This window comes from Ambystoma mexicanum, chromosome 2q (assembly GCF_040938575.1).
Source record: "Ambystoma mexicanum isolate Mex_15411 chromosome 2q, UKY_AmexF1_1, whole genome shotgun sequence".
Classification (NCBI taxonomy): domain Eukaryota; kingdom Metazoa; phylum Chordata; class Amphibia; order Caudata; family Ambystomatidae; genus Ambystoma; species Ambystoma mexicanum.
In genome coordinates this window covers 569314163-569458341 of record NC_090924.1, presented here as the reverse complement: position 1 = coordinate 569458341, position 144179 = coordinate 569314163, and positions in this window count along the sequence as shown.

Here is a 144179-nt window from a genome sequence, read left to right as displayed (position 1 = left end):
TGTCTTGGTCTGAAGCCAGATTGTCTAAGGCCCAGGAGGTTGTTCTCTTCCAGATGCTTCTGGATTTGCAGGTAGGCCACTCTGTCTAAAATCTTTAGGATGTAAGGGACGTTGGTAATTGGCCTGTAGTTGGTTGGGTTGCTGGGGTCTAGGTTAGGTTTTTTTTAAAAAGGGGCATGAACCAGGCCTCCTTGAGGCTGCTAGGGACTGAGCTCGTTTTGAAGGAGGCTTTGATTAGGGCTGTTATGAAAGGGGCCATGTCGTTGGTGCCTTCCTGGATGATGGGAGCTGGGCAGGAGTCCCCTTGGCATCGTGAGGGCTTGAGGCCTTTTATGATGCTTTCCACTTCTTTCGTTGACACCGGGTGAAAGAGAAGGGGGGCATGTTGGAGTTTTGGAGGTGGGTGGTAGTGGAGGGTTTGCTTTTTTGGCTAGCCTGAGCTTTTTCTGTTCAATTAGCATGGCAATTTTGTCTGCCAAGGCTTTCTGGATCCTCTCACACCAGTCTGTATCTTTCACGCAGGTTTCTGAGGGTGTGGAGGTGGACTCGAGTTCCCTGAGGATGATGAAGAGCCCTTTTGTTCTAAATTTGGCGTTCTTAATTCTGTAGTAATAAGTCTCTTTTATGGCCCTGAGGATAGAGGTTTTGTGGGTGGTGGCCGCTACCGTGAATAATGTTTCTTTGGCCTGGTTGGCTGTTTTTCTCCAGGTAGCTTCAACCGCTCATTTGGTGTTCTGAAGGATTTTAAGCTCTGAGGTGAACCATTTGTTCAAGTGGGCTACAGGTTTATCTTTAGTGAGTTTGATAGTAACAATGATATCTACTTCAGATTTGAGTGTTTTATTATAGAGGTCAGCAAGTTTATCCACATCTAGGTTGGAGTAGTTTGTGGGAGCAAGGATGTTGTAGATTAAAAGGCGAAGGCTCTGCAAGGTGATGCTACGGTTATTCCTGGTGAGAGTTTGCGGGATAGTGGCTGGAGGGGTGTGTGGTTGCGTCTTCCCTTGGATGGAGAAGGAGATGGTGTGGTGGTCTGACCATGCGATTGGTTAATTTTTAATGAATGCTTCACCAACCAGTCCAGGGTTCTGCCTTTGTTGTGTGTTGGGCTGTGATCCTGTGCTTGAACCCTAGTTGGGAGATAGTATTTTCCAGGGAGAGCGCATTGGTGTCATTAGGATCGCCGAGGCCCAGGTTGAAGTCCCCTAGAAGGATGACTTGAGATCCTGTTTTGGTGTTAAAGGTCAGAAGGCCGGATACCTCTTCCTCAAATGAGGAGAGGAGGCCTGGAGGTCTGTATATGAGGTGCATAAGGATGGTTTGTGTAGCGGAAAGTTGGAACTTAACGGACAGTTCAGCAGACGGGAAGCTGGACAGAGGGGTCATTCTAAGGCCAAGGGATGTTTTGGCGATAAAGGTGACTCCTCCTCCTTTACCTGAGTTCCTGTTGTTCCTTAGTATTGAATAGCCCTCTGGGATGGCGAGGGATAGGGCTGGGCCTGCTGCCTGATGCAGTCAGGTTTCAGTAATGGCCAGGAAGTGCAGGTTGTTAGTGGATAGGAGGTCTGCGATGTCCAGCGCATGGGCGGCCAGTGATCGAGCATTGATGAGAGCACCTTTTTTCAGAGGGTGTTCAATTATGCCAATGGGGGCTTTTTGGGTGTTGTTCAAGATTTGCGAGGAGCTGGCTTGAACTTGGTTATGCTGAGAGTGAACGGGGTGTTTTTTGATGAGAGACCTGGGGTGTAAGAACCGTGTGACAAGTCTCAGGTTTCTGTCCTTCACTGGGCAAGGGTTCCAAGGTGATGCGGGAGCAGCAAATCGGTGGATCCATTCTAATGGGCTGATGGAGCAGTTTGGCTTGTCGATTTGTTTAGTATTGACATACCCTGTAGTTTTGGTGTATGTGAGACGTTGAGGCAGGGGTGAATGAGGTAGTGGGTTCATAGGGAGGAGGGATGTGTTGTTGGGGTGGCGTAGGTAAAGAGTTGCCATCAAGGTAAGATTGGTTAGGTAAAGGATTGCCATGAACAAACTGTTTGGGTCCGGGGTTCACTGGAGTTTGTTCTGTCACAGTAGTCTAGTACAATCAGGCACAGTTGGGTGGGCACAGTGGGCTAGCTCGATTGGGGAACAAAGGCTAATATAGTTTAGTCACAATGTACAGTGTAGATACAGCAGGTTGGTGGAGAATAGGCTGGTTCAAATTAGGCATAGTAGGTTGCAATAGGCTAGTTCAAATTGGGCACAGTGGGCTACAGCAAGTTAGTTCAAAATAGGCAGAGTGGGCAACAGCAGGCTAGTTCAAAATAGGCACAGTGGGCTGCAATAGGCTAGTTCAAAATAGGCAGAGTGGGCTGCAATAGGCTACTTAAAAATAGGCACAGTGGGCTACAATAGGCTAGTTCAAAATAGGCACAGTGGGGTAGGCACAGTGGGCTGCAATAGGTTAATTCAAAATAGGCACAGTGGGCAACAGCAGGCTAGTTCAAAATAGGCACAGTGGGCTGCAATAGGCTAGTTCAAAATAGGCAGAGTGGGCTGCAATAGGCTACTTAAAAATAGGCACAGTGGGCTACAATAGGCTAGTTCAAAATAGGCACAGTGGGGTAGGCACAGTGGGCTGCAATAGGTTAGTTCAAAATAGGCACAGTGGGCAACAGCACGTATAGCCTTATGACATTTCCCGATCAGACCACATTTCCGCAACCACCCGATCAAAGCCCAGCCAAACCTGCAGTACACAGGCACAGGCACAAGGGTATACACACCAAAACTCTGATTGACAGTGTGTGGGTTAGAAAAGCAGGAATCTGCCATTTGGGATAGGCTGGAGAACAGTGGAAGCAAAGCAGACTGGAGGAGCAGAGGAATTTGGAAAAGTGGTGGGAGTGGAGAGCCAAGGAGGTGGTAACCTCTGAAGAAGTTGGTGATGAGCTAGAAGAGAGGATGTTAACTGAAGAGGAAGTAGTGAAATGTTAAAGGAGTAGGTTAGAGCATGGGGAGGTACTAATGTGTTGAAGGAGTAGTTTACTTTATAAGGAGATGGTGAGGAGTCCAAGCAAGAGGTAACTTCTGGAAGAGTTGAAGCAGGTGATAGTGGGTGTTGTCCAGATTGGAGAGGAGGATCTAATGAGAGGATAGGAGATGAAGGACAAAGATGGAACAACAACAAACAAGAGACATAGCGAAAGTGATGATAACAGAAAGACAGCTTCATAGGCAGTAGTATATGGAACCTTATTGTAAGAAAGATGCACAGATGACATAGTCCAGGGGTGACACAAAAGCAGTCAGAGCATGCGAAGAGAGTGGCATAGAGCAAGTGGAAAGAAACCATAGGTGATCAAGAAGTGGACAGAGAGATAGAGAAAAGGGCTGACTCACCCCCAAAAAATGAAAGTTCCAGTGGACCAGGTTGGGCCTAGGTAGAACTGGAAGGAGGGGAGAGGAATGAGATTAGGTGAAAGAGTTTAGGAGGAGTTCACAGAGGGAAACCCTCTATGGAACCCTATTCATCTCTCTCTGTTGGCTAAGAATAATGTCTCATCCACTCGGAAAGCCTGACACTACAGTTATTCAAGAGATGCGGGACTCCTGAAAGACCAAATCTAGATCAGTCAAAGGAATAGGGTCCAGGAACGTGCACAGTGATAGGCCAGGGCGCAAACTCTAAAGTTTTGTACAGTGTCTTAAAATGTCTGAAGTCTTTGGTATCCAGATTTGCAGGAGAGACAATTACCACAGGAGGACCACCTGATTACTCTTATTATTTTCCTTTGGGAGAGTTCGCAGTTTTTCTTCGGTTGGCCCTAATTCGAACATAATCCCGTATGAAACCCATTGAACAAACAATGCATGCTCCTGGCTTTATTCATGTTCCTAGATGTTGTATGTGACACACAGTTTAAATTGCCATGCAGTCCACACATCTATAGGTTCTCTATCTATTGAAATGCCTCCAAAAGTGTATTTTTATCACTTCTTTTAAAAGAATGTGTGTTGCATCATTACAGTATTTTAGGATAGTGACCTGTAAGTCTCACAATACAGGCAGTCAGACTGTCAAGCAAGCCTTTCACAGTAAAGGAGACAATGTGCAATGGATATTGCAAAGACCATAACACTGTTAAAAATGTAATGTCTGTCAACCAGTGCTGCCTGAATCGCACAACGTGCTTATCTGCTGATAGATGATAATGATGTTTGCTCCCATACCTGCCAGCATTTAACAACAATATACTTCCTAGAAGGTTTTCTATGTAAGTCCTTGATCTTTACCTTCCGCATCAAAATATCATTGGTCTATATTTTCCCACACCAAATTTACTTAGCAACTAATTCCTTGAGTCCCCATTCATTTCTAAGCAACCACATATTCTATCCCTGCTTTATTACTGTGATTTACTGTGCAATGGTCTAGGGTAATTTGACATCCGTGCCATGCTATGTCTATACCAAGCTCCCACAAACGACTGAAATGTGACATATATCATTCATGGAAATGCACACACAACAAAATGACATAACTAGCCTAGAAATTGATTCCACAGTAAAATCTCACCTGAAACCAACACCATACCGCTATTAGCCACCACAATCGCTTGCTTTCTTCATTAAGTCTAGAGGAAACCCTTATGATCATTGGCAGCACTAAGGTGGAGAATAGGGAATATAGCCCTCAATGCAGTCTGCGAGTGCTCCTGCAGAGTGATTATGAGGATGATGCTTGTCCCTAATGATAATGGGAGCAAACTAATATAAAATAAGGCATCACCAAGGCCTCAAGTAGGTATGTGATTAGGATGCCTGCAAGCATAAATTCAGCACCTATAAGGCTTGCTTATCTGCTAAGGGTGAGGCTATTGGTCAGAGGCCATCGAGTTTGAGGTCTGGCAAACTGCTGTAACTGCATCTGGTGGGCTAATTTCTCCCAAATTCACTTTTGTAATCTTCAACAGAGAAGAGTATGCATACTTGTCTTGGAAGGATATCTCAGGGGCAACACGTTGGTCTTGGAAGCAAGACGACGCAGAGCAACACAAGTTCGAACCCTGGGTCCACGCTTAGAAACCTCTGGGTATTAAGTGCATTATAAATAACCGATAGTATTCATTTTATATTTCAGGTTATCGTAAGTTTGCGATGTGAAATATTTTCCAAAAACGAATGTATTTTATAAAACAATGTTATTTTTCTGGATTGAGCCAATTGAAGACATGTTAAAACAGTTGTTTTCTTGTTGTGAGTATCTGTTCACTGACCTTGCCCATCACCATAATAGGATTTTAGGACAGAAAGCACATTTTAATTGGCACTTGTCAGCGTGGTAATGCTGTGGTTGTGATGTGGTGCATGGTTGGCTTTGTCAGCTGCTAGTTTATTGTGCATTTAACGCTGTATTGTGCTATAATCCCATTTAAAACAAACCGGAGCTATGGTTGGAGTATCTTCAGGGGGTCAGCAAGAAAATTAGAAGGGAGGCCATAAGCAAATGGCTCTGAATTGTGGGCCCTCACTTTGTGTCATGGCATAGTGCCACCTAAGATAGTATGTCTTAGCATAACACAATATAATAAGGCATCAAAAAATCATTCAATCTAGAGAAAGAATGTTTTGCATGGATATGAACAAACAAATGTAACCAACTGTGATGTTTCCAAAACAAAAAAGGTTTTTGTCAGTTGCAGCTGTGTGGCCTGCTGGCTGAGGTTTTGTAAAAACCACCATCTAAAAATCATTCTACCTCTTACCCTTACTCGCAACACGTCTCAACATACAACGTCAGCATCAAAACCACACAGGTTAGGTGAGTGGAAAATACACCATCTGAAGACATGTGTTTAGGATATTTTCAATAAGTCACATGAGGAAAAGGAATATGTTTTCCGCTTGTTTTTTAAAGATCTGTACAAAACAAGCCATTTGGTGGTCCAGGTCTAGGGGTGGGTCTTGTATATTTTCCCTCATCCTTGAAAGGGGCTCCCACCTCACTAGCCCAGTCTCCCTACTGAAACACATCTGGTGTATGTACGTGTTTTCTGTAGAGTCGGGAGATCCATACTATCTAGTCAATCACTATTATAGAGAGGTTTAAAGGCCTTATCTATCTAACTCACTCATGCGATTTCTAAATACCTTAGCATTGTAGTCTGTTGCCCTGGTGTGCTTCCTGCGGATGATTGTTTCTTAATATGTGTCTCACTCTCCTTTGTTTCTTCTCTCACGTTCTGCCTCTCTCAATGTCTCTCTCCCTCTCTCTCTTTCTGTCTCTCACACACACTTCTATTCTCAACAGCCTCCTGATTCCCCTGCAATATTATATTCAATTGCTCTCTCACTCACTCGAACTGTAAAACACAAATTGGTAGCCCTCTCTTAACCTCAACACCTTACCTTCAAGCTCTCCAAACACTCCAAATGTTTCCTCCAAGTCCTCATTTACCTGCTGCACACTCCTCTTTTATTTCTAAGTATTCCTCCAACCACACCCAAACAACTCTCACTGACAACTGATTTTACTAGCTTTTAATAGCACTCCCCTTTCTGTCTTGGAGGTTATCCTGTTCCCATTGGATGCTCGAGTGAGCTGGTTTTGTGGGCCATTCTCTAGCTAAGCTACTCCCAACTACTCCTTTCTCCTGCCCTTGTTTGCTGGAATTTCCTCAGGAAGTTTTCATAAGGGCCCTTAGCCCAGCCCCTTTTCAGCCTCCATTTTCTGCCTGCTTGCCATGCAGTATCCTGCATCTTTTGCGCTCTGTTTTCCTCCTTTATGAAGTATGTTATTGTCCATAAAAAGTGTTGTGGAGTATTCCCTGGTCTCTCCTAATGCTGTGTCGCTCTCTGCTGGTTCTAGCCCAAGCACTGTTAACCCACTGCCCCCCTGTAGCATGCCTGGGCAGCCTGTACTGGGCGTGTGGTCTCCCCTTTGGCTCCTGCATGGGGAAGCCTATTGCATTCCCATGTGTGTAACCAACCCATAGTTGCTGCTCCTTTCCATTGTGCCAAGGTGCATCATGATACTTGTAGTCCTAGTTCCTGTCTGGATGGTACTGCCTCCTTGGAATTGCCTGCAAGATTAGAGCGAGAGACCTGTCCAGGACAGAGGCTGATAGGAATTGGTCTGAGACAGAGGCACCAAAATGCATACAAGTTTTCATGCATATCAGGGAGTTGGGGTAGATGTCCCCTTAACTCCCTTGTGCCGCCTCTGGGGTCGGTCTGGCTGTGGCGTTGCCCTGGTAGACCACCTACCCCCGGTTGAGAGGGGTCCTCTGCCTCACTTGACAGGTTCTTACCTATAGCCATGTCACGCTGCTCTAAATCCTGCTAATCAACACACTATTCTTCCACAGTTAGATTAACATAACTTTTCACATTCCCCTTAAACTCTACTCTGCCAGACAACAAGGACAACCAAACAAACAAACAAACAAACAATGTGCATTACAAAACTGGAGCACATATTGACCACTGCTCAACCCTACTTGCAAACTATCAAACACGTACACACCAGCAAGCCCTATTTTTTCTGATGTGCACTCGTCAAGTTTGCAACACGACCGCCTTGCTCTACTCCCTTTACTCTTAGATTAGTCCTAGACTTTTGTTAAACACTGAAGATGGGATTTGAACCTACTCTGCAATTTAGACACTTGACCACAAACCTTCCAGGTTCTAGTCGGCACAACTATTTAAATTTATGCATTTCGAAAACTACAACTCTGACTTATAGAGTTTCATTGTACAATACACACATCCCCTAATAAACCAACTTGGCAATATTCCTATCCTTATAGAAACATGTTAAGCCAAAAGAGTATCATTGTAGCTTCATGTTCTACATCCTGAATGGAAGACTACAAGTCCTTGAATGCAAACCCCTTCATTGTATGTCAAACAAGTAGACATCACCGACTTAAACTAAACTTTTTTTTTTAAAAAAGGCATTATTATTGTTTTACTTAATTGCATGTTATGCTCATTTTTGAACCAATGTGGTGTTAGGGCATACAGCGTTTTAGACACCCTGCAGTGAGCTTCCTCCAGTGAATCTTTCATGTTTTAAAGCTGCCATATACCTTTCCTGTATGAAGCCAGCCTCTTGAGGATTGTGGTGAAGATGGGTGGTCGCCTCTCCCATTTTCCCTTCCAGCCCCACTCGTGCTCTTGTAACAGCCATCTTTGCTTATGGTTGCTGAATGCTGCCCTTTTTGTATCTGTAACATACACGTGCTGGCATTCTTCTTCCTCAACTAAGACCTGGCTTCTTCTCAACATTCATTGGCAATAAGATCTCTGTCACTCTTAAGTGTGCGCATTTTTGTTAAAATTAAACTCCAATGACTCACTTTAATTGTTTTGGAAGCAGGCAAATCATGGTCAGGTAACTGCAGCTGTTTAGGGGCTTCAAGTCGGAAATATCCCATCACGTTGCCTAAAAATACATGTATAAGAAAGGTGCTTCTGACAACATTGAAATGTATGACATGAGTCGTTGTCGGGGCTTTCTTAAGGAATTGACCACCCCTATATTGTTTGCCATTTCTGCTACTGCCATTAATTACACTGCACCCATCATGGCATTCCTGGATACAAAGGCAAGTGTGAAACAAGCATTGGCAAAGCCAGCGGTTTGTGTTTTTGTGTAAGCATGGAATAGACATGTGTCAGAAGCTTCCATAGTGGTACTACCTGACTGTAACTTGGCAACAGATGGAATACGTTTGTGATTATGTGGGCATGTGATAGCACTGCCTGCCTAGTGCCCATAGAGAAACAAACACCATTAACTTCATGCTCAACAGGAATTCAGTGCAAGGAAGAAGTATGAATCAAGTGAATGATGGCAAACCTGGTTTAGACATTTTTATTTAGCCAGTAGCCCATTTACATCTATAATTAAGCCATTGACTCTCAGCAGACTGCTTAGAAAGATCACTGTCAGCCACCGTTTGATGCTAATGCTTGATAGAGATAGCTCAAAGATTCCAAGAGGATGAGGTTTGGGACAGGATGGGAAGATTGGCTGGGAATGGCCATAGGTATTCATATTTCGTCTCCTGCTTAGCTGCCCTACTATGCAAACATTTCTGCAAATAGGTGGTACTTAAGAGTCACTCAATAGCCAAAGTTCAAAGGCCTAGAAGGCCAGCAGAGATGACGCATGGCACTTTCCACCACCCGCAGGGTCCCACGAAGGCAGCAAATGCGGCACCAGAATGTTTCAAAATGTCGTGAAACGGGGAGTGTGCGTGGGGAAGCCTAGAGTTACACACCCTCTCAGTCTCTGCCCTACTGCCCCCATCCTTGCATGATAAATATACATAACGTGCAGCCACACCTTAAACTGCAACAGGGGCTCCCAGGAACATCAAAGGGAAAGCTTCACGTCTATATTTAACGCGCACGTTGAGTGCCCCAGACGCTCGCACGGGAGTCTGTAGCAAGTCAGCACACAACGTCTCACATTCCAAAGCACAGTGTAAAGAACTTGTCTCTTTTGAATTAAAGCTTTTATTCAGAAACTCGGTCATGCAGAGACTCCCACGGTGAACTCCAAAGAGTTACAGCGCACCTTGAAGTGAAAAGGTGCAGAACTAGATTGCCCACAAAACAGCTGTAATCTCTGTTGTGGTTGGGTCTCCCAGTAAGATGTTGACAAAATAAGTATTACTTTCTAAGAATGATTGAACATCATCTTTTCAAGTGTGGACTATGCTAATTGCATTTGTGTCAGTACTTGCTAAGATTCAATTCGTAAGGACATGGTAAGCTATCTATGCTGTAGGAAGACCTCCATAAAGTGTGTCTATAAGTATACAGACAGAGGTTGCATTGCTGGTAACCATTTATTGTGCTCCTATAATACGTGTTTTGGACATGTTAATGAATCATGAAGTCAAAGGCGAGTGGTATGTAAAGGTCACCAGAATCCAGAAATTGCTTTTATTTTTAACATAAAGTTAAAACAACATATTCAGAGTTCGCAGGTTTTCCATTGCAATGCGAAGGCCTCAAAGTCCTTTTACATTTGGGCTATTAGGAGGCGCTGTGTAACCCAAAACTATTGCACTAGAGTACAGATAGGGAGAAATGGCATATGAAGAGGGACACAAAGCCTGCAGGCGTTGTTTGGTTATGTGCCCACCCTTTGACTGTCCGTGGCCTTGCTAATCCCTATGGTCGCTCCCACCCAGTTCCTGCGCTGCCTCACCCACAAAACACCTCCTCATGGAAACTCTTTGTGTTCGCTTTATTCAAGCCTTACCTTTAAACTTTGCACTGGCAGTAGCTGCCAGTGTTTTCTCAAAGCAGTCTTTTGAGCGTTAATGACTTAAATGGAGTTGCAAACCCACTTCTCCTGTAATATAACTCCCTTAATTAGGTCTGCCTTCAGCCACTCGATTTATAAGCACTATACGTGTCCTTCACTAAAGTCCTGTTAAAAGCAAACATTGGCAAAGCCAACAGTTTTGGCTTGTGTATACGCAGTAGGCATTTGCCGTATACTGCTATTAGATGCCCAGATACTCGCACCATTTTGCACCATCAATGTCCAGTTAATACCACTAGGGCAGTGCCTGACAAGTGCCCTTCCGATACCAACAAAAAGCGCAAACTGTTGGTATTGTCAATGTGTTTTTCCTTTAGCTCTTGTCGTTTTATATATATATTTTATTTAAGTTTGATTTGGTTAAAAACAAACTTTCCACCCTAAGATAAAATTTGCGACCAATATATATCCTATGTAACATTTGCAACATCAATTACCTAAAAAAAATCTGATAAAGATGAAGAAAACACAATCCATAAGTGCATTAGAACTATTAACAATGATGTCGATCTGTCTGAAATACTCTACGACCAAAACATATCCCATTTTAACACTGAGGGGCATTGTACAAAGCTCCCTGAATACATTTAATTATGTACTCTCGCCAATCTTGTACTCAGAGTAAGATGTTTTCGGGTACTATCCAAAGTAGGGGACGGCCAACATAGTCTACAATCCCTTTTCTCCCTAGGGATGCCATTCATAAAGCCCACAATTAGAAATGAAAGGGGGATATTGAAACGAAACTTTATAAACAGTGGCAGAGTTTAGGTGAGGGGTACTTCTGGGGTTTCACAGGTAACGCATGAGTAGCATACTCAGCTAATGTCTTCTTTCCAGCCAGATGTTCGATGTTCATGCACAAATCCCCCTTTCTTACTTAAGCAATGATTTGTACCTTCAACTTCTCTAAACACAAACAGTGTGCGTCAAGGCCTATGCGTATGAAGAATTCATTACATACATTTGCACATGCTATAAGGAATGTAAAACCTGTTTCACTGAATATCCTGCCCAAAATTCCATAGAAATAAGAATGTGGTAGCTGCTCACCCCCAAGGAACCACGCCAACACAGAAAGTCAGGTCCAAGCATATTTATTAGGGTACCTCCCACACCACTCTCCGTTGCACCCCTGATCCACCAACCACCACCCTCACAGCTGTGCTCGTAAAAGGAACACTCTCGCTCCAACACTCTAAGCATTCTACATATCCCCCTGAATACCAGCCCAAACTAAAGAAAGAGAAGGCATAAGCATAGCAGCAACACAAATGGAGAACTATATACATGTTGACATAAGTAACAGAACAGAAAACTCTGACGCTGAGGTCTGAAGGACAGAAACCACTTTAGTCGTAACTGCTCGTCCAAAAAAGTAGGCTTTTCACTTTGCAGGATACCTTAATATCCTATTACTCTTCCTGGCAGCCACGCTGCTATCCTAACGTTCTCCCACACTCAGCTTCATAGGAGACGCTCACATTCCATCACTCAGTTCCACACACACCACTCTTCTCCACTTCTCCTTCCTCGCACACATCATCCCCATCTACTCCCCTATACCTCACAATGGGCCTCATTACGGGTTCGGCAGTAACCCTGTCGGTGCTACCAGAAGGCTGCCGCAGGACCTGTAAAAAATTACTGGCGCCTGACTTACCAGTGCCACCGGGCTATTCGAAGTCCGGTGGCTGGGAAGTAAGGCACCAGTAGGACTCCATGGGAATGGGGACATGGGAGCACCGGCACTGTTAACAACGGTGCTGGTTCTTCGGTGAAAACTCCGCAGGTGCGTGCCATCCCGCCAAAAAAGGTCTGACCCTGGCAGGCAGGAAGGCTCCTGTCCGCACCTGCAGAATTGTAGTGTGCTGGTCCAGAAACAACGGTGCTGGTAGGCTTACCGGCACTGTTGTTTCTGGGCTGGCACACTTGTAATAAGGCCCAATGTCTTTAAGCAACCACACTCCTCCCCCCCTTTCAACACAACCACACTTCCTCTTACAGCTGAAACTTTCCTGGAGTATGATAACTTCTCTCCTCAACACTTTGAGCCCGATTCATGGAATATTTGCCTGTTTCAAAGTGAATTTGCACTGCTGAAAGGTGACTTTGCACTGCCGACACAAACCCTGATTCATGAAACTGTGTAAAGTGTATTTTTGCCATGCAAATTCAGCTCAAAGTAATTTTTTACTGCAAAAATGACATTGCGCTGACTTTGCATTCATTTTTAGCACAGGCAGTAATTCATTTTATCCCACAAGGCTCCTGCACAGCTCCCACCCTCTTCAACCTCTTCACGAGGCCTCTGTTCATAATCATGGATTCCCTGGGCATCTCATACACAAACTATGCTGAGGACACCCAGGTACTCATCACCCTTTCAGGGGATTACCAGGCTGACCAGAACACCCTCAACTCCATTTACACAACAATCCAATCTTGGATGGCAGATAAATGGCTATGTCTCAATAGTGAGAAAACCGAACTACTGCTAGTTGGTTCACCCCCCACCCTGAGCATATTGGATAACAAATACTCCTCCTTCTCCATTGACAACATCCCCATCACCGTATCACCTTCCATAAAAACACTAGGCGTTTACCTCGAAACAGACCTAACCATGGAGAGGCAGGTCAATGCCATAGCCTCCTCATCTGCCTATCACTCTAAACTCATTAACGCAGTCAGACCATTCCTGTCTCAACAGGAATTGGCTCCAGGTTTGACTACTGCAATGCACTACTCATCAGCACCTCTGCCAAGAATGTGACCAAACTCCAAATCGTTCAAAACAACCCGCTTAGAGCTGCCATCGGCCTCACACGTAAAGAGCACATTTTGGTACTCAGAAGACAGGTCCACTGGCTCCCAGTCAAGGAGAGGATCACATTCAAAGCCCTGTCTCTGACTCACAAGTGCCTTCACGACCTTGCCTCCCCTACTTGTCATGCAGAATCACCAAATCCGCCTCTCTCAGACCGTCCAGATCCCTTTACTCCAACCTCCTAGCTGTCCCTAGAACCCACAAGGCCCGAGCAGGCGGCTCCAGCTTCCCTGCAGTCGCCCCCCGACTCTGGAACTCCTTACCGCCCCACATCAGATCCATTCAATCCCACTCTGCCTTTTCGCAAATCCATCAAAACTAGCCTCTTTGTCTGACTTCAACCTGGACTTTAGGACTATCTGAACCTGCATGTACTCTGTGTTACATTGTAAACACTATCTCTGAACTTTTCTGTAACAAGTAAAACTGGGCGGCTTCTTTGTAACCCTTAATCGAGCCTTCTTAAACTCTGATATAGCGCCTCGATGCCTGCGGGCTGCCGTGCGCTCTACAAATTAAAATATATAAATAAATAAATAAATAAATATGTGCTAAAATACAAAACCAGCTGGTTACTGTAAATTGGGTTCTTCTCAGGGGCTCTGTATGAATGACAGTATTTTGTTTACATAGTATTTTGTTTCGCACCTTGAAGCACTTGTGTATACGAGCGTTATAAATGCCATATCAAATCTATTCTTAAATACTGCCAAAAAAGGCATAGCATGGAATTGTAAATATAAAAAACAGAAGGAACATTGAATTATGATCTAGAGTCTACTAAATCCAGTATTGGCTTATCGTTAGTGACCCCGGAAGAAGAACAATTGTCAGGCACTTCCCTATATTTAGTCTCAACATTATACTACAAAAATACCACAAAAATACCACCAAAATGTATTGGCAAGGTTTCTCTAACAGATTTATGGTCCATTGGCCAGAAAGCGGTAAAATAATTACTGGGCATAGCCTCGTATAGTATAGCATAACCATAATGTACACTCATTCTCTGAGTTAGAGCTGTGAGGTTGCGACTGTGCTTTGTGCACATTGATTTTTGTTATTGTGTCACTGGCACTAATCCCACCATGCCGGAGATACAAGCAGATTTTTCTGAATTATCATCTTTTCTCAAAACAAAGCTGGTCACTCTTGCAAACTGTTCCTCTGAAGACATAGTAACATGGAAAGACAGGATTAATACAGAAGTTCAGAGAGAGTCCACCGGAAAGATTTTTGATGAATGGAGGGTTGTGCAAATGTATCTCCTTAAACTGTTTCGAGTGTCGGAATTTAAGGGAGAGAGAGATTAGATTATCAGGTTGTGTGCTAAACCGTGGGTTCTGCTACACAGATCCATAACGCTGTGAAGGGAAGATTGTGAGGTCTTTAGAAAGTTGCAATACAATTTAGATGCAATTTAGATACAATTTATATGCAGAATGAGAGTGATTTCTACAGTTGGAAAGACATGGGGAGTTGGACACGCAATTGCAGACCAAATGTACTCAAAGAGACAAACAATGTGCTGAAAGTGAGGGAGAGTTAATTCATTTTAAAACAGTATTAGATGATGTAAGACAGGACATAGAGGTTGCAATTTCAGAAATTCAGACCCTTAGAAAAGATAATAGTCAAATAGATAAGGAATTCCATACCATGGAACACAAAATATCTAAATTACTGGATGAGATTGAAGAAATAACTAAAGCAGTTGACCACTGTCAGGCACAGATCAAAGTCTTGCAAGAGATAATCACTAAAGTCAGGGATGGGAATTCTCATTTTTACCATGAAGCACAGCATCTTCATGCACAGTGCATAGAATTGAAACAGCAAATCTCTCATATTAAGTCTCAAAAAAGCGGCAGTGCACAATGTTCACTGAAGCTGGATTTAATCACAGCGCTAGCAAGGGAAATTTGCCAGGAGTTGTCCGCTGACGAGGCCTGGTTATGATCCAATAATAGGGTCTGACTCACCCACACCTACTCACACACATTCGCACCCACAAGAGAACAGGAGTGAGGGACAACATGGCATATCCCACAATGCAACCTGTAATCATTTAAAACAAATATGAAATCTATCAAAACCTTGATGAGACCATTCAAAAAAGGAGGATATTGTTGCATAGAATATCATTTGCAGGTGGTCCATGATATATTCAAAACCCTTCAGATTCTTAGGGAACAATATGGGCGATATTTTCACCTCACTCTAGATGCTGCTTCTGTTAGTATTATCCGTGGTCTGAAGGAACAGGAAATGTTGTCATGGGCAGATTGTAGTATGTCTGCACAACTAAATTAATACCCTTGCCAGTTATAGTCAAAACTTAAACAGGACATTCTCACATTTTGATGTGACCTTTAAGCCTAACTCAGAAGAATTTAAAACTGTGTATTTCAAAAAGAAATTGCCTCCCAATTAATCTGTGAATTTGACAGGAAAAACCATTTGAATAGATAATGGAACAGGCAACCAAACTGTTTGAGGTAATATTTAATCAGAAAGAGGAAGGACCTAAGAATAAAGAGATACAATCAAAGTCTAAGGAATCCGCACAAGCAATGTTGGAGGTAAGGTCTGTAAAGATGCTGGAAAAATCAGCCAAAACTCAGGCAAAGAATGACATAACACATATTCAAAGGGGCATGGCTCAACAAAGAACACCACCCCAAACTCCTATGTTCCAATCCATTGATCCCAGTGATAGACATTCTTACATTAGTCCTCGGGACCTTGATATTTCTCTCAGAGTGGGGTTTTGACATGATATGCCAAGCCTAAATGACAATCAAAATCTGATGTGCAATGGTCCATACCAGACATGAGGGGCTCAGAGTAGATTCGACCCAAACACAATGGTGTATGGCCATCAAGAAAGACCAAGGTATGTGTGGATAGATGTATTGAAAATGGAAATCAGCATAGGGAACCATTCCCACCAAATGAAAGATAAAATATGAATTATGTACCTCTGCAATTTAGTCAATCCCCACCACAGGTTGACCATGGTAAAAGAACGGTCACCCCAAGTTCCCCACATCCTGTGTCACGAGAATTCAGGGGAAACACAAACAGAAATCAAGCTCCTGAAAAGTAACAGAACAGGCCTAATCAGGGTGAATTCAACCATTATCGGCCCAGACCACAAAGAGAGGAATTCAGAGACATGGACAGGATTCAGTGCTTAGAGGCCCAGGTTAAAATGTTGTCTGAGCAAATAGGGAAATTATGTGCAGTGTAAAAATCAACAACCAAACGAAAGTGCAGAAGGTCATCGGAGCGATCTTGCCCATATTGACAAGTGACTAGCTAGTCACCTGTACCATGAAGAGAACACAGATGCCCATGAATTACCTTTGATTAAGAACACAGAGTTTTCTAGCGAGCTAAAACCAAGAAAACAAATGAATGAAAGTGAGACAGGGAGCAATAACACACACAGAAAGGGAGTGTGGTTTAATTTGAATTTGAACCCGACCATTCAGGTGTGTGAAAATGAAGAGCAACAAGGAGAAAATAAACAAGAAACGCCCAAAGAACAGAGAGGTAGATTTAAAAAGAATATGCAATATGAAAATAAAACACAAAATGAAGATTCGGGATCAACAGATTGTTTACCCCTACCTGATAATGAAAATACTGTTGATATTATCACATAAGTAAAAATTCCCCAAAACGCAGATGCAGGTCAGTTACCTCAGGAATATTTTGAAACACAGATATTCCAGGATACAAAAATGGCAGGCACAGTGCAAAATTCAGGTAAATATATACACTAGAAACTGACATGCTGACACTGGACACTGGTAGAGGTACACAGTCAATAGGTTTTAGAGTTGAACTATGGAGGACCCAGCAAATGGGGAAAGAACAATGAGAGATTGGGGTGTGAACACTGAGGTCCCACGTCAGAGGGGCAGTAAGTAGCTACACTTCAAATGGATTCTGAGTCCAGGAAAATAAACAAAGACATTCAAAAAGAAATGGGGAAAAAGGAGGGTAAGATGTCATTTCATTTGCCCCTTTGTCCTGAGATCAATAACAATTCACACTTTCTATACATGTTAGAAGAAGTTGAGGACAGGTACCATGCACTCATCACTGCTCAAGAGACGTGTAATGTCTTTGCAATGATCGATACAGGTGCCAATGCAACAACAATGTCAAAGGAACTACTGCAAAGCATAAATGAGGGTAGGTCCCCACAGCACTATGTGAAAGGTGAGACAGAGTGAAGGCCCTGTGCATAATTTCAATGGGGAAGAAACACATATGAAAGGTGTCACTGAGGTTGACATAAAGATAGGGAAGCACCAGATGATACAGGAAGTGTTGGTCACACCCATTATTGAAATACCCTTTCTGATAGGAAATAATTGCCTGAGGAGACTGTTGCACTGCATTGAAGGAGTACATGGGGTGGTGTGGTACTTAGCCAAAAAAACACTGAGACCTCAGAAAATAATGCCACACTGTTGCTAAATCAGAAAGTGCAGTGGAAGTCCAGGAAAATAAACAAAGACATTAAAAAAGAAATGGGGAAAAAGGAGGGTAAGATGTAATTTCATTTGCCCCTTTGTCCTGAGATCAATAACAATTCACACTTTCTATACATGTTAGAAGAAGTTGAGGACAGGTACCATGCACTCATCACTGCTCAAGAGACGTGTAATGTCTTTGCAATGATCGATACAGGTGCCAATGCAACAACAATGTCAAAGGAACTACTGCAAAGCATAAATGAGGGTAGGTCCCCACAGCACTATGTGAAAGGTGAGACAGAGTGAAGGCCCTGTGCATAATTTCAATGGGGAAGAAACACATATGAAAGGTGTCACTGAGGTTGACATAAAGATAAGAAAGCACCAGATGATACAGGAAGTGTTGGTCACACCCATTATTGAAATACCCTTTCTGATAGGAAATAATTGCCTGAGGAGACTGTTGCACTGCATTGAAGGAGTACATGGGGTGGTGTGGTACTTAGCCAAAAAAACACTGAGACCTCAGAAAATAATGCCACACTGTTGCTAAATCAGAAAGTGCAGTGGAAGTATATCTACAGGATAGCTGTGTGCCTAGCGTCATTGTCATACTCATGTGTCAGGATGAAAGGTGAGGAGAAAAAGAGTAGAAATCTTTGTAGATGTATTTGGACCCTGAGAAAAACTGGCAAGAAGAAATAGATGAAAACACATTGAGCTTTTATCTAAATGAGGAAAATTGCAAACCAAATATTACTCCAGAGACAGATCAGCAAAAATGCATTTCAACAATTGCAGAAATACACATGGGAGAATGACAGCCATGGAACCCTATCAATATAAATGTACATTCTGAAATGATTGATGCCTCTTTGGCCCTAGAACAGGAAAGAGGTTTCATTCATCGAAAGGTGTTCAGGCAAATATTTGACAGTGAGGAGATCCTACATTTTAAAATAAAAAATCAATACATCTCTGGCATATATGACCCTGACTTGGGACAAAGAATTGTGGGAAGATGCATGCTAAAGATTACAATTGGTTCTAAAAGCATTCATCACAATGTGCGGATTTTGAGTGGAACACAAAACAAATTATCTTTGAGAAATTACATCATGGTGTTAGATGTTCTAAATCAAAATGTCTGGTCCAGATTAGGTGGAGCTGCACCTGAATTTGAAAACAAGAGACAAGCTTACCATTGTGCCCAGATGGTGCCATATGCAATTGAACTTCGAGTGAAAAAGGATGTTACCATTCCCGCATTTACCAGACAATTTATAGTAGCATATAGTAGCATTAAAATACAAGAAGGGACAACAGATGAAAGATCCTGATGCATTTGTGTGTTTAAATGAATTCATAAAACAGGAAGGAAATTAATGCAAATATACGTAATTGTTAGAGATTGGGGATGGACCCATTTGAATCCTGGTGTACAACAAAGGGTGTCAGGACATTAATTTGGAAGAAAATACAGCATTAGGAATGGCAGTGCAGGAATCATACTACAATGCTGATTTCAGCAACCCAGTGATCGGGTATATCCATGAAACCTATGTGACCTCACAGGGTGAAAACCTGAAACACTGGATTCTAAGCCAAAGGGAGTCTTTAAAAGTCAGTCTGTGTATCCTTATGAGCCAAGTGAAGTGATATGCTGTCATCAGGATGATTGTCTTCTATTTGAATTATATGAATCTGAAAGAAAAAAGCAGCATATTGAAGTGGAGGTCAATATTCCAAAATATTTGAGGGTAGCTACTCTGCATCTTCAAAGTCTCCGTAAAACTGATGAACCAAAAAGGGAAACAAGAGGGTTTTTTCATCCCCCTCCTCTGAGGAAAGATAAACATCAAGACATTTCTCATAGACCCACAGTGAGAGATCTGCCTAAGGGAGGGAGAAAGTCCAATGTAATGAGGAAAAGAGGAGAGGCAAAACCTGAAGAGGGATAAATGCTAAGACCCACCTCTGTAATATGTTTCTCGTGTGGGTTATCAGGATATCTGGCCCAACAGTGCCCTTCCAATAAGAAAGAGGAACCTATGGTAATGTGTTACATGATGGAACAAGACTGGGAACAAAATTATTTTATTGAAGTTGATATTGAAACCATCAGTATTTTTATATCAGTGTTCCATTTAGAACCTATGATTCGGCTATAGTAAATGGAGTCCCTTTAAACCCCCCTCCACATCCCTGAAAAGACAGCCCTTTGGATAACATTGCATGCCTGTTTTAGTACTGGTTTCATTATTTAGCGGTTGCAAAAAGCTATGTTAGGAACTTGGGTGCAGATACTTATCAAGAGACGAGAAAGATTGCTAACTCAAGATTACAGTGTTATTGGACTGTCCACCCTACTGACCCCCAAACATGACCATCCTATCCCCCCACCCAAATGACATTTTTCTGACTGCAAGACTTGTGTGTTATGGTTTAAGAACATATATAAATCTGTCATTAGAAAATCTACAAATACACATATAAACAACTTTTACATACCAAAAACTTTTTTTAACACATTTCCCAATGAGAATTCATATACATATGTTTACAAATCTTATCAATGCTATAATCAGGGAACCATGCTGTCATGTTCAAATTCTGTGAGTAGATGTTTCATTGTCTCTACCTTGCACATTATGCAAATTCTGTTTACTTTGCTTATATTTAGCCTAGAGCCTAAAACCTCCCTCGTTGAAACCAGATTAAAGGGTTGATTCATGGAATTATTTGTGCTGAAAAAAGTGGGATTTGTGTGCCATTCTGTCCACAAATCCCCATTTATTAAACAGAGATTTGCGGGCAGAATGGCACACAAATCCCTGTTTTTCGGAGCAAATAATTCCATGAATCAGCCCCTTAATCTCAACCTCATATATGACATTCAGCTTTTGTGGCATGGAAATTTGAAAAGATACTTAGGATGAGGCTTTTCTTGCCTTATCATTTGGGCACATTCTTTATAGAGTGAATACATTTCAATCCTCCTCTGCGTGGTTCCCTAACCCCAATCCATTTATTTTTTATTTTTTACCTTCGTTGGATTACTAAGCAAAAGACACAAATCAACTTCCAAATTATCTAGGAGAGCATTATTTATGGCAGCAAAGTTGTTAAGAAAAGGAAACTGCTTATCCTGCAGAATGAGTGTAAGGTCCTCAAATAAGGAGTTTTGTAGAGGATCCAGTATTTCTGAATTATCATTTAGTTTCCTCCACATAACGTGGGTTTCCAATTAAACTAGAGCCAGCTCATATCTCAAAATACCAGAAGGTAGCAACCTCTGCAATAGGAGTACTTCTTTCTAGATCATACCTTGGCGATTATTGTAAAAAGTCCCAATTATTATCTATTCTTTATTATACTGCATAAATGATGGAGGGATTGGGAACAATCTTCATTTTGTAATATGTAATGAAAGATACAAAAGTAAATGTACAAAATGTGAACATTATTCTTTTAAGTTGTGCACTCTGTTGTTTGGTTCTGTCTATCGCAGACTCTCAAGTGGACCAATGATGGATTTTAGACATTACATGCTTGGTGAGTAAGAGCATTTTGGACCTGTATAGTTGTATATTGATGTTTGGATACTCTGCAAACGCGGTCAATTTTCGTTTAAACCCAATATAGCTCTAATGACTTGAGGCAACAATCATACTAGTCACATTGTTACCCTTTTTATAGATGGGAGCTAAGTAAGAGGTTGATCATGTGTGGGGGGGTATTGATTGTGTGATGACAATGTTGGTGTATATAAACAAAAGCAGGTTTGACCAGCAGTCTGCATTATCTTTTATCATGACATGTGCTAACTTATCAGGCTTTTTATGTTATTTGGGGGCTCCTTGGGTTGTTCCAAGTCTGTATCCTTGCTATGTATACCTGTATTTACTTTTTAAATCATTCTTATCTATAATATAAGAGGTCCAGCGTCAGGCCAAGCCTATTTGTGTTCCTTTTTGTTGGCTTAACTAGATTGTTATCCATAGCGATTGAGATGTGGGTCACTGGCAATTTTCCCACATTATCATCTTTTCTTAATTAGAGGAGTGATGAAGTGTCCATCTTTATAGATTCTATTTGTTCCTAGGGTCACTGTCGAATTTTGCGCAAGACCTTTGCCAACAATTCCAAATTATGTTTTACTTCATCTTTCATATTTTCATATAGTCTTATGCAAGATTGTAAGAGCAAATGCAGAGTTATAGAGGAAAGGCCCAGTGTGTCCGAAGGATTGATTTCAGTTAACCGGTTAAAGTAGGCGGAGGAACTAGATTTATCAGAATTAGAAGAAACGAAGCCATCCTTAGCCATCTTGATAATGCAATCAGTTCAGTTCAGATTGTTTCAAGATATTTCCTCGTTGAAGTTCTTTGCTCTTCCCAACATATGCTGGTGCACAATCTTAGAAAGGAAATATCCAAAGAAATAGAGTGTTTCCTGTTTGCTCCAGAGTCTTGTTTGTTTACCGGGAAGAAATTCAGAGGCAGTAGGAATTAATTGGTGCTGATTTACGGTAATTTACCTTATTTTCCTCCATTCCCAACCCCCAGCCCACAATATAAGGTGAAGTCCATGCAGTAAGGAGAAGGGTTTCGGCAACATCGTTCTTTCAGCACAGATTATAGTTGAAGTGGGTTAATATGTGCATAATAATTGTGCAGAAATCGGGGTCAATATTAGGCATGTTAAAAGGTAGCATTGGGGTAAGCAACACCTACCAAATATCGCCACTGAGTTCCTACTTGTCTCAACTCCTCCTCTCTCTCTGCTGTAGTCTGCAGTCGACTTCCCTTGCGCAGCCCTTCCACATGGCACTCTGTTCCAGGTAACCCTCTTTGAAGGTTCCATCATCTTTCCATTTGTTCTAAGTAAAGTGGTCCGGTGCACACACAAGTTGCTCGTTCAAGAGTTCCTCCAATCAGTAACTTTGGTGGACTGCACTTATTCAGAGATTCCATCTGTTTGTTGTTTCATTCTCCATTTGCTGAAACTGTCTAATGAAAAATGCATTTACTTCTTGCTACATCACTTCCATCAACGTTTATTCCCAACTACTTTCTGCAGCTGCTGACCCTCTTTCGGCCAAGGGATGTTGACCCAGCTTCATGGGGCACTTTGAAGACTGCCCACTCCACCTTCCGTCTTTTCTGCTCCTAATTTCATCGTAAAGAATCCCCTGCAGTTTCACAGCATAAATCGTAAACTGAAGTCCTGGTGCGACCTCAACACCTGAGAAGCCAGGCCTGTTGGGGGCATTTTATTTAATTGTGGCATGTGGCTGTTGCCTTGTGTGAGAGGAGTTTGGGGTTTGTGGGAGACAGCAGGGTAAGTTTCCGGGAGAAACAAGCAGGGCCTATGGCCTCTGACACAATCAATGGCTGGCCAATGCCTTGTATAGTGGGCCTGGGGGGCCAAAGCTAAAGCAGGCCACTGAGCACAGCACCTGAGAATGTTAGAGTGAGGTTTGAGGTTTCCTCCAGCCTGCCAACCAACAAACTAAGGAAGGTGAAAAAGATACCTGCTTTGATCATTTTTCAAGCAGCCCTTTCTCTGAACCAAAAGTTGTTACCTCCCATAACCCTCAGCATGTAGCTCAAGGCAAATAATAGAGTTTCCAGACTGCCCATGCTTTTTTGTTTGCACATGGCGTACAACATTTATGTTTTGATTTCGTGGGAAATGTAGAGAGAAGAATTGACAGTAGCAATGTGAAATAATGGAATGAGAACTACGAGAAAGAGGTCTGTGGGTAGTAGATGTGCAGCGTTCCTGTGTTTTCACCTGGTAAGGTGTACTCTGGTCTTTTGTGTGGCCCACTCCCCATCTTACACGTGCAATACAAAGAAATAAGACACACCCCAACGGGGAATGAGGCAACGAGAACAGGCTGTGAGAGATAGGTGTCTTTATGTTAAATTTGGCATCCAGAGAACTCTGCTGCCCGAGAGCACTCTGGGAAACAATACATGTAGAATAGATTATATGAGAAAGATTACAAAATTTGCTGTGTTGGACACACGTTGCCTATAGATGTGTAGGTGTTGCTCCCTCAGGATTGGCTGTTCGGTTGGCAGGAGGGTGAGCATCACAAGGTCCATCTGCCTGTGTCCAGGTGGGGTGAGGGTCAGGTCGAGATGAAGCAGGGTGCCCACTAGCTAAGCTAACATGAAATACTATCATTAGGCATGCACTAAATAATAATCACTACAGCTCCTTTGAGCAAATCGTCATAACCTAATAAATTTCATATACACGATCACACCATCACTCATTAAGAGTTATATGGAGTACTGGGCTTGGGGGTCTTGGCAGGGGTGATAACATGGATCATGGGGTGGGTCTGAGCACATCAAAGAAACTAGAGAGCATTCTGACGTTTGTTAGTTCTAGAGTGCAATATATTGGGACAGAGGTCTGATTGTGGTTGGGGGCACACGGCTGTGGGCTTCATGGCAGGGTTGCGTATCTGGTACATCAAGAAAATACCTTGCAGGGACACAGGGTTATACTGGCAATAATTTTCCAACAGCGGGGGTAAGAGGGCACAAGCAGGATTGTGGAGATGGATGAGTTACAAGGCAAGGATCAGGCCGGTTCACTTCACACATGGGGCAGTGATCTCAGAGGAAGGATAAGAGGTTACATTTATTTTGTTGCAATTACCTCTGGCTTAGGCATGAGAATGGAGCTGCAAAGCGTTCAAACACAGTGAGAAAAAGGTGGGGGCCTGCATGGTGTGTGCGACTCTGCAGAGGGGAGAGAGGCCTTTTCGTATTATCGTAGTGAGGCTTAGTCCAAAAGGGAGTCGAGCGTACATAAAATGGATGCCAAGTGTCTCTACAACAGTCCCACCTATGTCATCGTCAGCACGAGGGCTGGTTATGAACATAAGGGCAATGGAAGTGTCCCCCACTGTTGGTCGAGCAAGTGATGCACCTTGCGCTGAATGCATGAGGAGGGGCCAAACAACCCCTCATTCCCACACATTCCCCACTTTCGTTACATCTAAATTAACAAACTACTTGATATTATTACTCTCATTTCGATAATACTCTGCTTCTGCTATCGCCTCATCCCAAGCAGGTGTACCTGCTATTGGCATCCAAGCCTGACATACACTTCCCAGGCTATGGCCATTCCTAGCATACTCGTCAGGCGTGCATGTCATATATATCCCTCCATCCCCATCCAGGTCCACCCACACCTATCTATACCATTGAAGCTCCTTTGGTTCTTTTATGGTTGTGTGATATAAATGATCCACCCTATCCCCATTCTGGCGGTAAACGGCTGTCATGCGATACTGTGGTGGGTTTGAATTTCCAGTTTGCATTTGTGCATCTATCATGGTGGCTACCGTTGTCTGTCTGCCCATTGTTACCATCATCATTGCTAAATTAGGCATAGATTTTACACAACATCAGAGACCACACAGAAAAATAGTAAAATAAAAATGATGACTGGGACAAAAACCTTCATCATGATGCTGAACCAGGATGGTATCCAATTGAACATGTCAAACCAGTTGCTTGGCTCTGTTCCTCCTTCTTCCCACTTTCTTTCCCCCAGACTGTGTACTGCTGAGATGAAGTGGTAGAGGGTCCCATTGTCTGTGTCCTCAGAAGGTATGAATGTACAGCATGCGCTCCCGACTTTTTCGGCAAACTCTGTCGTCCATCGCTGTGAGGAGGTCTAGGACGTACCGGTTTTGCATTGTCATTAAGCGCAAGGCGCGAAGTTCCACCTTGATGACATTGAATCCCTCTTCAGTGTCGTTGGCCAGTTGGATCAGCTCTCAGCGGACGATCTGCAACCATTTGACGTTTGTCCGTGTCTGGAGTCCTGGCGTTAGGAGGGAGGCAAAGAAAGTTTCTGTGGAGTTGTAGTGTTTGTACTTCGTTGGGATCTCTGTGAGGAGATTTGTTGGAAATATAGTTTGATGACCTCTTTTTGTGGGACAGTCTGTTTTTTAAGTCTTTTTCAGACAGAATGTCATAGGAGGAAGGCTCTGTAGCTGCTGGTTGGGGCACTGCCGATGCGTCAGCCGATTGCCCTGCTGCCGATATGCCAGCCGATTTCCCTGCTGCAGATATGCCAGCCGATTCCCCTGCTGCCAATATGCCAGCCGATCCTCTCCCCCCCTGGATGCTGCTTTCGGGTATCACCATCAGTGCGGACTGCAGTGTGGCTAGGGGGAAAGTGCCTCTCCAGATGCTGGCAGATGCAGGTAGGCTTGTTTGCCACATACCCAATACACGTCCATGAGCGCGGCTGTACCTTTTTTCATATCTGGGATAATGATCATTTTGTTGCATCTCTTGTTGGCACCCATTGGCACCTTCCCCTCTCCATGGAAACAAAGTTCACGTGATATTTCTTTTTGTGTTTTGATAGGTTTTTTGAGAGCAGTAACCCATGTGAGTTTTGCAATGTGTTGGGACCAGACAGGAGTGCACGTTTCTTTGATCCATTAAAAGGTTTCTTCAGTTAATCCTCTAAGTGCTTCAGCTTTGCACTAGATTGTCTCATCATGCCATTTATTATCTTCAAATCTCGTTCCTCTTATAACGAAAAAAGGTTTGTTGATACAAATCACTCCTTGTCGCTTGCTTGTGCATGTTTTCTCGTTCTGCAGCATTTCTATTGTCACTGTGTGTGCCTGGAAGGTGCTCCGAATCCTACACAATACAAGATGAATCAAACATTGGGCATCAGACAAGGGCACTTCTTGTGGTACGAGTATTTTAGGTGTGCTAGATGCATGCGGAATGAGAGAGCAACATAGCAGCTCTCATTTGTGGCTTGTTAAGCTTTTGCACTCATGTCTGAGTACCATTTGTTGGACTGGTCGGGGTGGCGGGGGTCTTCTATTTCATCTAGTCCCAGGACATGGTAAATATCATATCTTTTCCCTCCCGCCCATATCTTTTCCCTCCCGCCCCCTTTTCAGTCTCCTCCTCCCCCCTTCCCTGTCATTGATTGTTTTAACTTTTTGATAGTGTATGGGAAATACTCCTGCCCATGCTGTGTCATTTTGTTCATTAGCAGCTTGCCAGGCCTGTGGGACTGGCGTATCTGATCTATTGGTGGTAGCAATATTAAAGTGCAGTATAGTGCCTCGTGAGGTAGGTTCTGTGGTTGCTTGTACATCACTATCTATTGAGTCTGGCCCATCCTCCCAAAAGTAGTCCCCATCATACTGATTGTTTTCATTCACATTATTTGGCCTGCTAGCAGCAAGTGGAAACAGGGGGGCTGTTGTTGATCGGTTCTTATGTAACATAGTGATGTTTTCAGTGACTGAGGTATTATGTCTCCACATAGTTTTTACACCGGTCCAGATGAGTGCTGAGCCTTCACATAATAAGTTTACCCCAATCCCCCCTTCTTTCATACATTCTATAATGAAAGACACGGTATGATACCATGCCATAAAAAATATTATAATATTTGTCAGCTCTATTAGTTACCCTATTGCTAACTAACATGGTGCCGTCATCAGTGATTGCACTGCTTTTTGCCATTGTTTCACCTGAAGGGGCGATATAAAATTGTTAAGTAACATGCATGCATACGTTTTTATTTTACACTTATTATTTTTCTACTACTCTAGTACTGTATAATTAAAGAAAGCTGTAGCGGTGTGCACACCCTATCGTTATTCTCACAACTGTTCTTAATCTCAATAGTAAATCTCTCTTATCTCTACTTTGCAATGACCAAATACTCTTTTATACACATAGTAACTCGTATTGCTCTTCATTGATCAGGAGAGAGAGAGAGAGAGAGAGAGAGAAAGAGAGAGAGAGATAGTTCAACACAATTAATTGTACTTCTTGTTATTTTAATTCCTGTCTCCTCTTTTCATAGCTTTTTATGTTTCTTTTACCCACTTGCAGCTTCGCTGGTGTCATTGTTTTCATTGATTGCACTATCATGTGCCTGTCTCACATCAGACAGATGTACCCAATATTTCAATCCTTTAACTTTTACTGCTGTGGGTGTGCAGTAAATTACTTGATAAGGGCCGTGAAACCTTCTCCACACAAAACTGCTCACATATATATTTTCACCTGGCATCAATTGACCCTTTGGACCGTTACTTGCTGGCATTGTAGTGTCTGGTGTAGCATTTTCCGTAACTAGTTGTGCAATTTGTTTTGCTTTGCCTTGCACCGCTCGCGTCAAGTGGGTGAGATATTCCTTAAACTCATCCCCCAGCACTGTTGCAGTTCTGTGAGTGTCTGAAGCTCCTCTCACAGGGCATAGTGGCATGTGAATTCACCTTCCCGTCACTATTTTGTGCGGGCTCAAATGATGGTTCCTACTTGGCTGTGTTCTGAGTTGGAACAGTGCTAGAAGCAAGCAATAAACCCAGTTCTTTTTCAATGTATTACATAATTTTGATAACTTACTCTTCAATAGGCTGTTGATCTTTTCTACTGTCCAGTTAGCCATCGGGTGATAAATGGAAAACAATTTGTGCTTAATCCCTAGTAACGATGTTAGTTCCTTAAAGAGGTCATTCACCTAGAGAAAACTTCCCACATCAGGAACCTGGCACCACTTTTTGCATCTGGGTGCGGGCAGGGTCCCGCTTCCACCCACCTTGAGAAAGGGCACACTATCACAATTAGGTACCTTGCACTGTTACATCTTTCCCCCATATCCGCATAGTCTATATGGAGCTCCCTGAATGGACCCACAGGGCATGGTAATGTTCCTCTCAATGTCTGACAGGTTGTGCATTCTATTGCAAATTTTGACAGCTGCTCCAATGTTCCTGTATCTCTGCTGCAATGTGTTGATTCGTTACATGTGTTGGGAAATGCAGTTGTTGAAATGCTATTTCTAATAATACCACTGGCATCACTACCTTTCCTGTTAGTTCTTGTCTCCATATTAGATCAGTGGGAGATTGTTTGCACCCTCTCCTTGCCCACAACTCTTGCTCCTCTGCAGGCTCTCATTTTTGTAACTCTACTATTTGGGCACTTAGTGTGTGACTGTATCCTTCTTCTAATGTGTCTGTGCTTGGTGTTTTTACAATGCATTCTATTGTGGGTGGAACATTGAAATACGCGGCTTCTTTCGCTGCTGCGTCTGCTACCGCGTTTCCCAATGAGATCGCATCCGTGTTGTTGGTGTGTGCTTGGCACTTCACCAAAGCTACTACTGACGGTTCTGCTACTGCTTCTATCAAGTCATTTAGCAAGGCGGCATGTTGTACTGGCAAACCATCTGCCCTCCGGAACCCTCTGCATCGCCATCGTGACAAACTGGAGTGTACTCTTGTGGTAGCATATGCTGAGTCAGAATATATTGTGACTGCACATCCTTTAGCAGTGTGCAGCACTTCAATTAGTGCTGTCAATTCAGCTGCTTGAGCTGAGTAATGGGAAGGAAGGCACTTTTGTACAATAATCTCATACTCTTCTTCTTCCATCCTCACAACTACCGCCCCCACGTGCTTTTCTCCTGTTCCACTGTCTATCAATGTTGACTCATCGACAAAGTATGTCTCTCCCTCCTGTAATGCATTTTCACTTGCCTTGGGAATATCATCTTCTTCTCCCTCGTATGTGGCGCAGAAATGTGTTTGCATATCTTCAACTGTGCATGGTTCTGTGATAAATGTGGCTGGGTTCACTGTTTTGCACCTGACCACATGAACGTTTGGGCTTGATATTATTATCTTGTAGGCCATTACCCTCTGTGTTTTCAGGGTTGATTTGGACCTTTCTCAAATTGCAAAAAGTGAATGTTCTGCGTACCGTGTTACTGAGCATCCCATGACAATTGTGGCGCTCTTTTCTATTGCAAAGGCTGCTGCAGCGAGAGCTTGTTCGCACACAAAGTGACCTTGCATGACTGAGTCTAATGTACTGCTGTAATAGGCCAATGGCTTATGGCCTAGGGATGTTTTATGTGTTAATACTGCTGTCAATAAAATACCATTGCTGTGGGTGAATAAGTAAAACTCCCGGTTATAATCAGGGTTCGCCAGAACTGGTGCGTGTGCAATGGCGTCCTGTAGTTTGAAGAATTTTGTCATCAGTTCATCTGATCATTTTAATGGGACATTATTCTTTTGTGCATTCTTCAAAGCATGTAACAGTGGGCGTGTGTATGCTGCATAATCTAGTATCCTTGCACGGCAGCAATTACAGATGGCAAGAAATGTTTGCATGCCCTTTAATGTTTTTGGTGTGATCATGTGGCGTATTGGTGCTGCTCTGTCAGGTAAAATTCTTTTGCCGTCTTTGGAAATCAATTGTCCTAGGTAGAGCACTTCTGCTAGGCAATATTGTAGTTTGCCCTTATCCACTTTGTATCCTTTTGTCGCCAACAAATTTAACGATGTTATTGAGTCTGCTCTACACTGTTCTTCACTTTTACTGTGGACGAGCAAATCATCTATGTACTGTATTATCGTGCTTTCTACATCAATGTTGCCAAGATCTTCATGCAAAATTCTATTGAAAATGCTGGGGCTTTCACAATATCCTTGAGGTAACCTACAATGTTTGTATCTGTTCCCCCCCAGCGTAAATGCTGTGAGGTACCGGGAGCTTGGGTCAAGTGGTATTAAGGAGAAAGCGTTCTTCAAATCCACTACCATGAAACACGTGGCTTCTTTAGGTGTGCTGCACAATATTGATGCGGGGTTAGGAACTAATGGGAATTCTTTCTGTATGACGTCATTAAGTGGGCGTAAATCCTGGATCATCCTCCAGGCCCCACCCTTTGCTTTTTTAATCAGAAAAATCGCTGTGTTGCATGGTGAGTTTGAAGGCACTACTATTCCTTGTTTCTAGCAGTGCATTTATTGTTTCTTGTATTCCCTCTTCGGGGTACGGCACCTGGCTTGAGTTTTATTCTAATGGGTGTAACCTCTTGTAATAGCCCTACATCATTGGGGCCTGTAGTCCATATTTCTGGCAGGACCTTTTCCATATCTCCCTCAAATATGATGGGTGGTACATTTACACTGGCCATGAGGGGGTTGTGTATCTCCCTGTGTTGAATCATGAGGTAACATGGTACACTAATTTCCATTATTATTTCCCCATCACACTCATTGTCAGTAAACAGCTTTTCATCAGTTAAATAGCGCAACATTATGTTTGGGTCTATGCACAGCACCATTCTCCACTCGCATCCATGCTTGTCCAGTCCTGTTACTGCAACACCCTTACTTGAAACCTGTACCCCTTCCAAGTCAATAGACACAATTGTTCCTGGTACAATGTCTGTGTTTACAATTGGGCGGAAAACAAAATCTGAAGGAACCTTCCACTCTCTTCTTGTTATCTCAGGCACCACTCTTGCCAACACGCTGATGCCATAAATAAACATATCCATGTCTATGGGCACCCCTCTTACCGCAACTTTGTTTGTCATCGCGCTAATCATCAACATTGCCCGCACGAGGCACACTCCTGGGGTAGAACAAACTATTCCCCGCTCAGTAAACGATATGGTCATATTCAATTTACTCAGAAGGTCTCTTCCCAACAAAGTCTTTGTGATACAGTAGAGGTGCTCGCACTGCTTTTTGCCCCACCGTTATGTCAAGGTCTTTTGTGTAAGGAACTTTTAAAATAGCCCCAGAGAACCCTTGCGTTTCCAAATTTCTGCCTGAGAGCGGGAACCGGCCTTCCATGAGACACGATTTTTCAGCTCCCGAGTCCACCATAAAGATGAACTGTTTGTTGCCTATCTCCGCCCCCACTAGTGGTTCTTCTTCTGCACGTAGGGTGGTCGATTGGACTGGACACGCAAGTGCTGTCTGTGGGCTGTCCTAATCTGCATATGTCTTTGTTCCTGGGACAGAGAATACATTATCTCCCACCACCGCTACACCACGGAAAGGTGCGGGTGCGCCATTTGCAGATGTAGCAAAAATATGAGCGTTTGCATTGGCCATAGTGTTCTGCCTCGCCATTTGTTGTGGCATACCTCTCTGCTGTGGTTGTTGCTGAGGCTGCTGTCTTTGTTGCATTTGTGGTTCGTTATAACATTGTTCGCTCTGCATATTCCCTCCCATCGGTAACCCATAAGGACTGCCTGGGTGGTGACCATACTGTTGTTTGTTTCCCGTGTGAGGCTGCCCTTGATAGTATCCCATAGGTCGCATTCTACACTCTCTTGAATAATTCCCCCACCTCCCGCAGTTCCAACATGATCCTTGCGGTCCTTCCCTCAACCCAGGTCCTCCGAATCCTCTTTTCGCCATTCCCCCAAACTCTCCTCTTGTCACTCTGTACCCACCTCATCTTCTCGTAGGCCTCCCTTGCCATTGTGGCCTTCTGTACTGCTCCTCTCCGTCCCACTGCTCCTGCCCATTTCCCGTCCATGTATCAGCCATCCTTGCTGGGCTATTTTCTCCCCCTTCTTCTCCTTCACCCTGTCTGTTTGTTGATGTTGTGGCATTCAGCGCTGCAACCTTCACTAATTTATGTTGCACTAACTTCGCCTCGTCTGCCAACCTTTGCTGTGCTATCTCCTTTTCTCTTTCTTTGATTCTCCTACAATGGTGTACAATTATGCTCTGAATTTCCGGCCAGCTCTTGGCTTCTATCCCAGATATTTTATCCAAGGCCTTCTGTACTTCTTTCGGGAGCCCATTTTTGATTATAAAGTAGAACAAGGCGGTAGATTTGTCCCACGGCGTACCCGTTTCACTTCTCCACAAGTCTTGCACCCTGAGGATGAACTGCGTAGGCTCCTCCTCCTCTCCCATCGTACATTGCATCACTAAGTGTAAGTCTGGAGTGTCTGGAAACGTTCTCCGCAATGCACCCCATACTTGAACTCTAACGTTATTGAATGCTGAGCCATCATGGCGGTCACAGTTTGTAGTCACTCCCGGGAACCCCGCCTTCACCCACACTGTGTCCGCCTGATCACCAACATCTGACACCAACAAACTCTTTATGTCCCCTATAGCTAGAGTGACCCCTGCTGTGCGCTTTTCAAATGCATGTATCTACTTCCCCGCTCCACCCGAAAGTGGAGGGAGTAGTTTCAGCAAGTTATTCTTGTCCATCTGTGCCCATGGTATATAGTGGGGCCTTCCGGCTCCCTTGTGTATCAGGGGCATCTGTAGTTTTTGCTTTTCCTCCTTTCTTACTTACCATGCCCTTCTTCGTTTTACTCACCAGTATGTTCCCTACTCTTTGTCTTAATCTCCCTTGCTATCTTTGTACGGCCCCTTCATCCTCCTGGTCAACGTGGAATGTCAGCGGAGATCCCGCCGCTGCCGCTCCTTCTTCATACTCATCTAGATCACTCCAAACTTCTTCTACATCTTCCTCCGACTCTCTTTCTCCTTGCCCCTCCACTCTCTGGCTATCTGGAGTCGCAGGTTGTATTATTTTCACAGGTTTGCCATTCAAATGAAACAGGAACTCACCCGATTTGCCACTCTTGTTCCTGACCTTTTGGGATTGGCGCCAGTGGCGGTGGGGTCGGTGTAGAGCCCCCTGCAATGCTCGGCGGAGGTGTGAGGTCACCCGTTGTCAATGGTGGTACTTCCCCTCCCCCTGGCAACATTTGGCCCCTGTCACACAACGCTCTTAACCGTGCTATTTCCATCTGTGCATGTGCAAGATGTCTGTCTAAATCCCCTGTTAACCACGCTACATTCACTGGAGGGGTGCTAGTTGGTCCATATAGCCCTCCTGTCTCATTGGGGGGCGGGAGGGGGTGGCTGATGCTGTTGTGCTGGGCGCTGGTGTTGTGCACGCTGAAACGTACAGGGGCTCACTGTAACCTACTGCAGGTCTTGTCAATAATGGGTAAATCAGCGTGGGGTCATTTTCTGTTGTCGGTGTTGCGCATTCTCTCCCCGCAGACCCTTCTCCTCCCTCCAGTGTCTCCTGTTTTCTTATTATTGCATCTTTACTTACCTCACCTTTAGGTGCTACCTCTTGAAACATTCTCCACAAGTCTAGCAGCTCCCTTCTGTTTTGCAATTGCTTTCCTCTATACTTCGCCAGCAGGTGTGTCGATACTAGATCCAGTACCCTCTTCAGAAATTACCCTCCCTCCTGCCATATGGGCTGTACGCTGTCATCTTTTATTTCCACCACCCTCTGATAATGATACTTTTGAATTTTTTCACTATACCGAGGGAGATGTTGACAAATATGTGCTAATGGCTTGGTCCCTCCCATTGTGACGTATGTGTTATTCTTACTTTTGTTTACCTCTTTTTCTCAAAACCAATATACATTCTCAATTGCTTAACACTCCTTATACCACGTCTTACCCAACTTTCTTTAACTCTTTGCGCCAAAGAAAAATTTCAACAATCGTTTCACTTACGTCCTTTTGGTGGAACCAAATTATATCAACATTTAATATTAATTATTCTCCAATATTCAAAAACACTTTTGATCATCAATCACAGTTTTGTCAGCATTATTTCTTATTAACGGGTATTTTTGTCAACTCACAGATACAAAGGTACTTACTGACAGACCAATATGTAACACTTTGACACATGAAACACAAGGAACATGTAACATGAACTACCTTCCGTTTGTTCCCTTCTTTACTTATTTTACCTTATCGCCCCTCACTCTTGCTGTCTCATGCACTTCCAACCTCTGAACCCCCTCAGACTACCTCGCCAAGTTCTGCTCACACGGAAAAAGAATAATCTAAATTACTACTCCGAGTCTACTAACTATACTATATGAGACTCCTACTTTTTCTCTCTGTCTTCACTTGTTCCCTGCACTGAACGAGACAATGCTACACGGCGCCGCCGTCTACCACATTCGGGCTAGGCTCCCTTATTTCTCTTTACCTATTTTTACCAAAAAACCTAATGGCCATATAAAGGATAGATAACAAATAGCCTCAGTGACATTCACACAGACCCTAAACATTATCCCAGCTTTTATATTTCTACCCACTCCTTTTATCTGTTCCCCCTTTACCCAGACCCTTTTCTTTCCCTTTAAAGGTCTCGCAACCGGTACTCGTGTGTTCAGTCGGGTGGTCAGAGAGCCACTGTTCATGGTCTATCCACAATCTGGTCCGCACCCCAACCAAGCCGTGGCCGTCTTGGCAAGCAGTTTTTAGTTGGGTATTTGGAAAGTGGGTACCCTTTGAGCCTTCTCTTTTATGCGCACGAACTGGACAACCGTGGAGGCGATGGTTTTGATGGGGGTGTCCCGGATCTCGCAGCACAGCACAGGGCTTCGGGGCAGCTTTCCCAATCACGCCGCGGGGGTCACAAAATGTGTGGCCCACTCCCCATGCAATACAAAGAAATAAGACACACCCTAACGGGGAATGAGGCCACGAGAACTGGCTGCGAGAGTTGGACACACGTTCACGTTGCCTATAGATGTGTAGGTGTTGCTCCCTCAGGATTGGCTGTTCGGTTGGCGGGAGGGTGAGCATCACAAGGTCCATCTGCCTTTGTCCGGGCGGGGTGAGGGTCAGGTCGCGATGAAGCAGGGTGGCCACTAACTAAGCTAACATGAAATACTATCATTAGGCATGCACTAAATAATAATCACTACAGATCCTTTGAGCAAATCGTCATACCATATAAATTTAATATAAACGATCACAGCATCACTCATTAAGACTTATACGGAGTACTGGGCTTGGGGGTCTTGGCAGGGGTGATAACATTGATCATAGGGGGTCTGAGCGCATCAAAGAAACTAGAGGGCATTCTGATGTTTGTTAGTTCTAGAGTGCAATATATTGTGACAGAGGTCTGATTGTGGTTGGGGGCACACGACGGTGGGATTCACGGCAGGGTCGCGTATCTGGTACATCAAGAGAAAACCTTGCAGGGACTCAGGGTTATACTGGCAGTAATTTTCCAACAGCAGAGGTAAGAGGGCACAGGCAGGTTTGTGGAGATGGATGAGTTACAAGGCAAGGATCAGGCTGATTCACACATGGGGCAGTGATCTCAGAGGAAGGATGAGACGTTACATTTATTTTGTTGCAATTACCTCCGGCTTAGGCATGAGAATGGAGCTGCATAGCATTCAGACACAGTCGGAAAAGGTTGGGGGCCATGAGCGTGGTGTGCGTGGCGCTGCAGAGGGGAGAGATTCCTTTTCGTATTATCTCAGTGAGGCCTAGTCCAAAATGGAATCGAGGGTACGCAAAATGGATACCAAGTGTCTCTGCAACAGTCCCACCTATGTCATCGTCAGCACGAGGGCTGGTTATGAACATAAGGACAATGGAAGCATCCCCCACAGTTGGTCGAGCAAGTGGTGCACCTTGCGTTGAATGCATGAGGGGGGGCCCAAATGACCCCTCACTCCCACACACTTTCCCATGCTAACTGACAAATCCCCCTCAGATGCTTTCCACAAACCTAGCCATTAGCACAATAATACTATTTGAGCCATGACTGAGCTCTTCTCTTTGGTGCAATCACACTGTCCCACATCAGTGGTTATCGAGACCCTAAGCACTATTGTCATATTTGGGGCTCTTTGGTATAGATAACATACACGTAGGCCACTATGCCAAATCTATACAATATTGGCACACAAGAGCCAAGTAATTCTGACTTGAGACCATCGACACCAAAGGGGGCACCTCCCAATTTGCTACAGAGCCATATGAGGTGAGGCCACTAAAAGTGACATAAAGGTGCAATAGAGCATTGTATGTTGCCTTACACATAAATTATTCATTTAGTGAGTGCCATATGAAACATTGAGGGGATTTTGGAGCATGAGAGGTTGTTCACAAGTGCTGTTGTAAACATTAACAGGCCGATTCATGGAATTAATGTGCGCTGAAAATTCCCGCGCAAGCGTGCGAAAGCGTGCGAATCGCAGTGCAAGTGCGAAAATCGCAGCAAAACCTGCGCACATTGATTCATGGAAGCCCGTGCGTGCCACTCTTGTTCCTGACCTTTTGGGATTGGCGCCAGTGGCGGTGGGGTCGGTGTAGAGCCCCCTGCAATGCTCGGCGGAGGTGTGAGGTCACCCGTTGTTAATGGTGGTACTTCCCCTCCCCCTGGCAACATTTGGCCGCTGTCACACAACGCTCTTAACCATGCTATTTCCATCTGTGCATGTGCAAGATGTCTGTCTAAATCCCCTGTTAACCACGCTACATTCACTGGAGGGGTGCTAGTTGGTCCATATAGCCCTCCTGTCTCATTGGGGGGGGAAGGGGGTGGCTGATGCTGTTGTGCTGGGCGCTGGTGTTGTGCACGCTGGAACGTACAGGGGCTCACTGTAACCTACTGCAGGTCTTGTGAATAATAGGTAAATCAGCGTGGGGTCATTTTCTGTTGTCGGTGTTGCGCATTCTCTCCCCGCAGACCCTTCTCCTCCCTCCAGTGTCTCCTGTTTTCTTATTATTGCATCTTACTTACCTCACCTTTAGGTGCTACCTCTTGAAACATTCTCCACAAGTCTAGCAGCTCCCTTCTGTTTTGCAATTGCTTTCCTCTATACTTCGCCAGCCGGTGTGTCGATACTAGATCCAGTACCCTCTTAAGAAATTACCCTCCCTCCTGCCATATGGGCTGTACGCTGTCATCTTTTATTTCCACCACCCTCTGATAATGATACTTTTGAATATTTTCACTATACCGAGGGAGATGTTGACAAATATGTGCTAATGGCTTGGTCCCTCCCATTGTGACGTATGTGTTATTCTTACTTTTGTTTACCTCTTTTTCTCGAAACCAATATACATTCTCAATTGCTTAACACTCCTTATACCACGTCTTACCCAACTTTCTTTAACTCTGTGCTCCAAAGAAAAATGTAAACAATCGTTTCACTTACATCCTTTTGGTGGAACCAAATTATATCAACATTTAATATTAATTATTCTCCAATATTCAAAAACACTTTTGATCATCAATCACAGTTTTGTCAGCATTATTTCTTATTAACGGGTATTTTTGTCAACTCACAGATACAAAGGTACTTACTGACAGACCAATATGTAACACTTTGACACATGAAACACAAGGAACATGTAACATGAACTACCTTCCGTTTGTTCCCTTCTTTACTTATTTTACCTTATCGCCCCTCACTCTTGCTGTCTCATGCACTTCCAACCTCTGAACCCCCTCAGACTACCTCGCCAAGTTCTGCTCACACGGAAAAAGAATAATCTAAATTACTACTCCGAGTCTACTAACTATACTATATGAGACTCCTACTTTTTCTCTTTATCTTCACTTGTTCCCTGCACTGAACGAGACAATGCTACACGGCGCCGCCGTCTACCACGTTCGGGCTAGGCTCCCTTTTTTCTCTTTACCTCTTTTTACCAAAAAACCTAATGGCCATATAAAGGATAGATAAGAAATAGCCTCAGTGACATTCACACAGACCCTAAACATTATCCCAGCTTTTATATTTCTACCCACTCCTTTTATCTGTTCCCCCTTTACCCAGACCCTTTTCTTTCCCTTTAAAGGTCTCGCAACCGGTACTCGTGTGTTCAGTCGGGTGGTCAGAGAGCCACTGTTCATGGTCTATCCACAATCTGGTACCGCACCCCAACCAAGCCGTGGACGCCTTGGCAAGCAGTTTTTAGTTGGGTAATTGGCAAGTGGGTACCCTTTGAGCCTTCTCTTTTGTGCGCACGAACTGGTCAACCGCGGAGGCAATGGTTTTGATGGGGGGTGTCCCAGATCATGCAGCACAGCACAGGGCTTCGGGGCACCTTTCCCAATCACGCCGCGGGGGTCACAAAATGTGTGGCCCACTCCCCATGCAATACAAATAAATAAGACACACCCCAACGGGGAATGAGGCCACGAGAACTGGCTGCAAGAGTTGCACACACGTTCACGTTGCCTCTAGATGTGTAGGTGTTGCTCCCTCAGGATTGGCTGTTCGGTTGGCGGGAGGGTGAGCATCACAAGGTCCATCTGCCTGTGTCCGGGCGGGGTGAGGGTCAGATCGGGATGAAGCAGGGTGGCCACTAGCTAAGCTAACATGAAATACTATCATTAGGCATGCACTAAATAATAATCACTACAGCTCCTTTGAGCAACTCGTCATACCATATAAATTTCATATAAACGATCACACCATCACTCATTAAGACTTATACGGAGTACTGGGCTTGGGGGTCTTGGCAGGGGTGATAACATTGATCATAGGGGGTCTGAGCGCATCAAAGAAACTAGAGGGCATTCTGATGTTTGTTAGTTCTAGAGTGCAATATATTGTGACAGAGGTCTGATTGTGGTTGGGGGCACACGACGGTGGGCTTCATGGCAGGGTCGCGTATCTGGTACATCAAGATAAAACCTTGCAGGGACTCAGGGTTATACTGGCAGTAATTTTCCAACAGCGGAGGTAAGAGGGCACAGGCAGGTTTGTGGAGATGGATGAGTTACAAGGCAAGGATCAGGCTGGTTCACACATGGGGCAGTGATCTCAGAGGAAGGATGAGACGTTACATTTATTTTGTTGCAATTACCTCCGGCTTAGGCATGAGAATGGAGCTGCAAAGCATTCAGACACAGTCGGAAAAAGGTGGGGGCCATGAGTGTGGTGTGCGTGGCGCTGCAGAGGAGAGAGAGTCCTTTTCGTATTATCGTAGTGAGGCCTAGTCCAAAATGGAATCGAGGGTACGCAAAATGGATACCAAGTGTCTCTGCAACAGTCCCACCTATGTCATCGTCAGCACGAGGGCTGGTTATGAACATAAGGACAATGGAAGCGTCCCCCACTGTTGGTCGAGCAAGTGGTGCACCTTGCGTTGAATGCATGAGGGGGTGCCCAAATGACCCCTCACTCCCACATACTTTCCCATGCTAACTGACAAATCCCCCTCAGATGCTTTCCACCAACCTAGCCATTAGCACAATAATACTATTTGAGCCATGACTGAGCTCTTCTCTTTGGTCCAATCACACTGTCCCACATCAGTGGTTATCCAGACCCTAAGCACTATTGTCATATTTGGGGCTCTTTGGTATAGATAACATACATGTAGGCCACTATGCCAAATCTATACAATATTGGCACACAAGAACCAAGTAATTCTGACTTGAGACCATCGACACCAAAGGGGGCACCTCCCAATTTGCTACAGAGCCATATGAGGTGAGGCCACTAAAAGTGACATAAAGGTGGAATAGAGCATTGTATGTTGCCTTACACATAAATTATTTATTTAGTGAGTGCCATATGAAACATTGAGGGGCTTTTGGAGCATGAGAGGTTGTTCACAAGTGCTGTTGTAAACATTAACAGGCCGATTCATGGAATTAATGTGCGCTGAAAATTCCCGCGCAAGCGTGTGAAACCGTGCGAATCGCAGTGCAAGTGCGAAAATCGCAGCAAAACCGCGCACATTGATTCATGGAAGCCCGTGCGTGCCACTCTTGTTCCTGACCTTTTGGGATTGGCGCCAGTGGCGGTGGGGTCGGTTTAGAGCCCCCTACAATGCTCAGCGGAGGTGTGAGGTCACCCGTTGTTAATGGTGGTACTTCCCCTCCCCCTGGCAACATTTGGCCCCTGTCACACAAAGCTCTTAACCGTGCTATTTCCATCTGTGCATGTGCAAGATGTCTGTCTAAATCCCCTGTTAACCACGCTACATTCACTGGAGGGGTGCTAGTTGGTCCATATAGCCCTCCTGTCTCATTGGGGGGTGGGAGGGGGTGGCTGATGCTGTTGTGCTGGGCGCTGGTGTTGTGCACGCTGGAACGTACAGGGGCTCACTGTAACCTACTGCATGTCTTGTCAATAATGGGTAAATCAGCGTGGGTTCATTTTCTGTTGTCGGTGTTGCGCATTCTCTCCCCGCAGACCCTTCTCCTCCCTCCAGTGTCTCCTGTTTTCTTATTATTGCATCTTTACTTACCTCACCATTAGGTGCTACCTCTTGAAACATTCTCCACAAGTCTAGTAGCTCCCTTCTGTTTTGCAATTGCTTTCCTCTATACTTCGCCAGCAGGTGTGTCGATACTAGATCCAGTACCCTCTTAAGAAAATACCCTCCCTCCTGCCATATGGGCTGTACGCTGTCATCTTTTATTTCCACCACCCTCTGATAATGATACTTTTGAATTTTTTCACTATACCGAGGGAGATGTTGACAAATATGTGCTAATGGCTTGGTCCCTCCAATTGTGACGTATGTGTTATTCTTACTTTTGTTTACCTCTTTTTCTCGAAACCAATATACATTCTCAATTGCTTAACACTCCTTATACCACGTCTTACCCAACTTTCTTTAACTCTTTGCGCCAAAGAAAAATGTCAACAATCGTTTCACTTACATCCTTTTGGTGGAACCAAATTATATCAACATTTAATATTAATTATTCTCCAATATTCAAAAACACTTTTGATCATCAATCACAGTTTTGTCAGCATTATTTCTTATTAACGGGTATTTTTGTCAACTCACAGATACAAAGGTACTTACTGACAGACCAATATGTAACACTTTGACACATGAAACACAAGGAACATGTAACATGAACTACTTTCCCTTTGTTCCCTTATTTACATATTTTACCTTATCGCCCCTCACTCTTGCTGTCTCATGCACTTCCAACCTCTGAACCCCCTCAGACTACCTCGCCAAGAGTTCTGCTCACACGGAAAAAGAATAATCTAAATTACTACTCCGAGTCTACTAACTATACTATATGAGACTCCTACTTTTTCTCTTTATCTTCACTTGTTCCCTGCACTGAACGAGACAATGCTACGCAGCGCCTCCGTCTACCACGTTCAGGCTAGGCTCCCTTATTTCTCTTTACCTCTTTTTACCAAAAAACCTAATGGCCATATAAAGGATAGATAAGAAATAGCCTCAGTGACATTCACACAGACCGTAAACATTATCCCAGCTTTTATATTTCTACCCACTCCTTTTATCTGTTCCCCCTTTACCCAGACCCTTTTCTTTCCCTTTAAAGGTCTCGCAACCGGTACTCATGTGTTCAGTCGTGTGGTCAGAGAGCCACTGTTCATGGTCTATACACAATCTGGTCCGCACCCCAACCAAGCCGTGGCTGCCTTGGCAAGCAGTTTTTAGTTGGGTATTTGGCAAGTGGGTACCCTTTGAGCCTTCTCTTTTGTGCGCACGAACTGGTCAACCGTGGAGGCGATGGTTTTGATGGGGGGTGTCCCGGATCTCGCAGCACAGCACAGGGCTTCGGGGCACCTTTCCCAATCACGCCGCGGGGGTCACAAAATGTGTGGCCCACTCCCCGTGCAATACAAAGAAATAAGACACACCCCAACGGGGAATGAGGCCACGAGAACTGGCTGCGAGAGTTGGACACACGTTCACGTTGCCTATAGATGTGTAGGTGTTGCTCCCTCAGGATTGGCTGTTCGGTTGGCGGGAGGGTGAGCATCATAAGGTCCATCTGCCTTTGTCCGGGAGGGGTGAGGGTCAGGTCGCGATGAAGCAGGGTGGCCACTAACTAAGCTAACATGAAATACTATCATTAGGCATGCACTAAATAATAATCACTACAGCTCCTTTGAGCAAATCGTCATACCATATAAATTTCATATAAACGATCACACCATCACTCATTAAGACTTATAAGGAGTACTGGGCTTGGGGGTCTTGGCAGGGGTGATAACATTGATCATAGGGGGTCTGAGCGCATCAAAGAAACTAGAGGGCATTCTGATGTTTGTTAGTTCTAGAGTGCAATATATTGTGACAGAGGTCTGATTGTGGTTGGGGGCACACGACGGTGGGCTTCATGGCAGGGTCGCGTATCTGGTACATCAAGAGAAAACCTTGCAGGGACTCAGGGTTATACTGGCAGTCATTTTCTAACAGCGGAGGTAAGAGGGCACAGGCAGGTTTGTGGAGATGGATGAGTTACAAGGCAAGGATCAGGCTAGTTCACGCATGGGGCAGTGATCTCAGAGGAAGGATGAGATGTTACATTTATTTTGTTGCAATTACCTCCGGCTTAGGCCTGAGAATGGAGCTGCAAAGCGTTCAGACACAGTCGGGAAAAAGGTGGGGGCCATGAGCGTGGTGTGCGTGGCGCTGCAGAGGGGAGAGAGTCCTTTTCGTATTATCGCAGTGAGGCCTAGTCCAAAATGGAATCGAGGGTACGCAAAATGGATACCAAGTGTCTCTGCAACAGTCCCACCTATGTCATCGTCAGCACGAGGGCTGGTTATGAACATAAGGACAATGGAAGCGTCCCCCACTGTTGGTCGAGCAAGTCGTGCACCTTGCGTTGAATGCATGAGGGGGGGCACAAATGACCCCTCACTCCCACACACCTTCCCATGCTAACTGACAAATCCCCCTCAGATGCTTTCCACAAACCTAGCCATTAGCACAATAATACTATTTGAGCCATGACTGAGCTCTTCTCTTTGGTCCAATCACACTGTCCCACATCAATGGTTATCCAGACCCTAAGCACTATTGTCATATTTGGGGCTCTTTGGTATAGATAACATACACGTAGGCCACTATGCCAAATCTATACAATATAGGCACACAAGAACCAAGTAATTCTGACTTGAGACCATCGACACCAAAGGGGGCACCTCCCAATTTGCTACAGAGCCATATGAGGTGAGGCCACTAAAAGTGACATAAAGGTGCAATAGAGCATTGTATGTTGCCTTACACATAAATTATTCATTTAGTGAGTGCCATATGAAACATTGAGGGGCTTTTGGAGCATGAGAGGTTGTTCACAAGTGCTGTTGTAAACATTAAAACGCCGATTCATGGAATTAATGTGCGCTGAAAAATCCTGCGCAAGCGTGCGAAACCGTGCGAATCGCAGTGCAAGTGCGAAAATCGCAGCAAAACCCACGCACATTGATTCATGGAAGTCTGTGCGTGAGTAAAATCTGGGATGTGCGCTGAAAATCTGCGTGGCGCACGCCGGTGCACAGGTCATCTAACGGCGTGCGCTACGGCCCCAGCGAAAGCGCTCATAGCACGGCGCACATAACAAAAGTAGGCATTACACTGGCCATGACACGCAGAATGGGGAACAACGCATGAAAATGTGGGCGTCATGGGGGAAGTAAAGGAGGCAAGTGCGCGGAACGCCCACACGCTCGCCTACAACACGTATTCATGGAATCGAATAGGGCAAACCAGCGCACCGGCGAAGACACGCACAGGCCTAAACACGTACGCCACACGATGGCAGGTGGTAGCGTCACTGCGCATGAAGAAAATGTGTGCCAAAATGTGCGCTAACAAAAAGCATGTATATACAGCTCTGATGATTGTCGCATATTATGGCCCACTAGGACAAATGACGTGCAAAGGGGTACGCGACAAACACGAACACCCGCTGTGTCAAAAATAGCATGTGTGTGTATTTCGGTGGTGCGTGGGATGTTTCACACGCGATTGGCCTTGGGCGAGTGGGGTGCGTGTAAATCTGGGGTTGCATGAAGTTTCACACGTGATAGGCCCTGTGCGAGTGGGGCGCGTGTATTCCTGGGGTTTGCGTGAAGTTTCACACGGGATTGGCCAGGGTACGTGTAAATCTGGGGTGGCGGGAAGTTTCACACGTGATTGGCCTTGGGCGAGCGGGGTAGGTGTATTTCGGGGGTGCGTGGGAAGTTTCACATGCAACAGGCCCTGTGCGAGTGGGGTACGTGTATATCTGAGGTGCAGGGGAGTCCTACACCTGAATTGGCAGTGTGGGTCCTCCAGGTGTTCCCTCTACACCCTCCACAGCCCCTGCAGGCAGCCCACACTACAGGAGACTACCCTGCACCCCTGGTCATGTCCCGCAGGCAGCCCATCCACCATGGACATGCCCCCCAGCCAAGCCACATGTGCCACATGTCACCTTGCACTACTGATCACCAACGCATGACCCCCTCCACCCCAAAACCCCAGCAGTGCAGTGCACCTGCCAACAGACCCCCACTCATGTCCCACTCATATCCCCTTGCACCCCCACTCCCATGCAGTGCAGGGCACCTGCCAACAGGCCCCCACTCATGTCCCACTCATGTCCCCTTGCACCCCCACCCCCCAGCAGTGCAGGGCACCTGCCAACAGGCCCCCACTCATGTCCCACTCATGTCTCCTTGCACCCCCACCCTCCAGCACTGAGGGGCACCTGCCAGCAGGCCCCCACTCATGTCCCCTTGCACCCCCTTCCCCTAGCAGTGCAGGGCACCTGCCAACAGACCCCCACACATGTCCCACTCATGTCCCCTTGCACCCCCACCCCCAGCAGTGCAGGGCACCTGCCAGCAGGCCCCCACTCATGTCCTCTTGTACCCCCACCCCCAGCACTGAGGGGCACATGCCAGCAGGCCGGCCCCCACTCATGTCCCCTTGCACCCCCACCCCCCAGCACTGAGGGGCACCTGCCAGCAGGCCCCCACTCATGTCCCACTCATGTCCCATAGCACCCCCAGCCCCCAGCACTGAGGGGCACCTTCCAGCAGGCCCCCACTCATGTCCCCTTGCACCCCCAACCCCCAGCACTGAGGGGCACCTGCCAGCAGGCCCCCACTCATGTCCCCTTGTACCCCCAACCCCCAGAAGTGCAGGGCACCTGCCAGCAGGCCCCCACTCATGTCCCATTGCACCCCCAGCACTGAGTGGAACCTGCCAGCAGGCCCCCACTCATGTCCCCTTGCACCCCCACCCTCCAGCACTGAGGGGCACCTGCCAGCAGGCCCCCACCCATGTCCCCTTGAACCCCACCCCCCAGCACTGAGGGGTACCTGCCAGCAGGCCCCCACTCATGTCCCACTCATGTCCCATTGCACCCCCAGCCCCCAGCACTGAGGGGCACCTGCCAGCAGGCCCCCACTCATGTCCCCTTGCACCCCCACCCCCCAGCAGTGCAGGGCACCTGCCAACAGGCCCCCACTCATGTCCCACTCATGTCCCCTTGCACCCCTACCCCCAACACTGAGGGGCACCTGCCAACAGGTCCCCACTCATGTCCCACTCATGTCCCCTTGCACCCCCACCCCCAGCACTGAGGGGCACCTGCCAGCAGGCCCCCACTCATGTCCCCTTGCACCCCAACCCTCCAGCAGTGCAGGGCACCTGCCAATAGGCCCCCACTCATGTCCCACTCATGTTCCCTTGCACCCCGACACCCCAGCAGTACAGTGCACCTGCCAGCAGGCCCCCACTCATGTCCTACTCATGTCCCCTTGCACCCCCACCCCCAGCACTGAGGGGCACCTGCCAGCAGGCCCCCACTCATGTCCCCTTGCACCCCCACCCCCCAAGCAGTGCAGGGCACCTGCCAACAGGCCCCCCCACTCATGTCCCACTCATGTGCCCTTGCACCCCTACCCCCAGCACTGAGGGGCACCTGCCAGCAGGCCCCCACTCATGTCCCCTTGCACCCCCACCCCCCTGCAGTGCAGGGCACCTGCCAACAGGCCCCCCACTCATGTCCCACTCATGTGCCCTTGCACCCCTAACCCCCAGCAGTGCAGGGCACCTGCCAGCAGGCGCCGACAGATGTCCCCCAGCCCACACGTCTCCACAATCTAGATCCTTGGCCCTTATGGCCAGCCTCCACATACCAAAGACCCACCCAAGTATTGCATCTACCCACATAGAAATGCCAATTACATGATACAACCCCAATGGCAAGTATGTAAATGAACACATATCTGTCACACACACACAATGGGTGCAAGTGAATGTCAAAACCCATATCATGACATGCATGAAACCAATGAGATAATACCACAAATGGAAGTACAAAAAAATATAAATTATGAATATATATTATAAAAATAAATATATATTAAAGATAACAAATATATATATATATATATATATATATAAATATATATTATAAATATAAATATATATTAAAGATAACATGAACGTAAATCAAATTAAACACACAACAATGGGAATAACAAAAGAAATGGTCCATGTCCGATAAATAATGAAAATCCAGAAAACATATGCAAAAGAAATCCAAAAAGAAATGTTGTCCAAAGTCACAGTTCAAACAATCAAATCCAAGGTAAAATAAAAAGTAAAAACCATCGCTCCATGGTGAACACAAAAAAAAATATTAAAAAAGATGAATCCAATGTAGAACTATGTACAATTGAAGAATCCAGGGTCCATGATCCCAACTTAAGAAATGAAACCTACCAAAAACTACTACCTAATAAAAAAAACTATATACAAAGATGTGGTGCATTTTCCAAGCGGTCCAAAATAAAGAAAAAACGAAAGGAAACCTAATACTAACTAACAAACTAACTAACTAACTATTTACAAGGGCAGCGGGCAAGTCCAACGGCTCACTTGTGCTGCCTCCTGTCCCTGCCCCTGCACTGCACCACTAGCACCAGTGGAATGACCACCTCCAGACCCCATCTCTGTCCCTTGCACGGCCTCCTCCTCCACCAAACCCCCCACCATCCCGGATGACTCTGTGCCATCTTCCTCCGTCGGGCCCTGTGGGGTCTCAGATGTCCCTTCGGCTGCCGAGGAGTCCAACTCCAACATCCGCCTCTTGGACCTCCCCTCAGCACTGCGACCTAGGACGCGGCACCGGACTCCTCACTCCCCGGCGAGATGACAACCTGGGAGGAGAGCCGGGCCTTGTGTCTCTGGCTGGCGGTGCAATCCCTGCCGCTGTGCTCCACAGCACCCTCTCTGCCCTCTTCATCAGTCGACGCTGCAGACAGGGAGAGATAGGACACAGGCATCAGGGCACTGTACAATGGAATCATACACACATGACAGTTGCACACGAGTGTCATTGTCAAACTTCAGACATGGCATCACAATCCCCAACACACATGTCATTTCAAATCACACACATGAGCTATTCCACAGCCATATTGCCACAGCCAGCACCATCCATACACATACAACAGCATGAGCAGGCAAAGGTGAGCCAGACATCACATGAGACACAGGGAGTGCACTAGACATGCACACACGCCACCACACTTACATGCATGTGTACACCTCCACCAAGTGTCGCAGTGATGAGATCGGCATCCATGTCACATCTGGCAATCAGTCTTTTACATATCAGCCTCACATGCATCCATGTTGCATGACAGTTGCACACTGGTCAGATACACATACATGCACATGTACACAGTGCAGATACATGCAGCTGGAACCAACATCCATGTGTGACACCACAACCTTGACAACTGACCTACACAGTCATTCAAACATATGTGCTCACACTTCTGCATTTGGCCTGCATGCTTACCCACAAATACACCATCCATGTGTCTCACACATGAAAGGACTCGCATGTGTCAGCCTCACGGCCCTGTACATACACATCCATACATGGCCCTACAAAACCACATGTGCAACCTGCACACTACTGGCACACCACCACACGCACAGCTTCCAATCAGTATGCATGTACACTTACCGCTCGACTCCAGACGGGTCTGCCTCTCAAAGACCTGGACGTGGAGCGCTGGGCATACGCGTTCCAGGACCCTCATTTGGTCTTCCGACAGGTGGCCCCGGCGCCCCTTAGCATCCGCTGCCTTCAAGAGGCGCCGGGCCTTGTTGAGGGTCCTGGACCTGAAGTCCTCCCAGCGCTTCTTGCCATGATGGAATTCGGGACTGCCACCCTCTCCGCGTTGAGGGCAGTCACGATGTCCGTCCAGATCCTGGTCCATCCTTCCTTGTCGGCGTGCGACCTTCCGAAGAGGGCATTATACTGCCCCAGGACTTGCTCCACCAGGACACCAACTTCGGTGGCAGTGAAGCTGGAGGCCCTCTGCCTCTCTGGCTGGGGGTTGCCAGTGGTCTCAGATGGTGGTGTGCCCGACATGGCAACCCCAGAGGCAGGAGTGGGTGGGCCACTGGGTCCTGGGGTTGGGCTGTGGAGCGATGGAATCCCAGTTGGGAGTCTTCGGTTCCAGCAGGGGTAGTCACAGCAACAGCACCCCTGGCTGACGTGCAGGCAGCAAATGGCAGGGCAGCAGGCAATCAGGCAGCAGCAGATGGCAGGTGGGAGCGTGCTCGGGGCTCTGGGGGGCAGTAATTCGGCCTTCTGGGTAGGAATTCGGCCTTCTGGGTAGGAGCGTGGTCTTCTGTGTGTGAACGCGTGGCCAGCTTGATATGGAGTGATTTGGCACGTGAAACTCTTGCACGTCAGCGTGTAATTCGAGGAAAGGCCCTTAGCGCGTAAGCGTGTCAGCGCACGTACGCGATTTCATTGGACAAAAGGCCCTTAGCGTGTAAGCACGTCTGTGACGTGACGCGCGCGGGTGTTTCCCTCATAGCACGTGATGACAGAGCACACGTGGAAAAGCTGCATGTCCGAGTGTCAGCGCGTGTAATTGGCGGAAAGGGCACGTACACGCGTAAGTGACGTGTGCGTGCGGGCCTGTTTAAAAGGTACGTGTAGGACGCCATTTCCTTGTACGTGCTTTTTGTGGAGAGCGAGTGGGTGGGTTCTGTACTTCTTGTCGGTTCACACGCGATTACTTCACAGCGTTTCAAGTTGGTACTCCCTGTTACCTCTGACAGCTTTCATTTTTCGACTTTTTTTGGGCCTGTTTCCTCAAACAGTGTTCACTTCTCCTTTTGTCCTGTCTCCTCAGACAGCGTACAATTCTTCTTTTGGCGGGGGTGTTGCCAACGCACACACGTGCGTATTTTCCACGTTCTTTTTCCAGGCAGACGGTGAGTTCCGCACGTACTTAGCAACTGTGCTTGCCCCGTGTGTTGCGTACCCCTTCAGAGGTCATTGTAGGCTGCGTGTATTACGCTGTTGGACCAGCCCATTGTGGCACCTGACCTGGCACAGGATGACTCCCTGGCTGACTTCCAGGTCAGCAAGTCTAGGCCACGTGTGGTGGTGCAAGTTGTCACCAAGGCACGTGGATCTGGGGCAGCTATGTCATATGCTGCCCCAAATATGCAGGGTGGTGAGGCTGCAGGGGCAGCTGCAGCTCCATCCGCCCCAGCTCTGACTCTCCCAGCCAGGATAGTGTCGGTCCTGGTCCATCATACTGATGTTACCCCTGCCAACATCACACTTCAGACAATGCCTGCACCAAGTCCTATGGTCAATGTGCATTCGCACACTCCAACAACCGAGTCCACCGGTGATTCTGCCCCTACTGACCAGAGCGGCATTAGCCACTCTGGCTCCGCTCCACCTTCTAAAAAGAGGAAGAAGGGTGCTCTGGCACTACAGGCTGAGACCCCAGGCACGGCTACACACTCTGGCACGTCAAGGAAGCCTTGCTTTAATGACGCAGAGCTTAATGCACTTGTGAGCTATGTGTTGCAACATAGCCACGAAATGGTGGTGACTGCAGGGTCCAAGACCACACCTGGTCAATGTAAGGCACACTGGCAGACCATCGCCAACGACATAAGTGCCCTTGGATTTGTGAGGCGCTAAACTGATGATTGCTGCAAGCGGTGGAACAACCTGAAACGCAGAGCAAAGGACAAGCTGGCCTCAAGTCATGCCGATACTCTGGTGACTGGCGGTGTGTCTCCACAAGAGGACAGCAAACTCACTGAACATGAGTCTGTTGCTGGGACCTTCGTCACAGAGGAACAGATCCGAGGTGTGGGAGAACTACCCGATTATGAAACATTGTCCGGTGAGTGCCCATGTGTGTGTGTGTAATGCATGTGTATATTGTTTGTGTGACGGGTTCTGATTGAGTGGCAGGTGAAGGTGTGTGTGACTGAGTAGTATGGGTCACCCATGTGCTTCATCCAAAACATTCTGCGGCCTTGAATTTGGGTGTAACACTATCCCTTCTGCCCACAGTAGTAATTTAGCGCAACATTACGGCAGTTGCCCTTGAGGTGGCATCATGCAACAACATTGTTTGTATTTTTCAGTGTTCTTTCAGGCTGATTGTTTCAATTCTCCCACTTTTGCAACACATTCCTCAGCCCTATTGTGACATATGTGACATGCTTCTGTCAGTGAAGAACCCCACATAGGCCCACATGTGTCACCTTGGTAGTTGAAAGATTTGACCATTCAGGCTGAATGAGTATTGTCCGGATCACATGATGTTTCTGGGCCTGTTTGAATGTGGAACATGCTAGTTGTTTCCTGTCATGTTGAAGTGCACAACCATTGATGTGTACATGGCCCTGCAATCACTGTATTTTTGTACACTGGATGTGTTGCAGTGTGTGACACATGGAGTATCTTTTCACACTATGTGGCATTTTTCATCTCTTCATGTCCATCTCACATGGATGGGTGACAGTACTCATTCACTGACATATGGGTGTACTTGTGGAATGTACCATGGCTATGGTACATGCCATCTGTGTGATGGCATATGTCATTTATGTGTATAGGACATGCCACTCACAGGCCAATGTGTGATGGCAGTGCTACCCAGCATGCAGCAAATGTGTTGCTCTTCCATCTTGGTGTCATCAGTTTCTGCCATTTGCCTCCCTTTCCAACTCTGTGACAGTGCATGCATGGGAGGGTTATAGTATGTGGGACATGTGTAAATTGTGTACTGGTTCTGTAGCTTGTCAGCCTATTTGTGTACTATGGTGCTAATGCCTGTTTCCATTTTTTGTCTTTCATGTTTTTGCAGGGGATGACGCACTTGATGCTGGTGAGGTAGAGGAGATGGTGCAGACCCAAGAGGAACCTGAGGCACAACCGGCCACTAGTGGGGGACGTGGTGTGGTGGTGGGTGAGAACCCACTCTTGCTGCAGACGATACTGTCAAGGGGTTTCTCTGGGTGCACCTCCCCAGACATCTATTCAGGTGTCGATTCGGATGATGAGACCTATGTGGCGTCGCAGGTAAGTGTTTCCGGAAGGGGTTCTGTTCTTTCCAACCCACCTGCACCAGGGGTAGAACCCTCTATGGGGATGTCAGTGTTGGTTAGTCAGCCTTTGGCAGTTATGGGTGCAGGGTCACACTCCACAACATCTGATCATGTTCCTGGGCCAGCAGATCAGGGGGGGAATGCAGTCCTGCAGCCTCAGGCAGTGCCGGCACAGCAAGGCACAGATCGCCTTGCCCCAAACAGGTGTGGTGCCCGCCGTACGCCACCAGGCAATACTGCATGGGAACAATCCATTTACAGTATGGCAACCCAATAGGCAGCATCAGTTGAGATGATGGCTCAAGCAATGGAGAGGGTGGCCACTTCCATTGTCCCCCCTGAAAGCCAGATGGAGCTTCTACAGCAGGCAACAGACTCCATTTGCCAATCACACAGGGAGGACATGTTGGCGTCCAACAGGGACAGACGGGCGGCACTGGAGACTCTACGCCAATCGATTTCAGTAGAGTCCCAGGGCCACAGGGAAGCCCTGAGGGTAGAACTCCATCACCTCAGGGAGACTCTTGTTGACCTTAAGACTTCCACTAACTTGAGGACAGAACAGCAGCTGGAGCGGCTCACACGTTCGCTCTCAGCTGAGATGCAGGCAACTCGGGAGGAGATCCGGGTATCACGTCAGGTGCCGCATGGGGATCTCCGCACTATAATCCTCCAGAACGAGACCTTCCACACTCGCATGCTTGCTGCCATGGAGGACCTTACCAGGGCTTTGCGTGGGCTGCCTCCCATAGCACCACCACCTCCTGTGGCAGCAGCAGAGGGTGTTCAGAGCAACAGCAGCAGTTCTCCCATATTGGCATAGCCGTGCAGGCCATGAGCCCATGGAGGTGTTTTTTTTCCCAACATCCACACAGGCGGCTGTTGGTGCGCACCCTGTCCTCGGACCTCCTGGGTGGCCTCCACCCCCCCCAGCCCCCAGACGGCCATTTTTGATTTTTGATTATTTTTTGACAGTATGTTGCCTTGTGTGGCTCCCGTGGGCATCCACTGTATTCCCGCTGGGCACATGCAGGATTGTCCTGAGTTTGGGCTCGATGTTTGGGTTCGTGAGACACACACCACTCCTGCTTCCCATTTCCATGGGCTTGCAAAGGGTGTGACCAAGTGACAGTGATGTACACAGTGATGTTGGGCTCCCATGAGCTGTGTGTGCAGTCTGTAGACAATACTGTGTAGACATTCCTTGTGTATATTGTAGTTGTATTGTACACTGCATGTTTGAATTATGTATGCTTCTGCTTCCATGTCTCCCTCTGAATTTGCAGGTTCATTCCTCATGTCTTCACAAGGCCATCTACTTTGGAGATGGAGTTCATATTGTATGCAGTACACAGACAAGTTTTGAAGCCTGCAACACTACAGTTGGAAGGGGGCGATGTGGTGGCATATTCAGGTTGTAAGACTATGACTACTTTAACTTAGTACTGTCATGTTTTAGTTATGTTTGAGCTTCTGTAGCTGCATTGTATTGTTGGTAAGTATTTGGTCATGTGTGTTGTTAGTTTAACATTACTGGGAGCATATTGTTTGTGGCCAGTTTCCATTAGGGACATTGTACTTTGTGACACTTGTGTCAGGTTTTTGGGATTGCTTTATTTGCTCTCACATAGCATGACATGCCATGGTGTGTTGGGTGGTGGTGCTGGGGAGGGGTTGGGTGACATGGCACTGTTCTCATGTTGTATTTTGCAAGGGGCTAATGCATTTAGCAGCATATGTGTCTTTTGATGACACAGCAATGGTGGTGTTTCTGTAGGCAGGTATTCACACATTGTGACACTTCCAGGTGACCAATCTCAGGCTGGTATGGTAGTGACAGTTGACTGTCCCTTGAGTCATCATCATTGATTGTCAGATGGTATGTGGCAGGGCTGAGTGCCCTCCACAGGGGTGTGATTCTAAGTGAAGTAATTAGCCACCAGCTGCGTTCGGGCTGCCTCACCCCGTGCCCTTTCCGCTCCCATGCGCAGCGGACATGCATGTGGTTGGGGATGTGGGGGCACCACCATGTCCACCGGCAGGCCCCGGCGTGTTGCAAAGTTGTGCAGGACACATGCTGCCACTATGATCCTGAACACTACTGGGGGAGCGCATAACAGCTGCCCCCAAGAACGGCCAGGGGAGCGAAAGCGTGACTTAAGCACTCTGAATGTGCGCTCCACTATGCCCCGGGTTGCAACATGGGCTGTGTTGTATCTTACCTCGGGTGGCGTGGTGGGGTTCCGAATTGGCGTCATCATGTGGGTGCTCAGAGGGTAGGCACTGTCCCCTAGGGAGGTGGTGATGGGTATCATTACTAGGGTTGTGACATTACTCAGTATCTGGCATGCATGTGCTGTGGGATTTATACTCACCGAGCAGCCATGTATCGCCATGCCGCCCAGCTTCTATGTCCTGGTTTAGGGTTGACATTCTGTAAATGAAACTGTCGTGGGTGGACCCTGGATAGTTGGCATATACTGAGGTGATGATTCCCTTGGCTTCACATACTACCTGGACGTTGATGGAATGCCAGTGCTTGCGGTTTCTATAGCTGTGCTCTGATGCCCTGGGGGGATGTAGAGCCACATGGGTGCAATCAATGGCAACCAGGACTTTGGGGAATTATGGCACCCTGTAGAAATCCTGGACGGCAGCCTGCCTTTCTGCAGGTGTTCTGGGCAGGTATATGTGCCTGCGGACTGATGGGCGTGCAGTCATGATGGCCAAGACCCGGTGTAGGCAGCGTGACTGCGTGGTTTGTGACACCCCCCCACTATGGCACTTGTCCGTTGAAATGATCCAGTTGCCAAAAAGTGCAGTACATTGAGGACCTTCTCCAGGGGGCTGAGTGCTTGGGAGCAGAGGCTGGGTGATGTGAGGTCATCCTCCCACTCACTGACCAGGTCGAGTATTATGTGAGGTGGAAACCTGTACCTCCCATACACCTGGTCAGCAGGTATGCCAAAAAGGCTGGTTCTGGGTGTGAAAATTCTGGGCCTGACTATCCTCCTCCTTGCAGTATCCCACGACCACTGCTGCTAGGAACGGTATGTTCATCCTGGCGTTTGAGCTTGCTTGTTGTTTGCACGCACTTTTATGCTGCGTGGGTCCACGTACGCCTGCTTCCTGCTGGCGTACATGCTTCCAGATTAGCACGTCTTTTTTGGCGCGTGTGTGTTGCCGTTCTGCGCATTTGCCTCCTGTACTTCCCCGCCCACCCCAGTAATACACGTATCCGCTCGCCCAGGCCCAATCGCGTGTAAAACTTCCCGCGAGCCCCTGAAGTACACGTACCCCACTCACCCAGGTACAATCGCGTGTAAAACTTCCTGCGCACCCCCGCAATACATGCTATTTTTGACACAGCGGGTGTCCGTGTTTGTCCTGTACCCCTTTGCACGTCATTTGTCCTAGAGGGCCACAGTATGGGACATTCATTCATCAGAGCTGCATATACAGGCTTTTTGTTAGCGCAGGGAAGCTACCGTCTGCCTTCGTGTGGTGGACATGTGTTGATGTACATAGTTGACTTTTGGTTTGTGTCATGAGATCGCCATTTCACTGCTGGGGGTGGGGTGCAAGCGGACATGAGTGGGGGCCTGCTGGCAGGTGCCCCTCAGTGCTGGGGGTGGGGGTGCAAGGGGACATGAGTGGGGGCCTGCTGGCAGGTGCCCCTCAGTGCCGGGGTGTGGGGGTGCAAGGGGACATGAGTGGGACATGAGTGGGGGCCTGCTGGCAGGTGCCCTGCACTGCTGGGGGGTGGGGGTGCAAGGGGACATGAGTGGGACATGAGTGGGGGCCTGCTGGCAGGTGCCCTGCACTGCTGGGGGGTGGGAGTGCAAGGGGACATGAGTGGGGGCCTGCTGGCAGGTGCCCCACACTGCTGGGGGGTGGTGGTGCAAGGGGACATGAGTGGGGCCCTGCTGGCAGGTGCCCCTCAGTGCTGGGGGGTGGGGGTGCAAGGGGACATGAGTGGGACATGAGTGGGGGCCTGCTGGCAGGTGCCCTGCACTGCTGGGGGGTGGGAGTGCAAGGGGACATGAGTGGGACATGAGTGGGGGCCTGCTGGCAGGTGCCCTGCACTGCTGGGGGGTGGGGGTGGTGGGGGACATGAGTGGGGGCATGCTGGCAGGTGCCCCTCAGTGCTAGGGGGTGGGGGTGCAAGGGGACATGAGTGGGGGCCTGCTGGCAGGTGCCCTGCACTTCTGGGGGGTGCTGGTGCAAGGGGACATGAGTGGGGGCCTGCTGGCAGGTGCCCTGCACTGCTTGGGGGGTGGGGGTGCAAGGGGACATGAGTTGGTGATCAGTGGTGCAAGCGGACAGGTGGCTTGGTTGGGGTGCATGGCCATGGTGGATGGGCTGCCTGCGGGACATGACCAGGGTTGCGGGGTAGTCCCCTGTGGTGTGGTCTGCCTGCAGGGGCCGTGGAGGGTGTAGAAGGAACACCTGGGAGGACCCACACTGCCAATTCACGTGTAGGACTCCCTGTGCACCACCGAAATTCACGTACCCCGCTCTGACAGCTAAATTGCCTGTGAAACTTCCCGCGAACCTCTGAAATACACGTACCCCACTCGCACAGGACCTATCGCGTGTGAAATTTCACACGCAGCCCAGTAATACACGTACCCTGCTGAAATCGCGTTTGGAACTTCCCGCGCATCCCAGTAATACACGTACCCCACTCGCACAGGGCCTATGGCGGGTGAAACTTCCCACGAACCCCAGTAATACAGATATCCCACTCGCACAGGGCCAAGGCGTGTGAAACTTCACGCGAACCCCAGGAATATTGGCCCTGTGCGAGCAAGCGGGGTACGTGTAGTTCTGGGTTACAGCATGAAGTTTTACACGCCAAAGGGCCCTGTTGAGCGGAGTACAAGTATTCCTGGGGTTCGTGTGAAGTTTCACCCGCGATGTCAGCAGGGTACGTGTATTACGGGGTTCACGTGAAGTTTCACCCACGATTTCAGCAGGGTACGTGCATTCCTGGGGTTTGCGTGAAGTTTCACCCGCGATTTCAGCAGGGTACGTGTATTCCTGGGGTTCGCGTGAAGTTTCACCCATGATTTCAGCAGGGTACGTGTATTACGGGGTTCACGTGAAGTTTCACCCGCGATTTCAGCAGGGTACGTGTATTCCTGGAGTTTGCGTGAAGTTTCACCCGCGAAAGGGCCCTGTTCGAGGGAGTATGTGAATTTCAGGGGTGCGCGGCAAGTTTTACACGCGAAAGGGCAACGCCCATGCAAAATACGTCACAGACGCGCTTACGCGCTAAGGGCCTTTGGTCCAATGATATCGCGTACTTGTGCTGACGCGCTTACGCGCTAAGGGCCTTTCCTCGAATTACACGCTGACGTGCAAGATTTTCACGTGCCAAATCACTCCGTATGAAGCTGGCCACGCGTACACACACGGAAGACCACGCTCCTGCCCTGAAGGCCATTTTCCTCCCCCCAAGAGCCCCGAGCACACTCCCACCAGCCATCTGCTGCTGCCTGTCTGCCTGCTGCCCACGTGCCCTGCTATTTGGTGCCTGCACGTCTGCCATGACAGGGGTCCAGTTGCTGTGTCCATCACTGCTGGAACAGAAGACTCCCGACTGCGATTCCATCGCTCCACAGCCCAGCCCCAGGACCCAGTTACCCACCCACTCCTGCCTCTGGGGTTGCCATGTTGGGCACATTTCCATCTGGCACCACTGGCAACCCCCAGCCAGAGAGGCAGAGGGCCACCAGCTTCACTGCCACCGAAGTGGGTGTCCTGGTGGAGCATGTCCTGGGGCATTATGATGCCCTCTTTGGAACAAGACGCGCCAACAAGGAAGGACGGACCAGGATCTGGACGGACATCGTGACTGTCATCAACGCGGAGGGGGTGGCAGTCCGCGAATTCCATCATGTCAAGAAGCGCTGGGAGGACTTCAGGTCCAGGACCGTCAACAAGGCCCGGCGCCTCGCGGAGGGGGGCCGGGTCAGCGTGAGCAACATCCAGATGAGGGTCCTGGAACGCGTAGGCCCAGCGCTCCACGCCCAGATCCTTCGGAGGCAGATACGTCTGGGGTTGAGCGGTAAGTGGCCAAGCATTGCTGTGTGAGACAGGGCATGTTGCAGTGTGCTGGTAGTCTGATACTTGCCTGTATGTGTGACATAGGCCATGTATGGATGTGTGTGTGCAGGGACATCATGGTCATGCATGTGGGACCAGTTATGTGTGAACCACATGGTAGGTGCATGTGTTTTAATGCAACATGGGGACCTCTATGCAGAATGCACACCTGGAAGCATGCCAGTCTCTGTTCCTGGACATGGAGGAGGGGGCGAGAAATGGGTGCTGATGTCATATACATGTATGGTGCACGTGTGTGTGTGTGTGTGTGTGTGTGTGTGTGTGTGTGTGTGTGTGTGTGTGTGTGTGTGTGTGTGTGTGTGTGCGCCAGAGAAGTGTGTGTTTGACTTTGAAACGTCATGGATGCATGTGACTTTGAAGGCAACATCTTGGTTTACAGGGGCCTTTGTACATGGGTGTTGATGTTGATTGCAGGCGCCGGGAACGTTTCTGCATGTGTGTTGCATGCATTGACCCATGTGTTGTGGAAGGACAGGATGGAAGTGACATTTAACAGTGCCACTCATATGTTATTGCTTCCTGTCTAGGGTATTTTGTGCTGTACCCTGATGCTTGTGTTCTATGTCTCCCTCTACGCAGCGTCAAGTGAAGAAGAGGGCGGAGACGGCACTGTGGAGCCAAGCGGCGGAGATGCCTCCACCGGGCGGCGACGCATGGACCAGCCACCCTCCCAGGAATTACCATCATATGGGAGCGAGGGGGCTGGTGACGCGTCTGCCACAATGGCTGTGGCGGAAGGGCCGGGTGAGCCCCCAAAGGGGCTTCCAATGGCGGAAGACGGTGTGGAGACATCCAGGTTGGTGGTCTTCACAGAGGAGGAGGAGCCTGCTACTGAGCCGCACATGGGGCCTGGTGGGGGTAGTACCACTGGTGCAAGTGGTGCAGTCCAGGGACAGGGTCAGGAGGCAGCACAGGTCACTGCGGAGGGGCCTGTGCATGTTGCTGTACTTGACCCTGTGACTGCACCATCATGCACCAGCAGGGAGGCCCTGTCCCAGACCCGTCCGCAGGTAGGGGAGAGTGCCATATCACCTGCCTCTCCACTACCTGCGGGCGAGGGGTCCTGCCACTGTATGGGATCCGTCCTGGTGGGTGTCGCGTTGCGCACGCGTGACATTCGTGATGACGTGCGTTCTTCCTGGGCGGAGAACGCACGCCATCACGAAGAGCAGCGTTTTGACGTGGCACTGCTGGGAGGGGCCCTGGTCGGTGGGTTCCTACATGTGACACGCACTCTGGCGGACCTCTCCTCCTCTGTGGAGGCTATGCGCCGGTCGTTCTCCACATCGTCTTCCGGCCCAGATTCCACCAGGGCCTCCTGTGGACCTGGCCTGACCAACACAGCCAGCTTGGTGGAGATCCCATCCCTGCCACAGACGGGAGTTGGCGGTCCAGCAGGGGTGGACACCACAACTGGAGACCAGCAGATGGAGGATGTGCAGGCACCATCGGACAGGGCACATGGACAGCAGCAGCAGCAGCAGGAGCAGGCTGTAGGTGGGAGCAATGATGGCCTGGGGCGATCAACATGGGGGGGCAGGATTCAGCCATAGGACAGGAGGACCCAGGAATGGGAGTGTCTTCAGTGTGGCAGTGGTTGGGCCATGCGATAGATGCAGAGCGGCAGCGGGTGGAAGAGGCATGGCTCACGATGGTCAGGGCGGAGAACTCCATGCGTAGGGCCCTGAGGTGGGCCGAGTGCCTCGAGGCCATTCACAGGGACCTGGAGATCCAGACGTCATCCCTGCGAACCCTCGGGGCCATGGAAGAGGACCGCCTCCGGAACATCGAGCAGGAGTTCGATGATGCCCTGGCCTGGGACATCAACAAGTGAGCCGTTGGACTTGCCCGCTGCCCTAGTAAATAGTTAGTTAGTTAGTATTAGGATTCCTTTCGTTTTTTCTTTATTTTGGAACGCTTGGACAATGCACCACATTTTTGTATATAGTTTTTTTTATTAGGTAGTAGTTTTTTGTGGGTTTCATTTCTTAAGTTGGGCTCATGGACCCTGGATTCTTCAATTGTACATAGTTCTACATTGGATTCATCTTTTTTAATTTTTTTTTGTGTTCACCATGGAGCAATGGTTTTTACTTTTTATTGTCCCTTGGATTTGATTTTTTGAACTATGACTTTGGACAACATTTCTTTTTGGATTTCTTTTGCTTATGCTTTCTGGATTTTCATTATTTATCGGACATGGACCATTTCTTTTGTTATTCCCATTGTTGTGTGTTTAATTTGATTTACGTTCATGTTATCTTTAATATATATATTTTTATATTCCATTTGTGGTATTATCTCATTGGTTTCATGCATGTCATGATGTGGGTTTTGACATTCACTTGCACCCATTGTGTGTGTGTGACGGACATATGTTCATTTACATACTTGCCATTGGCGTTGTATCATGTAATTGGCATTTCTATGTGGGTGGATGCAATATTTGGGTGGGTCTTTGGCATGTGGAGGCTGGCCACAAGGGCCAGGGATCTAGATTGTGATGACGTGTTGGCTGGGGGACATGTGTCGGGGCCTGCTGGCAGGTGCCCTGCACTGCTGGGTTGTGAGGGTGCAGGGGACATATGTGGGGGCCTGCAGGCAGGTGCCCTGCACTGCTGGGGGGTGGGGGTGCAGGGGACATGTGTGGGGGCCTGCTGGCAGGTGCCCTGCACTGCTGGGGGGTGGGGGAGCAAGGGGACATGAGTGGGACATGAGTGGGGGCCTGCTGGCAGGTGCCCTGCACTGCTGGGGGGTGAGGGTGCTGGGGGACATGAGTGGGGGCCTGCTGGCCAGTGCCCTGCACTGCTGGGGGGTGGGGGTGCAGGGGACATGTGTGGGGGCCTGCTGGCAGGTGCCCTGCACTGTTGGGGGGTGGGGGTGCAAGGGGACATGAGTGGGACATGAGTGGGGGCCTGCTGGCAGGTGCCCTGCACTGCTGGGGGGTGGGGGTGCTGGGGGACATGAGTGGGGGCCTGCTGGCAGGTGCCCTGCACTGCTTGGGGGGTGGGGGTGCAAGGGGATATGAGTGGGGGCCTGCTGGCAGGTGCCCCACACTGCTGGGGGTGGGGGTGCAAGGGGACATGAGTGGGACATGAGTGGGGGCCTGCTGGCAGGTGCCCTGCACTGCTGGGGGGTGGGGGTGCAAGGGGACATGAGTGGGGGCCTGCTGGCAGGTTCCCTGCACTGCTTGGGGGGTGGGGGTGCAAGGGGACATGAGTGAGGGCCTGCTGGCAGGTGCCCTGCACTGCTGGGGGGTGGGGACGCTGAGGGAGATGAGTGGGGGCTGCTGGCTGGTGCTCTGCACTGCTTGGGGTTGGGGGTGCAAGGGGACATGAGTGGGGGCCTGCTGACAGGTGCCCTGCACTGCTGGGGGGTGGGAGTGCAAGGGGACATGAGTGGGACATGAGTGGGGGCCTGCTGGCAGGTGCCCTGCACTGCTTGGGGGTGGGGGTGCAAGGGGACATGAGTGGGACATGAGTGGGGGCCTGCTGGCAGGTGCCCTGCACTGCTGGTGGGTGGGGGTGCAAGGGGACATGAGTGGGGGCCTGCTGGCAGGTGCCCCTCAGTGCTGGGGGGTGGGGGTGCAAGGGGACATGAGTGGGACATGAGTGGGGGCCTGCTGGCAGGTGCCCCTGACTGCTGGGGGTTGGGGGTGCTGGGGGACATGAGTGGGGGCCTGCTGGCAGGTGCCCTGCACTACTGGGGGGGTGGTGCAAGGCATCATGAGTGGGACATGAGTGGGGGCCTGCTGGCAGGTGCCCTGCACTGCTGGGGGGTGGGGGTCCAAGGGCGTAATGCGTTGGTGATCACTAGTGCAAGGTCACATGTGGCTTGGCTGGGGGGGCATGCCCATGGTGGATGGGCTGCCTGCGGGACATGACCAGGGGTGCAGGGTAGTACCCTGTGGTGTGGGCTGCCTGCAGGGGCTGTGGAGGGTGTAGAGGGAACACCTGGAAGGACCCACACTGGCAATTCATGTGTAGGACTCCCCTACACCCCCGAAATACACGTACCCCACTCACACAGGGCCTATCGCGTGTGAAACTTCCCACGCACCCCAGTAATACACGTACCCTGCTGAAATCGCATGTTAAACTTCCCCGCACCCTAGAAATACACGTACCCTGCTGAAATTGCGTGTGGAACTTCCTGCGCACCCCAGTAATAAACGTACCCTGCTGAAATCGTGTGTTAAACTTCCCCGCACCCCAGAAATACACGTACCCTGCTGAAATCGCGTGTGGAACTTCCTGCGCTCCCCAGTAATACATGTACCCTGCTGAAATCGCATGTTAAATTTCCCCGCACCCCAGAAATACATGTACCCTGCTGAAATCGCGTGTGGAACTTCCCGCGCACCCCAGTAATACACGTACCCTGCTGAAATTGCGTGTTAAACTTCCCCGCACCCCAGTAATACACGTACCCTGCTGAAATCGCGTGTGGAACTTCCTGCGCACCCCAGTAATACACGTACCCTGCTGAAATTGCGTGTTAAACTTCCCCACACCCCAGAAATACATGTACCCTGCTGAAATCACGTGTGGAACTTCCTGCGCACCCCAGTAATACACGTACCCTGCTGAAATTGCGTGTTAAACTTCCCCGCACCCCAGAAATACACGTACCTTGCTGAAATCGCCTGTGGAACTTCCTGCGCACCCCAGTAATACACGTACCCTGCTGAAATCGCGTGTTAAACTTCCCCGCACCCCAGAAATTCACGTACCCTGCTGAAATCGCGTGTGGAACTTCTTGCGCACCCCAGTAATACACGTACCCTGCTGAAATTGCGTGTTAAACTTCCCCGCACCCCAGAAATACACGTACCCTGCTGAAATCGCGTGTGGAACTTCCCGCACACCCCAGTGATACACGTTCCCCTCTCGCGTTTGCTGTTTGGCAGCCCTGTATACTGGTCCAGGGTTAGCGCAGCCCTTTGCGCTGAATTGGGAATTTTGATGGCTTTTCCTTTCGCGAGGGCGTTCTTGGGGGCGTAACAGGTGCTGCTGCAGGGTCGCTGCGCCACTCTGCACCACGGCTGGTTTTGAAGGCTAAAATCGATGAATACGCTGTGCGCGGATATCGATTTTAGCGCAGGTGGCTGGGGCAGACATTCGCACGTGTACACTGTGCGCCAGCCGCGTGCGCCACTTTTGTGCGAAATTCTATGAATTACCCTGTCAATTGGTACATGCATACTTTTTCTCCCAGGCATGCACTCACTTAAAGAGAGAGTGGTTGGGATTTCATCCACTCTATGGCTAAAAGAACCGTCTTCCTTTGGGAAGGAGGAGAATAAAACCTTCATGGCTACCTGCTTTCATAGCTTCCTGCTACCTCTTCTCACATGGGTATGGTACATGGTTCTCTCACTTTTAGGAAACTCTTCTGACGTTGCAGTTAAAAGGTCTCCCTCCCTTAAAGTGACTGTATCACTTACCACAAAAAGAGTGCCCAAAGAGCTAGAGTCCTTGGGGGGTTATTTCATAATGTTGTTTAGATACTTGGAAGTGTCCTCTTGTAAAAATGGTTCTGGTTTAACTAACAGGAACCCTCTAGGGAATTGAGTCATATGCTGCATGTGGCTGTCCCATGCCCCGTGCCCAATGATGGGGGCTAAGTGAGTGTGTTCACATGGCCATCCCACTTGATGACCCCAGAGTCAGGACTGAGACGTTTTCACAATGCCCCATTAAGAATATAAACACAAAAATTGGGGAGCAGTCGGGACAGAACATACAAATATAAAGGTTTTAAAAAATGATTACAAATTAAACAGCATGTTGACCTCACCTGGGGTAGGCAGGGAGACCAGCTCCGCCTGATCTTCTTCTCCAGCGAAAGCTTTGTCAAGGATAACTGCCAGTGTGCAGTATAAACTCGACAATGTGTGATCCCTATAGTTTGTACTACAACACCGATAAAATCTTTAAATAACAGACAGTAAGAACAATAAGACAATCTATGCAATCACTTACATAGCGCATAACATTAAAACATACTACAAAGCTATACAATGTGATTCACGCTAAGTTATACACTTATTTCTGGTTAATCCACATAATGTGAAATAAGGCAATTTATCGTTCTCTTTCATAACTCTTTTGTAAGCAGGTCATTACTACATTTGTGTTTATCATGTTGTGGTTATATATTGCCAAGGTGCACACTATGAGGGGAATTTTTACTCGGATTCCAGTTTCACTTATGCTGGTAAACATTTGGAAATGCATAGATAAAATCTCCTTAGTTAAATCATGGATATATAACATCTTGAAGATTTGAATGATAGGACATATTTTACTGTGTCAATATTCAGGGCTATCGAGGTGGCATTGATTATTCTCGCCCACATTAGATCTTTTGTTAGTAACCTGAATTGACTTAGGTGTTTATAGAAAAATTGACGTCTCTTAGGGGCCAATTTAGGACATTCCACAAATAGGTGATTCAAGGATTCTTTTTTGTTTGAATCTTTACAGGGTCTGCAGGAGATGTCTGCATCAATTTCCTTTGCCCATGAGACCTTAAGTATTTTAGTAGGCCACAAGTTGAATCGCAGTCTCAATAATGTCATTGTATATCTTGAGTCAGGAAATTTGAGTAAGTAGTGGGCTGTGCGATTGTAAGATATTAGATGGAAGTGGCCTTCCTAAAATACTATGGCCCTCATTACGACCCTGGCGGAAAGGGGTTTACGCCGGCGTAAACCATGGCGCCCCTTTCCGCCTGAGTACGAGTTCCCTTAGCGCCATGGTGATTTTAACGCCTGCTTTTAGCAGGCGTTAAAATCCATGGCGCTAAGGGACCTTGTTGTTAATTACGCCACCGTAATTTACGGTGGCGTAATTAACGCCTTCCCCACTCCCATTATACCCTATGGGGCAAAAATGGGAATGGGGAAGGGTAAATGGGGATTGGGGACTTACCGCCCCGCCAAGGTCGGAATGGGGCGGTAAGTCCGCCAACCACCATGGCGGAGTTGGCAGCTTAGCGCCATGGACCATGGTGCAAATAGCACCATGGTTCTCCGCCAAGGTCGTAATGAGGGCCTATGTATGTTTGACATTTCTCCCACGTATTATGCCAGTCCCACACCCATAATTTATTTTTTGCTTCATCTGGGTCTTCTATGAGCAATTTGACTGAGAAGTCTGCCTTCTCCATGATATTAAAATAATGTGATTTACATGCAAGCAAGGGAATAGAAGTTTGATTGATTCATGCATTAGCTATCACAGGCGTCGTTGATCGTGGTTAAACATTTCCTCAAGAGACATAAGGCTTGTCAGATTATGGCAGCTCCTGGAATTTAGGCCCAGTTCAAAGCAAATCATTGCGATTGGAGTGCTCTGTTGCAATGAAAAGATTCTTTTCCAATATAAGCCTTCAAGGGTGGACCAATTAGGATGGTTTCCCGGATACAGAGCTTGTGGACAACTTTTTGTTTATAGTAGTACAAAGCTGGTGTGAAAATGAATTTGCCAAGACGTTTTTGAATAAGGTACCTTGAGACGCCAGTTTGAGCTTTCAAATTATTTGGATAGAGAAGTTTGGATGGATGATGGCTAATCAGTTGGCCCAAACACTTAAATTCATTTATAATGAGCATGGGTGTATTGTCCAAAGAAACGTACCTTACAAGCAGTGGTACACTATTCTATAACAATGGATTTGGCCACATTTATTGACAGGCATTTTATCTTGATATAATTTTCCGAAGCATCTAGTTTTCTTTGAAGGCCAATTTGAGTCTGATAGATTAAAACAAGATTGTCTGCATAAAATAACCTTTCGATTCTGGAGTGACCAATTTTGGGGGGAAATGTACGAATGGTTTCTAAAAACACATACATATCTTTAATAAAAAAAGTGTAAAAGAATTGAGGCTAAAATGCAACCTTGCTTTAATCTTTTAAAAGTTTCAATCGATTTAGACAAACATCCATCCTTATTTAACTTCGGCCAGATTGTATTATCGCTATATAAATGATAAACTAAATGTATGATATAACAAGGGCAGTGTTCTGCACCCAATTTAGACATAATTTTTCACGAGAGACAGAATCGAATGCCTGTTTAAAATCAATAAAGCCTAGAAAAATTGATTGTTTTGCTAGCATTGCTTGTTTTTCAACGTTAGGAAGAAGAATCAAATTTAATGAGGTTCCTACACCTTTGACAAAGCCTGATTGATTTAAGTCAAATAATCCCTCCTTCTGGATCCATTGAGTAAGATCTTTTAAAATGAGTATAGCAAATATTTTTGCAGGAATATCTAAAAGTGCAATAGGTCAATATTACAGCGGGTTAGAGCGATTACCTTTTTTTTTTAAAATTGGGATAACTATTGATGTTTTCCAAGATTTGGGAATGACTTCTCTTTGAATTAAATTATGAAAAATAATATCTAAAATCCCTGCCCACTCTTCTGGGAGTGATTTTAATACCCAATTTGTCAGGCCGTCTAGTCCTGGCACTCTGGAGGGACTTTGTTTATTAGTTAGTGTATAATATCATCTTGGTCAATGGTGAGGGAAGCCAGGTTTATAGGAGTTGGATAAGTGACGAGTGACTGATTGTCATGTTGTTCAAATAATTTAGAGAAATGCGCCACCCATTGTTGCTCGCTAACTGCGTTAACTATAAAGTTACAAATTGCGCCCTTAGGAGCAGCATTGAATACGTCCCATATTTGTGCTGTCAATTTGTTGGCTATGGCTGACAGCATAGATTCTCCATCCAGCTGTTGTCAGAGAGCTGGGAGCTGTTTTATGGCATTCCTATAATGAGATCATGCTTTTTTACATATTTCTGATTCAATCATGAATACTTACGTAGATCTTTATTCAACTGAGTTTTGAGAATTTTGATAGATGCATTATACTGATGTTTGGGCACAAATGTTGGATAGTATCATTTAGTGTTGGTTTCTCTAATCAAATTAAGAGAGTCAGTATAGTCACTACAGTTAGAGTGTCAAAAGATATAATGCAACTGGGTTTCCAAATGCTCGATTTTGGATATTGACCATTTAATTCGATTTTGCTCAGTATTGAGAGCCACTGGGATACTATAGTGGGAACCTATTTTGTGCATATTTGTACCACACTCTATTTCTAGAAGATTATGGTCACTCGAACAATTTGGAGTCGCACAAAACGAGGCAACTCAATTAATTGCATTTGTGGTAAGGAAAACAAAATCTAAAATAGATTTGGACATTCCTCTTTCCCATGTAGGCTTGATTGGATGTCACCCTTGACTGTGCCATTTAACATAGGGAAATCACAATGCTTCATCAAGCTTAACCAAACCGTTACGCGACTTGGAGGTGGTTCGTTACTATTAGGCAGGCAATTCATTTTAAAATCTCCTGTGATTCATGCAGAAGGGATGTGACCTAGCAATTCTGGTTGGACTGCCCCTTTTGGGGTAGGACAAAGCCTGATTTGCATATGGTTATTCCCCTTCTGTAATGACTTGGCAGGCTGAAAAACGATGGTCTGGAAGGTTGACCAGAGCTGGGCTTGTGGTTATGATTTATTCAAAACCTTCCAGCCATCACGTTTTTGTTTTGCTTAAGTCATCCCGAGTGGGACGGGTATGCCCAGACGTGGTACCGAGTCTGCTGGGCCTAGAGACCCAAGCTACTCCTCACTGATGATGCCCAACAAGGCTGAAACATGTCTGGGGATGATTGTGGTCTCGTGCAGAAGGGATGTGACCTAGCAGTTCGGGCTGGACTGCCCCTTTGGGGTATGACTAAGCGTGATTTGCATATGGTAATTCCCCTTCTGTAATGGCTTGGCAGGCTGAAAAACGATGGTCTGGAGGGTTGCTAGAGCTGTGCCTGTGGTTATGATTTATTCAAAACCTTCCAGTCATCACCTTTTCATTTTGCTAAGGTCACTCTGAGTGGGACGGGTATGCCCAGACGTGGGTCCCGAGTCTGGCGGTCCTAGAGACCCAAACTACTCCTCGGTGATGACGCCCAACAAGGCTGAAACATGTTTGGGGATGCTTGAGGTCTCGTGCAGAAGGGATGTGACCTAGCAATTCTGGTTGGACTGCCGCTTTTGGGTTAGGACCAAGTCTGATTTGCATATGGTTATTCCCCTTCTGTAATGGCCTGGCAGGCTGAAAGACAATGGTCTGGATGGTTGCCCAGAGCTGTGCCTGTGGATATGATTTATTCAAAACCTTCAGGTATCATCTTTTCATATTGCTAAAGTTACCCAGAGTGTGACGGGTAGTCTCAGACGTGGGTCCGAGTCTGCCGGGCCTAGAAACCCAAATTACGCCTCACTGATGACGCCCAACAAGGCTGAAACATGTCTGGGGATGCTTGTGGTCTCGTGCAGAAGGGATGTGACCTAGCAGTTCGGGCTAGACTGCCCTTTTGGGGTAGAACCAAGCCCGATTTGCATATGGTTAACCCCCTTCTGTAATGGCTTGGGAGGCTGAAAAACAGTGGCCTGGGGGGTTTCCCAGAGCTGTGCCCATGGTTATAATGTATTCAAAACCTTCCAGCCATGACCTTTTCGTGTTTCTAGAGTTAGCGAGAAGTGATCATCCATCGCGATCAAATCTAGCATTTCTTCTACATAATTCAAGTTAGATCTGCGATGGCAATTGGATTCCAATGAATATTCAGCAATGCAACCTGTGAGCTGAAATGCGAATCATCTTTATCTGAAGTTAGCCTGACAAGTTATGATATGATATTATATGATATGGCATTTGAACTGGCCTATACACAAGTGTTTCAAGGCACGGCGAGGCAAGGAAGGAGGAAGAGAGGGATGACAGAGACAGCAAATTCACTAGGCCAACTGACATTGAGATTGCGCAAGTGCAGGGGAGGGAGGAGGGGAAAAGTGCCCGGGGAAATGGGAGGGGGCTGTGCTGTACATGGGATCAAAACAATAACAAGAAGTGCGGCCACCAGGTGGCAGGTGCCAGGGTAAGTGCAGACAGCAGGTGTACAAAACTGCAGGTAGGAGGACTGTAGGGTTACAGATACAGACACAAGTTCAAGGATTGCCAGGAGGCAGTGCAGGTGTGCAACTGGGCGGGCAGGGACCTGGGCCGAAAGTCAGAAGTTGTATCCCTGGATGGGTTGAGGCCCAAGGGTGAATAGTGAATTCTGATGTTAGTTTAGCCGCAATTAATAAGCCTACTGAGGGACGTCCTTTCACATGTTTCACAGCCGGAATCCACTCAATTTGGAAGTTAGGCCACAGAGGTTGTGCTGTAATCCACGGTTCTTGCAAGGCTATAAAATCGCATTTTTGCAACTGATTATGTTTAGTATTCATTAAGTGGGAGAAGCCTCTGGTGTTCCAACTAGCCATGAGAAAATGTTTTGATGAGGGAATTGATTAGCGCTAGTGATCTGTATGTGTATGAGATAGGTGAATTGCCTTCTTTAACCAGGCCCATTTTGAGCATGTCGGACTTGGCGCCTGGTCCTTAAAATGTACCTCATGGGGCTCTCCCTGGAAATTTGAAGTTTGCGTTCTTGTTGTTACTGAGTGGCACTGATGGAAGGCCTTTGTACTGCCCTGATGGAGCAGTAGAATGTCTATGCCCATCATTCTGGGGCCGAGAAAAAGGGGGTAGTATGGTCTTTTTTCATCATTCTAGGCCAGATTGAGCAAGTTTATCCTTCATCTGCCACAATGTATTTTTAATTTATTGTGAAGGAATCTGTAAGTCAACTGTGTCGAAACTATGATTGTCACTGGGCATATAGCTAATTGATGTTATGTCCTCTGACATAAAATGAATCAATTGTGGAATTTAATGAAATGCACTTAGGAGACTTGTATGGTCCGGAGAAGGGTCATTAGCCTCTCTATCTCTCATTTTGAGAGTGAGAATATCATTATCTGAGATTGTGTCCGTTGTGGCATGCACTTGTGCCTGACTTGTTGAATTCAACCATTCTAAGACTTCTTGGGGCCCTTTAAGTAAACTGGAACGAGGGAGTGAAGGCACAATCTCTATAGGCAATGAATGATTTATCTCTCTATTATGCATTTGGTATTCTCCTGCTCCATTGTTTGAAAGGTGGAGAAGTCATCAATTGCATTGCTGCAGGGGGATGTGAAGGCTCTGGTAGCTGCTAAGGAGTGATGTATGCTATCCGTGACGCTTCTAGTTTACATAGAGAGGACGTGGAATAGGTGGAGAGGTTCATTAAATCATCAAACTCTCCCACCTGTCCCGCGTTTGCATTATTAGCAATGATGCCGACATTTGCCGAATTCATTTAAGCCTGAGGGATTGCACGCTTGGTGAATTGAGTTGTGCCTTTGCCTGGGTACTTACAATAGTAACTGAGTCATTAACAGGGATCTTATTAATAACGGACCTGCATTCTGTATCGGTTGTATCTCTGTGACAAGTGCCGCAGGGATGGCCGAATTCTCAATACATTTATTTGCTTTTAATTTATTCGATTTTTTTGTGGGTGGTTGATTTTTTTATTTTTCTTGGCATGACTAGTTCTTTAACAGCAAGTTTTTTAGGTTTCCGTTTACGCTGTAATGGTTGGAATAAATCATACATACGTTCGGTCATCGGCTCAGGGTTTATCAAATTGGAGTCTACCTCAGGCTGGAGAGAGCCATGCAATGAAATAGCAATTTCTTTAATGGTCTCTGTATGTCCTTCAATAATCTCCACCACACTATCAGAAGTTTCTAATACAACATTTCTATAGAGCGTGTTGTTACATGGCACACAAGTAACAAGTGGGCACTCTGAGACTGGCTCACTACGGTGGAACATCTCTGCTGCCAATCAGTGTATTTTTTCCACAATGCATTTTAGAGTTTGACGGTTTGTATTGATTTTTCTATCAAGGATTTCATCATTGTTTGCCAAGTCATTGTCACACCCTCCCTTGTACACACACCTGACAATACTGCCACCCCTGCCCATGCCCACCATGTCCAAAACTCTAGAATCACTGTAGCTCGCCCCGCTCCCTCTGTCCCATCTCATTCCCCCTTCACACTCCGGCACTCACGTGGGCCCCCTGATGACTCGTGTGCACATGCACGCCTCACCTGCAACAGAACGCTCTCCAGGTTGCGTCCTTTTTTGCATTGGTAGCTTCCTTGGCGCCTAGGTTATTGGCGGAACGCTACTATGCTTCTGCGTCGCGTGACCAGCGCTGTATGCTCACGTGACCCAGAAATCTACTCACGTGATGCGACAGAACCACGAGTATTTAAACGCGGCTCTCCGTGTACTCGCTGCTTCACAGCTGTTCATTGCAACCTGTTTTGTGTCACGCGTTCGTTTGGATTTCTTGACTCTTTTGGATTTTTGACCTCGGTTTGTTTACTTGGACTTGGCTCGGATTACCTTACTGGCTTTGTTACATTGGATTTCCCTGTGGTTTGAATTCGGACTGCTCTTTGGACTGCAACACAGATTTCCCTTTTGCATCTGGCTTTTTTTGGAACTTCTTGCTTTCAAGCTCCACAGTTACCAAACCACGTTCTTGTCATCAGGTGGTGCTCACGCCATTCTTTGGGACTACAGTCTATCTGCCCACGTGAGTCCCGGACCCCTACCTCATAGGTTCATTGCCTTTCTCCTGACCCCTCTGGTAAGACCTTTTCACGTTATTTTGGCTCTGTCATTTACTGTCATTTGCTTGGTACTTAATCAGTACTTTCTTGCCGCGGATTGGGGTCCCAGAGGTTCGCGGTTCCGGAGTTGACCATCTCCACCTGTGGCCTCAACGGTCGCACAGGGAGTGACTTTGAGTTCTCTCTGTGCGGCATTTGGGGACAGAGGACTCTTCTGCCTACACGACATTCAAGTCTCAACAGTCGTACATCGTGGTGTTGATTGCACTCAGGGTGGTTTCCATCATTGGATTTATAGAGTGAGCAAGACCAAATGATGGTTTAGGTGTAGGCCTAATAAAGGAGCCAGCAGATATATTTGAAGAAGAGGAGGAGTTTGCATTAATTACTGTATTAGGAATTAGATTTGTTGAGTTTCATAAATTGGGACTCAAACTTGCTACATTAAGTCCCTCTTGCGTGTCTCAATCATATATGCAGGTGAATCTGAAGTCATTATATCTATCTGACCGTTAGATTGCTTAGGTGACCCAGGCTTTTCTGATCCTCTGGAGTGAGGGAGCGGGGGCCCAGTACTATGAACAGGCTCTTTCGTTTGCAGTACTTGCGAGTATAGCAAAGGCATAGAAGCGTATGCATGACTAGGATAGGTTATAACATTTCTCTCATTTACATCTCTGGGTGAGGATGGCAACATGTTCGGTGTGGAAAAAAGCTCCTGGTCATTATCCAGTGTTGCTGGAGTGAGACACACAAGGACTTCTAAGTCCGTGGGCTGACAAGCAAGCTCTGTTGTTCCTAGGTCAGCCGCATGAGAGCCTACATTTCCTTGTCGGCAGTTTATTTCAGGTACATCGTGCTATGTAACTAAAGTTGCATCACTTAGTGCTATGCGAGCAGTTTCAGGTAAATGACAACATTTTCTAATCTAGCTACTTGTGTGGTGCGAGCATTTACTTATCGCTCCAGAGGGCGCTGGAGGCATGTTTGTGTTAAGCTCTTTTACGCGGTTGCCTGGAGATGCGAGAAATGTTATTGCATTCACAGGCATCACTGACGTCAGTTTGCAAGCAGCCATTGAAAATAAGCTGCTGCGATATTATGCATTTGCTGAAAACAGTCTATGATGGTTATGTTATGTTATGTTATGTTATGTTACTTGTATTTATCAAGCGCAAGTACACCCAAGGGCATCATGGTGCTGAGGGAAGGTGAGGAGTAAGTTCCAGGGCGCTGTTATTAAAAGAGCAGAGCCTTCAAAGTCCCCTGGAAAGTAAGGTGGTCGGTAATCTCCCGTACGGGCAGAGGCAGGTCGTTCCACACGTTTGCAGCGGCTACTGAAAAGTTGCGGCCACCTTTGCAGGCTAGCCTGAAGCGGGGCACCACCACCCAAAGGGCGGCTTGTCAACGGAGGGCACGAGTAGGCTCTGAGCACTATACACATGGACTTAAACATAATCCGATGAGCAACGGGAAGCCATTTCAGTTGCCTCAGCAGAGGGGTCATATGAGCACCAAACGGAGGGTGAAGGATGGATCTGGCCGCAGCATTTTAAAGTAGTTGCAGCCGCCCAATCAGATAGCCAGGTTGAGCCAGAAAAAGTGAATTACAGTAGTCCAGAACACTCAGGAATAAAGCAGCAACCACTGGTGCCTGGTTTACTGTTTGAATAAAGGGGAGAACCTGCCGGAGAATCCGAAGTTTAAAGTGGCCAGATTTACACACTGCACTGACCTGTTCATCCATGGCAGTGTGGCAGAAATCCGCACACCAAAAATCAGCACAGACAAAACTGGTATAGGAAGAGGGCTGAGGGTTGAGGGCCAAAAATCAGCCGTCCAGAACAATTGGGGACTAGGGGTACTGTAAGATTAATTAGCGGGTTTTGGGAACACAGAGCACAGCACCACTGCACAGGATCAATGTATAGCATGTTTTTTTATACAGCACCACTGCATGGGTTTGGTGCATTGCTATGATGCAATTGTTTCAAGCTATGTGTTGCCAGTGCAACCTATGGACATGTAAATGAAAACAGGCTATGCAGTCAAAAACGATTTCTACATATAAAATGCAAATCATTTTTTTCACAGTTAAAAGCATATATTTCTTTTTACCTGAAATTCCTCTGTTGCAAGAGACACATTTGAGGATTAATGAACTAACCTCATTAACAAAAAACTAACATGCTAACTCATTAATAAAATAATGTGTTCTCCAGTGCAAAATGGATGGAAAAGACAGGCTCTGAAATTAATTTTAAACGCGCATCCTGATTTTTTTTTCTTTTTTTTTCTCTGTGCTGCTCTGTCCACAGTATTTGCAGGAAGCAAAGACTCGAATAGCAGGAAATCAGTTTTGTTACAGTTGCTTACTGTAAAAGATTTGTATTGTGTGCAGGAGGAGGATAGGACATAGGGGATTCTTATTGGACAAGCATCATATTAGAGGCTGTAACCAAGTTTTCATGTAGAATCTGGGGGAAGGAGAGAGGCAGAAGACTTTTCACACAGCTGGGAGAAAGACCTGGCTGGTGACTGAGTTCCTGATTGAAAAAGCAGATCCCAGCTGCACTGCTGCAGATACTGGGAATCCCAGACAATAACCTTGGTTTGAGTAACGGCAGATGCCTGTTCTCACTGGGGGTGCTTGAAGAGGGAATTGCCACATCCAGAAGGCGACCAGCCGAAGAATTTCACTTGCTGAACAGATTAGGTAATTATACATTGCAAAGTACGGGGGCAGTGTGCGTGAATGCGAAACTATTCAGTCAGTGTAGAAGAAAGAATTCCAGTGTCTTATCATCAGGTTTAATGTTGCGACTGTTCTCGTCGCCCTCTTCTCATTTTGTTACAGATAATGTTGACTGTGCTATTTCATTTATTTCTGTAAAAAGAGTGAGATTGTGTTTAAATGCAACTTTTATAATACACAAAAATATCTGAAAGCAGATGGGTAGTGTGTTTTATTTTCTCTTTCCTTTGTGCATTTACCATTACAGTGCTGATGATGTGGGGAGATGTTTAGACAGTGCAATTGTCATTTTTTAGGTAGCTAAAAATAAGACTTGGCTGCAGCTGTGTGCACGATTTCATTCAGTATGAGCAATTATAAATAACTGTGTGTGTTATAGCCTGCTTGAGGTACATGAGTCAGCAGAAAGAGAGGCCCTGGACATAGTTCACCGATATAGATAAGTTGGTGATAGATACCGCATGTTAGCTCGCTGCCGTAGATAAAACAGCGAGGATAGCCCATAAGGGGTTCTGGATATTGGGGCCACAAGTAAAACAAAGGAATTATGCTCACCAAAAATACCACCAACCACGCATACCAACCGCGCATACCAACAAATGTATACCATCTAAATATGTCTCTGTACTGAAATAATGCATATCCACTGTATTATTATTATACATAACCCAATCTGAATACAAGGAGTGATTGTTGCTAAATTATTTTTTCGGCGGTAAGAAAATACCGCCAGGCCCCAAATCTACACAAAATACCCAACATATTTATGGTGCGTTGCAGGCCGGGAAAGTGATCATAGAGCACCTTCTGGGCATGGCAAGCGTGTCTCACACTGCCATCTGTACATTAAAGGGGAACTCATTTCATAATAGCAGTGTGCCACTAAAAACGAATTTCAGAATGTCTCAAATGGAAGCCACATTCCCAGAGCTAGTGCAATATTTAGAGGCAAAGTTATTTGCACATGGGACGTGGTCATCGAGCAATGCCACAGAATGGCACGACCGCATTCAGGGTGAGGTGCAGAAAGAAAAACTAGACAATATTTTTGCAGAAGGCAGCATAATTCAGGTCTGCCTTACAAGGTTATTGAATGCAGCCGATAAAAGTGCAGAGAAAGACTGGTTAATACGGTTATGCGCCAAAATATGGTTTATTTTGACTAGGTCCCTGCGAATGCAAGAAAATGATACCCAGCTAATTAACAGGTTAAAGACTGACTTAGATGGGGCAAGTAAAAAAGAGGAGATGTTAAGAACAGAATTAGAAGGATGTCAGAAAGACATGCAATTAAAATACAGAGATTTTGATATTGAGTTGTCCAAAAGCAAGAAACAGTTTGAAAACAGTGAGCAAGAATTGGTACACTTAAAAGCCTCATTGGATCACATTAGACAGGATAAAAATGAGATTGTTTCAGAAATGCAGATTTTACAAAAAGAACATTTTGAAAAAGAAAGTGATCTCAACATGCAGAGCAAGAAATGGTTAACATGATTCAAGAAAGAGACAAGAGAAACAAAGAATTCAATGAATGCCAAATGCAAATGTGCGACATGCAGGAGGCAATAAATAAAATGAGTGATGAAAACAACTATCTGCAAAATGAAGCACCGAGGCTCCTTAAAAAGTGCAAAGACTTAGAACAGCAAATGTGCATTCGCATGTCCCAGGAGAGGCGGCAGGGTACTACATTCAATGGAGTGGAGGTGAATTCTAGTTCTGCCCAAAGAGCTAGTGCTCCAGTGACTGGGCCGGTGACTGAACTTGGTTGCAGCGCCCTTGGGGGATTTGATACTCCCATTGGGGGCAGCCACCAATCCCATACACCTGCAACCAGGATTGCGTCACCAAGTAGTGCAATTCCATGCATTGCAACAAGTAGCCCCATAAAAATAATGAAATCTATTAAAGCTCTGATCAAACCATTTAAAAAAGGAGGGGAATGCTGCATTGAGGATCACTTAGAAGCGGTTCATGACATGTTTAAAGCACTCCAGATACCTAAGGAACAGTACAGACAATATTTTCATTTAACTTTAGATGCTCCGACAGCCAGCATCATAAGGGGATTAAATGAACAGCAGAATATAACATGGGTGGAGTTTGAAAAAGAAATTAGGTGTCATTTTTCTCCTTTCCAGTCATTGCAGGAGGCAAAGAAAGTCACTTACACAATCACTGCTCGGCCTAATACATCCCTTCGCCAATTTTTTCAGGATTTAAAAAGGGCATTCTCTCGCTTTGATGTATCTTTTGACCCCAACTCTAATGAGTTTAAAACTGCCTACTTCTATGTGCTACAGAAAGACATCATATCACAATTGGTCCATGACTTTGACCGTGACAAGTCCCTTGAATGGATTGTACATCAAAGCACAAAACTATATGAGGTACTCTATTGTCAGGGTAGAGAAAGTGATAAAATGAAAGATACTAGACCTACATCTAAAGAACCCACAGCAACAGTGATGGAAATCAGGTCAGCCAAAATGTCCCTTGAGTCTGCTCAAAGTCCAGGTAAAAATAATTTGGTACCTGAACAAAGGGTTAATCAACAAAGGTCATCACACTCTGCACCAAAGTTTCAATCACATGATCCTAGTAATAGGGAGAGCTACATCAGTCCTAGGTATTTAGGAGATAGGCCCCGGGCAGGCTATCGGCCTGATATGTCAGGTATGAACTATAATCAGAGACAAAATCAAGATCAAAGAAATGATGGTCCCTACCAGACATTGGGGACACAGAGCAAATTTGATCCCAACACCATGATATGTGGTAATCAGGATAGACCCCAATATGTGGATCGATTTGCTGATAATGGAAATCAACATAGGGGTCAGTACCCACAACATGAGAGACAGGACATGAGACAGAACATGAATTACACTCCACGTCAGTACAATGATTCCCCACCAGGGGACTACAACCAAAGGATAGGTGCACCCCGCTCCCCTCCACAAATGAATCAAGAGTTCAGAAACTATCCCAATAGAAATCACTCACCTGAGAGGTATCAGAATAGATTCAATCAGGGAGAAAGCAACCAATGTCGACCTAGGCCACAGAAAGAGGATTCTACAGAGATGGAAAGGTTCCAGTGCCTCGAGGCCCAAGTGAAAATGTTAGCTGAGCAAATAAGGAAGCTCTATACAGCGCAAAAACAACCATACAAAGAGGGGGCTGATGGCCATAGCAATGACCGGGGGGCGTCTGAAAAGTGACTTGCAGGGTAATTCATAGAATCCAGCGCACAAGTAGCGCACGCGGCTGGCGCACAGCGTGCGCCTGCGATAGTCTGCGCCAGGCACGTGCGCTAAAACTGATTTCCGCGCACAGCGTATTCATGGATTTCATGCTCCCAAACCAGCCGTGGCGCAGAGAATCGCAGCGAGCCTGCAGCAGCGCCAGTAACGCCCCCAAGAACGCCCTCGCGCAAGGAAAAGCCATCAAAATCGCTAAATCATCGCTAAGGGCTGCGCTAACCCTGGACCACTTCACAGGGCAGGCAAAAAAGGAAAGCAAAGAGGGCAATCTTCAAATCAGGAGTACGCGGGAAGTTCTACACGCGACTAGGCAGGGAACGTGAATTACAGGGGTACGCGGGAATTATCACACGCGAACAGCCAGGGAACGCGTATTACAGGGGTACGCGTGAAGTAGAACACGCGATAGGCCATGGAACGTGTATTACAGGGGTACGCGTGAAGTAGAACACGCGATAGGCCAGGGAACGTGTATTACAGGGGTACGCGGGAATTATCACACGCGAACAGCCAGGGTGCGTGTATTACAGGGGTAGCGGGAAGTTCAACACGCGATTGGCCAGGCTACGTGTATTACAGGGGTACGCGTGAAGTAGAACACGCGATAGGCCAGGGAACGTGTATTACAGGGGTACGCGGGAATCATCACACGCGAACAGGCAGGGTGCGTGTATTACAGGGGTAGCGGGAAGTTCAACACGCGATTGGCCAGGCTACGTGTATTACAGGGGTACGCGGGAAGTAGAACACGCGATAGGCCAGGGAACGTGTATTACAGGGGTACGCGGGAATTATCACACGCGAACAGCCAGGGTGCGTGTATTACAGGGGTAGCGGGAAGTTCAACACGCGATTGGCCAGGGAACGTGTATTACAGGGGTACGCGTGAAGTAGAACACGCGATAGGCCAGGGAACGTGTATTACAGGGGTACGCGGGAATTATCACACGCGAATAGGCTGGGTGGGCCCTCACAGGTGTACCCTGTACACCCTCCACGGCCCCTGCAGGCAGCCCACAAAACAGGGGACTACCCTGCACACCTGATCATGTCCCCCTGCACCCCCATCCACCAGGGGCACCCTCCACCAGGCCCCCACCCATGTCTCCCACCACCCCCACCCCCCAGCAGTGCAGGGGCACCTGCCAGCAGGCCCCCACCCATGTCTCCCACCACCCCCACCCCCCATCCACCAGGGGTACCCTCCACCAGGCCCCCACCCATGTCTCCCACCACCCCCACCCACCAGCACTGTGGGGCACGTGGCCAGCAGGCAGTCAAGCAGCAGCAGATGGCAGGTGGGAGCGTGCTCAGGGCTCTGGGGGACTGTAATTTGGCCTCCTGGCCAGGAGCGTGGTCTTTCGTGTTTGAACGCGTGGACAGCCTGATAGGGAGTGATTTTGCACGTGAAAATCCCACACTCAGCGAATCGCGCGAAAACCCGTCACCAGCATATGTGCGTCTATAGTTACCTGCACGTGCAGTGTCAAAGCGTGTGATTGGTGAAAATGGATCTACACGCAGGAGTGACAAAGCATGTGATTGGTGAAAATGGATCTACACGCAGGAGTGACAAAGCGTGTGATTGGTGAAAATGGATCTACACGCAGGAGTGACAAAGCGTGTGATTGGTGAAAAGTGAGCTACACGCAGGAGTGTCAAAGCGTGTGATTGGTGAAAAAGGATCCACACGCAGAAGTGACAAAGCGTGTGATTGGTGAACATGGGCCAAGCACGTACACGCCGTAAGTGACGCTGTACGTGTGGGCCTGTATATAAGGTAGTGTAGAGCACCATTTCCTTGTACGTGCTTTTCGTGGAGAGCGAGTGGGTGAATTCTGTACTTCTTGTCGTTTCACACGCGATTTACTTCACGGCGTTTCCAGTTCGTACTCCCTGTTACCTCTGACAGCTTTTTCTCTTTTTCCTCTTGTACTGGTTTACCTGGGCCTGTTCCCTCAAACAGTGTCCCCTTCTACTGTTGTCCTGTCTCCTCAGACAGCGTACACATCTTCTTTTGGCGGGGGTGTTGCCAACCAAACGCGCTCATTTTTCACGCTCTTTTACCTGGCAGACGGTGAGTCACGCACGTATCTAACTTCTGTGCTTGCCCCGTGTGTAGCCTACCCCTTCAGAGGTCATTCTAGGCTGCGTGTGACACGCATACGTTCATTTAAGTGTTACTGGATGCCACAGCGTAGTGCAGGGTTTTCCATCAGCACACGTGGTCTAGGAGGGGTATTGTGCACGTTCCTTAACTTTTTTGGGGTGCCTGTGCGTTGCGTGACCCGTCATCTTTCCCCAGGGGTGTCATATAGCCTTGCCACTGCACTAGGGTACGAATACCATCTGGTACCCAACCCCTTTGACACCCAATTGCCCAGGACAATTGTGCACACCGACTCCCATACGCACAATAACATCAGTGCCATGGTTGGGAGGCGTGCAAGCCGTAAGGGTGGCAAAGGTGGCCGAGCCACACGTGGTGGCCGTGGAGGATCCACTAGGGGACGTGGTTGTGACTTGCAGGGTGCCCCTGTCCCCCCCAGTCTGGAGGACCAGTCAGGGACACCCATGCCCCCCCCCCCCCAGTTGAGGGTCATGTGGCTGATACCAACCCTGATCAGCCCTTGTCGGACCAGCCCATTGTGGCACCAGACCTGTCCGAGGGTGATCCCATCGCTGACATCCAGGTCAGCAGGTCCACTGCACGTGCACCGGTGCACATTGGTGTCATCAGGGCAAGCGCATCTATGCCAGATAGGTCATCTGCTGGCCCCCGTAGCCAGGGTGTGGCTCCATCCACCCCACCTCTCATACACCCTGCCAAGACTGTGTCGGTCCTAGTTCATGCACCTCAGATCAGGCCTGACCCCATCCCTCTACCCCCAATGCCTGCACCTACTCCCATGCTGAGTGTGCAATCCCACACACCCAGTACTGAGTCCACCACGGCTCCTGCCCCTAGTGTCCACAGCGGCGTAGGACACTCTGGATCCCCACCCCCTTCCAAGCGCAAGAGGAAGAGTGCACGTCCGGCACAGGCTGATGCCCCAGGCACGGCTGCACAGTCCGGCCCATCAAGGAAGCCAAGCTTCACAGACGCCGAACTGAATGCACTTGTTCAGTATGTGTCAGATCATGATAGGGAAATGCTCATCGTTGCAGGGTCCAAGACCACACATGCCAGACGCCAGGCACACTGGCAGACCATTGCTGACAGAATAAGTGCCCTTGGAGTAGTGAGGCGCACAGCTAGTGATTGCCAGAAGCGCTGGAATGACCTTAAGCGCAGGGCAAAGGATAAGCTGGCCTCAAGTCATGCCGCAACCTTGGTGACTGGAGGTGGGTCCCCAGCACAGGAAATAGAACTCACACCACACGAGTCCGTAGCTGGATCCTACGTCACCGAGGGACAACTCCAAGGTGTGGGAGATCTCCCTGATTACGAGGCATCATCCGGTGAGTGCACATGCATGTGTGTATTATCCATGTGCATGGTGTGTGTGTGAAGCATTCATGTTGGGTGCCTGTCAAGGGGGTGTGTGGCAGAGTTGATAGTGGCACCCATGTGCCTCATCCAGTATGTTCAGTGCAACACCATCTGCCCACAGCACTATCCCTACTGGCAACAGTGCACATATGGCCCTACACCATGGAAGTTGCCCTTGAATTGTCATTTTGTCACTACATTGTTGCTCATACTCCCCTGTCTATTCATCTGATGTCTTACATACCATTCCTATACTTTCCCCCAGCCATTCAAGTTTCATCTTCACATGCCTGACATGCAATGATACCACATGCTAATGCGTCCTCTGTATATAAATGCCAACCAACATGCTGTCATACTGTGGATGTTGCCTTGACATCCACCTCCTACCTGTGTGCTTTGGTACCGTCTGGTTTCGAGCCCCATTCCCTCACACTCCATGCTGCTCTTCATGGTCTATCTTCCCTGACTTCTACAGTTCAGACCATCGTGCCCTACTCACGACACCTGCTTGCTAACAGTCAAATGAGGGCACCCTGCCCTCCAATGCGACCCACCCTATTGCTGACAAGTGCATCTGAGCCTACTCAAAGCTAACTCTCACTGACATCTGCTCATACATGCCTTTGCCTGTCCCATAGACCCTTCACATGGTCCCTGTCCTCTCTCCTTGCTCCTCTTCCACCATCAATGGTGGGACCCGTTGGGGTGTACTCCTGGCCTCCTTCCAATCCTCAGAGGCCACAATTGATGTGCATGGTAATGGGAGCATCTCAGTCCAAGGCCCTTAGGCCAACCTCATTCTCCTTGAGAAATGCTACCCACATCTCATCAACTTCCTTTCCTCTCCTGCTGTCCCCCCTCCTCTCTCCTCATCAATCCTGCACTGCCTCCCTGCACCCTCCCATGATCCTTCTCCGCCTCCCACTCCAACTCCTACACATGCTGCACCTCTGATCTCTAGCACTCCCCGTAAGTCCTACAAGGCTGTCAACCTCCTCCACAATTACACTCCTTTCACTGCGGCTGCATCAGGCATTCCTCCGATATCTGTCACTTACATGAGGTTATGCACCTTGACATCCTTGGTCTCATGGAAACATGTCTGACGGCCAGCTCTGTCTGCATCCTTCACACACTCCTACCTGATGTTCAGGAGACCCTCTCCTTGGCCCGCCACTACTGTGCAGGGGGGGTGTGCCCTTGGCTTCCCTGAGGGTATTCCTGCCACTGTCACTCCTACTTAGACCTACTCCACTCTGGAATGGCTTGTGTGACGTCTCTCTCTACCACACCTTGACATTCACAAACTGTGCGTACTGTGTCTGGGAAAACTGGTCAAATGTACTACTTCCTTTCTGAGTGTCCTCACCTCTCCTCCTCACTCATGTCCCCAGACACAGAAATCCTCTTCCTTGGTGCTGTACGCATCCACCTGCATGCTTGTTGACCCCCCCACGTGACCTTTCTGTGACCTCAGCAACTCCCTCTCACCCTCTAGACTCCCGTCTGTCCCTACTCATTCTGCAGGGCACACTCTTGTTGCTCTGATCTCATCTGACTTTCCCCTCTCCGTCCATCTCTGCACTCCTCTCTCCTGGAGTGATCACATTCTCCTCTCCTCCCAGCTCACCCTCACCACCCCACAGGCAAAGCCACCCTCACCACTGTCACACACCTTCTTGGTATTCCAACCCATGAAGTGTGTGTCAGTCGAGGCTTATGCTGCCAAAATCTCCCCCCCATCCAGCTCCCCCTTAGGCTCACTCCCATCCTGACAGGGCCCACTCTATGCTCCACTCTATGTCAGGTACACTGGATGTCTTTGCCACGGTCATGACCACCTGTCTGAAGCCCCATGCCAATGCAGAGTCCTGGCATGACTCGTATCTTGTGAACCCAAACCACAGGTGCCGGGTGGCAGAGAGGGAATGTCCTGCATCATGCTCATCCTCTGGCAAACTGGCCTGCCACATGCTCCAAAGGCAATAGCGCCTCACCCTTTTCACCAAGATGAGATCCCCAATCCAAGGGCACATATCTGCGGCATGTGACAACTCTGCAGGACACATAGAAATCTGCAAGGACCTTGCCGAGCCAGATGCAGTGTGTACCTCCCCTGTCCCCTCCGAGCCCACAGCACTGCATGATTGTCTCTGTACCCCTATAGGCCACCCCCCCCAGCACTTGTCTGCGCCTAACACCATCTGCCCTTGACGTTAAGTCCTACTTACCTTGTACAGCACTTCCAGCCGCCACTTCCCCTTGCACTTCATTGTGCCACCCACCCCTGCACTTGCGTGACATGAATGACACCAGCACCAGTAGGATTGTTGACTGGCATCCCCTTCTGCCCCACCACCCCTCAGTGCTCCGCTGTACCTTCATACATTTCTGGACCGGTGCTTCACGAATGCTATATGATTCCTTTACAGGTGATGGGGAGGTGGAATCTCATTGTTTACTGCATTTTGTTGATGTAGACAAGGCACTGTGCATCGTGGCCAATTTGGACTAGCAGATCCATGTACAACATGTTAACTTATTGATGTGATGATGCAATGTCAGGACCAGAGTGGTTGAAATCCAAAAAAGTTGCCCTCCTCTCCCTCTTCACTTGGTGGCTATGTCACATGCCATGTGTGTGATGGCATGTGCCTTTGACATGGCAATCACCGGCCAATGTGTGATGGCAGTGCTAGGCAGCATGGTGAGCAGGCGTTGCTCTCCAATCTGTACATTGTATGCCCTGAGCCTCCCCTACAGACCCAGTGATGGTGAATGCATAGGAGGTCTCCCAGTCATGTGGGACATGTGTCGTAGAACTACTGCCTCTGTTGTTCATCAGCCCTTGTTGCATGCCATGGTGCTAATGCCTGTTTCCATTTTTCTCTTTCATGTCTTTGCAGGGGACGAAGCACTTGTTGATGCTGGGGATGTGGTGGTTGAGCCGTCCCAGGAGGGCAACCCGGGCCGACCTTCCACAAGTGAGGGACGTGGTGTGTTTGTGGGTGAAAACCCACAAGTGCTGCAGGTCGTGCTGTCGAGGGGTGTCTCTGGGGGTTCCTCCCCCGAGCAGTATTCAGGTGTAGACTCGGAGGATGACACCTATGTGCAGTCGCAGGTGAGTGTTCTTGGGAGAGAATCTCCTCTGTCCGACCCACCTGCAGCCGGGCCATTGCCCTCAATGGGGATGTCAGTGTCGGCAGCTCAGCCTCCGGTGGTTACGGATGCAGGGCCACACCACACAATCTCTGATCCTGTTCCTGGGGCTGCAGATCAGAGAGGGAATGCAGTCCTGCAGCCTGAGGCCTTGCCGGCACAGCAAGGCGCAGTCCGCCTTGCCCCAGGCAGGTGTGGTGCCCGTCAACGTGGTGGCCGTATGCCACCTGGCAATACCGCTTGGGAGCAATCCATCTACGGTATGGCCACCCAACAGGCAGCATCATCCGAGATGATTGCACAGGCCATGGATAGGGTGGCCACTTCCATTGTCCCCCCAGAAAGGCTGATGGAGCGACTGGAGCAGGCTACAGAGTCCATCTGCCAGGCACACATGGAGGACATGTTGGCGTCCAACATGGACAGGCGGGCGGCACTGGCGACTCTGCGGGAATCACTTTCCATGGAGTCCCAGCGCCACAGGGAAGGCCTGAGGGAAGAATTCCATCACCTCAGGTCGACCCTTTTAGAGCTTGAGGCTTCATCCCATAGAAGGACAGAGGAGCAGCTGGAGCGTCTGACACGGACGCTCTCGGCCGAGATGCAGGCAACTCGTGCGGAGGTCAGGTCATCCCGGAAGTTACTGCATGGGGACCTCCGCATGATTATAACCCAGAACCAGAACTACCAGACCCGCCTGCTTGCAGCCATGGAGGAGCAAACTCGTGCTTTGCGTGGGCTGTCTCCCATTGTCACACCATCTTCTGAGGCAGCTCCCCCACCTCCTGAGTCAGCTGCAGGGTCTGGCCAGAGCGATAGCGACTCATCTCCCACAACAGAGTAGCCGTGTGGGCCACGAGCCTATGGGGTGTTTTAGTTTCCCATGATCCACACAGGTGGATTGTGGCGTGCATCCTGTCCTCGGACCTCATAGGTGCCCCCCCCCCCCGCCGGCCCTTTCATGGCCATTTTTTCTCAATTTTTTTTTCTTTTTCAAGAGTGTTGCCTTGTGTGGGTACCTGGGCATACACTGTATTGTGGCTGGGCACATGCAGGCTTGTCCTGAGTTTGGTTTCGATGCTTGGGTACCAGACATCCACACCCCTCCTGCTTCCGTTTCCATGGGCTTGCAAAGGGTGTTCCCAAGTGACAGCAAATTACACGGTGACATTGGACTCCCATGAGCTGTTGGCCAGTCCATAGTCAATACTGTGTAGACATTCATAGTGTACATTGTTGTTGCACCTAACTATGCATGATGGTTTGATATGTGCCTCTACTTACATATGTTGCTCATGTTTTGCAGGTATTTCACACAGTTCTTCACACGGGCATACTCTCTGGAGTCAGACTACATGTCGGTAGATGTGCACTGACACTTTTGCGTGGCACCATCACTGTACATCTGGACGGTGAGGACATACCAGCAGAATCAGGTAATGAGACTACCATTGATTACATGCATTGTGTCTTGTTTGGGTGGGCTTCAGGGTGGGTTGGTGTGTAATTTGATTGAAATTACTCTTACACAGGTGTGTAGTAGTGGCTCCAGCGCGGTTAGCTGTTCAAGTGCGGCTATGTTCCATTTGGGGCACTGCTATTTGTGACACCGGTGTCATGTTGTGATGGCCAGTTTGTTTGCTCTCACATACCATGACATGGTGTCCTCAGTGGCGGGACTGTGAAGGGAATGGGTGACATGGCAATGTTGTCATGTAGTGAATCGCCTGTGGCAATGCATATTTGATTGATGGAGTTGTGTCTTTTCGTTGTGATGCATTGCTGGTGTATGTGTAGGTAGGGGTGCACACATAGTGACACTTCCATGTTAACAATCTCAGGCTGATGTGTATCTGACAGTTTATTGTCAAGTAATTTTGTGACATTGTCAGGTAGTGTCATCATTGATTGTCAGATGGAATGTGCCAGAGCAGTGTGCACTAGCCAGCACTGTGATTCCTAGGTGAAGAAGTTGGCCACCAGTTGCGTACGGGCTGCCTCCCCCCGTGCCCTTTCCCCTCCCATGCGCAGCGGGCGTGCATGTGGTTGTGGATGTGGGGGCACCACCATGTCCACGGGCAGGCCCCGGCGTGTTGCAACGTTGTGCAGGACACATGCTGCCACTATGATCCTGCACACTATTCGGGGAGCATATAACAGCTGCCCGCCAGAACGGTCAAGGGAGCGAAAGCGTGACTTCAGCACTCCGAATGTGCGCTCCACTATGCCCCGTGTTGCAATGTGGGCTGTGTTGTACCTTACCTCGGGTGGCGTGGTGGGTTTCCGGATTGGGGTCATCATGTGGGGGCTGATAGGGTAGGCACTGTCCCCTGCGGAGGTGGCGATGGGTATCATTAGTGGTGTTGTGTCATGACCCAGTATCTGACATGCATGCATGTGCAGTGGCATTCATGCTCACCAAGCAGCCATGTATCTCCATGCTGGCCAGCCTCTAGGTCCCGGCATAGGGTAGACATTCTGTAGATGAAGCTGTCGTGGGTGGACCCGGGATAGTTGGCATATACTGATGTGATTATTCCCTTGGCATTGCATACAACTTGCACGTTGATGGAATGCCAGTGCTTGCGGTTTCTATAGATGTGCTCTGTTGCCCTGGGTGGACGTAGAGCCACATGTGTGCAGTCAATTGCACCAAGCACTTTGGGGAATTGAGCCACACCATAGAATTCCTGGATGCACGTCCGCCTTTCTGCATGAGTCCTGGGGAGATATATGTGCCTGCGGACTGATGGCCGTGCAGTGATGATGTTCAAGACCTGGTGTAGGCAGCGTGACTGCGTGGCCTGTGACACACCACCCACTATGGCACTTGTCCGCTGAAAGGATCCAGTGGCCAAGAAGTGCAGTACATTCAGGACCTTCTGCAGGGGGCTGAGTGCTTGGGAGCACAGGGTGGGTGATGTGAGGTCATCCTCCCACTCACTGACCAGGTCCAGTATGATGTGTGCTGGAAACCTGTACCTCCCATACACCTGGTCATCAGGCATCCCGAATAGGCTGGTTCTGGGTGTGAATATTCTGGCCCTGACTCTCCTCCTCCTCCTCCTTTGGTAGCCCACTGCCACTGCTGCTAGGAACGGTATGTTCATCCTGGCATCTGGCTTGTTTATTGATAAGTGCGCAAATTAATGCCTTGCGCGTGTTCTAGGCGAGCGTGTGACCCTCGCACCCCTGGAATCTAGTTCCCACTCCAATAGCGTGTGGAAATTCCCACGCAGCAGGCATACAGGTGCGCTGACGTACTTGCGTGTGTAAGTGCCCGCGCACCCCTGAAATACACGTACATAGGCCAATGGCGTGTACGCGCACTTTTGGCCAATTACACGCGATGTAATACACGTACATAGGCCAATCGCGTGTACGCGCACTTTTGGCCAATTACACGCGATGACACTCTGACGTGCAGTATTTCCACGTGTGCTCCGTCATCACGTGCTGAGTGGGGAACGCCCGTGCGGATCACGTCAGACGCGCTTACGCGGTGAGGGACTCTGGTCCAATAGAATCGCGTATGCGTGCTGACGCACTTACGCGCTAAGGGCCTTTCCTCGGATTTCACGCTGACGTGCAGGAATTTCACGTGCCAAATCACTCCGTATCAAGCTGGCCACTCGAAAACACACGGAACACAACGCTCCTGCCCAGAAGGCCGAGTTACTGCCCCCCCAGTGCCCTGAGCAGCCTCCCACGTGCTATCTGCTGCTGCCTGCCTGCCTGCCTGCCTGCTGCCACCGTGCCCTGCCATTTGGTGCCTGCACATCAGCCATCTGCAGGGGTCCAGTTGCTGTGTCCACCCCTGCTGGAACTGAAGACTCCCAACTGGGATTACATCGCTCCACAGCCCAGCCCCAGGACCCAGTTGCCCACCCACACCTGCCTCTGGGGTTGCCATGTCGGGCACTTCCACATCTGGCACCAGTGGCAACCCCAGGCCAGAGGGGCAGAGGGGCACCAGCTTCACTGCCACCGAAGTTGGTGTCCTGGTGGAGCATGTCCTGGGGCAGTATGATGCCCTCTTTGGATCGTCCCGCGCCAGCAAGGAAGGACGGGAGAGGATCTGGGCCGACTGTGTGGTTGCCATCAACGCGGAGGGGGTGGCAACCCGCAACGTCCAGAAGATCAAGAAGCGCTGGGAGGACTTGAGGTCCAGGACCCTTGTGAAGGCCCGGCGCCTCGTGGAGGGGGGCCGGGGCCGCATGAGTTCCATCCAGAAGAGGGTCCTGGAACGCGTACGCCCAGCGCTCCACGCCCAGGTCCTTGAGAGGGAGGCCCGTCTGGAGTTGAGCGGTAAGTGTGCAAGCATTACTGTGTGAGACAGGGCATGTTGCGGTGTGCTGGTTCTATGATACTTGCCTGTATGTGTGCCATGGGCCATGTATGCATGTATGTGTGCAGGGACATCATGGTAATGCATGTGCGACCAGTGATGTGTGACCCACATGGTTGTTGCATGTGTTGAAATGCGGCATGGGGAGCCCTATGCAGATTTAGGACATGAGAGCATGCCAGTCTCTGTACCTGGACATGGATGGGGGTGAAGGATGGGTGCTGATGCCAGGTACATATATGGTAGCCATGTCTGTGTGCCTGACCTGCGTGTCTGTGACTTGTGCATGCCATGGATGCATGACACATGTGTGTGACAATGCACAGATTCAGTGACGCACCCAACTTACCCTTGTTTCGCCTGTGTTCGTTGTGTTTGGGGCCAGATGGATGTGACTGAGGTGAAGTGTGTGCATGTGATATGCATGAGCCATGATGCATGTGAGTTACATATCATTGAATGTTTCAAGAGTCAATTGGACATGCATGGAAATGTGCATGGCATGCACCATGCCTGTTACTGTGTGTGTTTTGCCTGGACTGACCCATGTGTTGTGGAGGGACATGATGGAAGTGTACTTTGACAGGGGTGCTCATCTGCTATTGCTTCCTGTCTAGGGGACCATTTTACAGTAGCCTGATGCTTGTGTCCTTTGTCTCCCTCTACGCAGCGGCTAGTGAAGAAGAGGGCGGAGACGGCGCTGTGGAGCAAGGCGGCGGGGATGCCCCCACGGCTGCAGCGGAAGGGGTGGGTGAGCCCCCACAGGGGCCTGCTACGGCGGGAGACGGTGAGGAGCCATCCAGGTTGGTGGTTTGCACAGAGGAGGAGGAGGCCGACACTGGTGCACACATGGGGCCTGGTGGGAGCATCCCTGCTGGTGCAAGTGGTGCAGTCCAGGGCCAGGGGCAGGAGGCAGCACAGGTCACCGTGGAGGTGCCTGTGCATGTCGCTGTCCCTGACCCTGTGAGTGCACCACCATGCACCAGCAGGGATGCCCCGTCCCAGGCCCGTCCGCAGGTAGAGGGGATGTCCATGTCAACTGACTCCCCTCCACCTGCGGCCGTGGGAACCCCTGGCCGCGTGGAGCAGGTCCTGATTGGGGTCGCGATGCGCACGGCTGTGATTCGTGATGCCGTGCGTGCTTCCCGGGAGGAGCACGCACGTCATCACGAAGTGCACCGTGCCGACGTGGCCCAATTGGGATCGGCCATGTTCGGGGGGTTCCTGCATGTGTTGGCCAATCTGACGGCCCTCTCCTCCTCTGTGCAGGCTATCCACCGGTCGTTCTCCTTGCCGTCTTCCGGCCCAGATGCCACCATGGCCCCCTGTGGACCTGCCCCGACCAATGCAGCCAGCTCGGTGGGGATCCCATCCCTGCCACAGTTGGGAGTCGGAGGTCCAGCAGGGGTGGACAACACAGCAAGTGGACCCCAGCAGATGGAAGATGTGCCGGCATCATCGGGCAGGGCACGTGCACGACGGCGTCGGTGGTTACCATCAGCCTGGATGCCGTCATGCTGGCAGAGGCAGTGGCGTCGGAGGCAGCAGCGGGCTCGACGTGGGAGGCATCATGGCTCAGGGCCATCAAGATCAGAGGGGCAGGCATCGGCCGGAGGGCAGGGCAACCCTGGCATGGCGGTGTGTTCCGTGTGGGAGGAGTTTGGCCAGCGGATAGGTGCGGAGCGGCAGCGGGCGGAAGAGGAGCGGCTCGCCATGGCCAGGGCGGAGATCTCCATGCGTCGGGCATTGAGGCGGGCTGAGTGCCTCGAGGAGGCTCGCAGGGATTTTGGTGAGCACATGGGGTTGTCCCTGCGAGACCTCGGGGCCAGGACAGAGTCCCGCCTCCAGGACATTGACATGGAGTTCGAGGATGCCCTGGCCAGCATCACCAAGTGAGCCGCAGGACTAGCCCGCTGCCTTTGTATATAGTTTTTTAGTTAGTTAGTGCTAGGTTTCCTTTATTTATTTTTATTATTTTGGACCGCTCGGACAATGGCCACTTTTTTGTACATATTTTTTTTATTAGTTAGTATTAGGTTTCATTTGTGGTGTTGGGCTCATGGACCCTGGAACATTCCTGTATATATTGTTATTTTTTGGGAGATACATTTTTTTATTTTCTTATTGTTTACACCATGACGTAATGGTTTTTCTTTGATTTCCTACTACATGGTTTTGCTTTGGACAAATTCTATTGATTTTTTAATCCTTTGTTTTTTGGTTTATCATTTTTGTTCTCGGACATGGACCTTTTATTTACTTTGCCACATAGTTGTATGTTTTATTAGTTTACTTAATTTTTGTTTTTAATACATTTTTATATTATCTTACACTTGTGTTATTTTCTCTTTGGTTTCTTACATGTCATGATATGGGTTTTGACATTCACTTGCACCCATTGTGTATGTGTGTGTGACGGACATGTGTTCTTTTGCATACTTGCCTTTGGGGTTGTGTCATGTGATTGCTTTCACTATGTGGGTGCATGCAATCCTTGCCTGGGTGTTTGTGCTGGGTATGCTGGCCATTACTGCCATGATTGTGTATCGTCAGGACCTGGGGCCAGGGGGACATGGGTGGGGGCCTGCTGGCAGGTTCCCCACAGTGCTGGGGGTGGTGGGAGACATGGGTGGGGGCCTGGTGGAGGGTGCCCCTGTGGGGTGGGGGGTGGGGGTGGTGGGAGACATGGGTGGGGGCCTGGTGGAGGGTGTCCCTGGTGGATGGGGGTGGGGGTGGTGGGAGACATGGGTGGGGGCCTGGTGGAGGGTGCCCCTGGAGGATGGGGGGTGGGGGTGGTGGGAGACATGGGTTGGACATGGGTGGGGGCCTGCTGGCAGGTTCCCCACAGTGCTGGGGGTGGGGGTGGTGGGAGACATGGGTGGGGGCCTGGTGGAGGGTGTCCCTGGTGGATGGGGGGTGGGGGTGGTGGGAGACATGGGTGGGGGCCTGGTGGAGGGTGCCCCTGGTGGATGGGGGGTGGGGGTGTTGGGAGACATGGGTTGGACATGGGTGGGGGCCTGCTGGCAGGTTCCCCACAGTGCTGGGGGTGGGGGGGGTGGGAGACATGGGTGGGGGCCTGGTGGAGGGTGTCCCTGGTGGATGGGGGGTGGGGGTGGTGGGAGACATGGGTTGGACATGGGTGGGGGCCTGCTGGCAGGTTCCTCACAGTGCTGGGGGTGGGGGTGGTGGGAGACATGGGTGGGGGCCTGGTGGAGGGTGCCCCTGGTGGATGGGGGGTGGGGGTGGTGGGAGACATGGGTGGGGGCCTGGTGGAGGGTGCCCCTTGTGGATGGGGGGTGGGGGTGGTGGGAGACATGGGTTGGACATGGGTGGGGGCCTGCTGGCAGGTTCCCCACAGTGCTGGGGGTGGGGGTGGTGGGAGACATGGGTGGGGGCCTGGTGGAGGGTGTCCCTGGTGGATGGGGGGTGGGGGGGTGGGAGACATGAGCAGGTGTGCAGGGTAGTTCCCTGTGGTGTGTGCTGCCTGCAGGGGCCGTGGAGGGTGTACAGGTAATGCCTGGGAGCACACAGCCAAATCGCGTGTGGAACTTCCCGCGCACCCCTGAAATCCACGTACCCGGCCATATCGCGTGTGGAACTTCCCGCGCACCCATGAAATCCACGTACCCTGACTATTCGCGTGTGGAACTTCCCGCGCACCCCTGAAATCCACGTACCCTGACTATTCGCGTGTGGAACTTCCCGCGCACCCCTGCAATCCACGTACCCTGCCATATCGCGTGTGGAACTTCCCGCGCACCCCTGAAATCCACGTAGCCGGCCATATCGCGTGTGGAACTTCCCGCGCACCCCTGAAATCCACGTAGCCGGCCATATCGCGTGTGGAACTTCCCGCGCACCCCTGCAATCCACGTACCCTGCCATATCGCGTGTGGAACTTCCCGCGCACCCCTGAAATCCACGTACCCGGCCATATCGCGTGTGGAACTTCCCGCGCACCCCTGAAATCCACGTACCCGGCCATATCGCGTGTGCAACTTCCCGCGCACCCCTGCAATCCACGTACCCTGACTAATCGCATGTGGAACTTCCCGCGCACCCCTGAAATCCACGTACCCTGACTAATCGCGTGTGGAACTTCCCGCGCACCCCTGAAATCCACGTACCCGGCCATATCGCGTGTGGAACTTCCCGCGCACCCCTGCAATCCACGTACCCTGACTAATCGCGTGTGGAACTTCCCGCGCACCCCTGAAATCCACGTACCTGGCCATATCGCGTGTGGAACTTCCCGCGCACCCCTGAAATCCACGTACCCGGCCATATCGCGTGTGCAACTTCCCGCGCACCCCTGCAATCCACGTTCCCTGACTAATCGCGTGTGGAACTTCCCGCGCACCCCTGCAATCCACGTACCCTGACTAATCGCGTGTGGAACTTCCCGCGCACCCCTGAAATCCACGTACCCGGCCATATCGCGTGTGGAACTTCCCGCGCACCCCTGCAATCCACGTACCCTGACTAATCGCGTGTGGAACTTCCCGCGCACCCCTGAAATCCACGTACCCGGCCATATCGCGTGTGGAACTTCCCGCGCACCCCTGCAATCCACGTACCCTGACTAATCGCGTGTGGAGCTTCCCGCGCACCCCTGAAATCCACGTACCCGGCCATATCGCGTGTGCAACTTCCCGCACACCCCGGTATACACGCACACGTTTATTTTTTCTCTCAGCGCGTGTCTGTGTTTGTGGGTACCCCTTTGTACGTCATTTGTCCTGGAGGGCCACAGTATTGGACATTGATCATGTCTGTATATAGGTGCTATTTGTTGGCGCACCTTTTAGCGGACATTTCTTGCAGGCGCAGAGACGCTACCGCCTGCTTTCTTGTGGCGGTCGTGTTTGTGCCTGTTTGTGCCTGTGCGCTGCTTTGAGCGTGCGCTTTTTTGCCCTATTCTATTCCATGAATACGTGTTGTATGCGAGCGTGTGGGCGTTCCGCGCACTTGCCTCCTAAACTTTCCCCGTGCCGCCCACATTCTTCCCCATTCCGAGTGTTGTGCCCCATTTTATTCCCCATTCCGAGTGTCCCGCCCTGTGTTCCGCCTACTTTAGAGCTGTGCGCTGCGCTCGGAGTGATAGCGCAGTGGCCGTGGTGCACGACGTTGGTTGACCTGTGCGCCGGCCTGAGCCACGCGCTTTTTCAGCGCACGTCCTCTGCTTTTCTTGTGCACGGACTTCCATGATCAACGTGCGCTGGTTTCCCTGCGCTTTTCGCTAATTTTCGGCGCAGCGCACGTAATGGCCCCTCTGCGCCGGGATTTTCGGCGCACATTTATTCCATGAATCGGCCTGTAAGTATTTATGATACCTGCAGTGCCAAAAAGACAGATTGCCCAATGTAATTTTGCATAATGACTCTGAGATGTCTAATGATTTAAAACTGAAAATGCCAGTCAATGAACATGTAACAGAAAGTGCACATACTTATAAAAGAGAGGTACAGTTTAACCTAGAGCTAAATCAAACATTGGAGATTTATACAAATGAAATAAGAAAACCTGAAACTCCAAGAGAACAAAAAGACAGATTTAAGAAAAATGACTCATGCATGGGGAATACCAGTGAACAGGGAGTAAGTGGGGATGCTATAGATCCTTCCCTGGACAGTCAAAACGGTGAACAAACAGAGGCAGAAAAAGGAAATACTCAAAAGGAGGGAACAAATCAATCACCTGAAGAATTCTTTGAGCCACATATTTTTGAAGAGGTTGAAAGGGCTGGTACCACACTAAATGATCACAAATGCACAGAATTAAACAATGACAAATCACTAAATGATGTTGTTACACATGTTCAGTTGGAAGGTTGTAATGTTGTTCCTGATGATACCCAGATGGATGGGCGAACAGTGGCCACACTCCAAAAAACCTCTGAACATGGAGAAATGAATAAAGTATCTTGCGCAGAAATGGGTAAAAAGGAGGGAAAAATGTCTTTCCATTTACCAATGTGCTTAGCCAAAAGTGAAAAAGGCCTGAGAAAGGTGAGTCCTGAAATCAGTAAGAATTCACACTTCTTATGTGGATTAGAGGAAGTTGAGGACAGGTATTATGCTCCCATCACTGTAGAAGAAAAATGCCAAACATTTGCAATGATTGACACTGGCGCACAAGCCACAATTATGTCCAGGGAGCTGGTAAAGAGTATCAATGAAGGGAGATCCCCACAGAATCAGATCACAGTGAAGGAAAATCAAGGCCCAGTGGATAACTTTAATGGGGAGGAGGTGCCCATCATAGGTGTAACTGAAGTTGACATAAAAATAGGAAAGCACAGAATGAAACAAGAGGTATTGATCACATCTATTTGTGAAATTCCATTTCTGATGGGGACATATTGCCTGAAAAGATTGTCTCCTCTCATAGATGGGGTGAATGGAGTGCTGTGGTCCTTAACCAAAAAACCATTGAGACCTAAGAAACTAAAATCACAAAACAGCAACATAAATGAATGTCACACAGTTGTCAAAACAAATGATGCTGTGGAGATATATCTCCAGAATAGTTGCATACCTAGTGTCACTGTTATATTAATGTGACAAGACAAAATGCAGAGCGACAATGAAAGACTACCTGTACAAATATACTTGGACCCAAGGAAAAATTGGCAGACTGCCATAGATGAGCACACATTACGTTTTTATTTAAAAGAGAAAACATTCAAACAGAATATTGCTCCTAAAACAGATTCAGAAAAACACATTACCACTCTTGCTGAAATACACATGGAAGATGAGCAACCATGGGTTCATGTTGGTATAAATGACTGTTTTAAAACAATAAAAGCCACTGTAGCGCTTGAACAGGAAAGGAGTTTCATTAATGAGAAATTATTGCAAAAAATAATGGAGAGGGAGGAGATCCCAAAATTTAGAATTAAGTATCAATATGTCTCTGGTTTGGACAATCCAGACTTCGAGAACCAATTGCAGGCAGATGCATGCTGAAAATTAACATTGGACAAAAAACAATTCACCATAATGTGTGGATAGTGAGTGGAGCACAAAATGATTTTTACATGGGCAATGACATCATGCACAGAATGTGTATGGTGTTAGATTTCCTTAATCAAAAAATATGGTCACGCCTAGGTGGGCCGGCACCTGAATTTGAAGACAAAAGAAGGGCTTATCATTGTGCACAACTGGTTCCTTATGCAATCAAATTACAAATGAGGAAAGATACTATTATTCCTGCATTTACAAAACAGTTTGCAATAACACTGAAATGCAAAAATGGACAGCAGATGAAAGACTCTGATGCATTTGTATGCCTGAATGAATCCATAAAACAGCAAGGCCTGGATTATGAATACATTCCATTGGTAGATATTGGTGAAGGGCTTGTAAGAATTTATGGTAAATAATAAGGGTTGTCAAGATATTCATTTAGAGGAAAACTCCCCATTAGGAATGGCCATACAAAAATCACATTATACTGCAGATCTAAATAACATGGTGATTGGAAATATTCCTGAAAAGTATGTAGATGCCAAGGGTGAGTTACCAGAATACCTGGACTCTCAGCCTAAAGGAATATTTAAAATTCATTCTGTGTACCCTTATGATTCAAATGAGACAGTGTGCTGCCATCAAGAGGATTGCATAACATTTAATTTAAATGAAAATGAAACAGAAAATCAGCCCATTGAAGTGGAAGCTGATATGCCAAAATATTTAAAAGTGGCAGCTTTACAAAAAGACACAGCCACACCGTTAGAGGAAAGCGCTGAGATTCCCCTACCAGAAGATTTTCCAGAATTTTCCAAAATGGTAGAAGAGCAGATTTTATCAGCGGATGCATGTGACAGCGATGAGGATAGAAACAATCTGAGGGAGATTTTTATGGAGTTTAAGGATGTATTTGCAAAAGATGCTTATGATTGCGGTTTAACTGATTTACATGTGGCCACACTACCAGAAGGGTGTAGCAGAAGTCCAGTATTTGTACGCCAGTATAGACTACCGCTGGCATGTTTAGCATCATTAGCAGAGATTATAAAAAATGTGGAAGCTCGGGGAATCATCAGGCCCATTCATAGCACATCCAAAACACCTATTTTAGGTGTGTTAAAGCCAAATGGTCAATGGCGGCTATGTGCAGACTTGAGGGAGTTAAATAAAAGAGTACCAGTATCCAGATGGCCACTGCCATTCATTGATCAGGGCCTAGCTCAGGTACATGGTTCAAAAGTATTTACCACATTAGATCTCACCTCTGGATATTGGTGTGTGCCATTGGCAGAGGAGATACTGAATTTGTTTTCCTTTTCGTTTGAGAAGACTCAATAATCCTGGCTTAGAACTCTGTTCGGGTACATCAATAGTGGGAGTGAATTTGGCATATTTTTGAGAAAGGCCATGCCAGATGCAGCGGAAAGAGGAACCATAGTTTATGTGGATGATGTCCTGATGAAAAATGAAAGCCTGAAAAGCCATTTTGATGAAATAAGACATGTGCTTGGCCAATTGCAGAAAGCAGGCGCCAAAGTATCTTTACAAAAAGCACAAAGGTGCAAGAAAAAAGTGAACTTTCTAGGCCATGAAGTGACTGAACATGGGCTAAATCCACAAAAGAAGAAAATAGAGGCCATACAAAAACTAAAGGACCCTAAAAATGTGAACGGGGTAAAAAGTTTATTAGGAATGACTAAACTGCTTAAACTGAATACACCCTGGATATGGGAAAAAGAGCAGTCTGAGGCAGTGGCTAAATTGAAGGAATGTCTTGTAAAGGTACCATGTTTAGCATATCCCATAAAGGACAGGGATTTCTTTATAGAAATAGGTTTCTCTGAACATTGTATGTCAGCAGTGTTATCACAAAAACATGATGTGAATCACAAAACCATTGCCTATGCAAGTAAGGCATTTTCCCAAGTTGAAATGAAATTCAATGAATGTGAAAAGGCCCTATTAACCACTGTGTGGGCACTACAACATTTCTGCCCTATTGTTCAGGGAGAAAAGGTGATTATTGAAACAAATCATCAACCTTTGCAGTTTTTAGAGAGTAAAGGAATTAGGTCAGGTAATCTAGCGCAGTCCAGAATCACTTCATGGACGCTGGCATTACAAGGTTTTCCTGTAGAAGTGAGATATGGACAAAATAAAAAGAGCCCAATTGCTCAAGGGTTAGCTGACTTACATGACTGTGCAGCTGAACAAGTATCAAATGAAATGGAAGTGGAACCTAGTTTGCAGGAATTTGAACAATCACCACACAAAGCTTTTGATGAAAAAACATGCAAGGATTTGCCAACTGTATATGTGGATGGTTGTGCTTTTCACATTGAAAATGACAGTAATAAACAATTAGTGTCAGGAATAGGGAACGTCTGGTTGAAATGTGAAGGCGTCCCCAGTATAGGGATGAGGATTGGAGCTAGAAGCAGTCAAGTGGCAGAATTGGCGGCCATTTATAAAGCAATTGCTACTGCAGTTGATAATAAATTCAGTGAAATTGTCCTGGTGACTGATTCTGACTATGCACGAAATAGCTTTGTGGAGTATTTACCTGGCTGGAAAGCGAGAGGCATGATTACATACAACAAAAATCCACTTAAACATGGAAAAATGATACAAGCCATAGACAAATTGGTGTCAGAGAATGATTTAACAATATACTGGAGAAAAATTTGTGGGCATTTAAATACACCCGGAGAGGATAAGGAGGGAAATGATAAGGCAGATCACCTGGCTAAAATTGGGGCTGTGATGGGAGAATTGCTACCTATAGATGATTTACTGGGTGAAATACAAATTGATGCAGTAACACGTTCTAAAGCACCAAAGGAGGTAGATCAACCAGTGGTACAGTGGGGTCATGATACGCCAGACCAAGGTTTGATTGAGGCACAAAAGAATGATCGAATTTTGGGAATCTATTATAATCATTTTATAGATCCTGAACAAAACCCTTTAACAGAAAATTATTGTATGGGAGCAGAAGAGTTGAGGGTGCTATTAAAGAATAAAAAACGAATTAGATTACATGATGGACTCATGATTAGAGAGTCCATAACAGGACAGATACAGTGGGTGGTACCCCTTTCATTCAGAGGGCTAATGCTACAACATGCACATGATGCAATAACTGCAGGCCACAGAGGTTCACAAAAAACATTGGAAATACTAAAATATTATGCTTACTGGCCACATATGTCCCAAGATGTGGAATTACTAGAGGATGTCTAATATGCACCCAATTTAAACCTGCTTCACCAATACATACAGCCCCATTGATGAAAAGAGGTCTAACTGTTCCATGGTCAGATTTGCAAATAGACTATGTAGGCCCTTTAAAAAGGTTGAGCAGAGGAAACCGTTATATTTTAAGTGTGATATGTTTGATGTCGAAGTGGATTGAATGTATTCCTGCACCAGATTGTAGTGAGCAAACAGCAGCCACATTGCTGGTGAACCATGTGTTCTCAAGATTTGAGTTGCCACAAATAATTGAGTCAGACAGAGGAAGTCATTTCACAAGTACTCTAATGAGTAAGGTATGGCAAATACTGGGTGTGAAAGGAAACTACATATCGCATATCGGGCAGCGTCTTCAGGTGGAGTTGAACGGAGCAATAGGTCTGTTGTGGACATATTAAAGACATCTGTGGCAGAAGCAGGTTCCAGCTGGGATTGATGTTTACCGTTGGTTTTAATGGCAATCCGATCAACTCCTGTCAAAGCAACAGGTGTTAGCCCCCATGAGGTCTTGACAGGTAGGAAAATGGTGTTACCACAACACCTGCTATACAGAACACATGAGCAGACACTTGTGAGTGCATCCACAGTTCATGAGTACATTGATGAACTGAGGAAGCATTTGCAACATGCATTTGCTTTTGTGCAGAGAAATCTGGCAAGGGCTGCTGACAGCGCCAAGACATACTACGATAAAAGAACATCAGTGAGAGAATACAGTGTAGGGGATCAGGTGTATAAGTTTCATTTTGGAAAAAGTAAACAGAAAAATTCTAAATTTCTAGCAGCCTGGCAGGGGCCATTTCGAATTATAGATAAGGTCTCTCCTGTAGTTTATAAAATTTTGAAGAATGAAGATGAAACAATAATAGAGCAGTTTGTCCATGTAAACCAAATCAAGCCATGTCATCCAAGACATGAGATAAAAAATCTGGAGCGTGTAGAAACAGATAAAGTCCCTTGAACACAAAAAGGTAAAATATATGGGTACAGTCAGGAGGCAGTGACAGAGAAGTTTAATAAAGATGGTTGATTACAATGGCACATAAACACTGTAATATATGTAAATATATATAATATAAAAAAGAAGCTGAAGTTTATGGAGTCGGTGTGCAGAATGAAAATGCATTAAATATTGAATGTTGTTTTATGTATGCTTGTTCTCTATAACCTGTGCTTAATTTCAGAAAAAGAAAAAGGACGAAATGTTTTACAAAGCATGTTTTATTTTTGGCAAAAGGGTGAAGTTAGTATTGTGCTATATACTTAATTTGTTTCTTTTCTATTTGATTTAGAATATTAACATATTTGTACCAGAGTTCATGGGAGACGATGGAGTCCTGGAGCACACATGGACGGATTCCAGAAAAGCCCCGAAGGGGGGCGAAGACCAAGGCTGCAAAGCGATCAGCATTGAAGATGACACCAACAATATGGTTAATGATGATGATATTCAGAGGGATCTTAAAAAATTCAGAAGCACAGGTTGTCATTGAACCTGGACCAGCATCTGGTATCGCGGTAGAAGAGGCACCAGGGTTCATCATGAGTGATAGAAGGATGATTTTCCAAAATATCTACATACCATTGAATCCTGACATTTTGATTGAAAAACATTTGAACAATAGCGGAATGAAGATTGAACAGACTAAAGAGTGGCTGGAAATAAGAAAAGAGGACTCTAAGCAGTCAACAAGAGATATATTGATGCAATTGGAGAAAACATTTGTGAATCCAGCAGACATTAAGAAGAGGAGAGGAAAGAGAGGAGCCGTGATGCTGGCGATCTCATTGGTAATGTCTATAATTGGAGCCATAATAGGTACCACAATATCAAAAGCCAATGCCATTTTAGTAGGGACACTAAGCACTAAAGCACAACAACTGAGTGTTGACCTAGAAATAATGCAAAAAACATTAGATGGAATCAGAGGGGGATTGGATGAACAAGTAAGGTTCATAAATGAAACTGCGATCATATTAAATGAACAAGCGGATGTGATGCAACAAGCAACTAAGTTAATTATTAAGCATGACAAAACACTCAGTGAGATTTTGAATATAATGAGTCCTGTGGATAGACTATTGACAAATTATATGCGAGAAGTTCAAACTGCAATTTCACAATTGATTCAAGGACGTATACCATTGTATTTTGTTTCACAGGATATTATTCATCAAATGATAGAAAGGTTGACCAGGAGGGAGATTGATGTGATACAAGTAAAAATTGCATTTGAAATGGGTAATATGTGGCCTTGGAGATGGGGTTTTTACTATGCATACCATATTTGGCTCCTGAACTTATTTATCAGACCAAGTGGGTACACAATGTGGGATTTTGGCAAGAGGACAAATTTATTAAGATTAAGACTCCAGAAGTAGTGGCATTTCAGTCGTGGGAACCTGAAGTTTACTTGATACCAAACTTGAAAACGTGTGTCAAATTTGAAGAACAAAACTATATGTGCCCGGGTAAACCGTTTGTTCCTGATGCCACAGACGCTATTTGTGGTTTCAGATCTGACCCAAGTTTATCAGAAGGTTTTGAAGTGATCATTAGCAATATGGGGAGTGAAGAATTGGCACAGGCTAAGATGGTCAGAGGTAAATGGTTAGTCAGCACCTATTTAAAGAACATGACAATAGTACATTTGAATCATGGAACTTATGTGGTTAAACAGGTGAAATATAATGTTTTTTACTTGCAGGTTCCGAAGGATACAATTGTGTCAATTGGAGGGTTAACATTGTTTCATGTAACAAACGATATTTGGGAAAGCCAAGTAGAAAATATCGATTTTTTTCAAAGGGACACATTTCCAATAGATCTGGATGTGGAGTTTTTATTGAATCACAAAGAAAAACATGTAATGAGAATGAATCTGAAAAAAAACAATATTACAGTTAGTAACCTGGGTATAATAGAAGTGGAAAGATTTAATTGGGGAACCTGGGGAGAACGCTCTATAGTGGGTTTGGCTATCCTGGTGCTAATCATAGGTGGATGGTTGATTGTACTATCAGTAAAAATGAAAATGTTGCTAATTTTAGTAGCTACGTCGGGAAGAGAAAGATATCCCAATACACATACATTTTGAAAAGAAGAAAAGAAGCAGGTTGTTTTTTTAAAATTGGCTTGGATCGTAGCCAAGTTCTAAAAAAAGGAGGGTATATGTAAGATTAATTAGCGGGTTTTGGGAACACAGAGCACAGCACCACTGCACAGGATCAATATATAGCATGTTTTTGTATACAGCACCACTGCATGGGTTTGGTGCATTGCTATGATGCAATTGTTTCAAGCTATGTGTTGCTAGTGCAACCTATGGACATGTAAATGAAAACAGGCTATGCAGTCAAAAACGATTTCTACATATAAAATGCAAATCATTTTTTTCACAGTTAAAAGCATATATTTTTTTTACCTGAAATTCCTCTGTTGCAAGAGACACATTTGAGGATTAATGAACTAACCTCATTAACAAAAAACTAACATGCTAACTCATTAATAAAATAATGTGTTTTCCAGTGCAAAATGGATGGAAAAGACAGGTTCTGAAAGTCATTTTAAATGCGCATCCAGATATTTTTTTTTTTTCTCTGTACTGCTCTGTCCACAGTATTTGCAGGAAGCAAAGACTCGAATAGCAGGAAATCAGTTTTGTTACAGTTGCTTACTGTAAAAGATTTCTATTGTGTGCAGGAGGAGGATAGGACATAGGGGATTCTTATTGGACAAGCATCATATTAGAGGCTGTAACCAAGTTTTCATGTAGAATCTGGGTGAAGGAGAGAGGCAGAAGACTGTTCACACAGCTGGGAGAAAGACCTGGCTAGTGGCTGAGTTCCTGATTGAAAAAGCAGATCTCAGCTGCACTGCTGAAGAGACTGGGAATCCCAGACAATAACCCCAGTTTGAGTAACGGCAGATGCCTGTTCTCACTGGGGGTGCTTGAAGAGGGAATTGCCACATCCAGAAGGTGAACAGCTGAAGAATTTCACATGCTGAACAGATTAGGTAATTATACATTGCAAAGTACGGGGGCAGTGTGCGTGAATGCGAAACTATTTAGTCAGTGTAGAAGAAAGAATTCCAGTGTCTTATCATCAGGTTTAATGTTGCGACTGTTCTCGTCGCCCTCTTCTCATTTTGTTACAGATAATGTTGACTGTGCTATTTCATTTATTTCTGTAAAAAGAGTGAGATCGTGTTTAAATGCAACTTTTATAATACACTAAAATATCTGAAAGCAGACGGGTAGTGTGTTTTATTTTCTCTTTCCTTTGTGCATTTACCATTACAGTGCTGATGATGTGGGGAGATGTTTAGACAGTGCAATTGTCATTTTAAGGTAGCTAAAAATAAGACTTGGCTGCAGCTGTGTGCACGATTTCATTCAGTATGAGCAATTATAAATAACTGTGTGTGTTATAGCCTGCTGGAGGTACATGAGTCAGCAGAAAGAGAGGCCCTGGACATAGTTCACCGATGTAGATAAGGTGGTGATAAATACCGCATGTTAGCTCGCTGCCGTAGATAAGACAGCGAGGACAGCCCATGGTGGCACTCCAATTGAAAATGTGGTGTTCCTGAAATGTAAGCCTGAGGCCTCTCTAGTGATCACACAAACAATCTAAACAAAAATAAGGGGTTCCCGGATATTGGGGCCACAAATAAAACAAAGGAATTATGCTCACCAAAAATACCACCAACCACGCATACCAACCGCGCATACCAACAAATGTATACCATCTAAATATGTCTGTGTACTGAAATAATGCATATCCACTGTATTATTATTATACATAACCCAATCTGAATACAAGGAGTGATTGTTGCTAAATTAGTTTTTCGGCGGTAAGAAAATACCGCCAGGCCCCAAATCTACACAAAATACCCAACAGTACCCACAACTAGAACGTCAGTTTTACTTCTGTTAAGTTTCAACCAGTTCAGTGACCTCCATGTTCCCAGCTCCTCAAGGCAGCATCTGAGTCGGGAGGCCGTTTCAGATTTGGTTAGATCAAGGCGAACCAAGATCTGAGTCTCGTCAGCACAAGAATAAAAACGTAACCCGTGTGCTGCAATGAGGAGCAGGAGATATCTTATGTAGATGTTGAATAAGATAGGGGAGAGTGCAGATTGCTGAGGAACTTCACAGGAAAGAAGGGCGGGCTGCGTGGAAAGGAGGGAGAGAGACTGATTGGGAGCGATCCACAAGGAACACTGTGAACCGGTCAAGAACTTGGCCAGAAATCCCTGCTTCAGAGAGCCGGGAGATAAGGAGAGAGTGGTCAACGGTGTTGAAGGCAGCCGACAGATCTAATAGCAGAACTGCCCTGACACCGCACTGGTCAACCAGACACATCAGGTCGTCCATTACTGAATTTAGAACAGACTCGGTGCCTCTGCCAGGCCGAAATCCGGAAAGGATCAAGAAAATGGGAAGATTCCAGAAATGCTGAGAGAAGAGGGGATACCAGTGCTTCCAGGACTTTCATCAGAAATGGCAGAAGAGAGATTGGATGATAATTAGCCAGCACCCCAGGATCCAGTGAAGGTTTCCTACTCAGAGGAATGACCAGAGCATGCTTAAGGGAACGTGAGGTTTCTCCTGTCGCAAATAAGATGTTAACGGCTGATGTGACATGGTTATTTAGATCAGCGGATGTCTCTTGTCGAAGAGCCAGAGGTATGGCGTCTGCAGGGGAGGCTGATTTTAGTTTCTGAATGGCGAGGAGAACATCTGAGTTACAGAAGAGAGGGAATGTAGACCAGGACCCTGTAGTAGTAGGGAGTATAGCAGGAGCCATATCCTTCGTGCCGACATGGCCTCAGTTTTTTATATTGTCTTGAATGGTTGCGATCTTTGTCAGGAAAAAGGTGGAGATGGAGTCACATAGCTCCTGAGAGGGGTGAACTGCATTTTGTCCTATCTTGGGAGTGGACAGAGTTTGGACTAGGTTGAATAGGGCTTAAGGTTTGTTAATAGCTCTTTCCACTGTCTGCCCAAAATAGACTCGTTTAGCATTTACTATATCAGTGTGATAGGTGCGAGCGTGCTCCGAAAGAGAGACTTAAGTGTGGGAGAGTAGCAGAGGCCCCACTTTCTTTCAGCTTGCTTGCAACAAAGTTTGCTTTTCTAAGTTGCTGTGAAAACCAGGGTTCTGGTGGGCGATTGTGCTGTTTACACAGCTTGACGGGGGCCAATGTGTCAGCAGTAGTTAGGAAGGCAACTTCCAATGTAGTCAGAGTACAGTTTTCCACAATGCTACAGTGAGTTTGTAGTGTACAAATCAACTCAGATTTGGATATACCGGTTCAGCTGCGCTTAAGAACAGCCGGCTTCATAGCCACAATAAGTAGATTTTTAAAGGGGATAGAGAAAGGTACCATAAGGCGCTCTGACCAAATTACAGGAACAGGGGTGGAGATATTGACATAGAAGGCAGGGGAAAAAATAAAATCTAGTATGTTGCCACCGTTGTGGGTAGGGGCGTTGACTCCTTGAAGGAGGTCTAGATCAGCCATCAACGCTATAAAATTGGCAACAGGTTTAGCTGTGACCTGATTTGTAGGCAGACTGAAGTCCCCAATCGTATATAAGTTAGGATATTTCACTAGCAGCTCCAGCACAAATGCTGGGAACTCAGTATAAAATGTGGTATCTGCCCCAGCGAGCCGATAGACCTAAAGAACTGTGAAAGTGATGGTGGAAGTTATAGAAATGCAAGTTAAAAAGCATTCCTTTTCTTTGGAGTTCTTCTGTACTAGGCTGGAGACTCTGTAGAAGTTTTAGTAAATGAGGGCCACCTCACCACCAGGATGGGGGGGCCACACGATCCTCATGTATTATTGCATAATTTTCTGGGAGAGATTGGACAATGGCAGGCCCAGATGTGTCTCTGAGACAAGTTCTGAAATGAAAAGGGGATCAAGCCCCTCATGGGATAGGAAATCGTAGCAATCCATCGCATGAGCAACTAGGCACCGTATTTAAGTAGAGCACATTGTAATATGTTGGAGTGAGCAGTTTCCTTTGGGGCAGGGACTGTCACAAAGCCAGACGGCCATCTGGTAGTGTCAGGAGCGTAGGAGAGAAGCTCAATACGTTAATCCCAACCTGGTGAAGATAGCGCCTCCAGGGAATGCTGCTCAATCTGAACGTTCCGCGCACGGATGGGCACAGACAGGCTTACCTTAAGCACGCCTTTGGTGCTAGCGGCGTGCTCGCTGCACCCATCCGCTGCGCTGACGGAACGCATGCCACATAAATGCTGCTATGTGGAGGGAGGGGAGGCAAAGCCCGCCCCCTCCGCGATAAAGAAAGAGGACTGCCTGTGTGGACGGCGTCCAAGGAAGTTCAACAGTAAAACTAAGGAAGCAGCACAACAATCACTTTTTTAAAAGCACAATAAACTCAATATTCTGTCAGCTATGTTAAAATAGTATGGAGCAGAGCGGCTTTAAAATGACTGGCTCCTAGAGCAGCCTCACCTCTCCAGTGGAGCGTCTGTCAAATGGCACTAAATGCCAGCGTGTTGACGGAGGGGAGGCAAAGCCTGCCCCTTCCTCCAGTGTTCTAGTGTATGCTTTCTGTTATGAACAGGAATACAGTAGTGAGTAATATTTGTACTAACAAGCGTATAAAAAAAACGATTGACTGAGTGCCGAGGCCCCGAGCACCGCCACGGCGAACAGCACTCATTGCCACTCGACGTGTGTGCGTGCATTCCTGTTTATATACACGTAGAGGTGGGAGTGGTTAGGTATACTGCAATTAAGGAAACAAAAATGAATTACCAGTCCAAATAATGACACAAATACAGTCCACTGTATTCACTCTCTGTTAGATGCTAGTAGCTTGATTGTAGAAAAGCATACCAGTGCAAAATACTCCGTAGCGTGAACATTCAAGGAAGGGCTTGCAAGGCAGTGGAAGAGCTTTCCCAGGGTAACAGCACTTGTTGGCACGCGACGTGTGCGTGCGTGTGGGTGCACGTGCGTCCTTGTTTATATACATGTAAAGGTGGGAGTGGTTAGGTATACTGCAATTAAGGAAACAACAATGAATTAAAAGTCCAAATAGTGACACAAATAAAGTCCACTGTAGTCACTATGTGTTAGATGCCAGTAGCTTGATTGTAGAAAAGCATACCAGTGCACAATACTTCATAGCGCGAACAGTCCAGAAAGGGCTTGCAAGGCAGTGGAAGAGCTTTCCCAGCATAACAGCACTCATTCATAGCCAGAAACCTCTAATTTGAATATATGCAGCCTAAGAAAGACAAACATACCGGAAATCCACAAGAGGAATGTATGTTTCAGGTCTTTTTGATACTCAGGGGCAGATTTGCCATGAGTGGTACATGATTTGATCTTATATTTGATCTTATATTTACGTAAGATCATGCAGTACCCAAACTATATCCTGTCAGGAAACGAGGCATTGAAGACTGAGTGAATAAAGAGAAAACATCTTTTTGCTGTAGGGTTAGTAGATGTGGCATGGATTAGCATGTTACCCAGTTTTGGGGTAGGTCCTTAGTCAAAATACTCTTTGGGTACCTAGAAAGGACTGCCACATTAGCAAAAGAAGTAGGACTTACACATTCAAACATGTCTGAACATAAACAATATCAATAGGACATCCAGTTTGGTGATGCTCAGGACAGCGTTGCCATTCAAATGATAGATAACTACAGTATAACTCAGTATTATCAGTAATTTAGAAGTCAATGGATTTCCATTAGTCTTATAGGAGCTCTAAGGATTACAAGAATGCCTTTTAATCTTTGGCTCACAGGACTCAATGATGGAAGTGTCCAAGACTCAGCGACATACCAGGCTATGCTGCAGGATTTTGCCTCATACACTTTGCCAGTGGGTAAAGCACAAGACTCTCCTAAACACAACAGTGAGACCTTCACTTTCTCTATTTGGTGTCGCCAAGTGTTATTAGTACCTGAACACAAATAACCAAAGAACTTGTTCAGTTTTGGGCCATCAACACTATAATCCAGCACCACTTTCTTTCTCCTGTAGAAGTCGTCTGTATGCGGCATGTGATTGGGACAGATTATTGAACATGTCACAAGCTCCGATACTATGAATATGGCATAGCTGTCACTTCATTTCTGCACAGTGGATGCAGTGCTCCTAAGAAGGAGACGGGATCATTCTACATGAGACACTCGTGAAGCATATCACATTAGGGGAAGCCCACAGTATGGGGGCCTCTAAGCTATTACCATAAAGTTTACATTATAATACAGTTCTGAAACATCTGCAACATCTGCAACATATCCCTTGATTGACTGATTGATTGGTTGACTGATTGATTAAAAACAAGTGTTGGTACATTCACTTTTCTTACTATAACTCAGGAACTTCTTTGTCCTAGTATTCAGCTGCATTATTATGTCCACTAATTGTTCGTTGATCGCTACACAAGACACATTCCCATAATAATCCGTGATCATCCTTAGCAAAGGTTATCAACAAATCCATGATGGCCAAGTATGGATTACCTTAACACAGGTCAAATTGCACTTTAATTGATATCTGCAGGGCAACTTTTACCTATAAGAATGTGGAACGGGTGCCTGCTTGCAACTTTCATACAATTCATAAACAATGTCTATGCGGCATCTGTGTGACAGCATTGTGACAGATAAAAAAAGGTTATATGTACCTGCTCAAAAATGTTATGACAGATATGAACCGACAATTCTTTAATGATTCCTACCTGACATTTTTTTGTGACATGACGATACACAATCACTTCGTACTGGTGTCCACCCGACTTAAAACATTATGACAGGTGTAAACAATCCCTTACTGGTTCCTGCCTGAATCCATAAGACAGGTACAACACACAATTTCACATATGCAAATATGTGCACTCGCAAAACAGAGAAAGCCTCTATAAACAACCAACCACAGCAAGAAATGTCAAGAAAATATTGGCATTTGTGAAACTTTTGCACATTTTACACACACAATCCCAAGAATTGCAAAATATATTTTAGTCAGTATATCTTACCTACGGTTAAATACTCACACTACCCTGAAAGAACATCAGCCTGATGTGCTTTAAACACAACGGGCCTCATTACGACCCTGGCGGTACGGGGTAAACGGCGCCGTAAAAGGTGCCGGCGCCGTTTTCCCCGTACCGCCTCATTACGAGGTCCCCTCGCGGGACCCAGGAAATAATGCCTGGTCAAACCAGGCGTGCTTACCGGGTCCCGCGAGGGGAAGAGGGAGCAAACAACGGGCCAACTCGTAATGGCACGTTGTTTGCTCCCTCTCCCATTCCCATTCAGCCCTATGGGGCCTCAGATGGGAATGGGGAAGGACCGGGTCCGGGTCCTTGGAGGGAGGAATTACCGGGCCTTCCGAACTCGGAATGGCCCGGTTATTCCTCATTCTGAGGACCCGGACGCGATTTCGGCAAAAAAAATGACGTCGTAATGAGGCCCAACATGTTTTCTTTGCTCCAATGATACTACTTGACAGATGTGTCAAAGAACTTTATATTGCTGAGTTTGATCACCTACTCATTTGTTGTTTTCCAACAAGCAGAGTTACCCGCATTTGACTATTGTCCAAAATATCGTAGCCATCTGATGCAGTCTGACGAGATACGAGTCCCGAGGCTTTGGAGAGTGTAGGGGAGGACTGGCCGCGAGGTCCTCCTCACCTGCAGCCTTCTCCCCAGGTGAGGACCATGACTCGGTGGCCGTCCCCTCATGCCACCCGGGCCCAGGTGGAGGAGGGTTCACCCGCCGACGACATTGCCCACACGTATCCGTTCCCTGCATATACCAAAATTCAGTTAGGCCTAGAAGCCATCTTGTCTAGCAAACATGGCGTGAGTTCAGCACACTGTAACGAGGCCCCCACCTTTGGAGGGCCTTTCATGCATCTCTGCCGCCGCAGTAGCCCTGGTAGATCCGCTGCGAGCGCGTTCCCATGAGAAAGCCGGGTATGAGCTAACCCGAGATGTTAACACTGTAACATTTCATCGTTCACAATGTAATATTGCACCCCGCACGACCTGGTCCGCGAGGCCAGGGTGACGGGAAAAAAGCTGAAGCATCACTATCTGAAGAAAGTAGAAAATAATTCAAGTATTGGTATTAACGAACTACCTCTGTTTAAACAGATCCTGTAAACTGTGAATAAACTATAAAGATGCAACGTTACATGATACCACCCCAGGTCTGGACTAGTGCTGCTATAACCACAGAGAAAGATGTCGACCAAATGTGTAGCCTTTATCTGTATAAGTGTTCTTACAATTTTATGTAGAAACCTGAACTCATATATGTTTTCTTAATCACCTAAAGCAGCGAGCATTAATCTCTGTAGGCCATAACCTAGAACTACCTCGTGTAACGTCTAATGTACATAAAATAATCACACCATGTAGTACATATAATGTTAGGTAATGAAAAGGTACTCGGACCGACTGTATTAAAGAAATGTGTAACGAAATTGAAATATATATGTGTGTTTAAATAACATTAAAATAAGGCGGAACATTATAAAAGTTCTGCATTCAAAAGTTAGCAACGCACGAGGAAAAAACCTTTGTGAATATATGCAAGGCCATTCTCCCTCCCACCCTACCAAGCCTGCCAGATAAAGAAGCTAAGGCATGTGCCGCGCTCCCTCACCTCCCCCAACCAAGCTGGAGCCGCTTCAGAGAGTCAGAGGCCCCGGTACCGCACCCAAGGCCACAGCCCGCCACCTGTGTTATTTACAGCACGGTAATAAACCCACGTTTAAATCCACTGATCTACCAGCACCCTCTCGTAAATTCCACAACCCCCTCCCCTAGACCACCCCAAGAATCATGACCCCGTGCAAAGACGACCCCCATCACTGGGACAAGACACAGAGACCCATTTATATAATAACTTCTAACGCGGCAGACAGACATGTATCATTCGGCTCAGGCCCCAGAGCCCAGCCCCTCGACCTAAAATACCGGTCAATAGGGCACAGGTAAATCTCACCCCAACCGACAACCACCGGACCTCTCACGAGGTGCATTCCCCATGTGTTGCGTTTATTTTATAAGACAAACTTCTGAGCGATTTATTGATGAACTTAGATGTTGTTTCTTGAATAACTGCAGTGTGTATGGCCTAGGGCAAACGAGTCAGGAAAGGTATTCATCTTTGTCACAGGCTGCCCCAGCATACCAACACCGCTCGGATGACCTCAAGCTGGCCTGCCAGGCCCAACCCAACCCACGAGGCTGACCAGTGATGTCCTCACGCCAAGACCAACCACGCTGCAGCAACACCTATAGTTAGTCGACGCCACCCAATCCCAATTAACTTGTGCCCCCTATAGTGTGTAGGTTCTGATGACGTTTTTTGTATTAGAAATACGCCTGTCTTTGCTATTGTCAGACAGAGCGCTCTCGGAGGTTGCAGAGTTCTTTGCATGCCCTATTCTTTGGATAAACTCCCACTTACGCTCACCCGCACTCTGTCTTGGTCTTATTCCCACTACGGGAGAGTCCCTTATTGTCTCTCATTGCGGGGAGGATCGTGCTGAAATTGGGGGCGCTTCCTTTCAGTGGTGACCCCGATAGCGTGATATCTCCAAATTATTTTTCCTAACTCCTTTTTAACGACCCCCTTGTGGCACGAGAATCTCCGGTCGAGAAGGGAGACGCACGGTGAGCCGGCTCCGGGAGGCTGCCCGCCAACGGCGACCGGCACAATAAGAAGTGCGCACTCAATGAGAAAGGGTACGGGATCCCGATTGGAAAAAAATCCCCTTTGAGTGCCGCTCGCCGGAGCCAGGGGCTGACCGTTGAGTTACCGGTGACACTGCCTGGACGGACCCAGTTTCGGAGACTTTCGGTTCAAGACGGGCACGTGAGTACTGAGTGCGAGCGATCGTAAAGGGGAAGGGAGGGGAAATTATAACAGGAGAACGGGGACAGGTAGAGGAGAAGAATAACGGGGGTCTACTAAAGACGGGTCTTGAAACTTTCTTTATCTTTTCTTTGCATATGGCCATTAGGAGTAAGAAATAAGTGAAGTGGTAGAAGTGACGGAAACCTAGCTCCGAAAGGGGGTGGAAGGCGGCGCCGCATAGTGCTATCTAAACTAGTACTGGGAATATATGAAGAAGTAAGAAATAAGTTATTGGTGTCTGGCAAAGGGAGACACCGGGAATATTTTTTAGTGATTGCTACTCTCTCTATTTCTTTTTTCCATTCCACGGGGCAGGGGGAGAAAGCGAAAAGGGTATAAGGTAAATATACTTGTAGAAGAACTATAAAATAGGGAGCACATTTGTAGGAGTGGGGATTAAGTAGTGGCACGTACAGACGTGAACATAGTAACCTTAGCAGAAAAACAGGGACAGCTGGCCAGGGAGGAAAGGGAGGGAAAAAAAAAAAAGACGAGGTGTGAGTGGAAAAGCATTGTGAAGGGTGCGCGCACCGTGTGAGTGTTGGAGACGAACGGTTGACCGCGAGGTGGCGCCAGAGAGTGTTGACCATAACTAGTACTTGATCAGTTGCAAGCGGAATCACATGAGAGTGTATGGGAATGGGAAGGAGATGAGCTATGGTGAGTGAGAAAGGATTTGCGCAGTGAATAAAATTGGGTGATAATTTTTGAGACGTCCGCCCTTGTCTGTGCCATAAAGGTATACATACACATATCTACACCTAACTAAAAGTAAAGAAGGTGGATACGGCTGTGTTAGTGATTTAGAGGATGGGGGCCGAAACTCCCTTGTCACACATTTGTAAGAGCTTACCGGGATACGCTGAACGAATAAATAAATATCACGATCAATGGGTAACAGAATTGAAAGGGGAGGGTCTGCCCCAGATTTGGCCCGAGGGAGGGTCTTTTGACAAAAGCGTTCTTGATATGGTACGAGCATGCATTAGCCTCAAGTATAAGGGGAAACAATGGCAAAATAGGAAGGAGATATTAGACCTCTGGAGATTGTTTGAGGAAGTACCCCCACCCAAAGCTCCGGCACCAAATATTGATCTACCTTCCACCACAGATAATCCACTGATGATTCCAAGAGAGGAAAAGGAACAGCTACGTACAGAACAACCTGCGGAGGTGATTAGTCTGTACCCGATATTGCCTAAACCAGCCCCCGCAGCAGGATATAGCGACCCTACTTATGTGCCTCCCCCCACGACTGGTACACCACAAAGACCAACAGCCCCCCCGCCATACGAAAGCACCAGAGAGCGCGCCCAGGGAAGCACACAGAGGGTGGATATAGAGAAGCTAACGAGTGACTTAGAGTCGAGGCTTACTGTGGCAAGGGATGAACTCTCAAGAATAAAAGACATATGTGAGCGCACGGCGTGCGCCCCTACACAATCAGGACGCACGTCTAGAGCGTCGAGCGAAAGTAGACAAATTGAGGAAGGATGGAAAAAGGGGGAAATACTGTTCAGAATTGAGGAAGAGCCGACACGAATATTAGAGGTAGGAGCAGTAGAAGGGAGCATTGGTGATGTATCACGAGAGAGAGGGATCAGAGAGGACTTGTTATGTGATGTCAGAGGAGGGTTGGATGAGAGTGATAGGTTGAGTATGGCAATAGGAGGGGAAAGCGAGGAGGTGGACGGTGCATGTTCGCTAGGGACTATAGACGACGAATGGATGGGACGACTAAGAAATAGGGTGGGGAAGATGGCGTCGTTGGAGTCAGCAGCGACTAAGGAAAGGGAGGGTGCAACCGCAAAAGGGAAGTTACAACTTCCATTGATACACAGAGGGGGGGGGAGACCAAACTATATACCATGGGCTCAGATGGATAAGGCTAATTTAATGAAATTATTGCCCCAGCTGTCAGGAGGGGCGAGCAAGTGGATATATGCATTTGAGAAACATACCGCCGGCATACCGTTGGCAGTAGGCGATGTGAAAAGCCTACTAGTAACCGCAGTAGGAGATCAAGCGGACAGAGTATGGGCTAAGGCTGGTTTCCCGGCCGTGACGTTGGACTGTGATCGCCATGATGGGGCTTCCTTTAATACAGTACGAGCAAGGGTGTGGGACGCACTGCGGGAGACATTCCCAGATACCCCTGATTTACAGTCAGTAATGCAATGTACAATGAATGACGGGGAGGATGCTATGGATTACATTCTCCGGGTGCAGGAGATGTGGAGAGCGGAAACGGGCACGCCCTGGCACCAATCCACATCTCTATTTTATTTTATCATTAAGAGAGGGCTCCCAAAAGAGGTGCAGAAGGCACTCGATAAAATAGCGGGCGTTGAGGCAAAGGGGTGGCCAGAGATCCAAAGTATAATAGTGCACCATTGCAAAAGGATCAAAGAGAGAGAGAGGGAAGTAGCACAGAAAAGGTTGGCAGACGAGGCGAAGTTGGTACAATCAAAACTGGTGAAGGTTGCAGCAGCGGTAGCAGGGCTCCCACTCATGAGGGAGGGAGACGAAGGAGAGGAGGGGCAAATAGCAATACAAGGAAGAATAGCAGCAAATTGGGCAGGACAAGGACAACGACAGTGGACTGAGCAGGAGCAGAACGGAGGTCCAACGTGGCAAGAGTGGGCCCCAAGAGGGGGAAGAGGTGGGTACAGGGGCCGAAGAGGAGGACAAGGGTATGGAGGAATGGGAGGAAATGGGTGGCAGGGTCCCAGAGGTCCACAGGGGAGCTGCTGGAATTGTGGGAGATGGGGGCACTACTCAAGAGAGTGCAGGAGCAGACAAAACAACGGGTTCCAGGAGACAGAACAGTACGGTCACCCCCACCCAGGAAGCCCCTACGGCCTCCCCATGGGACAATACCAACAACCAGAAAATGTAGGACAAAGAAGTAACGCACAACTACACGGACATCAGTACAGAACACAAAACCACCCACAGAATAATGACAATATGCAATACACGCCAGGTAACACTTTCGCCACAGTAGCTAACGGAGCGCCTGCTCCCGCGCCTTACAGCGGGGTGTCAGTAGTTTCGGGGAACATTTTTGATCAAGGGGGGGCAATGAGACACCCCGCATAGGACAGCCCACAGAGAGCACTTGCGTGTCCAGTACTATCTACGACCCACAATGCATCAGAGGAACCATTGATAGGAGCGCAGATAGGAGACAAGCAGTTCATATTCATGGTGGATTCGGGAGCGGAGAAATCATGCATTAGAGAGGGCCGGTTCCCGTTATCTAATAGAACGTTAGAGACGCAGGGGTTCTCTGGGGCTGTAATTGAAGTTCCTTACACAGAGGCATTGGATGTGACAGTGGGGGGTAAAACAGTGAAAGCACCCTTACTGTACTATGAACACTCTCCCATTAATTTGCTGGGGAGAGATCTCTTAAGCAAACTAAATATGACAATATCATTCACAGGGAGCGGTATCGTATGTTCGACGCCAGGCATATGCCCCCTCCGCATATTAGCAGTAATACACGGCCACACAATCATGCAAGAGATCAGAGGGTTACCAAGAAACGAGGAGATGTTTGTTGAGGGCATGAGAACATTGGCTCTCATAGTACCAGAACTAAAAAGGATGGATTGGAGGATTCCAGCCGAATTCCTCTTCCGCCCCATAGCAAGCCCCGACACTGCTCCCGGGTCAGTGCTATCGTTGGATTTACACGCAGTACACGTGTCAGCAAACAGAATATGTGTGATTGGCGTTGACATGGAAGGATGTGAGTGGCGGACAGTACTGTGTACAAATGCAAATATCCCACTGAGGGAGCTCTCGGACGAGGAGCTATTTTCTGACACTGAGACAGATGGCGAAATAGTGATGGAACTAGCAATGCCGTGTGACATTGTAGTTACAGCCAGAAAAACTCAAGTTGAATTAATGGCAGTAGTAGGAGCACCACATGCATTTTTTGATGACGACATGAGGTTAGTACCCACTAACATATGGACAAATGGCCCCCATGATGTGGGGTTATTACATGGGGTTCAGCCTGTGGTAATAAAACTGAAACCGGGAGCAATTCTACCCCGGGTAAAACAATATCCATTGTCACGCGAAGCAGAAGAAGGGATCAGAGAGACACTAGATGCACTGCTAGCACAAGGAATAATAGTGCCCTCAAACTCCCCATGCAACACATGCATTTACCCGATTAAAAAGGCGAAGGGAGGTTCATGGAGGATGATACAGGATTTACGCCCACTCAATGATGTGATTCAGAAGGAGTTCCCTTTAGTGCCGAACCCGGCGACAATACTGTGCAACATTCCGAAAACGGCATCCCACTTCACAGTTATTGACTTAAAAAATGCATTTTTCTCGATTCCCTTAGCAGAGGAGAGCAGGTACTTAACAGCGTTTACACTAGGGGGGAGGAGGTTCGAACACTGCAGACTACCACAAGGATATTGCGAGAGCCCAAGCATATTCAACAGGGTACTACATGAAGATCTGGGGAATTTGTCTGTAGAAAGCACAGTGATTCAGTACGTTGATGATTTATTGATCTGTGCACAAACTGAGGAAGAGTGTAGAAGGGACTCAATAACACTCCTGACATTATTGGCCAATAAAGGGTACAAGGTGGACAAGGGGAAGTTACAATACTGTCTGACAGAGGTCCTATACTTGGGACAGCTGATATCAAAGGATGGCAAGCGGATCATACCAGACAGGGCACAGGCGATTAGAGCAGTTGGGGAGCCCAAAACAGTAAAAGAGATGCAGAAATTTCTGGGTATGTGCAACTATTGCCGAGCATGGATATTGGATTATGCAGCATACACAAGGCCCTTGTTACAGGCACTAAAAGAGGCACAGCAGGAAAACAAACACATAGAATGGACAGAAGAGATGAACACAGCATTTAACTCACTAAAAGAGCTGATATCAAGCGCTCCAGTACTGGCAAATCCAGATTATGGGCGCGAATTCTTCTTATTTTCACACTGCAAAGGAACACTGATGACAGCAGTACTGACACAAAAGACATCGTTAGGGCACAAACCACTGGCTTACTATAGTGGCACCCTAGACGCAGTAATGCAAGGTCATTTCGCGTGCGAGCAATCCCTAGCTGCAGCCGCGTTCGCAATTGAGAAAAGTGCCACGATAGTGATGGGCTGTCCTGTGACACTGTTTGTGGAACACTCACTCTTTGCAATATTAGAGCGATCAAAGAGCACATTGACGACACAACGCGCCACAGCATATGAAATAATACTGTCCAGCGCAAACATCCACATAGTAAGATGTAAAACAGTGAACCCGGCCACATTCATCACAGAGGCGTGCACCGTAGAGGACATGCAGAACCACAACTGCGCTACATACACAGGTGACGAAGGTCAGGATCAAGTGATTTTTGAGAATGCTTTGAACGAGGGAGAGGTGTATTTCGTGGACGGGTCAGCATCAATAGACATGGAGACAGGAGAGAAACATGTGGGTATGGCAGTTGTACGATTAGAGGAAGATGAATACGAGACACTAGTGCAACACCGCCTCCCATCACACTATTCAGCCCAAGCAGCAGAACTAATAGCGCTAATAGAAGCATTGCATGCCGCCAAGGGGTGCGCAGTGACAATATATACCGACTCAGCATACATGACAACAACAGTACACGGCGGGTTGGCACGGTGGGGGCGGAGAGGGTTTCGACGAGCAGATGGAACACCGGTTCAGCATGCAGAATTATTGAAAGAACTGATTGAGGCCCTGCAAGACCCCACGGCAGTGGCCATCGTAAAATGCCAAGCCCACACCACAAATACAGATTTTATATCTTTGGGGAACGCGGCAGCAGACGCCGCTGCCAAAGAAGCTTCGTATTTACAGAAAGGTGAAGTAGGAGAGTACATGTTGCACCACACAGCAAGCCAAGAGGTCCCCACAGGATACAACATGATGCCCACACAGGAAATAATAGAGCTGCAAGAGAGAGCTAGTGCAGAAGAAAAATTGCTGTGGACTAAGAGGGGATGCAGCAAATCGCCGACTGATTTATTGTGGCGACAAAAAAGTTCAGGAAAAGCGGTAATGCCAGTTACATTGTTAGAAATAGCATTTCAACAACTACACTTTCCCGCACATAACGCAAAGCAACACATAATGGCGTACATACAAGAAGATTGGTTTGCACCTTGCCTCCATGAACACATCACAAGGCTGGCTTTAGAATGCACGACATGTCAGATTTACAACTCAGGTATGACATTGCGCACACTGAGAGGAACGATACCAAAACCAAATGGCCCATTCAGAGAGCTCCACATTGATTATGTAGACATGGGAGAAAGATGTAACGGGGCTCGCTACATGATTGTGGTTGTATGTCCATTTTCGAGGTGGGTGGAGGCAGGCCCCTGTGCGCGCCCTGATGCGAAGGGCGCAGCGAAGTTCCTAGTGCGGGAAGTGTTCCCGCGCTGGGGGATTTGCGAAGTTATTCGCTCAGACAACGGCACGCATTTTGTTAATGAACTATTCAAGGAAGTGACTACGCTACTGGGAATAAAGCACAAATTATGTTCGATTTATCATCCTCAAAGTAATGGCGTAGTGGAAAAGATGAACGGTCTGTTAAAAAGCAGATTGTCAAAACTGTGTTTTTCCCTTAAAAAGACCTGGATGTACTGCCTGCCTTTGGCCCTGTTTGAGTTACGAAATCAGCCAAGTAAAGACCACCATTTGTCCCCGCATGAGATCGTCACGGGAAGGAGAATGCACACAGTGCATTCGCCTCTCCGTGAACGTTCTGATGCACACAGAAGTGCAGCGATATTGGGAGAGGAGTTCACAGAGTATTTGAAAAAACTGACACGGGCAGCGCGCGTAATTGCGAAGCAACTAGCCCCCCCCTCTACAAGAGAGGAGGGGAACACAACAGAAACAGAGACACTGCCTGAAAAACCATTACAACTAATGCCTGGTGACCTTATATATGTCAGAAGTTTTGTGCGAAGGTGGAATGCGCCACGTTTCCATGGCCCTTATGAGGTAGTGTTTTGCACACCCACAGCAGTAAAGGTGAAGGGCCTACGATACTGGGTGCATTTGACAGACGTACGCAGAGCATATAGCGCCGTGGAAAGTGAGGTGCAGGACGAGGCACAGGCAACTGCGGACAATGAAGTTGTGCAGAATGAATGATGGGAATTTTGTGTGCATTAAGTGATGAACATTGAACGCGACTGGCGCACGACAAGTGTACTGAAATAAATATGTACATATATATATATAATTTTTTACAACTTTTGAAGGTTTTTGTGGGTTTTTTTTGGTCTTGGAGAAATTTTTTTTTTTTTTTTTTTTTTTCCTCTCGACTTTCCTCTTTATATATGAAATAATGTACGGATAGTAATGATTGTAAAGTTACCTTGTCTGTGGACACACCCCCTCCCTCACCCACTCCCATACTTTGTCGAAAAAATGTCACAACGTTATAAATGTTTACATGCTTGTACTTAATGCACTTTTATGTTTCAAACAGGATTTACTATGGCATCGAATGGGCAGCCTGCAACTAATAGATTTGTTAGATTTAGAGAAATGTTAGTAGATAGATTGACATATTCATACGAATGTGGTTTATCAATGTGTGTTATTGTGTTCTTCATCTCAATATTTTGCCTAGTGATATATTGGGTCATAGCGTCCATCTCTACCGAGATGAACGAGGGGGGAGGGGGGAGTAACACCACCCTTGCCCCTGGCACGAATTCAATTACAAGTATGAATATTAAAGAAGGTGATTTTTTGGTCTGGGATGGATCACGCCTTGTATGGGGTTACTACACTGCACCACCCACTGCTGCCCCGTCACAATCAAGATATAAAGATATGGAAAATGACACAATGCCCCTACCTAAAATATATAACAGCCCCACTACCCTTCCCGCCCCGATACAAAACAGCGATTTGTTGTTTATTGAGGAAAATGGAAAAGTAATTACGATGACAGAACACAAGCTCCTATATGAGGAATTGGAAAAGGGGGGTGGGAATGAGAGAGGGGGGCCTATTATTTCACCTATCGAAACTAAAAGGTATAGGAGGGGGGAGAGAAGTAGGCGAAGAAGAGAGACAAGCAGGAGGGGGTATGATGAGTATTATGGGTTAGGATTAGACAAGATGGAAGACCCACGACACCCCCACCAAGCAAATAAATGGTATGCAGATATGAGTACAACAGCTAAACAGACAACCAATGAAAGCTGCTATGTCTGTTCGCTCATCCCCCATGCATCAGGTACACCCAAAGTGTTGTTGCCAAGAGAATTGCCCATTGTGGATGCCCAATGTCTCCTTCATCTCACACTGTGTAGAATAAAGAACACCTTCCAAGCACACGATGTCTCTTTCAAAATGATACAGGACAACAAAACGTGCTATTCAAAAGCGTCTGGAGTGGTCTGTCTTAAAGAACCTTTCTTTGCAATACAAGGGACGCTGTTTTCCGAAAACAAATGGAAAGATGAAGAAGTACTGTGCAAAGCGGAAGCACTGAGAGGTGTCCAACCAGACAAGCTGCGGTGGATGGAAAAAACGTGCTTACCAATATGGAAAGAACACATCTCTAAACTAACATGGGTAACAGCGATGGAGAAACCCTTCAAGCTACAAAGTGAAATACAAAACGAACTATGTTTCAAGGGAGAAGGAAAAGTGGCAATGGGAACGAATAAAAACTGTAACAAAACTCTCACCATCCCAGACATGAAAAAAGGAACAGCAGCACTAATGGACACATACTGGGTATGCGGGAATCAGGCTTACTTGCACCTTCCCCAGGCATGGAGTGGCAGCTGCTCAATGGCCACTTTGCATTCGGCCCTAATGGTGATTCCAGAAAGTCACGTCGACGAAAATAAAAGGACGCAAGGAAACGTGAACAAGGATGCGACGTCTCCCACTGCAGAAGCGCACCTCTATGTCCTGTCCTCCGGAGGGAAAGAAGAGGAGCTATCACGGAACAAGCGAGCATCAAACTACATATCACAAGCATCATCCGATTTATTGGCACAGATCCCAGACAGGTATCGCCTGTTCAGCTCCGTGGAAACATTTTTTGCCTCACTAGTTTCAAGTGTCCAAGCAAGAGCAAATGCAAAATGGCTCCAGATCACACGGTGGGAACTGATTCAGCTGGCCAATGACACTGAAGAGGGGTTCAACATAATAAAGGTGGAACTACGAGCTCTGCGACTAATGACCATGCAGAACAGGTATGTTCTGGACCTGTTAACAGCGATCGATGGAGGTGTTTGCCGAAAAATAGGAAGTGCGTGCTGCACGTTCGTACCTTCTGAAGACGCAGAAAATGGGTCCCTGTCCCACGTCATTGAAGCAGTACATAACCTGGGAGAGAAGATGAAGATGGAAGGTGGGGCTAAAGATAGCTCATGGTTCGACAATATCTTCTCCTGGGTTCCCTCATGGCTTGGAATGGCAATGAAGTTCTTGATACCAGTTGTGGTGGTCCTCCTCGTGGTGTTCTGCCTATGCCAGGTGGGCCTCCGATGTTGTGCTAACGCAGTCCCTAACGGTGCAATGATGATGGTGACAATGGGCAACTCTGGTGGTACAATTAAGGCGACACAAGAAGTACATGTACAGACAGGAACAGATAACACTCCCAGGTACCAGTTAGTGCCTATGTACCGTGATAAGTACATAGTAGATAAACTATGGCACACCACTATCAAAGAACCACGAGACGTGGAACTGGAATGGTACGAGGAGGTCTGGGTAGACTTGGAAGAAACTGGTGACTGTATATATTTAACATGTACACCAGATGACTATGCTAGAAGAGGTGAGAGCTTGAGGGGGGTATGCAGAGCCTGGATGCCTAGAAAAGGAACACCTGCATGGGATGACGCAGTGATAGAGGAGCAAGAATGTAGAAGATTAGAAGAGCTAAAGAATTCGTTACTTTAGTAACGAAAGGGGGGAAATGTAGGGGAGGACTGGCCGCGAGGCCCTCCTCACCTGCAGCCTTCTCCCCAGGTGAGGACCATGACTCGGTGGCCGTCCCCTCATGCCACCCGGGCCCAGGTGGAGGAGGGTTCACCCGCCGACGACATTGCCCACACGTATCCGTTCCCTGCATATACCAAAATTCAGTTAGGCCTAGAAGCCATCTTGTCTAGCAAACATGGCGTGAGTTCAGCACACTGTAACGAGGCCCCCACCTTTGGAGGGCCTTTCATGCATCTCTGCCGCCGCAGTAGCCCTGGTAGATCCGCTGCGAGCGCGTTCCCATGAGAAAGCCGGGTATGAGCTAACCCGAGATGTTAACACTGTAACATTTCATCGTTCACAATGTAATATTGCACCCCGCACGACCTGGTCCGCGAGGCCAGGGTGACGGGAAAAAAGCTGAAGCATCACTATCTGAAGAAAGTAGAAAATAATTCAAGTATTGGTATTAACGAACTACCTCTGTTTAAACAGATCCTGTAAACTGTGAATAAACTATAAAGATGCAACGTTACATGATACCACCCCAGGTCTGGACTAGTGCTGCTATAACCACAGAGAAAGATGTCGACCAAATGTGTAGCCTTTATCTGTATAAGTGTTCTTACAATTTTATGTAGAAACCTGAACTCATATATGTTTTCTTAATCACCTAAAGCAGCGAGCATTAATCTCTGTAGGCCATAACCTAGAACTACCTCGTGTAACGTCTAATGTACATAAAATAATCACACCATGTAGTACATATAATGTTAGGTAATGAAAAGGTACTCGGACCGACTGTATTAAAGAAATGTGTAACGAAATTGAAATATATATGTGTGTTTAAATAACATTAAAATAAGGCGGAACATTATAAAAGTTCTGCATTCAAAAGTTAGCAACGCACGAGGAAAAAACCTTTGTGAATATATGCAAGGCCATTCTCCCTCCCACCCTACCAAGCCTGCCAGATAAAGAAGCTAAGGCATGTGCCGCGCTCCCTCACCTCCCCCAACCAAGCTGGAGCCGCTTCAGAGAGTCAGAGGCCCCGGTACCGCACCCAAGGCCACAGCCCGCCACCTGTGTTATTTACAGCACGGTAATAAACCCACGTTTAAATCCACTGATCTACCAGCACCCTCTCGTAAATTCCACAACCCCCTCCCCTAGACCACCCCAAGAATCATGACCCCGTGCAAAGACGACCCCCATCACTGGGACAAGACACAGAGACCCATTTATATAATAACTTCTAACGCGGCAGACAGACATGTATCATTCGGCTCAGGCCCCAGAGCCCAGCCCCTCGACCTAAAATACCGGTCAATAGGGCACAGGTAAATCTCACCCCAACCGACAACCACCGGACCTCTCACGAGGTGCATTCCTCATGTGTTGCGTTTATTTTATAAGACAAACTGCTGAGCGATTTATTGATGAACTTAGATGTCGTTTCTTGAATAACTGCAGTGTGTATGGCCTAGGGCAAACGAGTCAGGAAAGGTATTCATCTTTGTCACAGGCTGCCCCAGCATACCAACACCGCTCGGATGACCTCAAGCTGGCCTGCCAGGCCCAACCCAACCCACGAGGCTGACCAGTGACGTCCTCACGCCAAGACCAACCACGCTGCAGCAACACCTATAGTTAGTCGACGCCACCCAATCCCAATTAACTTGTGCCCCCTATAGTGTGTAGGTTCTGATGACGTTTTTTGTATTAGAAATACGCCTGTCTTTGCTATTGTCAGACAGAGCGCTCTCGGAGGTTGCAGAGTTCTTTGCATGCCCTATTCTTTGGATAAACTCCCACTTACGCTCACCCGCACTCTGTCTTGGTCTTATTCCCACTACGGGAGAGTCCCTTATTGTCTCTCATTGCGGGGAGGATCGTGCTGAAATTGGGGGCGCTTCCTTTCAAGAGTAAACTTGTGTTGAATTATTTATTTTTTGTCCCCATTACCGATGGGCCTGAACAGTAACTCATGGCATCCATCCGCACCCCCCTCAGAATGTCGCCAGAAAGAATCCACCCTGGTAAGGCGCGCAGTTTTGGCCTAGTGATGTCATGCACTGCGCCCAAGCTTATGCCCGCGTGCGCAAGCTTCACAAGCACATTGATGGTAGTGAAGTCATTTGGTTTCTCGCTTCTGAAAGAAGAGCAGTTGGGAGAGATAAGTTTTTATTTCCAATGAACTTTCTAAAAGCCCTTCCATGTTTTAGAATTTTATTGTGTGGTTTTGTTTAACTGTTGAAAAATGGAACAAATACATAGTAGGCCGAAGCTTATGCACGCTGTAGGCTGGAGTTTAAGTCATGGCTTTGTGACCAAGGAGAAATACCACAGTCTGCATTTGATCACTTCAAATAATGCCTCCACTGACCAAAGTGATCAGGTTCAGAAGCAATGAAATCCAGTGGCGCGTTTTACTTCCCTCTCCACAAATTAAAAACTGAACTACCGAATTGATAGCAAGTTCTTTGCTGAAACGCGCACTACTGTGTTGCCTGCCTTTTGTATTTCTTTACTTTTTATGTTGGGTTATGTCACAAAGTCAATCTGAGATCAAGAAGGGACTGGACACCATAATTAGGTCTCAAAAGTCTCTTTCTTACACACGTAGTGATTCCTAGTGTTCGCCTCTCTGTAGGCCTCATTCTCTGTTCTCCTCCACTATCCAATATTTCTCTTTTCTTCCATTCCTCCACCTCTCGCTTATCTCCTCTCCTCAGGGCCAACCCTTGTCTGAATGTACACCCTTTTCTCCTCTCTGTCACTCGCTTCTTGACGCCCACTTCCTCCTTCACTCTCTTTCTGACTTCTTCCTTCAATCTCCACTCCATCACAGCCATTGCATTCTATATGCACCCTTACAAGCGTGTGCTGTATACAAGGATCTGGCCCCTTCATTCTACGACACCCCTCTCTTCTCAACAGACTTCAAGTGTGTCTGTAATTCGGTGTCAAAAAATTCGAGCTGTCAGGGAAAACTTCCACCCAAAACTTCCACCCAGAAGCCTCCAGCCGTGTGGAGGCTTGGAGCGGGGATGGCCCCGCTCCGAGTCTCCACACGGCTGGAGGTTTCCATCGTCCCCCGCCGGAGATCGCAGGATAGAAGGTAAGTCGGGTGGGGTGGGAGGTGGGAGGAGGGAGGAAAAAAAATACAAAATTCTTACCTGAGTCTCCGGCGGGGGACGAAGGAAGCCTCCAGCAATGGGGAGGTTCGGAGCGGGGATTGCCCTGTTTAGAGCCTCCTCATTGGCTGAGGGGCTGCCATGCCCCTTGCCGGGAACAGAGTAGCCGGCACGCAAGGCGTAAAACGGAATACCGTGTGGTATGGCTCGCAAATGAGCCATTCACCATGCAGTATTCCCGTTGTGCTGCGCGTGCCGGGTGCTAATGTCAATTTATGTGAACTTTTTAAATATCACCACTGGTTTGCCCCAACCACATCCCATTTGATCAATTTGTCTTCTTTATAAGAAGATATTAATTCATAAATGTATTCTATATATTGAGTCATACTAATATTGCAGGTATTGAGTCATAAAAATATTGCAGATATTGGATCATAAATAAAAACAATCTAAACCATATCATATATTAAAATGTGTGTTTAGAGAAATTCTAATAGATAAAATATTTTTTAAAATTTTTACAAGTGCTTTCTAGGTAAAATGCATTAAAGACAACGTGGATTGTTAATCAAGAGTGCTAAATCAATACCACTGGGCTGACACCCAGATTCCAAAATACAAGAATTAGACATACACAGAAAAAAAAAAAAATCATCAATGATTCTTATACCTTTGGACACATGGGGCACTATTTCAAGATGGACTCTTATCTTTCCATAACAAAGTGGCAGAATTCAAACCCATTCAATTAAACCTCAATTGGGTGATTATTTCAAAATGTTAATTGTGAGGTGACCAGAGCAAATAAGGCTGAATGCCAGAGTAACTCATGATAACTTCATGCATTCTATTCATGGGTTTCAACAACTCAACCTCAGCTTTAGTGGCTATGTATACCTGTAGTGTATAAGTCCAATATTTGTTGATGATTGACAGACTTAAAGATGTTACAAGGACAGATCTTGAGATTCGACAGGCAACATTGATTTTGTGTAAATCTGTACTAACATCTGAACCAGGTTGCTAATAACACACCATCACTATGCCAAATATATTTCATTCGGGTCTAAGTAAGAAAAGCAGTTGGGTTAACTGTTGATGTTAGTAATAAAACAGTTGGTGCTATGAGGAATTGATCACTCATATGGGCAAGACTGAGTTCTCTATGGCAAGCAAAATTGGGGGTCGACTTGGGCAAAGCCAATTATTTTTCAACAAAGGAATTTTGTGTAGTTTGTTAAATTGCTCCATTATCATCAACACTCCATTAGATCCATAAAGTGCAACCAATTTAACTATGACATCATATGTTATCAGCATCATGTTGATTTGCTAAACCTTAAAACGATGTAAACTATTTAAAATACACCCAATTGCTTGTTTCACTTGGCACGTTTGTTTGATTACATGTTTCTCATCGGGGAGCGTGGGAGAAAGCCTCATCCATAGTTCCTCAAATTTGTTCATATTCTCTCGTCCTGTTTGTAAAATGAATGGTTAGACCCAACCTTTTAGCTGAAAAGTTCATGATTGCTGACTTGCTAGCATTAATGGGCAAGCCTCTCTCTGTCATGTATGTAGTATATGAGTCAAGCAAAAGTTGCAGAGACTTCATGGTACTTCATGGTACCATCGAACAATGTTAAATCGTCAGCATGGCCTTAGAGAAGAATGTGAGAATTAGTGAAACGCAAGACGTCTGCATGCACCCAGTAAAGGGTGGTATACACATAAATAATTAATACATTAAATAGAATTTGAGCCATTACACAACTCTTACAAATCCTGCAGGTAATTGGGAAGGATTGCATACGCTTACGTTCTTGTGTATAACGAACTGTAGTGCAATTGTCCTGATGTTATGCAACTAAAACCTATTATATGCTCAGTGGGCTGCCTAGTTGATATAGGCATAACTATAATGAATTGCGGCCAACTGAGCCAAAGGTTTAGGCTAAATCCATGGAAGATAAATACAACATTTCCAGTTTAATGTATAATGATGGTGCTGTTATCAGATAGTGATTCAAGCTCTGATACGAAGTCCTACATCTTCACACAAACCTAATTGTATCACTTAAAAACAAATAGTGTTGTTTGCAACCCATTCCCATAATTTAACCAGAACAGCTTCACTGAAAATCTTCAGAAAGGTGTCTAGAAGAGATATTGGTCGATAACTAGATGGATGATCTCTTACTTTTTTGAACATGGGAAGAATAATAGTCATGTGACAAGATGAAAGAAAAATTACTAGTATTAAAAAAGTATTAAAATATTGTAAACTACATGGGACATCAGGATTATGCTTATGCAAATCAGAGGGAAACAGGACTTGTATTGCTTTTGGGTTTCGAAATAATCTGAAAAAGGTCTAAATCTGAAAAATGAATGGGAATGTAATCGACAGTCTCAATGTGGTTGATAATGGAGTTGCAAGGAGCCCTTCTTATTGGCTTACAATTTGCATAAAGCTTTGAAAAGTCTAAGGCATACATAATGAAACAAATCACCTTTCAACAGGGGGCTTGCAAAGATTGGGGGAGTTTGTGGTGTGTCAGTGAGAGTCGTTGTATGCTTTCCCGAACTGGGTGTGAGAGACAATTGCCTAACCAAAGAGCAAGGTGATGAGAAGGTGAGTGGGAATGTAAAGGTTACCAAGTATCTGAAGAACATCCTCAATAATGTGTTAACCATGTACTTAATGTGCTTGTTGTGAAACGCCATAAAGCGTGCATGCACACATGTCAGGATTGTGGTCTTCGTAATTGGAGAAAGGGATGCCTGGTTGTCAGACCCAATCAAAGTTCATGTTTGTATACCGTTCATGATATTATTCGAATGGCATCAGTTGTTTGAACAGTATGCATGCCATCCTACCCTGGGAGATATCTTCATATGCCAATAATGATATGCTCATCCTAGTGGGTAATGGCGGTGTTCCGGAAAGATGCAACCCATGCAGCTATTCTTCCTAAAAGTGGGGTGGGCTTGGGGATTTCTACTGTTATGTGTTGAAAGCAGGAATGGTCATTCCTTGGTCCTTCTCGCATGCAGACCCGTTTATAATACTGTGGGTGAAACTGTTACAGGCTATGATGTCAATGGAAATAGGCAATGAGAGGCTAATGTGTGAGGAGGAGACCAGCAGTCAGGTCAGGTTTGCAGGGCATCAATGCTGGGATGATTGGAAAAAGACTGGAGAGGTTGTCAGTCTCAATATAGCTGGCAGAGTCCTTCAATGGTGTTGCGGTACCGTTATTAGCACCTTCCCCATTCCCATTATGCCCTATCGGGCAAAAATGGGAATGGGGAAGGGCAATGGAGGAAGGGGGAATTACCGCCCTGCCAACCTTGGAATAGGGCAGTAATTCCCCTTTCCTCCATTACAGTACTGGTAATTTACCGGCATGGACCAAGGTGCTATTAGCACCTTGGTTTACCGCCTTCCGTGTAATGAGGCCCCCAGTCTCACAATCACAGTCTCACAGTTTCAGTGTCCAAGCGTCAGTTAAACATTCATTCTCACAAACATTGGGAGACATAGTTTCAGAGTTACAAACTCACAATCACAGTTTCACAGTCAGAGTCTCACAATGACAACCATTGTCTCACAGTTACAGTCTCCCAGTCACAGTATCCCAGTCTCTAGGTTTATCAGTCTCACAATCACATTCTGAAGGTCTCCATTTTCACATTCAAAGTCTCAGAGTCTCAGTCTCACAATCACAGTCTCACAGTATGACTCTTAGTAACTCAATCACTATCTCACAGCTGCACAGTCCCACACTTGCAGTCACATTATGACAGTAATATTCATAAAGTCACAGTCTAATAGTCTCTAGCCCAGTGACACAGTCACAGTCATTCAAAGGCAGTTACAGTGACGGTAACAACGTTTCTTGCATAGTTATTCTCATAGTCAAACATTCACTGTCACACAGTTACAATTCCATTGCCTCCCTCAACATTATTCTAACAGTCGCAGTTTAACAGTCTACCAAACCCATATTCGCAGACACCATGTTTCAGTCACAGTCACACAGTCTCAGTCAAATGAATACAGTTACAGCCTCACAGTCATTGCATCAGTCACACATGAATACACTCTCTCACAAACAGCTTTGCAGTCACACAGTCACAACCAAAGTCTCTCAGACAAAGGCTCACAGTCCTGGCCTCACCATCGCACAGTCAGTGATAATTTCAGTAACAGTCTCACAGCCATAGCCACATAGTCTCATTCTCACATTCACTCCCATGAGTAGCGTCTCTCTTAGTTTCAGTCACACCACCACAATCACTCTTACAGTCACAGTTTCAAAGGCACTGTCCGTCTCATACTTATAGTCTCACATTCTTAGAATCACAAAGTTAAAGTATCACCGTCACCCAATCTCACATGTGTAGTCACAGTCTCACAGTCACAGTCTCTGTCATATGCATGCAGTCCCAGTGTCACAGTCAGATACTCACCGTCCCTCATTTGCTCTCACAGTAATTCTCAAAGTCCCACTCTCACTATTACAATGTCAGAACAGCATTGTCACAGTCACAGTCTCAGTCTCACACTCACAGTCAGTTACAATCTTAAAACATATTCATAGTGTAAGTCAGTCACATTGTCTCTCAGTCATATTAAAAGGGTGTCACATGTTCACAGCATCACACATTCATACTACAAGACACACCGTCTAACATTTGCACAGTCACACAGTCAGTCTCGCAGTCACATACTATCATGCTTAGTCACAGTTTCACAGTCAGTCCCACAGTTTGCCTCATAGTCAGACAGTTAGAGTCACAGAATCAGTTTCATGGTCTCACAATCTGTCAAACTCTATCACAATCACATATTCACAGTCATAGTCCTACAATTGTTGCACAGGCTGACTCACACTGTTTCACGCAATCAGTCAACTAATAATCATGCAATCTCACAGACACAGTCTTGCATTCATAGTTTCTGTCTCACTGTCACAGGCTCATTGTCATTGTCATAAAGTCCCAGCCCAACAGTCTCAGTCACACAGTATCACAGAGTGAGTCTCTCAGCAATCTCCCAGAGTCATTCACACAGCCACAGTTAAACAATCACACAGTTACATTCTCACAGTCCCTCAGTATCACAGTCTCTCAGTCTTGCAGTTGCTGTCATCCTTTGAGTCACATAGGGCCTCATTACGACCCTGGCGGTAAGGGGTTTACGCCAGCGTTAGCTGCGCCGACCCCTTACCGCCAATTACGAGGTCCCTTAGCGCCATGGAGCTTTTAACACCCGCTTTTAGCGGGTGTTAAAATCCATGGCGCTAAGGGACCATGGAGTTAATTACGCCACCGTAATTTACGGTGGCGTAATTAACGCCTTCCCCACTCCCATTATGCCCTATGGGGCAAAAATGGGAATGGGGAAGGGTAAATGGGGATTGGGGACTTACCGCCCCGCCAACCTCGGAATGGGGCGGTAAGTCCGCCAACCACCATGGCGTAAACGTAGTTTACGCCATGGCGGTAAAGTCACGGCCCAGGCGGTAACTTACCGCCTGGGTCGTAATGAGGCCCATAGTCACAGTCAGTCTCAGACACGTTCCCATTGGCACATAGTCTTACAGATATGCTCACAGTTACAATTAATTTCATAGGGCCTCATTACACGGATGGCGGAGAACCATGGTGCTATTTGCGCCATGGTTCATGCCGGTAAAATACCGGCACCGCCTTGGCGGAAAGGGGAATTACCGCCCCATTCCAAGGTTGGTGGGGCGGTAATTCCCCCTTCCACCATTGCCCTTCCCCATTCCCATTTTTACCCCATAGGGCATAATGGGAATGGGGAAGGCGCTAATTACGGTACCGCAAATTGCGGTACCGTAATTAGCTCCCTGGGTCCCTTTGCGGGTTGGTTTTTAACGCCTGCAAAAAGCAGGCGTTAAATCCCCCAACCCGCAAAGGGACGTCGTAGTAAGGCGGTAAGGATTTACCGGTACCTGTATTTTACCGGTACCGGTAAATCCTTACCGCCATCCGTGTAATGAGGCCCATAGTCACAGTAAAAGTTGATCTTATAGGAACAGTCACAGTTGTGCAGTCACCCTGTCAGTCAAACAGCCACAGTCTTGTCTTATGGCCAGTCTCACAATTCCATCTCACACTGACAGAACGTGAAAGTCTCAGAGCGCATCTCATAGTCCGACATTCAAAGACCCAGTCTCTTAGTCTCACTATCACTGTGACAGTCTCAGTCTAAGAGTCACAGTATTAATCACAGTCTCACAGTCTCACATTCTATAGCTTCATAGTCATACTGTCACAGTCTCACATTCATAATCATGGTCATGGCCAATCAAACAGTCTCAGACACATTGTTAGTCTAGTTTACAGTGTCACGAATAGTTTCACAGTCTCACTCTTTTTTTCACTTCTGACTCTTTCATCCCTCGTCTCTCCTTCAGTCTCTCTCTCCATCTCTCTCTCTCTCTTTCCATTTCTCTCCCTCATTCACGTTTCCCCCCCTCTCTCTCTCTCTCTCTCTCTCTCTGTCTCTATCTTCCTCTCTCTGTTTTTCTTTCTCAATTGCATGCACACTTTTTTCTCATGTTCCCTACCCATCACTTGGAAGTGTAGTACTCGTCAGGATGGAAATGGGGCAGTGCATGACAAATGGCAATTATTAAGCAATACAAGACACACTACACATGATGGTGTTGCATCTCATTTATGTCTGTATTGCATTTCAGAGAGGGATAGTCTTACCTTATGTACCTATAAAACAAATATTGTTAGGAGTCGGGTCACAGCCATGCATTCATACACTGATATCTTGTATTGGCATAGAGGTATATTGAATACAAGGTGGCCATGTGGGTCAGTAGTCTATATCACCCTGAAGATGAAGCAGATAATATATGCGCAGAAACAGGGAAGAGAACAATTTGGTGAAGCACAAAAGCAAGGAGTGATTCACCAGCAGGAGAGGAAGCAGGCAAAAAAGGATCAGAAAGAGGGACAGCAGGTAGAGTCATGAGCAGCCCACGGAAGAAGTGTGATGGGCTGCATATGTCTGGAGCAGCTAAAAAATTGAGACAGCCAGGCCACATAGGTCAGGAGCAACTCAGGTTGAAAATGATGTTGTGCCATGTATATAGGTGGCTAGGAATGACAGTAGTGGCACATTGGTAAATATGAAAGCCCAAAGACAGAAGCAAAGGCCACACAGGACCAGGGAGTGGACTGCATCTTCCTGCAACAGTTTGCCTGTAGAAGCGAAAACAAAGAGGTGATGGCTGGAAGGTTTAGAATTAATCTTAACCACTGGCAACGCTCTGGGCAACCCTCCAGACCACCGTTCTTCGCCTGCCAAGCCATTACAGAAGGGAAAGACCATATGCAAATCAGGCTTGGCCCCACCCCAAAAGGGGCAGTCCAGCCCGAACTGCTAGGCCACATCCCCTCTGCACGAGACCACAAGCATCCCCAAACATGTTTCGCCCTTGTTGGGGCTCATCAGTGAGGAGTAGCTTGGGTCTCTAGGCCCAGCAGGCACGGGACCCACGTCTGGGCATACCCGTCCCACTCGGGGTGACATAGCAAAAACAAAGAGGTGATGGCTGGAAGGTTTAGAATTAATCTTAACCACTGGCAACGCTCTGGGCAACCCTCCAGACCACCGTTCTTCGCCTGCCAAGCCATTACAGAAGGGAAAGACCATATGCAAATCAGGCTGGACTGCCCCTTTTGGGGTGGGGCCAAGCCTGATTTGCATATGGTCTTTCCCTTCTGTAATGGCTTGGCAGGCGAAGAACGGTGGTCTGGAGGGTTGCCCAGAGCATTGCCAGTGGTTAAGATTAAGTCTAAACCTTCCAACCATCACCTCTTTGTTTTTGCTATGCCTGTAGAAGCGGTCAAGCATCAGGAGGAGTAATGAGGCGGTCCCAGGAGGATAGCTCAGCGGCAGCGTGCTCGACTTGGAAACAAGACGACACAGAGCAACACAGGTTCGATTCCTGGGTCCGCGCTTAGAAACCTCTGGGTATTAAGCGCGTTATAAATAACCCATCATATCATATCAATTGTGGCTTGAGCAGCTGTAACTCAAGAGTGAGGCTGATTGGTCACCAAAGAATGAGTGTGTGGCAAGGCATACAAGCTCAATCCCTCATCCTTGGAATAGTTGACCACGATCCAAGTGCCACCCCTCATCTTCTCTTCTAATCTACCACATGGCTGACATGTGGGTCATGCAGCAAGTTCTGACAGTACCTTGCTCAACAGATTGGTGCTTGAGTCCATTTTTAATATTAAATGAACATATTGGCCATTGTTCTGGCCTACAAAGCTTCCAGTATATCAAGAACTCCCTCCTAATACCCAGTATCTCGAATCCAGGACTCAATGAATCACCTTGACACCTGTGTCACATTTCGGAGGTCATGCTGGAGGACCCTGCAATGTGAGAGGGTTTGAGCAGAGACACTTTGAAAATGGGGTGGATGGGCCACCAATGTCTTAGTAGTTGTAGCTTCAATATTTTTAATATTCTTGGAGTATTCAACTTAACAGTACATAAAGGACCCATAATTCTGGTTTCACCTTTATGTAACACTGTAGATGGTTGATATCGTTGGTGAAGATCTGCACCCATTAATGCAACTAGTATGATGGGAAGACCCTCTTTTCTTGTCCGCATGTGTGCATACTTCTTGTAGGCCACCTTGGTCCTTGATAGATTGTCCTGTGCCACTGAGTGACATGTTACCAATTTTCTGGTGATGTCTTGAGCAGCAGAAACCTGGCAAACATCAGGCATGTGTGTAGGTAACATTCTTGACTGAACTCCTGTCAAACAAAAGAACGTGGACATGTTTCTGCAGGCATAGTGATGATTGTTGTATATGAAAACAGCAAGCAGTAGCACGTTTGTCCAATTGTCTAACATGTGATGGATGGAGAAACACAGTTACTGATTGATCCGTTCCCTCCATCCACCTATTTGTGGGTGAAAATCCATGGATTTTATTTTCTTAAAGCCTAACTGCTGGGCCATTAAGACACCACCATTTGATGATGATTTGTGGTCCTTTGTTGAAATGTATTTCATATGAAGTTCTCTGTAGTCAATTTTGTGGATGTATGTTCCTCTCCAGCATATATGCTCAAGGTGGAATCATGGCACCAGTGCAGGAGTTATGTTGTGTTTCTGCAGTCATTCCTGATGCAGGAGCTACCCTCCTGAGCGCAGTATCAATCAATTCAGGATGATGCGGCAAGAACTTCAAGGTTTGTGGATCATGCATCGAGGGCTAAGGGCAATGTTGCAGGATACATGAGCATCTCACCACCAGAACTGCATGTGACTGGAGGATAGGCAGAGGCTCTACTGGTGTATCTGGTAAGATTTCTCTGCTGGACAGGGCATCAGCTTTATCATGTAACCTTCCAAGTCGATAGGCCAATGTATACACAAACAGGGCAGCACGCAGCATCTGCCTAGACGTTTTGAGTTAAAGCATTGTGCATTCTTTAGAAAGTTCAGATTTCTATGGTCAGTGGATGAATTGCTATCTGGTGTAGCCGTTATAAACTGGGGACCAGACTTCTAATTCTGGGTGATTTTGAAATCAACATGTTCCCATGTTTCAATCCACTCCACCAATGCATGTGCACGAGAGGACATCTATTGATGTGGAAATGGTCCACGGAGCACTTAAAACTGAGCAAGAGATTTCCAAGTGCTCCTCTATAACTTCTCCTCTTCTGAGCACATTTATTGCCAAGGTCTACTCCGATCCAATGACATCAATCTCTCAATGGAGAACAGCAGGTCCTACACCAAGCAGTAGACCATGGCGGTAGGGGGTTAACGGCACCGGTAAGGATGCCGGTGCCGTTAACCCCCTACCGCCCTATTACGAGGTCCCTGAGCGGGTCCCTCTAAGGGCAGCTGGTTTTACCAGCTGCCGTTAGCGGGAGCCGCTAAGGGACCAGGGAGCAAATAACGGGCCCGCTGATAGCTCACTTCCCATTTCCATTGAGCCCTATGGGGGCTCAAATGGGAATGGGGATTGTTTTTTTGAATGGGGACTTACTGGGTCCTCCTAGGTTGGAATGACCCGGTAAATCCCCATTCAAGGAAACTGGACCGATTTTGGAGGCAGCCATGGTGCTAATAGCATCATGACTACCTCCAAACTCGGAATGACCCCCTTTGATTTAGAGACTAATGGACTCATTACGAGTCTGGGGGAAACCATGCCCGTGTTTCCGGTCAGTTGCCTCGGCACTTGTAACATTTTATTGGCACCTAGCTTAACGGGGCCACTGGGACTGTGTGACTGTGAATCTGGGTGCCGTAAAATGTTAGTCCCCATTCCTGCGGAGTCCGATAGGTCTGCACGGGAATGGGTTCACGGAAACACTGGCCCCATACCAAACAGTGCCAGTGCTTCCATGATGACTCTGCCTACCGGGGCCAACACGCTCCAGCCTCAGAACTGTTGGGTGCAGCGGCCCCGGCAGACAGACTCGTAGTGTGGTGGTCCAGGAGCAAGGGTGCTGGTGAGTTTACCAGCACCCTTGTTTCCAGACCGGCACACTTGTAATGAGGCCCTATGACTCAGACTGAGAGACTCAGATTGAGACTCACACTTAAAGACTGACATTGAGAAACAGGTGTGCAAAGCCTTTTCTGTAGCGTTCTTTGTTTGCTCATGCTAGCTGGCAGAATAAATAATTGTAGTCAGAAGCTTAAAGATAGCACAGAACATTCCTATACCTTAACTTCCAATTTTAGGCATCTAGCATAAAGAAGCCTCCCACTGGATTATTTGTGAGAAAACACAGAAAAACAATAGATACCTTAGCAGATACATGCCACAACAATTGATAGCAACCATGCATGCTAAATAGCCAATTTCTAACATCTCTCCCCGTTTCTCCTTTACTATAGCATTGAATTGTCCATAAGGGGATTCTGAAGAGCGACCACATTTTCCAAAACCAAAAGTACCTACTTCTCTAACCAAGCAGTTACAAAGATGTTTAAACTTGCGTGCCCTTCCAATTCGAGGATTGCCATCAAATATAGTCAAATTAAACCACACAGCAGGCATTAGCTTTCTCAAGTTGAGCAACATTAAATTTACAATGTGATTTTCCATTTCAAGCTGGTCGTTTATCTGGGAATGCAAGGCAAGATTTGTTGATTTATTTACCTCATCTGTTTTCTCTAATTTCCCCTTCCCCTATCCATACCTTTTTTCAAGCAAGTCTGCTCTCAGGGACTGCCATATCCCAGAAATCTTGTTGATGTACTGACTTAATTGTTGTGACTTATTGTAAACCGACTGTAGACAATATAGCATACTATGGATCTATGTGATTTGTGTGAATGTCATCCCTTTCACAACTCCCATTGCAGTGAGGGTCTTGCGCAATGGAGGTTGGAAAAGGATGACGTTCTGCTCCCTGCCCCCCCCCCCCGATTACCTACCCCTTCCCGATGCCTCTATGCTCTACGATGGACACCCAGAAAACACCTGTTTATATATTCCTCCACCCCTCCACCTTATCATTCCACTCACCTTTTCCAAGGGACATGCCAAGAACCTAACACTACCCCCACACCTCCTTCCCCTTCCCATACTCTTGCCCCCCTCCACCACCCAGTTTACGTGTCCTTCTCCCTGAACCAGCACTACCCACTGCCCCCCACTTACTGCACCTTATCCTCCACTTGCCAGCCCGTCCTGCAAACCTATACCTTAGACACCATAACCACTCGGACACATATGTTTTTCCCACATATGTGTGTTTCCTTGTAATGCTGTACTCCACAGGAAATAGCCTCAGGTACGTGCTCCTATAAGCATTGTGTCTGTTTATCGCTGGGCTACTGCTCATCATGTTAAGCTAGTTGACAATTTTTGATTGGCAAGATATGCTGGTTAGTATCTTCTTCTGTTTCAAATGTATTGCTGGTTGACTTTTAATGAGCCGCACAACCCCTTTTACCATTTAGAGGGTAATTCATGGATTATTTGCGCTGAAAAAAACACGATTTGTGCGCCATTCTACCTGCAAATCCCTGTTTAATAAATGGGGATTTGCGGGCAGAATGGCGCACAAATCCCATTTTTTTCGGCGCAAATAATCCATGAATTATTTAAGATTGAATTCTCCAATTGTCTTATGGTGCATGGGCCAAAGAGGAAGGTTTTGGAGGACGATTAGGAATGGCAAAGAGATGATGGGGCATCCCATAAGGGGTTTTAGAGGGACAGTGCCCTGATGAGTGAAAACAAGCACAATAGAGGAGTCTGGTTAGGGAGAAGTGGCAGAGCTGTTTGATGTTGCAGCCCCTACTTCTGACAAGTTTAGACAAATGCTTTTTAAATATGAACGACATTTCTCATTGGGATATGCGAGGACGTCCCATGCTTCGGTTCAGTGAATGGAACTCTGGTGAACCAAGGTACCAGGACCCAAGCCAGCTCCACGATCCAGGACAAAAAGGAGGTATAGAGAGGATCTCACAAATTCTCCAATCCATCCATAGCCCATTTGTATTCCCAACCAGTCCATCCATAGTGCTGTTGGTATCCCTCAAACAAAACCTTTGCCAATCACCTTTGGTAGTGTAATAGTGAGCAATTTAACAGTGAGAGAAGGAAATCCTATGAAGTTCAGTGGAGCTCACTCTCTTGCATCCTGGAGTTTTGTAGTTTTTGATGATTTTTCCGATCTTCGGATAATGAAAATCCATTTTAGCTCCAATATAGCTATCGAAATGATCCTAGAAAATCTAGAAAGTGTATGCACTGTGGTATTTGATTTTTACCCAGCCCTTGAGTCCCATGTTAAAAATATCCAGTCAGTTCAGGCTGATATTCAGGCAACCTACAAATAATTTACTCTTTTAACAATGCTAGCAAGAGAAGAATAGTTTCTAATTTGAATAAACCTTCGCATTTGACTGAAGTAGAATGCAACTGGCTCCCAGAATACCTGATGAGAGAGGGTCCTTTGCGTTTCCAACACAGTGCAAAATAATCTACGCTTATCATAGAACTTTAAAGGTCACTCTCAACTTTTGGGTAACTCAAAATGATGGCGTTATCTCACAGAGCATGACATCTTTATGATCCTGGAGTCTTGGCTAAAATCTCCATTGTGGTGCAATGGCTATTCAATCTAAAACATCTTGGAATGGAAAGGAAGGTTGGGCCCTTCTTGGAAAAGGTATGGGGTCCCAACCTCACGGCCTTAAAAATAGAAAGGTTCACAAGTTATGGTAATGAATAAACCCTCCCCTCCCCATACCGTCAAAGGTTACTGCCAGTCCTTTCCTTTTACTTCCACTGAGTCACACCACTCTAGTGCTGGGATGAGGAAGAGGCAACTAGGAGTTGTACACACTTACATTCATTTAGACCACTCTGGTACTGAGACGAGGAAGAAACTTGAAGACTAGTGTGTGGGTCAGGCATATCCAGAGAAGAGAAGTAATTGTGGTCAGGCAATTGAAATCAAGGACTTGCACCTGCAATCTGTTTACAGGTCACAGGTGCATACAAGGTGGAAACGCCAGCAAGCAGGGGGAAACCAGCAGGAGAGGTGGCAGGAGAGAAACAGGGCTGGGAGTGACTGGCCTGAGCGGAACTAGCAGTAGAGGGGAAGCATCCTGCCCAGGAGAGAGCTGCCGAGGAGTGTCCTGCTGAGAGGACAAGACGCCAGCTACTGCAGAGGAGAGACCGCAATTCTAGGGTCCGGGTGGGCCGGGAGAGGGTTGAGATCACTAGAGTCTCCTTTGACTTGTGCCCACAGCCAGAGCTGCTGGGCAGGGAAGACTCCCAAGTACCTCAGGCCACTAGTAGCGTCCGCGAGTGAAGAGCAGAGCTGCCAGCAACACGCAGTGAGGTTCAAAGTATGCAAGCACTGCTCACCGGGCTTCGAGAAGTGTACGGGAACCCGAAGGATGCCAGAAGAAAGAAGAGAGAGAATGCCCAGCGGAGTGGCCAAGTACCAGTGAGTTAAAAAGAGGGAACATTCATACCGCGGTGCTCCCGGGGATACAGATGGGCATATGGTTATGCCAAATGAACTGAAACATGTAACAATTAATGGTGAACCAAAAGTGAGGAGGTTTGCATATCGAGCAATCTGTGAATTGAAAATGAATGAACTTGAATGCAAAGCAAGTATTATTGTATACCAAATTAAAGGAAAGTTCTGATGAGCTTAAAAATGAAGTGAAAACAAGTGTGAAATATAAGTAATAAATATTTATGAAGTAAACATGTTTGAACCACGTGAAAAAGCAAGTGATGAACACTTGAAGGAAATTAATGAATCTTTATACATAAAATGAAATGCAAGTGATGAGCCTGTATTTATTTTTTGATTTGTATTTATTTTGCATTTATTACAGCGCACAAAGCCCAGAGGCATCTAGGCGCTAGTTAGAGAAAGTGCATATCTTAGTACAGTGTATGAGTACGTATATAGTTCCAAACAAAGTACGTGGAAGTACAGGACTGGCAAAGCCACACCTCATGCTGAGGGGGGCTACATCAGGAATGAGTGAGAGGGTAGCACTATGAGTGGTGGAGGGAGAAGTATGCAGATTGGGGGCAGTGTGAGCAGCCGAGACATGAGGAGGGTGGCAAGGCTTACCTGTGCATAGATGAAGCAAGCCCCAAATGACGGCTGAGGTGTAAGAGGTAATGATCGAAGATCGTAGCATGGTGAAGACGGTTGGGAACAAGGACGACCAGGGTGGTGGGCAGGCACAGCGGTCACGGTCAGACAGGGTCAGACAGGGTCAGACAGGGAAGTACCTGACCCTTAGATGAGGCCCTTTGAGGCTTATGAATACTGAAAGGAAAGTGAAGTTTGTGGAAGAGAGTGAGCAACACGGAATGAATTGAGTGGAATAACACATTGTGGCAAAGCCAAGGAACTGACAAGGAGAATCCAAGGTCAATGTCAATGTCAACCAATAGACAGGTGCAGTGAGAGAGAGACCTGTGTTGGCAAGGAAACCTAAAGAATACAGAAAGCTAAGTGTGAAGGGTTGCCGGTTGCGCGGCCTGTAAAGGGTGGACTGTGTGGTCCAACAACTGTGCCTAGACCAAGAATACACTGCTTAGAAAGAGCCAAGAAAAGAATCTACACTTTGGAAATGGATTGCTGAAGTGAATGAGAAATTCAGCAATATGTATGAACAGTGAAGATCGTGAAGGTTTATAAAGTTGACTTGGAACTGGTTTTGAAAACTAAGAGACTTGAACTAATTGTAAGTTTACAAGCTGTAGGAGCTGATGCCTTGGACAAGGGAACCTTGAGGCCTTCTTGGATCTGTGTTGTTTTCTTGGGGAAGGGAACCCAGTGACCTTTTCTAACTGTTTGTAACTTGGAGAAGGGGAGCTGGAAAGTAAGCCGAGAGCTGGAAGAAGCTCAGAACTTTATTTTGGAACACTATTTCTTTGGTTTCTGACATCCCTACACATTGTTTATCTTTAGTTGTGAGGGCAAGTACAGGTTTTGGACACAGACAGACTTTTAAGTTGAACTTACTAACTCTGACTATCCTTAGTTTCTTTAGGTATGGAATGCCCCCTTAGCAGCATAGGGCAAATTAGGCCTTACACCATCCTTACATGTAAGTAAATAAGATAATTTTATTTAGAACATTTAATCTGTTGTCTGTGTGTTGCTTCATGATGCTTCCACACAAAATGCACAACTACAACAGGATTTCGGAAGCATTTTGAGATAGAAGTAACACTCAAGATGAGAGACGTGAGGAGAGGCCTCAGATTGCTTAGACCTCAACTCTGCTCAGCTGAAGAGTACAACATAAGCAAAAATGGCCAAATGATAAGATACACAAACTTGCTCTGTTGTCACAAAACTCGAAAGAGGCAGAAAAGATGGTGGACCATTTGGGAAACTGTTAAAATCAAAGATATGGGATTATTTTGGAAACTGCTCTCTAAAGCTATGAGGGTAGTAGAACTAAGCCATCTAATGCAAATCACTGAGCAAGAATGGGCACGCTATATTGCGAAATCCGATTGGAAATCTAAGCCAATAACATCTTTTATTCCATTTCCTGAATTTGAAGAAACTGCCAACATATTGAAATCCCTAAATAACTCAAGGGCCTGCTTGACCTGATTGTTTAGCAAATTTAGCAAATCTTATCTTGCCACAACTTCCTCTGTATAACAAAATCATGTAAACAGAAACACTCCCTGCTTCTTGGAAAGAAGAGATTATTATCCATAATGTTACAAAAGGACCAAGAGCAGACCAAGGTAATTATCAATTAAAAGCCCTACTTGATGCCTTAGGAAAAGCATTTTGTAAACTGCTTTTACAAAAAAATGTTACACCGGTTGGCTCTTGAGGATCCTGCTCAAGAACACATTGTTTTCTGGCAATCAATACATTAATTAAGGATGCCGACACTAAAGATTCCTGGCCACTATGTGTAGCATTTACAGATTTCTCTAAAGCCTTTGACACTACATACTGTAACTGTCTTTTTACTAAGCTCCAAGGCTCAGGAATTCCGAAGGAATGTTTAACATGCATTGTGGGCTGATAAACTGACACTTCAGTGAAGATCAGACTCAACAATGTAGTCACAGTGACTACTCTCATGTTGAACAACATTGGAATAAAAAAAGGCTGTTCCGTTGCCGCATTCCTTTTAATATCTATATAACAGACTTCCAAGTTAGACTCAAGGAAGCCCACACTTTCCCACCGAAATGTGGAGATACGCATTTTTCAATGATGGCCTATACATATTAATTATGTTAGGCGATACTACTTGAGGCCTAAATTGAGCCCTTTCTTGTCTAGAAGCATGTATGCAGCATAACCACTTCATGATCAATTCTACTTGGACAAACATTTTAAAATAAAACAAGCTTACTTCATAATAAGATCTCTAGTTATTAGCCGATATTCCTTTGGATGTGGCATGAAAAATAAAATATCTGGGCCTGGAAATACTAGCAGGTTCTTCAATGAGTAGAATCATGGAGGTAACAGAAAAAGCAATAGTTTTAGGCACTCACATTTGCGGCCTTCACCTTAACCTTGGTGGTTTCTTGCTTCAGCCGCGATGAATAAAGTTTATGAGCACAAAAGTATTCCAGCCATTACATATGGCCTAGAAATGTTTTCTCAGGACTTTAATCAACATTAAAATAGATTGAGGGGTCTTTCTGGAGAGCTGCGATAGGATACCGTGCAATGCCTCAACACCACTATTATAAATTCAATTGAACAGCAATATTATACCTTAAAACCTCGCAAGCTGTATCAAGAGATATTCAATTGGTTATCAAAGGAGCTTTTAATATTGGTAAAAGCAAGCAGCTTTCAACTTTGAGGAATTAACAAATATTGTATTAAATGTACAGATTTTACATACTCCGATGACATTCTCTTAGACAACAGATCCTTAAGAAGAAAAGTGAATGAATGGGATCCATGTGAACACTGGCTTGTGGTATTTAACAATAGTATATGTTACAATCATTATTTGTTTCAGCTTTATCACAAATAAAAAGTTCATAGATTTTTATTTCTTTTTTAGATTAAATCTCCTGGAGTCCCTTTAGATTACGGGAGTTAGGGAAGGACGACTAGATATGAACGAGCATGTCATCTTTATAAAGTCCCTTATTTATTGGAGACATAAAAACACTTCTTTTTTGCAATTAAACAAGAGTCTAGGAGTGTCTCTTCTGAGAAAGAGAACGAAAATGGGCCAAATACCCTGTTCTATGGAATTATTTCCACTAAGGGCGGTCTACAACCACGTCTTAGCTCACTGCACCATTATTATTAGCATGTTCAGCATTGTACAATGAGTGAATAATTTTCTTTAAAAAATGTATGCATGACACAGAAGGGAGCAGCACGGATGTATATTGAGCAAGCTTTCGAGAAGTCTTCCTTGGACCATAGTCCACTTTTCATTAATTAGTTTGCTGAAAATAATGAAAGCAGATGGATGAAGTGTTTCTGAATTTTTACAGTTTTAGCAATTTAATGGCAGTTATAATATATTTTTTTTCTCCATCAATATATGAATTGTTAAATTGCTTTATTCTGACAACTGTCAATACCATGCAACTGCAAGATAATTGTATTTATATATATTGTGATGTGTAGACAATTTTGCAGTATATGTTTGCTATGTTTAAAAGGTTTAATAATGTTAACTGACGCATTGTCCTTTGTTCCCGACAGGAACTGTGTTCGAGTTCCCATTGACTACGGGGGGAAATGGGTTTTGTGCAACCCTGGTGGAGACTGCAGTTACCTTACATGGAGTTTGGATGACCATGCAAACTACTATGGACATCTCGGAGGGATAACAAAGGTTTGTCCCCCGAAACTGCGCATAAACAGAGAGAGCTATGTAGGCAATGTGGTTGACTCATCGACCAGAGGGTAGATTGAAGACATAGGTCTAAGTATGGCCCTCATGACCCTCATCTGACTCTCTGCCCGAAGACTGAGACACGATAAATGCACCTCACTCGTCGTTATATCACAGATGTGAGAAACATTACTCCCTCAGGCAGCCATTCAGGCCATACCCAGCAGATGAAATGGAGGACATGGAGATGCTATCAATCGAACAAATCGACTGACCGTAAATCAAGAAATCTAGGACATCATCACTGACATCACAATATAGCTGCACTTAGGCATGAAGTACATAGCCATCCATTCACAAAGTTACACGAACATGCATTTGTTTATTGCATACACACACGAAACACATGCCTATGACTCATGCAGGTAGATGACAGACACACATACACATCTCTATAAAGTCACACTTTGCCAAATCTGAACCGCAAGATGTCAAAGTAAACATATACTAAGCTTGCATATACTTGACTGCCAATAACATGGAAAAGCCATAAGAACAAATATGGAAGCCACAGGCCCACTAAAATAAATGAGGAAGGGGGGACAGGCTTCAAGTACATGGAAGGGCTTGCATGATCAATGTAGCCAGAGGCAAGCAGAAACAATGCACCCATCCAAGGACGAGTGGAGATGGAAAGTTCCTGGTAACCAATAGGATAAGCCACCTGTGAGAAATTCAGACTAAAATACCCATATTTACAGGCAAGAGAGCTCCATTTTATGGTCTCAACACATTTGACCGATCAAAACAAGACAATGCCCATTCAGTCGAGATGAACAGAGAGAAGATGTTCCCACCAAATCAGAGGTGGAAAGATACAAGTGTTGCTCACAAACCGCCAACTGAATGCACCCTGCCAGGCATAGGTGATCAGAGATGGCAGCATTAGGTAACACACATCCCCTTCATGTTCATTATCTTACCACCCCAGATATAAGCTAGTATGTTTTGGAGGGACTTCCTTTGACACACAGGCTCCTCTGCAATAGAACATACTTCCCAGTCACATACATCTAGCTGATAATTTGGCACTTTTTAAGAAGGAAATACAAACGTACCTGTTCAACCTTGACCCAAGATGAACTGACTCTGTTCCGTCTACTTTCACTTTCTGATACCTGACTCATTTATTCTTGCTTGTTGTCTGTTTTTGTACCTGTTTTCT